The 123,827-nt window shown below is 43.0% G+C and overlaps 4 protein-coding genes and 1 long non-coding RNA gene across 20 annotated transcripts in view; 2 read left to right on the top strand and 3 right to left on the bottom strand.

Moving 5' to 3' along the window:
• LOC126986911 (SH2B adapter protein 1-like) overlaps positions 1–5,518 on the top strand; it is a 10,386-nt gene extending 4,868 nt beyond the window's left edge. For 2 of the 3 annotated variants that reach the window (XM_050843410.1, XM_050843409.1), the window contains exons 7-8: positions 1–40; positions 1,688–5,518. The exon at positions 1–40 is cut by the window's left edge and continues 188 nt beyond it. In XM_050843410.1, the coding sequence (XP_050699367.1) occupies positions 1–40; positions 1,688–1,810 (163 nt within the window). In that variant the 3' untranslated portion in view covers positions 1,811–5,518. Of the gene's footprint in view, positions 41–238; positions 1,235–1,687 lie in introns of those variants that run through there. The other variant, XM_050843411.1, reaches the window with a different exon arrangement.
• Positions 5,519–14,568: 9,050 nt separating this feature from the next.
• On the bottom strand, positions 14,569–19,858 carry LOC126986912 (uncharacterized). Of its 2 annotated transcripts, none has more exons than XR_007740027.1 (5): positions 18,898–19,858; positions 18,184–18,778; positions 16,844–18,041; positions 15,054–15,251; positions 14,569–14,768 (listed from the first exon to the last, which is right to left on the bottom strand). It is a non-coding gene; the product is annotated as an uncharacterized LOC126986912 (long non-coding RNA). The 2 variants fall into 2 exon arrangements; XR_007740028.1 differs by lacking the exon at positions 18,898–19,858 and adding an exon at positions 15,681–15,709 and having other exon boundaries at positions 18,184–18,525.
• A 1,167-nt stretch (positions 19,859–21,025) lies between these two features.
• Positions 21,026–36,096, bottom strand: LOC126986915 (glutathione S-transferase-like). The gene is made up of 5 exons (XM_050843426.1): positions 35,935–36,096; positions 28,058–28,202; positions 27,252–27,444; positions 23,137–23,260; positions 21,026–21,524 (listed from the first exon to the last, which is right to left on the bottom strand). Exons 2-5 carry the CDS (start codon positions 28,188–28,190, stop codon positions 21,339–21,341), a joined length of 636 nt encoding a protein of 211 aa, XP_050699383.1. The 5' UTR covers positions 28,191–28,202; positions 35,935–36,096; the 3' UTR covers positions 21,026–21,338.
• Positions 36,097–36,729: 633 nt separating this feature from the next.
• On the bottom strand, positions 36,730–71,844 carry LOC126986913 (intermembrane lipid transfer protein VPS13A-like). Of its 11 annotated transcripts, none has more exons than XM_050843414.1 (44): positions 71,304–71,844; positions 65,341–65,519; positions 65,008–65,133; positions 64,672–64,819; positions 64,234–64,375; positions 63,631–63,830; positions 63,003–63,177; positions 62,627–62,755; positions 62,333–62,477; positions 61,683–61,923; positions 61,004–61,231; positions 60,467–60,573; positions 56,222–60,302; positions 55,791–56,033; positions 55,045–55,310; positions 54,552–54,688; positions 54,267–54,433; positions 53,863–54,014; positions 53,507–53,727; positions 52,939–53,050; positions 52,590–52,820; positions 52,132–52,347; positions 51,558–51,647; positions 51,161–51,371; positions 50,284–50,447; positions 49,801–49,926; positions 49,429–49,578; positions 49,075–49,197; positions 48,753–48,977; positions 47,833–48,006; positions 47,375–47,551; positions 46,905–46,934; positions 45,253–45,387; positions 45,008–45,138; positions 44,661–44,823; positions 44,288–44,452; positions 43,529–43,636; positions 43,307–43,408; positions 43,044–43,205; positions 42,573–42,693; positions 40,624–40,769; positions 40,065–40,258; positions 39,761–39,887; positions 36,730–39,604 (listed from the first exon to the last, which is right to left on the bottom strand). In XM_050843414.1, the coding sequence occupies exons 2-44, from the start codon at positions 65,488–65,490 to the stop codon at positions 39,464–39,466; spliced, it is 10,782 nt and encodes a 3,593-aa protein (XP_050699371.1). In that variant the 5' UTR covers positions 65,491–65,519; positions 71,304–71,844; the 3' UTR covers positions 36,730–39,463. The 11 variants fall into 11 exon arrangements, with proteins under 11 accessions (XP_050699371.1, XP_050699377.1, XP_050699378.1 ...); XM_050843420.1 differs by lacking the exon at positions 71,304–71,844 and adding an exon at positions 66,469–67,023 and having other exon boundaries at positions 51,206–51,371; XM_050843421.1 differs by lacking the exon at positions 71,304–71,844 and adding an exon at positions 66,469–67,022 and having other exon boundaries at positions 50,305–50,447; positions 51,206–51,371.
• An 8,421-nt stretch (positions 71,845–80,265) lies between these two features.
• On the top strand, positions 80,266–117,409 carry LOC126986914 (uncharacterized). 3 transcript variants are annotated; one of them, XM_050843425.1, is made up of 2 exons: positions 80,266–80,362; positions 115,130–117,409. In XM_050843425.1, the coding sequence occupies exon 2, from the start codon at positions 115,301–115,303 to the stop codon at positions 115,967–115,969; it is 669 nt and encodes a 222-aa protein (XP_050699382.1). In that variant the 5' UTR covers positions 80,266–80,362; positions 115,130–115,300; the 3' UTR covers positions 115,970–117,409. The 3 variants fall into 3 exon arrangements, with proteins under 3 accessions (XP_050699382.1, XP_050699380.1, XP_050699381.1); XM_050843423.1 differs by lacking the exon at positions 80,266–80,362 and adding an exon at positions 80,377–80,543; XM_050843424.1 differs by lacking the exon at positions 80,266–80,362 and adding an exon at positions 80,596–80,723.
• Positions 117,410–123,827: the final 6,418 nt, after the last annotated feature.

A 123,827-nucleotide genomic window follows, 5' to 3' on the forward strand; every position in this document is an offset into this window, starting at 1 on the left:
AACTGAACGCAGGCCACTCAACCTCCCTGACACTCGAGAGGTAGAAATCTGTTTGTTGTATCTTATTAATTGCATCTTTAAAATAACATTGAATTTCTTTATTTCTATGTATCTGTGTGTAGTCTTATACAGTTTTTTACATGTAGTAGATTACTCATGAAGCCATACACATGTATAGACTAGGGTTGATCATCATAATGAGGGATCCTGTCTCCCTACCTGTACAACGTCTACACAGATGATCTCACCGCCGCTCTGCGTGACACAGGCACAGGCTGCCACTTACATGATAGGTGCATCAACTCGCTGAGTTACGCTGATGACATGGTACTGATGGCGCCCACAGTGGAGGCTCTGCAGGACCTTATTGGAGTGTGTCAGGCGTATGCTGCCACGCATGATATTGTCTACAACACCACCAAGACAGAGTGCATGGTAGTGCCACCACCACACATCAGGGGACTACCAGACATCAGCGTGGCTAAGTGGGAATGCACTTACATTTGTGGATAGATTCACATACCTGGGCCATGTCATTAACAGGGAAAGGACCGATGATGATGACATCAAGAAGCAGACCACCAAGCTCACAGTCATCGGCACACGCTGCTGAGGAAATTCTCCTTCTGCAGCACGGAGGTGAAGTTGGAGTTATTCAGGAGCCACTACTACTCTCTCTCCTCGACTCGCTGTGGTCACGGTATAGGGCTGCCTCCACGAACCGTCTTAGGGTCTGTCATAACGACATTCCCAAGTGGCTTCTGGGGCTTCCTAGATGGACTAGCTCATCCCTGGCTTTCACCGAGTACGGGATGAACTGTCTGGCTGTGTTGCGTTGCCACGCCGTGGACAGTATGAGGAGTAGAATGGAACAATCTGGGAACTCCATCATCACCTCTGTCAGACAGAGCTCGGCCTACGTATGTGGATTTATGCGGCGGGAGTGGCTGGGCCTTCTGTTCGTGTAGATTGTGCATAAGTGTGCCGTGCACACGCATATATAATTATAAGCTGTCAATTATTTAAGTCTTCCTTGATGGACTAGCTCATCCCTGGCCTTCAGCGGGCACGGGATGAACTGTCTGGCTGTGCTGCGTCGCCATGCTGTGTACAGTATGAGGAGTAGAGTGGAACAATCTGGGAACTCCATCATCACCTCTGTCAGACAGAGCTCGGCCTATGGGCAGTATTACAAGTCAAACCCGAGAAGTTTCGGGTCCCTACAAAGGTCGGTTTAGGGGCCGTACTACAAGTCCAATCCGAGAAGTTTCGGGTCCCTACAGAGTTCGGGATGAATAACTCTGTAGGGACCCGAAACTTCTCGGATTGGACTTGTAATACGGCCCCTAAACCAACGTTTGTAGGGACCCGAAACATCTCGTGTTTGACTTGTAATATGGCCCTATGTATGTGGATCTATGCGGCGGGAGTGGCTGGGCCTTCTGTTCGTGTAGATTGTGCATAAGTGTGCCATACACACGCATATATAATTATAATGTCAATTATTTAAGCGTATATGTATCTCGGTTGATCTCATTCGTTTACTTGTCCTGTTTTTTTATATATGCCGCTGGGCGAAATAACATTATTATTATTATTATTATTATTATTATTATTATTATTATTATAATATAATATAATATAATATAATAACAAATTAATGATGTCTCTTCGTGGCTGTCAACAGGTCACCACTCATGGGGGATCGGTGCGCATGACCACCTCGGCACTCGAGCGACTCCAGTATGAACAAAGCAACTCAGGCGGGTCCGCAGTAAGGGCTGTGGAGAACACTTACACATTTACCTGAAGACATCCTACCTGAAGCTTCTTAGGGATCCTACTTAATACTCAGTAAGTGACAAGTTTGAGTACTTAGTGTGAGTACAGTTGTGAGGCTCTTCATGAGTGCTTTAACATCACAGTAGTCTGGGGAAACATGGATGAGGGGTAACAAAGAGTGCTCAAGGTGTGTGATAAACAGTGAAGTTGATTTGCACAACTAAATGTATGTCTTGAAGGATTCAAAGTTATAAAATTTGAAATGTCATGCAAGTGACATCATAAGATTACCTGGTTTTCTGCAGGTTCATATTTGATAAGTGCTGTAAAGAGCATTTTTCATTGAATATACTGGATAAAATAATAGACTAACAATTACATTGAAGATAAAGTTTGCTTTTTGAAAATGTGTAATAACTTTGCAAGACTTACTCTGCTATAAAGTGAGTTGTGTTTAATGTCATGAAATGGAGTTCTGCTTAAACTCTCATGAAGTGGAGTTGTAATTAGTGTGCTATGAAGGGCAGTCATGATGCAGAGTGGGTTGTAAATGAATTGCAGTAGTGTTAATCCATTTGAAAATAATCAAAGGAGAATATCATGAATACAGTTCTTCCACTTTTATAATGAGCACAAAAGTCTAATGAATGAATGAAACTGCTCAAATGTAGTCAATTCCTTCATAGTATTGACATGAGTTTAATTTTAATACTGGCAAAGCTTCAGCTGTACCCTAAGGAAAGGCTCTTATGAAGTCTTTCTTTGCTCACAGTTGTTCGTGTTAAAGCATTTGCAGGCAGGTTAGTGCTGCTGTCATTTGTTCAAGTTGCCTCACTTCACGAGAGATGGCTCTGGACATTAGATTTGCACCAGAGGCTTCTCAGATCTGTCTGGTTGTTATGTGCAGTGTCTGCAGCTGATGAGTCACAGAGGCAGTCTGATTCTCATTGAAGATTCTATTGTCCCACAGATATACTATTGGACTCCTACATATTACTTGATTTGCCAAGTGAAGTAGATGTATGCTTTTCATTAGGAATTGTCATTTCTATTCAGAATGTGTTTATGTTCTTTCCTATTACGCCAATCTCCTTCAGAAACTCGTATTGAATAAGTTGTAATTTTCTGAGTGTTTAATGTCTTTATTTAATGCAGCTTTTACATTGTCCAGTATGTTATTTATGTTGAGTGTGGTCATTTCATTTGCAGCCCTGTTCTACACCAAAAGTTGTGATTGTACAGTGAAGTAGTTACTAATATGTGGTTGCAACATATTGTGCTGTAATACTCTTAGACCAAGATCTCAGTGTGAATTTAGTTTATACATTGATCCTCCACGAGCCTGTTGTGAGTACTCGTTCTGTTTGGTATCCATGTGCCACCCTTAGAACGGAAGCCACCGGGGAGTCCAGCGACAGGTAGCACAGACACAGACATGGATTGTTTTAATCTATTTTATTTAAATGTAATTAATGTATGTATATATGTAAATATTACGTTACTCTTTGAGCAATTTATTGCCTTCATAACTATCTTCATTTCAATATATATATATATATATATATATATATATATATATATATATATATATATATATATATATATATATATATATATATATATATATATATTGTGTGTATGTGTGTGTGTGGGCGTTCTCATGCACATTACCATGTGTGTGATGTGTAGCCAATTTCCTCAAGGTCACAGTGTCATTTATTGTGGAGTTGTAGTATGCTGTTCTATCCTCCACATTCTCATTTATAATCTCTTATTTCTTCTTAGGAAAAAGGAATGTTTATTGTTGGTGTCTGCAGCTGCCAGGAAAGTGTCTGGTGGTTGTGTTTGTTGTCTTTCACGGTGAGCAAGGTGCTTCATGTTGGTGTAGCTATTTTTAAAGATATTGTGAAATTCTCTTTCTTGTGTCGACTGTACAATGTCTTTTTTCTGGACATTTAATGAAGTTTTATTTGATCTTAATCATTCAAGAAAAACTAAATTTTCACAATAGTGACAGGTGTCACTGGTCATAATAGGCACACCCAACATCACCACTTGAGCGGTACACACTATGTGGAGGGACTGTTTGTGTCTTGGGTGAGGGGAGTGGGCTAAAGAGTAGCCTCTTGATTTTTTTGTTTATTTATATATGACGCACGAAACATACTAGAGTTAAATCAAAGTATGTGCTTAATCATTCATATACATCCTGATAATATTTCTTTGGTTTCTGATTCACAAAATTGAGTGAAATTCTAGTGTATTAACAATCACAAAATCTCTATCACTAATAAAACAAAGTGATAATGCAAGTTATGTCCCATGAAATAAATGGAAGCTCACAAAAGTCAGAATAAGTGACATCACCTGCTTTGTGTAGTAAGAACATGTTTATTTAATAATGTGATACCTGCAACATGGCAAGGACTGTAGCCAGTTGTACGAAAACATCAAGTGACTTAGCGCAGGGATTTTAGATGTGAAATGCTAATGCAAAGAACATGCCTGCACATACATGGAATCTTTCTAACTGTAAGTCTTATTCATGGAAGAAAGTAGACACACAAAGTTGATACCCATGTAACAATAGGCTGAAGGACAGGGCAACATTTCCATCCCAGATAACACAGCCATGGAGATGAAAATTGTTCAAAACGAATGTAAAAAGAGGTGTGGTTTGGAGAGGAACAAAACCTTCATATGTCTGTCCCAAGCTTGTCAACTAATGGCCCTTCCCAAGCACAGCCAGACCCAGAATACTTTGCTTACTATGACTGGGGAAGATCACCCACACCCAGAATGAAGAATGTTAGGCAAATCAGGCCTTTGTGTAGGTAAATATGTGGTGGTGTTTGGTGCCAGCTTCCAGCGCGTAGCTGCAGTTGTCATACAAAATATGAGCATATTTTCATATTCAGATTCTCTTGTTTATTCAATATTTTCCACAAGAAAAAGAATACTAAGGCTAAGGACCGTACTGAATCCACATCTTGTGTGGAGATGTTAGGTGCACCTATTGTGAGGTGATGAATTAAAAAACTGCAGAATCAGCATAAAAAGTATTTGTGATCATTATGTAGCATAACTGAAATGCTAGACCTTGGAAGGCTGTGTTAGCTATGTTATGCTCATGTGGTGCAACATTTTGGCAGCTGTTTGCTGCATACATTGGTCATATGCCTAAAAGCTGTTGGCATTAGTAAACCTGTAGTCTAAGTGTGTGCATGAGTGTGTATTACCTAGTGATAAACAGGAAATGTGCTACGCTCATGGGGTCCCATCTAAGTCGTAATTGGTCAGATTTAGCCAAGCATCTCATTATTAACTTCCTTTTATGTCCTTTAGTTGCTCCTCCATCCCATACAGTCCAATACATCAGTTCTGTCTACTCACTTAATTGCCCTGAACACTGCAATCATGTAACCTCTCTCCTTTCTTTTAAAGATGGCCACCCCAAGTTTCCCAATCTTTCCTTCTACATTAAATCTGTCAGACTAGGGACCATCTTGGTTGTTACTCGTTGTATTCTCTTGATCTTGCTGATATGTTTTATATGGGGACCATACCACTGCTGCGTATTCCAACCTTGGATGGATCAATGCCACTTTCAGTTTCTTCATCATCTCTTCCTTCATGTAGTGAAAGGCCACTCTTATATTTGTCAACAGCTTATATGCCTTGCCAACAATCCTGTTGATATGCTCTTCAGGTGAATAGAAACCAAATTCTTTGTTATCAGACAAAGTATTCAGGCAACTAGTCTGCTGTGTGTGCCCAAGGACATCTTATTGAATACAGTAAACCTATTTAACAAACCTCAATTTAACCTCATAAACATACCAATTACAAACAAAATCTAATGCTTTCATTTAATACATAACTTGTATCCATTAATACCTTTGGATATGACAAACTTTCTGACTTAGTGTTCCTCCATGAAATAAAGAATTTACTGTAGTTACTCCCTTTTGAGAGTGTGTTGACAAGATAATAGATAATTATAATGAATTTGGTATGGTCAGTGGTGCAAAATCAAGGCCATCCATAAAACAAAAGGATTTAGAATTGTTAGTGTTAGAGAGAGGACAAGCAATGAGCAAGCATGTAGTGAGGCAGTGCATGGACAGGAGATAGAGGAGGTTCTCGTGTGGTCCTTCCAAGGAAGAGGCAACAGTATAGATCAGGTAACCTGTCATATATTATCATGTTTTCCAGGCTTTTATAGGTTTTGTCCACTTTTACTAAAATGTCTTCTTTTAATGTTCTGCTTCTTTTTTATATATATATATATATATATATATATATAAGTATATATATATATATATATATATATATATATATAGGTATATATATATATATATATATATATATATATATACATATATTAAATATATATATATATATATATATATATATATATATATATATATATATATATATATATATATATATATATATATTTATATATATTTTTTTTTTTTTTTTTATTATTCTTTTTTTTATGCATAAGTTTTGCTGTAGATAGCAAAATAATGTTCATGTAGCTGTTGCTCTGTATTTGTACCTTCACCACTTGCAGATTGTCACTATTGTGTTTCAGATAAAAAAGCACATGAATCCAGCACATTCCTGAAAGTTGCTTTATATATTTGTTAATAGATAACCTGCTTACAGTAGGTAAAAAGACAACATTCCTCCGTGTCTTGGCGATGTATGTAATGCAGAGGGAATAGAAGCAGCAGCAGGCAATGTTTGTACTGCCATTCACACCTGTGACAGTCAGTGAACCTCCCACCACCGTGCTTCTTGGGGTTGCTTTCCTTGTGTAGCGGAGACTATTGTTTTCTGTCCATGGTTCGTATAGTATGATTTATAGGGCATGAAGCTGATTATCCATTGATGGTGGGTTGTATTAGTCTCATGTGCTTGACAATATTTTATTATTTCTCAGTTTTGCTGTGTGCTTTGCTCAATTGTTATAAAAAGACTAACACTGGCATACATGCCCGTTTACTCAGCTAAAGCACTGTCTCATGAAAGGTGTAGTCAGTTCATTTATTTTACCTTATCAATGCTGTTTCATCTAGTCATGTAGTAAAAGTATACTTAATTTTATTTTTAGATTGTGACACAGCTTTGAATTTAATTTGTTAGATTTATGTTTTGCTTCCAAATGAATAGCTGGTCCTACTATGGACTGCCAAGGCTTCCACAGTTTTAGTCATTATCTCTTAGTGTGTGATAGAGATGTGTATGTGTGAGCAGATACTGTGTAAATTGGCACATATTTGTGTACATAAATTTAAGTATGATAGTCTAATAATGGATACTATCTGTTCTCAAGGGTTGGTCATTTCTTCATAATTCAGTCAGCGGGGAATCAGGTCCAATACAAGGTTCTGTCACTTCTGAGTAGAGACAAGGAGGGATATGTCATAAGTCTTGCTGAGTTTGTCAAATGTCATTTCAATGCAAAATGACCTCTGATATGTTTACAAGCTCTGAAGAAGCTTTGCTCCAAGCCTCTCTCTCAGGTGCGTGCTATCTGAACAGCAGATGATTACCTCATGTTGGACATGGATGGGCAGAGGGTCACTGTGCTGGGTGCTTTGAGCACTTGTACCATACATGGCAGATCCTCTGAGTGGGCAGCTCTCAACTGCTGGATTACAAAAAGTGAATTCTGACCCACCCTTTGACAAAATTCTACCCTCACTTGATGAGGTCAGAGAGGCTGTGGCAAGGGTGAGGGGTGGAAAGGGAGCTGGTGTTTGTAACATCAGTGTGGTGCTCAAAGCTGGAGGTGTAGCCATGGTGTGTGGATTGACTGCTGAATGGCAGTCTGGTACCATTCCTCCTGATTGGCAAAGGGAGCTGGTTGTCCCTATCTGGAAAGGGAAAGGGGATCGTCAGGACTGTAACATCTACCATGGTATTATGTTGCTTAATGTGCCAGACAAGATGCTTGCTCATCTATTGCTGTTGCAAATTTGCAGCCAACCACTGAAGTTACAGAGACTTGAGATAACAGGTTTCACACATTGGAAGTTGACAACTAACAGTATCCTAGCCGCCAAAGAGTTTCAATAGAGGATGCTTGCACCTTGTGTCAATAAAGTGTCAAATTTGATACAATGTGTGGCACTCTGGGATATCCTGCAACTTTGTGGGATTCCTTCAAAGACTGTTGGACTAATGACTGGTCTGTACTCTGGAACTGAAAGTGCTGTGAAGTGTTGGGGGGCTATACACTTGCCCCATCACTTATCAGCATGTGTGTGGACTGGGTATTAGGCCGAATTGTGGACCAAAATTATTGTTGAATGTCAGCTCCAGCTGTATGGGTGTGTGGCATGCTATCCAGAACTCAGCCCTGCTCTCAAGGTTGCGGAGGAGGTTAAGGAGGTGCCCACAAACTTCATGACTTGAGCATGTCAATAGATCCTGCCATGAGTTACCGAGAATTGGAAGATGACTTATATGGAGACTTTTTCAGAACCCCTGAGTATTGTGTTGTAGGGAGCGTGAGGCAACTCCCCCCCAGTGTACGCCCTCACTGATGAATTGATAAATCAAAGGCATTTCAGTTCATGCCATAACTCAAGTAACTCGATACTATCCATATATTTATTTTGATTTTCACCTGGCTGTTTAATATTTCTAAATGACAAAATATTGGGCATTTCTTTGTATGAAACTTTAGTCAAGGATAGTTGTGATGCAGAACCAGTTTCTTTCAGTGTTTATCCATGTGTATGTGTGTGTGTGTGTGTGTGTGTGGCTGTGTAGATTGTATGATTCGTAGTGTGAATTAAAATCTTTGTCGTCTCGTACTGCTGGCATCTACAATTTGAATTATGATCAGGATATTAAGCCGTGAACGAAGCCACTGAAAGGATGGCCGGTGTCTGTAGCGAAAGTGTGTCATAGTACTGAAGGACTCTGGGCTTGACAACATCACCCATGCTCCTGATGCTCACCCGGGCGTGTGCTGAATATACGTATTTGAATTTATTTGGTGTCTGTTGATGTGCATATGTCAGTTTTGTATAATTTTTAATTAATATCCATTATTTTAATATAATAACCTATGATGCTGTGGCATACTTGTAAATATTTCTTATAACTCATATTATATAGTTATATGTATGCACTCTCCTCATTGTGAGTGACTACAAACTACTGATGTGTGCCATAAGGAAAAATTGATTTATATAATGGGAAAACTAGTGGGCAAAGAAACAATGTATGATTGAATGAAAATTTGTTCCTGCAGTTTTGACACCTTTATGCAACAGGAATTGATTCTTCAACAAAGTGTTTGCCTTTCACAGTGCAGTTTGGCTCACATCAGACTTTTGGTTAAAAAATGTACAAGAATTTTTAAAGTCTAGTCTGGTTTGAGTAAGACAACAGATCTTAATGCTGAGGAAGAAGTCTCAGTTGTTCTGGTTAAGTATTGACTAAGTAATATTTTCCTTCTGCTGCCATCTTCAGCTTCTGGTATCTATAACTTCACATCCCTTATTGAATTTAGTGACAATAGTTTTACAGTCCATTAATATTATTCTCTCTCTCTCTCTCTCTCTCTCTCTCTCTCTCTCTCTCTCTCTCTCTCTTTCTCTTTTTCTTTCTCTTCTCTTCCATGTATTAGTGCCATAGGAGGGAAAGTGCTATTTTGTGACGCAATGCTGCAACTGGCGCCTGAAAGTTCACGGTGGTCAGTAGGGTGAAAGTGGATATATTTTGCTGAGGGAAGATAATTATGGGCAAGTGTATAAGTGGCTGCTGTATGTATGTTGTAGTTTGTCTCAGTTTTGTAGCATCATGTCGGCTGCTGTTTTCTTTGTGTAACATTGATGCCAATACTGGTTGTTTCGTGACGTTTGTTCATTGTTTCGTTTTGGTATTACTCTCTTACTCTTTCATTTAGTTTCAAGATTGAGTCATGGAGCTTTTAAAATGACTTGTTCACTATTTCTTTGGGACTTTTGAATTAACAGATTTTCTTCAGTTGTTAAAAAAAAAAGAATGTACTGAAGAAAAGAAGTAGATTTATGACCATGGATAAAAATTGGGTTGTTGCATTAATAATCCTGTCATTGACCTTATCTCTCAAGCACAATTTTACCTTTACCGTATATACAGATGTAAAAGTTGCCCCACCAAGCTGTGATATGTTCAGTTGAGGAATAAATTTAACCAACATGTAAAAGTAGCATCCATGATAAAGTCAAGCCCCTAAAATTAACTTTGAAGCTAATCAAAAATTGGCTTTTACATAAGTATATAAGGTGCCTTTGTGATGATTACCTTTATTAGTGTTTGTTAATGTGCATCTCTTTTCAAGCCATTTCATTCTTTAGATTTGTTGTCATGCAATCCTCACTTGGCAGTAAGATATAAGATTTCTTCAGCTGTTTGAGGGAATCTACATCATTTTATGTTGCTCTCTGTTGACCGTTGTTAATGTGTATCTTTTTAAGCGGTTATATTTTTTCTGCACCACTTCATCCCTCAGCTTTGTTTTCATGCAGTTCTCATGTAGTCATAGGATATACGATTTCTTCAGCTGTTTGATGGAATCTGGATTATTTTATTTTGCTCTCTGTCCATTCACGCTTTCCATGACCCAACTGTATCCCATGTCACTGTGCTAGAGGATGGTCTTTGTACAGCGATAAAAACAAACATTGCTGTGTTGATGAGTTGTATATTGCTCTCTTTTTTATTGATTAGTGATATCCATTTTTTCTGTTACTGTAGTCAGAGGAAGTAGGTAAATTACAACTGTATCTTGTCCCTTTTTCCTCTTGGACAAAGTTGAAATAGTAGCATTTGGATGCAGGGCTTTCATGCAAATTTTTTAGCTATAGTAAATGGATTACATAAGACCATTAGCTCCTCGTAATTTAAACCCCTGGATACTTTGCTGTTTATGTGAAAATTAAATTGTATCCATGGCAGGTAGGTAATGGTCTTGCAGTGAACACAGTGTCAGCACTGGTATGCTGTGGTAGTTTCTTTGGCTACACTAAATCCTGCAGCTTTCAAGGGTTCACAATTTTGGCAGTTTCCCCTCGTCCGTTTTCTGTCACCTAGATGAAGAACTTTCACTTGTTCTTGAGTGTTAGTCTAGGCAGCTTGTTTTGCTTTTAACTTTCCCCTTCACAAAGCTTCATTCCTGTGATTATTTCTCAGCTGGCTGAGATATTGTTTTAAGTATGGATATGTATTTGATTTACTGCCATTGGTCAGTCTGAAGTTGGAACGTCCGAGGAAATAAGATTTAGCGCTGTGCAGTGAGATGTGATGTAAAGGTGAAGTAACTCTCTGAGAATCCCAGCATCATCCTTCCAGTTTCTGGTAACTGTGCCTGCAATATTAACTAAGTGTGCTTGCTGTCAACTTGATGTAAGCATTGATGTGAGAGGAAGGTAAATAATTTTTGCTGTTCCATGGGATTGTTGAAAAAAGTGTACATATTGATAACCTTAAGAAAGAATGCTGTAATGTAAATAAGAGAAAATTAATTTAGAAATGCTTCCTCAAAGTTTATCCAATGTTATGTTATTCTCTTTTTATGTGTTGCATTTTTCACACTGGCCGAGTAGTGAAGGCTCATAAGTGGGATGTGGAAGTGTCTGTATTCTGTCATTTGCAAGCACTGAAATGTTTTAATGAAAGCTCTATGTAGACTTTTCCCAGAGGCAGCGCTGATTGTGGCAACTTATAATTTAATATATAAAAAATATATATAGAGATATATAATTACTATGTTATTGTAGATTGCAGTTTTCAGTTCAAATATATGTCATCTCCTTAAAGCCTTAGTAGCCAGGAAAGTCAACGGGTTATGAAGTGAACTGATTTATTCATTATCATCTGGTATGGGTAATGGTAAGAAGAATTACCCAATACTCTTGAGTCTCAGCTCATGTTCACTCTGAGCATGTGGGAAATTTCTGATCTTATGGGCTTTGCTGGCAAGTTGGCGGTGTAGCAACATGGCCAGTGAGAGGACCAGGAGGATGGACTCTCAGTTGTCTCAGAAATGTTTGGGGGTAACCTCCAAGAATATCCCCAGACAGAGACAGGAAGAAAAGTGGAAAAGATAAGGATGTACGTGGAACTAAAGAACCAAGCTGTTTGTTGGAGGTCCTTGGCTTAATTGTTCTTTGTAAGGTGTCATTGTTTACAGGACTTATGTTCAGTAGTAGTACCCTTGGAAAGTAAAGGAACAGGCATTGTGCCTGGTCAGTGTCTGGGAATATTTAGATCATATTTAGACTACAGCTTTGGTTCAGCAGGATTACATCATTTTTAGAATTAAGAAAATATAATTGGTTGTGTGTTGATGTGGCTGAGTAAGGTAGCATTTGTGTCCTTTATGCTGCTTTTACATACATGCTCATGACAGCATTTAATGCCAAATACATTTTTATAGTCACCTAGTATTTTCACTTCCTGTATCCTTCCTACAATGGAGGACTTATATTTCTAGAGAACTGAAACAAGACTAAATATTGTACTTAACTTTCTTTACAGTTCAGAAATAAAAAGTGAAAGACGACAGGGCAAGTAGTAGTTTTTCCAAAATGAGTGGTTCTTCAACTTTAACAAGGGTTACTGATAATTGCAAGACGCAAAGGGTGGTCGAACATTTCTCACTAGTTTGGTAAGTTAAGCCGCAATGGTGATGTGCCTGCTTCACGTAAAAGATACATACATCATACCCTTATTTAGCGATGGTGAACATTAGTGTGCCTTCGCTTATCAAACGCTTAATTATCATGTTCGAAATATGGGTATCATGGTCGGCACTGCTTCAAACCAAGTGAACCGCAGTAGCCGGAGAGCCCAGCCACTCCGGTATCTTTCTTCTGGCTGCGGTGTGGGACGGTGGTGCTGGAGAGGTGAGTCCGAGTGTTGTGGCTTATTTTCATTACTAATAAGGTGTCAAATGGTGTGTGTTAAGGACAAGGGTGTATAGGGATGACTGTGATAATACGGGTTTGTGCTTGGCTGGGGGATGTGTCGTAAGTGTGTGTGTGTGTGTGAGAGAGATTGTAGTTACGGTGTCATGGCTAAACATACTAGAAAGAAAGAAAGGAGAAGCGGACGGAGAGAGAATGGTGAAGTGGATAAAAAGACAGTGGAAAGAGAGAGAGAAGATAAGAGGGAGACTAGTGATATATGATACTGAGTGATGACTGACTAGGGTATTCTTGGCTGGTTTGGAGGTGTGTATGTGACGTGTAGTGTATGGTGTAGCAGTAACCAGGGTATGATTGTATGAGTGGTTGAGTGGTGTCGTGACGTGGTGTATGGTGCTGACGAGGACGAGTAACTGCTTGTATGGATGGCTGGGTGGTGAAGAGAAGTAGGAAATGACTGTGGGTGGCTGGGTAGTAAACGAAATGTAGCTAGAATGTGATTGTGCGGGGTGGTGTTGTGAATAGTGGTGATGAGGACTAGTATAGGGTATGGTTGTTAAGGGTGGTTGGGTGGCGTGTTCGGTGGTAATGTCGATTAGAGACTAGCTAGGATTTGTGTGGATTGTATTTGCTTGTAGGAGAGAATTAAGGTTCAGAAATAATTAGTTATTGCTTAATGATTGATTGATTGATTGTTTATTGTTGAAAGTAAACAAACAAAGGATAAGGGTTAATGTAACATTGCTTGTAACGTTTAACTATCACTAATAGCTCATTGGTGGTTCAGTTGGCATGCTGCGCCATTGCTTCATAATGCAGGCAGGGGTTTAAGTCCCGGTACTAGCTGCAGTTCTGTTTAAATGGCCGCTGTACTGCATATTAAACTCCATGTAGGCTATGGGGCGTCCATTTCTGGCTCCCGAGTGCCTGCATGGCAGATGAAGTTTTATATCCAATGTTCTCATAATCTGATGTTCTATTATACTCTGAAGATTATTAGGCAGCTTGGTTAATGACTAGGATGTCGGTTGCGGAGTATACACAGTTTTTGTGGTTGCAGTGTTATCAGGAAGCAGTGTCACACCGTAGAGTCTGGGTATCTTTTAATGTGATTCACTGTTGCAGTTTAGTGCGCTTCATCACTTTTTTCCAGGGGCAAGTAATGTCAGGGTATAGTCACAACGGTCTTGAAACATTCATATGAGCGTCATTGTTGCGAGGTTTTATTAATTTCTGCCACCACTCTATAATCAAGACATTTTCATAGGCATTTTAGTGTTATCTAATATTCAATAGTAAGTCGTATATGTAGCAAAACGGTAAATCTTAGAAATAGCGGCACGGTGTGGTGGTAATTACAATTTCTTGCACGTACGACGGGGTTGTAAAAGTAGTGGACAGGCGTGTTTGTCACAAGGTGTATTTTTCCGCGCGGGCTCTTACCTTTCTTGAGCTCGCACTCATCGTCCATCGACTTAGACATCGTGAGGCCAGCGTGGAATAATACACGCCTGGCCGCTTGTCAACACCCCGTTACGTACTGGGAATTTTGTAATTACCACCACACCGCGAAAAATTAGTTTAGTGCACGGGCTTTTTACAGAATTAAATTATCATCGATGCAGTGACACACACTGTACGTAACTGCCTCTGACTAAATAAATCGTTGCAATAATTTTCACTGCAGAGTTAAAATAAGCTATGAGAGCATTTTACTTGAAACGATCAGGCACGAGTCAAAGTGTATTATGCACATACCATACATGAAGGGGTTGAAGTTACACAGCACGATACCCATACACATCCTTGGAGTTTCGAAAATAAAAATCTGGGTAGGAATGAAAGCGAATTCTCCCTAACAATTTATTGGATCCAAATACAGCTCACGTTTCGGAACGACAAGAAACACCCCGAGTGACAGCTGGCGTGGCACGTTATCGCTCAACAGTTTCCTCCGTGCAGGTGGAAGGCTGCTCTCTTCGTCCAGGCTGGTAGGCTACAAGTGGCAAGTTGAACTGTTGTCATTCGACAGGACACACCGCATCGGATCTGGAAGCAAATATTTTAGTTTTTGTCCTAGGTCAGTGCATTTAATGCCTTATATAGGGATCTCGTATACATGGAAGCAGGTTGGTTCTTAAATAAACATGGATGCATTTTAATCTCGATATTTGATTAACCTGATACACAAAAAAATCTCCAGACCCCCTAAAAGTGCAAGCGAAATTGCATTAGGATTGAAGTATTAAGTTGCAGCTATTTTAGATGTGCTAAATGCACAACTTAATATAAGTAATTTACCTTTTCAGCAGTACTGTACCACTAGTAGGCTACCTATTGTGGACGGAGGTTGGGCGGTGCCAGTCACTTGGACCTCGACAGCCGGGGCAGAGTTGAACCAGCTTCGCCTCGCGTGCACAACTGATTAGAAGCAATAATATTGTACACACAGTAGGGTGGAGTTATTCTGGCTGCCTCACTTCATCTTGTACCAAGCCACAGGGAGACCAGCTGCGTTCTCAACACCTGCACCTTTAAAACAGTATAAAGTCATCGTCTTATTACTTATGATCCTCACCGATTCACGATTCTCACTGACTGATGTACAAATAATGTGCCTAAAAAAGTATGAGTGATGGCAGTACAAAAATGAATGGGGTTGCAAATCAAGCCTAGCGACAAGTTTAGATGGCTTAAAGCAAGAGTAGTAATATGATTACTGTAAATAAATTATATAGACTTTACTGTCCCCCAGGTGACTTTTCAAATCAATTGCTATCTGCCACGCCTTCCTCTGCCCGAGGCCCACACTTCAGTTATTGAATGAAAACATCTCGTTTCAGTGCCCGAAACAAAAAGTTTAGTTACTCTCCCATTCTAACACATTGCTGAGCGGCTAATTAAGTCCCTCATCCATTCGTACACTTCGCTCACAACGGCGATGACATTTCTTGCACCAACCCGCGACCATTAGCTCCTTTCTTGTATATCTGCAAATGATAAGCTACGATTAACAAGACACCCATAGTGGAAAATGCACGAATAGGATGGACTGTACTGATGAGAAAAACTACTAATTCATTGGAGAGAAAAAAAAAAAATAATGGTTAGACTAAGTGGTGGTTCGTATGGGCTATAATTTATGTACTCTTCTCCATCATCTATTTCCCTTTGAAGCCGCACAGCAATATCCGTACCAAAATGCATCCTAAGCGTAATTATGCATCAGACAGCCCTAAGAAAGTACTCATCTGGTTCATTAGTACCAAACACTAACAACGGCGTCACGGAGCTGTTGTATACGGTCCCGAAGCTTGTGTGTGAAGTGGCTCTGACTAGCACTAAAGGGGTGACAGTTATCAGGCCGGACATGACTCTACAAAAAAAAGTGCTGAGTGAAACTACGCCTTCCAACTAGTGTGTGTGTGTGTGTGTGTGTGTACGTAATAGATCGTTCAACAATTAACGAGCCATGCTGTCGCCCACTACCTCACGACTCAGGATCTCGTGAATGATAAAGTAGGGAAAAGGGGGTGAGGGGTGGGAGTAAGGGTGAGAGCAATTATGTTCGATAGCAATTATGGGGGTTATCAATTATGGTGGTCTATACGTAACGAGGGGAGGGGAGCACAAGGGTATCCGAGTGATAAAGGCAGGCAAAGAGGAACACCAAGGACAAGCTGAAGATACTAAAATATTGACAATGTAATTAAAGTGGAGACGCTTGTGAGGAGGCAGGCGACTAGTACTGAGGTGGAGGGCAGGTATATAAAGAGGATAATGATGAATATGTCCCCAGAAAAAATGGAAGGAGTGCGTGAGAAGCGTTAACATTGCAATTAAGGAACAAAAAAAATAGTATGAATGATGAGTAATAAAGGGGAACAAAGGCCGAGTATATAACAGACGGATGGACAGAACCTAAAAACATTGGGGAGGTAAACAAGACAGAGGATAGGAATAAAGAAAACGGGGGGAACAAGACAGAGCAGGAATAAAAATAGTGTAAAGAAACTGGTAAAAAGTAACCCCACAATATATGGAGAAGGAATATCCGTCAGGACAAAGAATCTAAGAGTTGGAAGGCCGAAGGAGAGTGAGAAATGTGGGTACGAACACCTTACCAAGAGTCCTGTGGCGTCCGCGGTGATCCTGAAGGACTGGAGCGGCGGGGTGACGGACGGACCACCACCTCCCACACGCCGGGGGCCGCTGGGTGTGGGGCGGCCTAGAGAATGCTTAGCGAGGAAGGCGTCAAGGGGTTCGCGTTCATCCCATCCAACACGCTTCGAAACACCTCGGGTCCTTATTCTTGAACGTATCGAGCTCTCATTACGACCATTCCCCAAGGCCACAGAGGATTGACCGGTTGAGCTTGAGTTAATTTTTCCGTTCATGGTGCAAAAGTCGTGTAAAACTATCACTAGGATCACAAAACAGTCCATGAAAATTTCAGCAACTTTTACGAGAGGCTATTCAAACGGGCGAACTGAAGTGCCGATACATTTAAAAATAAGGTCTTTGGAGAAAATGAAACTCCAGCTAATGGCGTTTTACTCTCCAGTCTCTCGATTTTTTCTTCCTTTCGCTGTTAATGATTTGATTATTTGATTATTTCTTATTCTTCAGAACAATCAATACATGCGCGTCACCTTGAAGGCTGGCCAACGTTCTATGTAATCATCTGTTCTGTATGAGTGACGTTGATTCAAGAGACGATGATTCGTGCACCTGTACCGTATCGCGAACCCTTGCAACTGGCAGCTACATTAGTCTTGCGAGTTTTTTAATATTTTTTGCCCACATGCCTGCTTGACGGAATACTAATCGATTTATCACTAATTTCTTCCTTATTTGATTGCCGCTGTAATTGCTCTGCGGGGACAAGACGAGGATGCAATGAAGAAAGTATGAGTTTGGAGTTTTTGCCCACATGCCTGCGCGACGGAATACTTATTGACTTGTCACTAATTTCTTCCTTAATTATTTGATATCCGCTGTAATTGCTCTGCGGGGACAAGACGAGGATGCAATGAAGAAAGTAGAGCAGGAGGTATACCAGCAGGGAGGAATCCTAACATACTAAATATAACTTTTTTCCTTTTACTTTCTACTAACAGATTCATCCCTTTTTTCTCCTTTTTATCAGAACTCATCACTTTCGTTTTTCTACTCTAACAGATTTATCATTATTTTTTCTCTCCCTAAATAAACAGACATCACTTCCTTTTTTTTGTGTTTTTCCTCATTTCTTACTTTCGTTCTTGACTTTATTTCTTTTCTGCAAGGAGGAATACTAACAGAACTACAACTAACTTCTTCCTTAACTTCTCTCCCTAAATAAACAGACATCACTTCGTTTTTATGTCTTTTTCTTCATTTCTTACTTTCGTTCTTGACTTTATTTCTTTTCTGAAAGGAGGAATACTAACAATACAACTAATTTCTTCCTTAGCTTCCCTACCTTAACTTCTCTCCCTAAATAAACAGACATCACTTCCTTTTTTTTTGTGTTTTTCCTCATTTCTTACTTTCGTTCTTGACTTTATTTCTTTTCTGCAAGGAGGAATACTAACAGAACTACAACTAACTTCTTCCTTAACTTCCCTACCTTAACTTCTCTCCCTAAATAAACAGACATCACTTCGTTTTTATGTCTTTTTCTTCATTTCTTACTTTCGTTCTTGACTTTATTTCTTTTCTGCAAGGAGGAATACTAACAGAACTACAACTAACTTCTTCCTTAACTTCCCTACCGCTGTAACTGCTGTATGGAGGAGGACTTGAGGATAGGGGAAGGAGGGCAAGATTTTTTTTTTTTTTTACAACAAAGAAGACAGCTCAAAGGCACAAAAAAAGGAAACAATAATAAAAAAGCCCGCTACTCGTTGCTCCTAAAAAAAAAAAGAATCAAAAGAGGTGGCCGAAAGAGAGGTCAATTTCGGGAGGAGAGGTGTCCTGATAACCTGTGCTCAGCCTCAGCCCGGCTATATACAGTCACGTGCGTGTGGCAGCGAACTGGTTATTGAATAAAGGTGCTTCCGCTGTGCGTGTATGACCTTGCCCTGAGATACGTTCCCAAGAAAGTTCAATATAACGAGTCAAATCACTATCTACATAAAAAACACCAGTAATACCTACTCTGTCATTAAATCATGAGAGTAAAGAAAAAAATGACCTTGCCCTGAGATACGTTCCCAAGAAAGTTCAATATATCGAGTCAAATCACTATCTACATAAAAAACACCAGCAATATCTACTCTGTCATTAAATCATAAGAGTAAAGAAAAGACCTTGCCCTGAAATACGTTCCCAAGAAAGCTCAATATATCGAGTCTTAAATCACTATCTACATAAAAAACACCAGCAATACCTACTCTGTCATTAAATCATAAGAGTAAATAAAGAAAAGACAGCATAGAATTTTCATTACATCGATTTTCAAGGCAATGGTAACGATCGCTTCACTGCATTCACTAATATTGCATGCATCAACGCGCCTCTTATACGCATCACCCAACTAGTCACCTTAAAAATGGTATTCAGTCCCTCAGATGCAAGCGTCTTCAAAGTGAGAATCGCGATAGACTACAAACTATGTGGGTCATCACTTTAATAATAGATGATCAAATACCAGGCGGCGGAAAGTACTGCATTGCTATTAATATTACAGAACCTTGTAGCCGGGTCGTGAGGAGAGAGCTGAAAATAAAACTGGGCCGCGGGTGAGGAAGCTTCTAAGAATACTGCTTCATGAACGTATAATCATGCAAATACCGGACTTTTATGTAGAGGACAGGAGGCACACAACGAGGGCCCAGCGCAGACATGCGATCAGAGTAAAGAAGTAAGAAAGAAGAATTATGAAGCGAGTAAGTAGAATAATTTGCAAGTAAAATAACAAATAAGTGGTAACAGTAAGAATGAGAAACAAATAAAGAGGAAGTAAGTAGAGGAAGAAGCAAGCAGGAAAGGATATGAACCGAATAAGTAGAATAAGAAGCAGAGATAAAAAAAAGCAAAAAATAATAAAGTAAATAAAATAAGCAAGTAAGAAGATGAATTAAGTAAGTAAGAGAAATATATTAAGTAAGAAGCGAGTAAGCTTAAGAGAATAAAAATCAAGAAGTTAGTAAAGAAAGTAAGAGAGAGAGAGAGAGAGAGAGAGAGAGAGAGAGAGAGAGAGAGAGAGAGAGAGAGAGAGAGAGAGAGAGAGAGAGAGAGAGAGAGAGAGAGAGAGAGAGAGAATAAAGCAACTGGAATAAAGAAGAAAATAACATACAATTATAAGAAAAAAAAGAAGAGATAAGAAGGTACAGTACTATCGAGGCATGTAAATCGGTCGTGAGAGTAATGCGTCTGATAAAACTGAGTAACGGATGAGAAACCTTTGAAGAATCCTGTGACATGGTACTCCTTCTGCAAATATTGATAGCCAAATACCACCAGACCAGACCTGCAGACGGCGGGAGGCACACAGACGGCTCTTGGTATATAGAATGAAAACTTGCAAATGAGCCGTGAGGATAAAATGCTTAAAGAAAAAAAGAACCAGAATGCTGCAAAAAAGGTTTGAAAAATATCTATCTATGTATCTATCTATCTATACTATACTATACTATACTATACGTAAGCACGATATGATGTAGTTCTCTCTTTTATTTGGTAAAGTATACATAAAAACAATTACCGAGTATTGCACATTAAGGTATAATATCGCCACCTTCTTAAAACAAAAATGCCTTAAGTAATTTTTCTGCGATTTCCAGATTTCCAACCAATTCAGGTTTTCATCATGTAAGTAACGCATATTTTGGCATTGTTTACTATGACATTCAAGGTTTAAATGTTCTATAATTTGCCTTGATATTTCTGCCTGTCAAATGAGAATGGCAGTTTTTTTCCCTCGATTTCCCGATAAGCAGGAAAAAAAATGATTGAGGCAGATTGTTGACGAAGGTGACGATGCATAAACACTAATGCCATATTTCTTAAACGTCGCATTAATATTTGTTAAGTTATGTGGCGAGTTTGCCTGTTTAATTCCAGTTTTGGGACGGAGTTGGCTAGAAGGGCTGGATTTTCAGAGTGTGAGGTTAACTGTATCTTGTTAAATATTTACTTTCTCTCTCTGTCTCTTTCTCTCTCTCTCTCTCTCTCTCTCTCTCTCTCTCTCTCTCTCTCTCTCTCTCTCTCTCTCTCTCTCTCTCTCTCTCTCTCTCTCTCTCTCTCTCTCTCTCTCTCTCTCTCTCTCTCTCTCTCTCTCTCTCTCTCTCTCTCTCTCTCTCTCTCTCTCTCTCTCTCTCTCTCTCTCTCTCTCTCTCTCTCTCTCTCTCTCTCTCTCTCTCTCTCTCTCTCTCTCTCTCTCTCTCTCTCTCTCTCTCTCTCTCTCTCTCTCTCTCTCTCTCTCTCTCTTTAAGTCGACATATTACAAACTCAGTCGTAGGAACTTATATATAAAAATCCACAAAACCAACTAACCTCGCCTTGACAAACGGATAAAGAAAGACAAACCAACCACACTATTGCTGATGAAGACTAACATACGACGTCTAAACAATCTGGCATAATAAGTTCCAGTATCATGGCGTAGCGTGGCGCGGGTAAGGATAAAGGCGATCACAGGTCTTCCGGATCCTCAAACTTATGCGGGGGCGGGCGTTCCTCGATCCACGTCTGGATGGGGTACAGGCAGCGGACACGAGCCAGCAACTCCTGCAGCTTCGGGGCCTCGTCCAGCAGCCCCTCCACCATAGCCTCGTACTGGTCGAGACAGCAGGCCACGAACAAGTCCACCCACGTCATCTGCGGGAGGGGCGTGTTTTCTCTCTCTCTCTCACAAAGATTGGTAACTCGGTTCTCACTGACGAAGACAGGCAAAGCCTCCAAGAGGATTTGCACAAAATTTCAGCTTGGTCGGATAGATGGGAGATGCCCTTTAACGTAGACAAGTGCCAGGTCCTTCAAGTTGGAACGAGGAATAAAAAGTTTGATTACGAAATGCGCGGCGTTAAACTCAAAAGCGTTCAATGCGTCAAGGACTTGGGGGTCAAAATCGCGTCAAACCTCAAATTCTCACAGCAATGCATCGATGCAGCAAATAAAGCGAACAGAATGTTGGGCTTCATTAAAAGAAACTTTATTTAAGAATAAAGATGTAATACTCGCTCTACAACAGTTTAGTCAGACCCCACTTGGAATATGCGGTACAGTTTGGTCTCCCACCATGCAAAGGATATTGCTAAATTAGAAGGTGTTCAGCGTCGGGCAACGAAAATTATCCCTTCCTTGCGCAACAAATCCTACGAAGAAAGGCTTTCTACCCTTAACATGTTCTCTCTTGAGAAACGTCGCCTCCGAGGAAAACTGATCGAATGTTTTAAAATACTTAATGGTTTCACGAATGTTGACAGATCAACATTGTTTATGATCGATGACACTTTGCGCACGAGGAACAATGGCGTAAAACTCAGATGTAGACAAGTAAATTCAGACTGCACCAAATTTTTCTTCACCAACGTTGTAGTGCGAGAATGGAATAAGCTCTCATCATCAGTGGTCCAGTGTAACACGATTGACTCCTTCAAAAATAAGCTCGACCGTCACTTCCTTCAACTTAATATCAACTAGAGTAGAAATGCAACGTTTTGGAGTCTTCTGATTAATGTAAAATCACTTAGGTTTAAGGACAGACCACCAAGTCTGGACCATGGGGTCTGTGTGGTCTGATTTTCTATGTAAATTCTATGTAAATCTCTGTTGTGCCTATGCGCATAAATAAGTAGATAAACTATCGACGGGATAATATATTCTGACTCACACGCCGATGAAAGCGCGCGCATACACACTCACACACACACACACACACACACACACACACACACACACACACACACACACACACACACACACATGCGCAGAGGTACATCTGACTACACACCTGTGCACATAAACAAGTAAAGCCGGCACAGGTGTTACACCAATACTTTACTTTTCTTCTTTCAGCTAAGACGTATATGTACTCGTATACACGACAGGACCTGGCCACCCCGACATATGAATGCAGCGACGAGCTATCTAATCAGTTCTTGTGTAGTATGTTTCTACATAAAAGCAACTAACAATGATATCATTCAATGGAAAATCATCTCCGGAAAAAATGTATAAATAAAGAAAGCGCTTTACACCGTCAGTACGTACTTTCGTATATATTACTTTAGATTTTTTTCCCGAATTCTATAATGCCAGGCTTTGGGTTTGACTTTAACACGCTACGTCTACTACTACTACTACTACTATTATTTTTTTTCAGTTCAACTTATTCCTCTTATATAATTTTGGAATTAGCTTTTATATGAGATTGGCTTTAGCATGAGTATACGATAAGAAACGGTGTGTGTGTGTGTGTGAGACCCACCTCAGGGGACAGAATCCAGCCGGCCTCGTCCGTCACACGACCTTCTATGTTTTTCACCACCACCGGCAGACGCTCTCGCAGCTTCTTCATGTAGAACTCCTTCGCAGTGTCATCCTGCATCAGCCTGAAACACACAAACCCAAGACGTTCACGGGGGCACATTATTATTTTGGAGGGTCATTAGGTGGTCGCATATTGGGAACACAAAGGAAGGTGGCTCTGTGGCTCTTTCTCATTCCTTGAAAAGCTGGAAGATACATCAGTAAAGACACCCCAAGCATTTGTTTCTAGCTAGAGTGGACGGGAGCAGCGGGGCATTAGGTGCATGGTTACATATTGGGGACTGGACGAAAGGAACGAAGGTGGGTCTTTATCATCCTTTCCTAAGTTAAAGTACAATAGTAAAGACGCCTCGATCCAAAAACTGAAAGGTAAAGATCCCCTTCCTGTATCTTGCCCCGATCCATCATCATTTCTAGCCAGAGTGGACGGGAACCTCAGCCACTCCGTCAACAGTGCCTCTCGGTTATCAGTCCACTCTCTATCTCATCTTAGCCCCCAGCAGGAATTTGTCAACTTTATCCTCTTAGACGTAGGAATACGTACTTAACCTTTACATAAGAACATAAGAACGTAAGGAGTCTGCAAGAGGTCTTTTCCCTCTCCTATTACAAGGGCTTTCTGTTGTTTTTAAATTAGTTACTGGGTTCATAACGATTTACTTTTACTTTCTTTTGACCGTGAAAATCGATATATCTGCACGAAGATCCGTAGTTTTTATGTCCTCTGTTTTACTCATACGCGTTTTTATGCCCTTTTTTAATTCACTTACGGGCGCTCTTAGATACAAGTGTTCTTTATCACGAGTTAAAGCCCGACGTTCTCACAGTGTATCCGAGTCAGCGCCATAAAACAACAAAAACAAGTACACTGACCTTTCTCCTCTCATCTAGAAACGTACCCGAAGCGTCATCCGCCCCAAAGGTCAGGACACGTCAGTGACCAAGAAAGAGCAACCAGTCCGCCGTGATCCATAAATTATATATGTCACGGCTCGAGGGGAGGCAATCCAGTGCTCCCCGGTACAATCCACCCATCTGGCTAACCTGCTCCTGACCTTTCTATCGTCCCCCACAACCCCGGCGTTGAAATGTGACATGACGAAGCTGATTGATTGCTTATAAATAGTTCCCGAAATGTACTTCTTGGAATTCTAACCCACTTTTTTTTGTTTGGTGTCTATTAATTGACTTCGGAGACAAATTCTAACTCCCCTTTTTGTCTGTGCTCAATAAATAAGCTTAGGAGACAAATAATTTTCACCCCCCTTTTTGTTTATTGTCGATTATTTAACTTAGGAGGGAAATTCTAATCCCCATTTGTTTGCTGTCTATTAATGAAAGAACAAAGTCTGAAAAAGCGCCGTGTGTTTGGCCTATTATAGTAGCCCTACGGATGCCCTATGGAGCCTATGAAGGGAATAGTCTATGTGTGCTACAGGAAGAGATGAGCTGGCGGTCTCCTTGGCGCTGGTTGCCTTCTAATGAGAACAACAGGAAGCCAGAGCGTGATAACAAGCCGTTGACAGCCCTAGACGGACAAAGGCCCCGAGCAGACTCAAGCTCCGCAGCCAAACTCAGGCGTTAGAGGATGCGCCTACACACACTTTGTACGAGGGGGAGGGAGGAGAAGATGAAGGGGGTAATATCCTGGGATGTAGCCCCCTATAATATTACCTGGACCAAGATGAAATATGACGTAAGTTGTGAGTCTTACTTAATGCTAACAAGACTGATAATGGTAGTAGTAGTAGTAGTAGTAGTAGTAGTAATAGTAGTAGTAGTAGTAATAGTAGTAGTAGTAGTAATAGTAGTAGTAGTAGTAATAGTAGTAGTAGTAGTAATAGTAGTAGTAGTAGTAGTAGTAGTAGTAAAAATAGTAATATAAAACAATAATGATAATATTAATAACAACAATACTAACAATAATAATATTAATGTCCCCCATTAAAACAATCAATTTCCAGATCGTCGTCATTATCATCATCAGCACTATACTCGGCCATTACCAGCTAAATGCAGAACAAAGGTATTTTTTTCTGCGTCCTCACCTCCCTCTGTCTGGTGCTGGTGTGGTGTTTGTTTTTTGTCCCATGTTTACTTACTTTAATGATCGTCTGTTTTCTCCTTTTTTATTTTATTTAATGCATTTTTTTCGGCCTGTGTTTATTTACTTTATTGATCACATATGTATTATCTTTCTTTTATTTTATGCCCGCTCCGGAAAATGCTGGAATTCCATCTAAGTTTTTCTTGTCTTGCCAAACTAACTTCCGGAATTTCTGGGCTGACACTATTCTTTTTTTCTAGCCGTCCAGTAATTTATTGACAATTGTACGCACGATATGACCGGCCCAAGTTATTATTATTTTATTATTTTTTTATATCGTCATCTGTGTATCTTTAACTTTTTTTTCTCTAATTCGAGATGTTAATAGTTAATTCAAATATCAATAAAAGAAAATATGATGATAATGACACGCTACATCTGAACTTGATATACTGCTTAACACTACTACTACTACTACTACTACTACTACTACTCTCACCACTACTACTACTGCTACTACTACTACTACTACTACTATAGCTACTACTACTACTACTACTACCACTACTATTACTACTAATACTACTAAAAAAGAAAGCACTAGTGAATCCAAGAGGAAAGGGCGTGGACTTTTATGCCCTCCACAATTAGTGTGATGGGTTGGCACCACAAGCTTGCTATATTAAGAACTCTAGCAATGTCAGGTGACAGACATATATGTCGACCACGGTTTATACTGTTGCTGGGTTGCTATACCTTCATTACTTTACCTGTTCACCTGTTAACAGTACTACACGACGTGACCTACCTGCCCAATTTCTTATTTTTATTCGTCCTTAGAAATCTTTATCCATTGTCTGTTCCCTAACTCACGATGCTCGCTCCTTGAATACGGGAATAGAGAGGAACTATAGTCTTCCAAATATGTCGAGGCCGGCCTGGCGTAGGCTCCCGCTGGTCCTTTCCTCCCCTCTGCTCTGCCACACAGTTCCAACCCCTATCTCTTCCTCTCATATGTAAGCTATAGGTAACATATGAGAGGAAAAAATAGGTGTTGGGACTGTGTGGCAGAGCAGAGGGGAGAAATGGACCCGCAGGAACAAACGCCAAAACGGACTCGACAATTTGGTTTCACTATAACTTGAAGTAAACGGAGAAAACAGCTAAGATAAGGAATTTTCCCTTGAATCCTTCGCTACTCTGAGGAACAGTAAACATGGTGGAGAGGAAGAAATAACGCAGCTAAGGCATTGTTCTCTCCTCTCGTACTTGAACCCTACGTTGCCAAAGGAAATAATGAAGGGGATAAAGAGGTATAGAGGAGTAAGGGTATGATTTAGTTCTCTCCCCTTGAAGGACTTGAAGCCTCCACCATCTTAGACAACAATGAACACGGGAATAAAGGGGTATAAGAGGTAGCTATAATACAGTTCTCAATGGGAAGGTCTTGAATCATTCTCTACTATATATACAGGAAATATTATATACGGGAATGAAGAGGGAGATAGATGCTACTTTTCCATAAGGTTCCATAAGGGGCGCTACATTGTTATAACATGGGATCGACTGTTACATGACCACTACTATCACTGTTACTATTACTGACTATTAGCTACTGTTACATGAATAGTATGGTGATCCTCTCAACTCGAAGTTTTTTTAGACGAAAAGAAAAACGATTAAAAGAAGAGAAGGCACCAAATAAAATAAAGATAATACATATGTGATTAATAAAATAAATAAACGTGGGCCGAAAAAAAAGGTATTAAATAAAAAAAGGAGAAAACACGATCAATAGAGTAAGTAAACAAGGGACAATAAACAAACAAACAACGATTAAAAGAAGAGAAGGCATAAAAAAAACACGATCAATAAAGTAAGTAAACATGGGACAAAAAACAAACAAACGATTAAAAGAAGAGAAGACATAAAAAAAAGACGATCAATAAAGTAAACATGCACGGAAGAAAGGAGGAGAGTAAAGGCGTAAAAAGATCGCGCCTCACCTGAAGTAGAAGGCCGAGGCAGCCATCCCGGACACGTCGTGGAGGTACTCGACGGCTTCCTGCTGGCGTGTGGCCGTCCAGGGGTCCTCCACCGCCAGCTTGTGCTTCTCGCCAAGGAAGCGGCAGATGACGGTGGTCTGGCCCAGCCGCTCGCCGTCCACCTCCAGCACCGGCGTCTGCTGCCACTCGAAATCTGGAGCGCCGAGGATAGACGGGCCGTGATGGGTATTGATGTTGTTGTTGTTGTCAGTGTTGATGATGATGTTATCTAATGATGATGATGATGGTGATCCTTATTTATCCCGTCACACATAAAACTAAAAAAACAACAAAAATAATAATGATAATAACAATGTAAGGATATGCTCATAATAATAATAATAATAATAATAATAATAATAATAATAATAATAATAATAATAATAATAATAATAATAATAATAATAATAAAAATAATAATAATAATAATAATAATAATAATAATAATAATAATAATAATAATAATAATAATAATAATAATAATAATAATAATAATAATAATAATAATAATAATAATAATAATAATAATAGTAACAATAATAATAATAATAATAATAATAATAATAATAATGATAATGATACTACTACTACTACTACTACTACTACTACTACTACTACTAATGATAATGGCTTGTTTTTTCATTATATATTTTTGTCCGTGCCCTCCCCTCTTCACCGTGACCCCCTTCCCCCCTACACAAACATAGCCCACACACCCCACCCAGCACACATTCATTACACCTCCGCCATTCCCCCTCAGCACACACCTTCCTTCCTCGACGGCCATTCGGAGAAAAGGTCGATACTCTCCTCCTCGTACTCGAGCTCCAGCGCCTTGAGGATCCACCTAATAGGCTCCCCGCGGCCCCGGAGGCTCAGGTACAGGAGGCGATAAGTCATCCTGGCGGCGACCTGGCGGGGAGATGGTACGTTGCTATCACCCTCAGCAATCAAATATAAGAACATAAGAACATAAGAACGTAGGAGTCTGCAAGAGGCCGGTAGGCCTGTACAAGGCAGCTCCTTTGAACCTAAGCTCCCGTGTATCTAACCCCACCTAATATCGTTGTCCATGAATTTATCTAATCCATTTTTGAATGTGACAATTGTATTTGCACTCACCACATGACTGCTAAGCCTATTCCACTCATCCACCACCCTGTTAGTAAACCAATTTTTGCCTATGTCCCTGTTGAATCTGAATTTATCCAATTTAAACCCATTACTTCGTGTCCTACCCGGTTCTCTTACCAACAAAACCTGATGAATATCCCCCTTATTAAAGCCCTTCATCCATTTAAAAACCCCGATCATGTCTCCACGCACCCTTCGCCTTTCTAGAGAATGCAAGTTTAACTGTTTGAGTCTTTCCTCGTATGGCAAGTTTCTCAACCCCTGAATCATCTTAGTCATCCTCCTCTGCACCGATTCTAACATTTTAATATCCATTCTGTAGTAAGGTGACCAGAACTGAACCGCATAGTCAAGATGAGGTCTAACTAATGCTAAATATAGTTTGAGGAAGACTTCGGGGCTTCTGTTGCTTACGCTCCTTGAAATAAATCCCAGTACCCTATTTGCTCGATTTCTAGCTTGATACTATCTATCTATCTATCTACGTCTGTCTATGTACACCATCAGCAAACAATAAAAAAATCTATCCCTCTCCTTCTCTGTCTCTCCATATATACCGTCAATAGTTAGTCAATCAATCAATCAGTCAATGAAGCAATCAATTCATCTCCCTCTCTGTCTTCCTATATACACCATCAGCGATCTAGCAGTCAATCAATCAATCTCCCTCTCTCCATTTGTCTATATGTGTGTCTATCCATCAATCCGCCTGTCAATTTATCTCTTAATCAAAACATTTATGCAGATATATGGGTGAGTTAAGAGATAGCTCATTAGACAGATAGATAAAGAGATGGAAAGATAGATAAAGAGACAGATGATTGAATATACAAAATGGTGAATCTCGAGTAGTTACACAACACCCAAAACAGGAGGAAGGAAGGAAGGAAGGAAGGAAGGAAAATATGGACAGAAGCGAGCATAAATTATTAAGCGGACAAACAAGAGCAATCAATAAAGAACGGTAAACATGTCATGAAGGAAGAAAAGGAGGAAGGAAGAAAGGGAGGAGGGGATTAAGTAGAACAAAGGTGTACAAGAGATCGAAGTGGACCTCAATTATTACGCTCGTCTCGTGCCATGACTCATCTGATAAACCTTCCGAGCATAAAGTTATGTGATGTAGTTTATAACCGCGTGAATTTAGGTCTTGCTTTTTTTATAAACACGACATACATATTTTTACTGTTGCCAAAAAAAAAATATATATATATAAAGAATGAAGTGTTTGCTTACCATCCCAGCTTACAGACAAATATTTAAGGGATTGGACAAATGCATGAATAGAAAAAAAAGAAAAAAAAAACCCACTTTCAATGGAATTCTCGCCGCTTAGAAAACTTTGATGCATAAATGAAAACCCACAAAAAAATAATGTCCATGCTGAAGTTACCTCACAAACTTGACCATAGATATTATCGTTCCAAATAACTTTACAAGGGTATATTAATTTATTTGTGGGAGAAATTGGGTTGGGGGAGTAAAAAAACATATTAATAATAACAATAGATACATTATATTAGGGAGTAAGAAAAAGGGGAGTGGGTTAAAAAAAAAACACGTATTAGTGACCTCGGAGATATAGTATTTTTTGTCGAGAAAGGAGAAGGGGAGAGGGTAAAGGGACGAGTGTTAAAAGTGACCCCAGAGATCCATTATTTTTGAGGGGATTAGGGGAAGGAAAGAGAAGGACGCGTGTTAGTGACCTCATAGATCCATTATTTTGGGGGATAAGGGGAAGGAAGGAGAAGGGTACGCGTGTTAGTGACCTCATAGATCCATTATTTTGGGGGATAAGGGGAAGGAAAGAGAAGGACGCGTGTTAGTGACCTCATAGATTCATTATTTTGGGGGATAAGGGGAAGGAAGGAGAAGGACGCGTGTTAGTGACCTCATAGATCCTTTATTTTGGGGGATAAGGGGAAGGAAAGAGAAGGACGCGTGTTAGTGACCTCATAGATCCTTTATTTTGGGGGATAAGGGGAAGGAAAGAGAAGGACGCGTGTTAGTGACCTCATAGATCCATTATTTTGGGGGATAAGGGGAAGGAAAGAGAAGGACGCGTGTTAGTGACCTTATAGATCCATTATTTTGGGGGATAAGGGGAAGGAAAGAGAAGGACGCGTGTTAGTGACCTCATTGATCCATTATTTTGGGGGATAAGGGGAAGGAAAGAGAAGGACGCGTGTTAGTGACCTTATAGATCCATTATTTTGGGGGATAAGGGAGAGGAGAAGGGTACGCGTGTTAGTGACCTCATAGATCCATTATTTTTGGGATAAGGAGAAGGATGTAGACTGTAGAAGGATGCGTTCGTGACCTCATATTCTATATTTATTGGGAAAAGGAAAGGGAAACGGGGAAACAGGCCGCGTGTTAGTGACTTAGTAGATATGTCATTTGCAGGGTAAAGGGGAAGAGGATGGATGTTAAATGATCACGTGTAGACAGAGCAAATTTTGGTGAGAAAGGAGAAGAATGTGGGAAAAGACGTGTGCTTGTGACCTGATACATACATTAGCAGAAACAGTATTTTTTGGTGAGCAAGGAGAAGAGTGGGGGAAAGACGTGTGTTTGTGACCTGATACATACATTAGCAGAAACAGTATTTTTTGGCGAGAAAGAAGAAGAATGGGGAAAAAAGACGCGTGTTTGTGACCTGATACATACATTAGCAGAAACAGTATTTTTTGGCGAGAAAGAAGAAGAATGGGGAAAAAAGACGCGTGTTTGTGACCTGATACATACATTAGCAGAAACAATATTTTTTGGCGAGAAAGGAGAAGAGTGGGGGAAAGACGTGTGTTTGTGACCTGATAGACACATTAGTAGAAACAGTATTTTTTGGTGAGAAAGAAGAAGAATGGGGAAAAAGGCGCGTGTTTGTGACCTGATAGACACATTAGCAGAAACAGTATTTTTTGGCGAGAAAGGAGAAGAATGGGGAAAAAGACGCGTGTTTGTGACCTGAGACACATTAGTAGAAACAGTATTTTTTGGCGAGAAAAGAGAAGAATGGGAAAAAAGACGCGTGTTTGTGACCTGATAGACACATTAGTAGAAACAGTATTTTTTGACGAGAAAGGAGAAGAATGGGGAAAAAGACGCGTGTTTGTGACCTGATACATACATTAGCAGAAACAGTATTTTTTGGCGAGCAAGGAGAAGAATGGGGAAAAAGGTGCGTGTTTGTGACCTGATAGACACATTAGTAGATGGTATTTTTTTGTCGAGAAAGGAGAAGAATGGGGAAAAAGATGCGTGTTTGTGACCTGATAGACACATTAGTAGATGGTATTTTTTTGGCGAGAAAGGAGAAGAATGGGGAAAAAGACGCGTGTTTGTGACCTGATAGACACATTAGCAGAAACAGTATTTTTTGGCGAGAAAGGAGAAGAATGGGGAAAAAGACGCGTGTTTGTGACCTGATAGACACATTAGCAGAAACAGTATTTTTTGGCGAGAGAGGAGAAGAATGGGGAAAAAGACGCGTTTGTGACCTGATAGACACATTAGTAGAAACAGTATTTTTTGGTGAGAGAGGGAAAGGGAAGGGGAGCAGAAGGACGCGTGTCGGTGACCTAGTAAACTCAGGGTACCCAGTACAAACCAACATCTGTGTAGAGGTTTCCGAGGACGGTGACGCACGCAGCAAGGATCGACTCGAAGCATTGATCGAGTTGAGTGTGTGTGTGTGTGTGTGTGTGTGTGCAAAGCCTCTCCTAAGGTTGCGTGCATAATAACAGACCTGCTAGAGTGTATACACGTATTTTTATCTTTAGCTTCTCTCTCTCTCTCTCTCTCTCTCTCTCTCTCTCTCTCTCTCTCTCTCTCTCTCTCTCTCTCTCTCTCTCTTAATTGCATATTGCCTGTGGGTTAGGGTGGTAAAAAAGACACCTTCCTAGCCGCTAATATTTTTCTTTTTGCAACAATGAAATCAATCAATCAATTTTCTCTCTCTCTCTCTCTCTCTCTCTCTCTCTCTCTCTCTCTCTCTCTCTCTCTCTCTCTCTCTCTCTCTCTCTCTCTTCTTGACATTCCTGTTCTGCTTGCTTGAATAACTGAAACAAAAGGTCAATGAGTACAAAGTTAACGGTCCGTTGAGAAACCCGCAAAGTTAAATTCTTTTTGTAGCGGCTCTGCAACGATAGAAATAGTCGGTCATTAATTATCAGCCGCTCGGTTTGATGAGTCAGTGCCTTCAAATTCTAAGCAAAGGTTTCTATGCTTGCGGGAAGAATGTGATTCCGTGTGTGAAGCTAATACAATCTCCCTTACTTCCGCAAGAGAGAGAGAGAGAGAGAGAGAGAGAGAGAGAGAGAGAGAGAGAGAGAGAGAGAGAGAGAGAGAGAGATGAATTACATATAAACCCAGCCGGCCGTGATAATACTAGTTTAGTCCAAAATTAGTTAATATTCTATGATCACAACATCGGGGCGTCTGCTGCAAGATGGGGGCGTTGATGAACGAGATGCAGGACAGCCCTGTGCGTGTGTAGTATGACGTTCTTTTTTTTCTCTACTTGCGAAAATAGAGATATGTTTATGTTTCACCAGAAATGTGAGACACCAATATCCCACACAATATCAGTAAGTGTGTGACTCCATTCAAGTTCCATGGTTCATCTTCGTTTTATCAATGACTTCTTTTTACGTGGCCTAGAAAACGACTGTCTCTCTGACTCATCGGCTCCATTATTGGTCACGGGTGAGGGAAGTTTTCCTGAGGCAACAGTTGTTTGCATTCTCCATGGACAGGTGAACACGCGTGAGGTCGTGGGTCATTTGTCTGCGAGTTGCCTCGGGCTTAGAATTAATGGTAAATCTTAAGAATAGCGGCTCCTAGAGGGTGGGCATTTAGGGCACGGTGTGGTGGTAATTACCATAGCTGGGCACGATAACAGAAAACCTTATTCCCGATAACCGATAACTGATAATGAAAAACCTTAACGGCGATAACCGATATTCGTTAACTAGAGACACAAATATAGGCGATAACTGATAACCGATACCGATATAGATCCACAATTAGCGAGAAGTCCGATGGGCGAAAACGATACTATATTGATATTTCAGATAGAACAACATTGATGAACATTATCTGTATTTGCCCTAAAACCACGTTGACACGTACATATGGACGGTAATAGAAATGCCTGAACCGTGTTTGTGTGTTTTGGGTCCCCACCGTCAAAAATTGTTTACAAACACTGGTCTCTCTGAACACGGTGGTGCATGCTCAGCACAAGCGTAGTACTGTACAGTCTCACAAAGCTTTTAAATCGTAATTAAGAGTTGCTGGAAGGCTGAATCAGACATATAGTATACCTATTACATCCTCGCTGTTTCTAGAAGTTGTATTTATATGATTGTGTCTGAGCAATACTACTTCTGAGAGCATGCAGTTGTAATAGAAAAGCTAAACCTTTGACGTTGGGACACCAAATAACACAACACCGGGTGCCTTCAGTATCATGGCATGGTCACAAACGAATATGGAATATCAAATTTGAGGCAGTGAATAATCATTTTGGGGGCAAAGTTAAATGATTTCTCTCTATGATATATTGATTTTTGAGTAGCATAAAAAAATAACCTAGTGTTTTAATTTTCATGATCTATGTATGAAATCTCATCACCGAAGATATTTCATATCCCGAACATTTACAACGTTTTTTCTGAGAGGCGGAAAAATAGCGATTATCGTAACGAAGATACCGATATATATTTAAATAAGTAGCGGATGGTCGATAATCCGATTTTGTTATCAGCGATAAAGTATCGCGATAACTTATCGCGATAACGCCCAGCTATGGTAATTACAACATTTCTAGCACGTACGACGGGGTTTTGACAAGCGGACAGGCGTGTTTATGTCACAAGGGGTGTATTTTTTCACGCTGGCCTCACGATTTCTTCCAAGTCGATGGGCGATGAGACTGCGAGCTCCGGGGTGAAGAAAGGGAAGAGCCCGCGCGGAAAAATACACCCTTGTGACATAAACACGCCTGTCCGCTTGTCAAAACCCCGTCGTACGTGCTAGAAATTTTGTTATTACCTGCACACCGTGCCCTAAATGCGCACCCGCTAGGAGCCACTATCTTAAGATTTACCGAATTAATTTATGTCAGGAACAACATTACGGCGGGACTGACATAAACACGTCCGCTTGCTGCGTGCTTGGACAATATTACGAGGGTGTGTGGTGGTATGTCTTTTCACAGATTATAAACGGCATACACTGACTCGGGCCGACGCACTGACAGTCTGTTTCCCCTGCACAGCGTCCCGGCAGCCCCTGGAGCACCCACGGAAGCCAGCAGGGGCCGAGGCAACATTCGCCAGCCCCTCGCCCCGCTGGCAAATATTTGCTCGGTAACGGTACAGCAGCAGATCGATTTGGCAATTCATCACGGTGTTTCGTACTGAATTTACTCGCCATACAGAAGGCAAAACAGAGCTCACTTAAAACAGTATATAGCGTCATTCTCAAACATTTCGGCGTGCATGCATACACATTTGATAATGCTTTCGTAGAGGCTTTGGGCATTTTCAGGGGTAGTTTTATGAGTTTGGTGATAGTTTGACCATTCCTCTGCATCATGAACGTGAAAAAACACTTATTTGAACCTGATTACTCTCTTTTTTGGCCTTAGGAAATGCGTCATAATCTTAAACATTTCAGCGTCAAAGCACACATTTGACAATGCTTTCGTTGAGGTTTGGGGGCATTTCCAAGATTAGTTTTATGAGCCTGGTACGTAGTTTGACCATTCTTCTGCACCGTGAATGTGAGAAAACACTCATTTAAACCCGATTAACCTTCTTTTCGACCATGAGAAATAGTTGATGTGGGAAGCGAAAGCGTCGGAAAATGGACCTATATATTACCTAACGACACGAGAGTTACAAGAGAGTTGAAGCAGCGTAAGGGACAGCCATGCACAGAGCACTACCAGGAGGAACGCGTGACACATCCTTCTCGCTCGATCACACCGTTTTCCATTGACTTTGCTCGTTAAACATAATCCAGAACGAAGTGAATCTAAGAGTATATTACCTTTGTAGGTGAGCGTTGATGAGGGACCTTATAACAGACACACCACAGAGAACTATCAGTAGCTACGTGAAACACATCCTCCTCGCTCGATCATACTGTTTTTCATTGACTATGCTCGCTAAACAAAGAACGCTGCTTACCTGGGGGTTCATTACCGGAGGAGCCGAGCGTTGGTGAAGGATCGTAAGGGACAGCCACAGAGAACTATCAGTAGCTACACGAAACACATCCTCCTCGCTCGATCACACTGTTTTCCATTGACTTTGCTCGCTAAACAAAGAACGCTGCTAACCTGGGAGTTCATTACCGGAGGAGCCGAGCGTTGGTGAAGGGTCGTAAGGGACAGCCACAACGAACTACCAGGAGCTACGAGTGAAAGATCCTACTCGTTCGATCACACTTTGTCCGCCACACATAACCCTGAGCTCTGCAAACTTAAAGAGTACATTACCTGAGGAGACGAGCGTTGATGAAGGACCGTAAGACACACCACAGAGCAACACGCAGGAGCCACTCGACACACGTCCGCCTCGCCTGCCTGCCCGTTGAGCTATGACGTGCAGAGCGGAGCGAGTCGCAGGTGTCAGACGTCAGGTCGACCTTGTGAAGCCTGCGTGACGTCATGACAAGCAATAGGGTGACTGGCAGGTGCGACTTATGCCATTCTTCATGCTAAAGGTTCGAAGGCATCGCGCCACGCTCTGTTACACACTTATCTGTTTCTAGCCAATGATTTTAGGTTATTATTCTATCGCCTTTGCCCACGTGTTCGTCTCTCATATGCACTTGGCTACGCTCTCTGCGATCAACTAGTCTTTAAAGTTATTGATTTTAGGTTATTTTTCTATCGTGTTTACCCATACGTGCCATTATATACGTTTCAGTAAGCCTAACGTCGTAATAAATGATATAGCTAACACCGTCATGGCGGCCCGGGCTATTTGCATATATAACGAGGGTTCGTAACTTGTCCTTGTCGACACAATGGCATCAGCGGATATCGAGCAACAAGCGTAACAGAGGCCACGTAACGATCTGTACGGTTGTGCGTGGGGTGTTTTGATTCGGTGTTTTAATACGGCTCAACAAACTTTCGACATAAGGAGTTGGAGGAATGAAAATGGGAAGAAAAATAACCATTAATCACTGTAAAATTAATGCTGTAGGGTCAGGTGGGTTATTCTGTAAGTGCAAAGTAATGCCGCAATGAAAAAAAAAAAATGAGGAAAAATATACAGACCGTGGATATATTTGTGACTTTTATGTACTGTATCTTTCTGCATTTTGACATCGATTACATTACATATACAGTTACGTACCTTTCTCGTACACAACAAATGGGCCCCGTGTGAGAAACCATAAGCGGCTAAGGTGACAGCTACACCTGGCAACGCATGGAAGGTCCTGACAAGGAACACACAACTCTGAGCCCTGGGTGATGTGCCGTGCAGAAAATGTAAAATATATGTTTAGTGCAAGGTAACAACATAGTCTTAGACCATACTTTGTAGAGGAATAAAGTGACATAACGAAAAATAAAAAAAGAAAGGAAAGGGTTCAAGAGATTTTCCCTAGTAGAAATTTGAGAACATTGCTGAAATTGAGGAAAATAGACCTTTGCATAAGATTGATACAGCTGAGTGTCGGAGAAGAGAACAAATAACGGGGGCAACTTATTTTAAGGTGAACAAAATGTAACATGATGATGTGTGAGGGTGAGTCATTCAAATTTCATACAATGGGAGATTTTTGTGACAAATAAGACACTTGTTATGTCTCTCAGATACTGATGCTACTTCAACAAGCTTCTGCAATGGAGGAACAAGTATATAATTGTTTAAGTAGCTAGTCTTAACAAACTTTAAAGTATAGTTTCAAAATCTAAAAATTTTGGGTCAGATCATAATTTATGGCATACATACTAATATTTAATACACTTATATACTGTCACAGACCTAAAATGTTAAGTTTCTATCAATTACCTGAACAAACAATTCCAACAATATCTGAGGCATATTGTCTATAATGGACTGGAAGCATGTCAATAATAATCATTAATAACAAAGCAGTGTGACACACAGAGGAACACATTGTCTTAAGAATGCAGTGCACCATTCACACAGTAATTATGCGTTCACTTTCATTTTCTATTGGACTTTTGAAGTCCAACATCAAAACAATGAGATGCATACCACTAAATTAATTATGTACACATGTACTTGCTGCCCAGCACTCACGTACTATGCACTTCCAAATAACTAACATTGTATGCATTTAAAAAAAAAATAATAGAATAAGTATTATGCATTCTGTAGCCCTCTAAATGGGTCAATAAAGTAATTTGAAAGTAAGATTGCTGTCAAAACAAAGTTTTCATGAGTGAATAAATGATAAAAAACAGTATTCTATGAATGCTCTGTCTTTAAGGAGCAAAGGAAGAGATCATCGAGAACAACAGTCAAGGACGAGTGATGTCTTAATACTGCTGGAGGACAGGAAGAGACTCGGTGCCACACACTCAGTACCATACACGTGCCTCAAGGTTTACTGACAACACAAGCTGCCAAATACTGATATCTTATACATACCTAGAAAACTATTTCATATAACCAACAATAAATAAATATGGTATGCGGAAACCATTAGAATTTCTTACACCGCTGCCTAATCAAAATATGCTCTAACGACAGTTATATATAGAGATATTTACTAAATTCTCATCAAAAGCTTCTATAAAAAAAATAGCCTTCCTCAGTGACAACAGTAATATTACAACACATGAAAGACAACTGTATAACAACACACCACAGTTCCTTCACAACACATAAGCAAATCCCACTCCCTTGCCACCCGGTGTGCAGCAACAACCTAGTAAACATGAATGCAACTCCTGAAAAGGCAAATCAAAGCTTTTCCTCAACCGCAGATTACACGACTGTCAGTCACTCCTAACTCAAGCCATCCACTGTGTCTGAGTGTCAGCTGCAGACCACAACAACTATAACTTGTGCACATGTACCAGGAACCAAAGTGTCCAATGGTGTTCTGGTGGGTCTGTGTCTCTTCTCTTTAGTCTGAGGAAGACCTGCATTTTGGATTGCCTGTGAATGCCAATCATTACACTCTAGTATGGATGTACCAATACTGCAGTTCTGATGGGCACCAGGGAAAACTAAAATGATAATTATATTTAAGTTAAGACTATTTTCTTAATTATCATGAAGTATCTACATACTTTTATTATCTTGATAATAAAGGCGTAAAAAATAAACTAATCAAGACTAGAATGGGAAGTTTGGTATTAAAAATAATTTATAAAAATACAGTTTCTTTTCTTCTTACAACAAAAATTTTGATGTGCATTAATGTTCACCATACATTCTTCAGCATCATTTTGCCTCAACACATTAGTTTCCATTTTCTTCAAATGTAGATAAGCCACAGTATTTATTTGTCTCCTTACGTCCTGTTAACAAAACTCTAAAGGCGTCTGCAGCCATTTCTGGGCGCAGGAAAAGATTCATAGCATCTGCTGTAATACAGAAAAAAAAATTGATACAATTTATTCACTAGCCTGAAATGCAAATATAAATATAGAAAGAGTTGTCTTTATTTAAATCTTGTTTCAATAAGTTTTGAAAAATGAAATTTGCAATATATAGCTAGTGAGAGTAGTAGATTACAGCTTGTTTTTCTAATACTGTTCTTCATGTAATTTGCATCTTGAGTAATAGTAAAATAGCTTCATTACTAAATCAACCCAAAGCCTGTTGTGTACTGCTTTAGGAATAAGATCTCCATATTTAGGTTAAGGTATTATTTGAGCTCTTGCTTTTACTGAGGATATCTAAAAGTAAAGCCATTAATATAATGGTTCATGCTCCAAAATCTTGAAAAAGTAAACACTAATTGGTAGTCTTGAGGGACCCATTTCCCTAACACCAACTAAGCAATGCATCCACCAGCCAGCACCCAAGGGCTCACTGCAGTCTTGGGCACGGCTGGTCCACCATGCTCAGGGTTGTCAGGACCTCAATCCAGCGCACCAGGAAGAGGAGCACGTCACTGTCTTCACTTCTTATCTGGTGCTCTGACCCAGACAACTGGCTGTGGCTTTCATCCTGAGGGAGTTGTAGGAATTTTAATCAGCATATCTCTGAGGCAATCTCGGTAAGTGTATTGAAACTACTGAAATTTGAAATTATAATACACGTACCATGATGACAATTGCAAAAAAAATGACAATATAAAGAAAGACTGAGAGAAAATAGACTTGCCTGTCTTAAAATCAGTAATATAGTGTTGTCCTTTACTGTGGGCTGATGCAAAAGGTTTCGCACTGCCACTCGCCAACTTATGTCCCAGCTGCCCCACATGCCACAGCGCTCCAGCTTAAAGATGTGCCTTGGAGGGAAGGAATGAAGCAAAAATAATGTTATGATGGAATGTAGCAATATTCTGAGCTTTATGAAAAACATCACATGATATCATAAAAATTAGTCATCAGCAGATTATAAACATAAACAGAATAATGTTTTGATAGCTGAAGGCAATGTCAATTACAAAATGAAACACACTTACTTATCTGAGATCAAAATAACATCAGGCCTGTTTGCCTCAGAGAGAGTTGCATGTGCAATATAAAGGTCAGTCTGCATGTAGTGGCCATGGCACAGTGAGGCGAGGAGTGCCATCCCTGCTGCCTCATGGCTGCTGTAGGGGTGCAGTGCAACGTAGGGAGAGACGTGCCGTGGAACTCTTGACCGAGTGATAACCTGAAAGAGTTCAATTTTCCACGCTGAGGTCATGAAAGCACATTGTCTGCACCATACACATGCCTCTCAAGGCTAAGACAGAAAGAGGGTTTTTACTGAGATACTATTATTTATCCATCCATCCCTCTATATAGTTGTTGATTCTAATGCCTGCTCCTCAGAGCTCACTTAAAGGAGATGACTGTGGTAGAAAATTCAAAGTGAAATTTCATGCCATTATGCCATAATAAATGAATTCACTGGCTATTAAAGAGTCAGGAAATATGGATAGGATTTCCCACCAATTACTCTCTAACTTCCACAGTGAACTGTACTACATCTCTGGCAATAGTCACATGGCAAAGTGATGTCTGAAAAAGACTTGCCTCATGCCCAAGGTCCACAGCCCTCCGCACGCCGTCACAAGCCATTGCCACTGAGTCGATGACCCCAAGAGCTGGCTTGGTGATCAGGCCCATGATACCACGACCAATACCTCGGAAAAAGCCTTCCACGCCGTCTTGCTGAGCACCTGCAGACATATGGTGACATGAGCATTTCCATCTGGCTAATCATTTGCTACATATATAAAGAGAAAGGAAATGATAATAAAAGATGAGGAAATTACATAAGTAAACTAGACAATTCTCTGTTGCACAAGTGTCAATGCTTACACCTACAACACACACAATCCTAAAACTTTAATAAGTTTGAAGCTGCAGTAGATTTGACTGATTGAGACATGGAAACGAAGCCTCAAGGGTGTAGCTCATTTTCTGTAACTCACAATTATGAAAACTACTGGGTAAAAAAAAAAAAAAACAATACAGAAGAAACATGGGATGGTGGGTAGTGTCTACATAGTATATTTTCTCTGATGTTTTCTTCTCTATCCCATTTTCTATTTTTCATGACCTAAGTATAATTTCCTTGATTTCCTATCAGATGAATGTTCCTTCTTCCTTACAGCACGTCAATGTCCCTCTCTTCTTACATATCCTTCATCAAGTTCCTCATCAAATCAACCTCTACTGACCTCAATTGTAAGTCTTCATGCACATGCTACACAAGCTTCTTAGGTCCATAAACACACAGTAAAGGTTTTCTGTCAGTAATTCCTTATGCAGAATTCTCCACACTAAATTTCAGTCTGCTTAACATATCTTTCAAAACTTATGCTATTTTACATAGAACTCTTACTATATGGTGGACTCCTTAACTGTATACCTCACACATCCTCTTTATTACTATGCTAATAATTAAACTGAGTATCCTGGAGAATATGATTTCGTACATGAATGTTGCTGCTGGTGTGGTGTGCAGTCTCTGTGCTTACACGAGCAGGGTGTGGGAAATCTACTGTTTGATTCCTGTGGGAACTGCCTAAAAAACTGGAAAGGTATGTATGTGTCTGGAAGTGTCTAGTTTGACTGTTTTTTGAGAAAGTTCTTGATCAAAATTGCACATAAATTTCATCACATACTTTAATAGATTTGTTAAAAAAGGGGAGGATGTACTTTGGCTTAATGACTATGGTAAATCTATCAGACTTTAGGATGTCTAATGGAAATGACCTTTACTGTGGTAAAAATTTGTAAAACTTATTTTTGCAAATATTACATGGCAATAGAAAGGGAGAACAGCAAAAGCTGGGTACAAAAAGGCAGCTGGAGATCAAATGTGTATGAGGAGTAACTGATAAGTTGAGAGACAGAGAGAAAGAGAGAGAGAGAGCTGCCCCATACATCTGTGCTAGCAACAGGAGATAAACATTCTTAGGATTTCTGGCATGTTCAACGTAACACCCCAATCTAGGTGCAATTACTATCCTTTCTTAGCATGCTTCAGAGTCAGGCCATAGAAATATATGTATGCATACCTACATTTAGATGATATAGTTCTAGCATTTGAAAACAGCATTGCAAATTTTCTTTACTTAGAATATCGGTTACAAAATAAGATAGGTAAAGTTTAATAAAGATGAAATTTGTGAATCAGATTACAGCTTGGCACACACTGCTATTGTGAGAACTGCAGGCAAGGGTGAGTGATGAGCTTTTACCTGAAGCTAGGACCACCACCACCACCACCACCATCAACGTCATCATCATCATCATCATCATCATCATCCATCAGCAGCACCAGATTCAGGGGAACAGTAGAAAAAGAAAGACTACAAAAGATGTATTTAAGAGTTTGTGGACGTTACTCAAGTCATAAAAGAGAAACAGAGGAAACATGTAAGGATAAATTGTTAGTAGGGGGATATATACAGGAGGCACTCAGGTTAAACTTGTCACTGCTCCATTATTTATGATATTGCCCATCAGCTTACCTGCCACTGGCTTGACCACCACGCCTGACAGGCCCAGCACCACGCCCATAACAAAGGTGCGGCCGGCATGGAGGAGTGTCCGTGGGAAAGAGCTTTGCACCTCAAGCCTCTGCTCACGTTTCTGCCCAAAATGCAAATCATAATACAAAATAATATACAAAGAAAACATTGATAAGCTAATTACAAATTATCCAAGTGTAAATATAATAATGAATTCTGATACCAGAAAACCCAAATGATGTGTCATTACTGTACTGATCCAATGATTCCAGCAACAGCTGTTGAGTGAGTAATACATTAACAAAACAATTATTTTCATCAGTTATCTGAAACTCCAAATCCAAATCTTCAATTACCAAAAGGAATGAATCCTAAAGAACTTCTAATAAACATTGGAGTGTGAATTACAAGTTTTTTCATTGCATGAATTTAACAAACTGAATTTACATAATAGGAATTGTGCCGACATACCTTCCTGTACTCCTTGTCAAAGGAAAGCATGGCAATGGTGTTGCCCAGTGCTGAGGAGATGAGGCTGAGGCTGTCTGCCGTGCCCCCGACCACCTGTCCCATCAGACTCTGCGCTCCTCGGGCAATTCCTTCGGCAAATTCATCTGGCCCCTCTATGATGCCCTAGAAATGACACATAAATTCCTTTCTCATAACCGTAAAAAGAAAAAGTAAGGAGTACTCCATAACATGGGAAAATGCGAACAAGAAGTTTCCAAGCTCACCAAAGCCGGCTGATAGATCAGGTCCTTCACCCCCTGAGAGAGGTCTCGAAGCCGCTGGTACGGGTTGCCAAGGATGTCTAGTCCCAGCACAAGGACATACACCTTCAGGGAGCAAAATGAATAATCAGATTAAGAGTGTCACAAAGGCTTAGTGTTCATCAGTGAAGCATCAGTTTTTATATTTCTTATGATTGTTATTTTGTGCATTTGAAAAAAATTTACCTGCTGAATTATTTGATATTTCGCATGATCCGTGAAATCTTCAACAAGTTTGTCCCACTGGAAGGATTGCCGTTCATAGTGTCCGACACTTATTGACACATTCTTCATCTGTTAGGAAACAAGGAAATAGAAAATAAATTATGTAAGCAACAGGTTACAGCAAAAGAAAGCTTCATGTAGTACATTCACTGCCTCCCTTTTCCACAAATCTGATGTCACCCGAGAAAACAAAGAATATTCTGCTTCCTTCTGTTGTCTGTTTTCTTTACTGCTATAACTGACAATTTATTGACATGAGTGTTATTTTGCGAGTAATGAAAAACAAGCACATTGTACCTCTTAGACATTCTAATATCAAGGAATATACCAAGAAATTCAATATTTTTCTAACCCATGATAGTCAAGAGGCATGTGTATTTTCTTAGGAGTTTTGTAGTGAAAGCAAGCCATCAGTCAGGGCATGTGAAGGGGTTCCTAAAGTTTCCTAAATCATTCTGGCAAATGTACGACAATTTCAGTGGCCCTGCAAAAGTCTTCACAAGGGCTGATATGGCCGGTACTATAAAAATAGAGTGTGCACAGAATATGTGGTCTAAAGTTAATCAGAATGCTCCAAGAAGCAACTTTAATAATAAAAGTTGGTCCATATTTACTTTTCCTGAGAATTAGTTAAGACATAGAATCCCTTCCTATCCCCCTATTATGACTATCATTTATAACTTGTAATTTTGTTATACTGTCTTTTGCTGGACACTTCACCTCAGTAAGGGTTGCTCCTAAAGAAGTCAAGAACCACTCCAACATGTCATTTTGGCCGCCGTGGCTCCCGAGCACTGTGCCACGGGGAGAGAAGGAAAAGCGGACTTTGAGGCCGGCCACACACACACGTTCTACGAGGGGGCCCTCGTCACTGCTTGGGTGGCGCTGGAGAAGGGAACAGGAACAGTTACAACACACCTACAACACCTGTCAAGCTGTGTGTGCAGCACACAGAAGGCAGAATGTCATTAATATTATAGAATATTAAGCATGGACAGAATGAAAATTGAAAACTGGTGTTTGATAAGGAATTTTGAGGGAAAATCTTGCTAGACACATGAAGATACTTAAAAAATAAAATCTGATGGTTTACCTGCATGGCACTAAATGTTACTGGAGTCCGAAGTTTTTTCAGTTCTGTGTGAATGCTTCCTGAGTGCAGACTTGGCATGAAGAGCTCCAGAACCTCATATGTTGAGAGCAGGAAACCTTTGTCCAGCTTGAGGAAAAATTCCTGAGCCACGATGCTAAGGTGCCTGAAGCAGGAAATGATGTGGTAACATTGAAATGTGAAATAATATCACTTGGCAATGAATGTGTGATTAGTATTCATTTGGGAAATTAAATTGTAGCCAGATAAAGTACCTCGGGGGAACAACATGACCATCGCCTGACTAATGATAACTCTACTGAACCTTAAACTCATATCATGAAGCTTACTTTATTGTGGTGACAGATCCAACAGAAAAGTGAAGGAGTGCACACACTGCAAGGCATGGGTGGGCTGACCCATTCTCGTTGACTGGATAAAACACAGAGGGAAACACTGCATCCATCAGCTGGTTGTCAACCTTGGAAAAAAAGGAAACTAATCAGTAAGATGTAAGATTGGTCCATCTGAAAGTCTCAGGCTTTTATAAAGACACTTTTGAAAAGCCAGTAATGATACAAAATGATGTGTGGACCTGCAAGCGGTGGAGGTCGGCGGAGATGTAGCTGTAGTGGAGAGAGTGGCGGTAGTGGAGCCACAGGGCTGGACGCTTGGTCCGGCGCAGCTTTCCGCTGAAAGGCTTCGTCATGTACATGGTTGTCAGATCCACCTGGTGAAGGAACACGCACAAATAAACTTTTGGACCCTTCAAGTTACAATTCACCATTCACATAGAGTTAAAAGTTATTCTTAAACAATAAAAGTAATGTCAAAATCATATTTAAGATTTGATTTTTGGACAATGAAATCGTGAAAATAATAGTTTATTGGTGAATATGGCAAAATTTAAAAAAATTCAATAGTAAACTATCAGGGTAACCATTCTGACGCAAAACCAGAATTTTTTAAAGGAAGAGGTTAAAAAAAAATATATTGGTCATATAGATCAGATGAAACTTGTGTTGCACGCTTCTCATAGACAATAAAATACATTCACACAGAGATGTCACATCCTTAAAGTGATCTCATTAATCTTACACACATAAGGAAGTAGTTATACAGATAAAAAGAAAATCAACAACCTCTATTGTCACTGACATATATTTAACCCGGTAGCAGCGATGGGACAAATTTGTGGCTTTACCGTGTACCAGTGACAGGCCAAATTTTTGCCATGATATAAACCCCCCAAAATAGATGATGCATAAACTGATCACAAATGCTTTGATATATATTATGAAATGGTTTGTGTGAGTGATGATTTTTTCTCATTTTTCTCACTTAGCGGGACCATTAACCCTTTCATTGCTAAACGCTTGCAGCAGGCGTTAGGTGTATTTGCTGATGGCGCTAAACGCCCACTGCGACCTCCACCCGCACTCAAATCTCCCGCGTATGAGAGTGTTCCAACACTAATTCTCACAACACAGGATTGCGAATTGAGTGGATTCTTCACTAAATTTGCTGGAAAATCATATCAGCCCAGCGCGGCAAATCTACGGACGAGTAACTGGTGGATGTTCTTGCCCAATATAGCGGCATTTTTGCATAGCTTCACCTATCACCGACTGATTCTTTGACCAAATAGTTGTAAATATTGCAGTTGGCAATGCTCCCTTGCCAGAATCTGAAGAAAAGATGTCCGCAGTTCCCTCAATATGGCTGATCATCACACACTCACTGACGTAAGTGTTAACATTCAACACTCCCTGAACGTGCATGTACGTTCGCAAGAGAGGCATACATAACCGACTCCTACAGATCTGGACCTCCTCTTTCCAATGGTGTTTTTGGTTTTTAGCTGTGATGAATAGTTTTTGAGATACAGAGGTGAAAAGAGACCCCCAATTGGGCTGCCCTACTGCGCCTGAGGGGATAGTCACGTCCACACTGCGCGCAAGAAAAGGGTATTGAGAAACATGATCCCCGCTGCAACCGGGTTAACTAGACTACATCATACTTGTGTAGAAAAGGAAAACATCTCATATGAATAAAACTAAGTAAATGCATAAAAATAATAATTTTAGAACAGGAAATGGCATTTTTGATAATTCTGAAAAAGACAACTGATATTTACTGGGCTGTGAATGACATAAATGTGAAGGCAGAGGCAGGCAAGCGAGTGCAGGGAGGCAGCAAAGCCACGGTAATGGACGAAGAAATTAAGAATACAAACATAAAACTCACCTCTACTTCTACTGTGCTCTTTTTACTGATCTAGAAAACAAAAACATATTTAGAAAAAAGCAATAAAGTTTTGTAATACAACTTACGGCTGCCATTTCTTAAGTAAGACTAAAGTATTTAAAAAAAAAAAAGAGGATACAACTCAAATTCATAAAAATATTATTAATATGCTAAGTTTAAAATAATAACTAAATGGTAGGCATGAAAAGAATGAGCAGAACAATCCATCAACATAATGCATTGAGCAGGCAAATACTTGTGGTGCCGTGTACGTGAAATGCTCGCACTCATGCAATGCCAATGATGCCAAAGATGAAGAGATGACTTGGGACTTTGGTAATGCACTCCTTTCAGTGGAGGCCAAGACTACTGAGTTTTGAAACATTTATCTACAAATAAATTATACAAAAAGTGTGTGAGTTAGTGGCATTGATGCACATTGAGCACTACATCTTGTCCACATAACTGACCTGGAGAGACCCTCGGAGGTTGACCTTAGACTGCTTGTTGTTGAGGTACTGATCCTCGAGCCAGGCGATCAGCTCTAGGCTCGGAGGAATCTTCCACACTCCATCAACCTCTATTTCCCACTTGGCTGCTCCTGGCATCAGGCTCACGTATGCCACCTCACGATGACCTTCATTTATCTACGTTGGCAAACACATAAATATTAACTTAATAAACTAACAATTATGCAACTTTCTGCAGATGCCTTATGTGAATGACTACACTGCATGGCATCAAAAAGTTAGGTATGGTAAGGCCTCTGTGGGACACTACTGGACTAAAATCTCCCTGGTTTCTATTGGGATTTAGTTCTGCCTTTCGTTTCTGTTAAAATATTACCCAAGCATAATAATGTTTGGTTTGCATAACTCCATCCAGAGAAACAGGACCAGGAAAAAGTCAAAATCAATGTTAAACTTACAAGAGACAACCCAATTTTTTCCAGAGCAACACAGAGCTCTAGTTTGGCTCTTTCCATGGGGAGGCGAGTGGTGGCTGCCAGGCGGTCAGACTGGGTGAAGAGGAGGACCCTTTGACTTCCCTGCTTGTAACTCACCCAGTGAACGAGCATTTTGTCTTTCCTCATCTTGGTGGACTGAAGAAACATTGAAAACACACGTTATCATAAACAATTCAGTTCTAATCTATAAGGTAGAATTTGTATGACAAACTTGAAAAACAAAAGTTGCATCATCAATTAAGCACAATAATACCTACTAATACATAGAACAGAGATAACAATATGTTTTATTTTTTAGATTTGAAAGTCGGCAAAGGTATTGATGAGTGATGGTGTTGTGGTGCCAAAGGGGTCATGCAGATGTGAAGCACAGAAAATGAATGTCAGGAAGAGAAAGAAGGTGATGTGCTGGATATTTAGCGTCTGTGTGCAATAAAAAAGGTGATGTGCTGGATATTTAGTGTCTGTGTGCAATAAAAAAGGTGATGTGCTGGATATTTAGTGTCTGTGTGCAATAAAAAAGGTGATGTGCTGGATATTTAGTGCCAGTGTGCAATAAAAAAGGTGATGTGGTGGATATTTAGTGTCTGTGTGCAATAAAAAAGGTGATGTGCTGGATATTTAGTGTCTGTGTGCAATAAAAAAGGTGATGTGGTGGATATTTAGTGTCTGTGTGCAATAAAAAAGGTGATGTGCTGGATATTTAGTGTCTGTGTGCAATAAAAAAGGTGATGTGCTGGATATTTAGTGTCTGTGTGCAATGTGTGGAGTCAGGAGGTGGATCAGGTGAGAAACATGAAGGTGCAGGAATCCTTTCTGTTTTGTTAGAAAAGTGATCATAATCAGTATGATGATATGATTATTACCTGACTGAGACTGACCTGAGACTTTTGGTCTGGCATCAAAAATTGCCCGTGTCCTCTCTCCAAGACCAGCTCTGTCTCCTCTTCTGAGTCGCTGGATGATGCTGCTGTAGTCTTGGCTCGCTGCCTGTGAATTAACTTCTTGGGCCTCATTTTGGGTGTGCCAACGCTGGACTGTGACTTGGTGCGGACCATGCCAGGCTTCAGGGACGTGATGGTGACACACTTGCTGCCATGATCATCCTGACAACAAGAAACAAAGCAGTCATAAAAAGACCTGGCCTTTAATGTTATGATGAGCAAATTTTCTACATATCTGGCCAAACTAAACCTAAGGTACCTTATCTATCACTGCAGTCATGTCTTCACTTTTCCTGTTGTAAATGTTCCACAGAAGCTCCCGAGGCAGAGTGGGGTCATCCCAGGTGTACAGCTGAGACTGGTGGGGTGCCAGCAGGTGTGTCTGCAAAGTAATATCCTTATCACACAAGTGCACAAAAGGAAAAAATCACTAATGTAAATTTGGTAAGGCAAAACAAAAATGTAGCCATGTTGCATTGATAAAACAAAGAATAACTGATCTTAAGCCATGTGAAGTAAAATGTTCACTCAAACTGCATGGAGACATTTAGCTAATAACACTAAGCCCCTCACTGGTGGTACAGAAGGAAATGTGAGGCAGAGGATGACTCACTTGGTTTGAGCCTTTCTGGTGGAGGCGGAGATGAACATCTTCACACCAGTTTTCAATCCTGACGGGAGCATCGCCTACTTGGTACTTGTCAAAGGTAATAGTGACTGGGCTGTCAGATCCCACACCTGACACACTCACATTCAAGGCTCGCTGCAGAAGAATGTTCGTAAAATAGTAAAATTGCTAGCAGGCCTAAATCATATCACAAGACTAGAGGTAGAAAGTGGAACATTTTTTTCAAGTAAAATAAAGATGGCATAATGTATCCAATGTGCAAATATCATGAACAGCTCTTCATTAAATATATATTGTACTTTGTGGTATTGATAAGGAGTTACAAGGTGAGAAAACACAATTTCTGTTTCACCTTACCCCTTTCTCCATCCTGACGACAGTGGTGTGGTTGGAGTTGAAGTGGAAGTGCTGTGACCTGACCTGCTGGTCACGGTACCGGACCACCATGTGCATGTTCTCTCCGTCCGGCCAGAATGCCATGCACTGTGGAAGGTAAGGACGTCTTTGAGATTAGGGAAAAAATATCTATCGATGTATGTAAATCTTTAAATCTTAATTGAGTTCTCAGAAAAATACACTTGCTCAGAGAGTGTAAGGAGAGTGTCTGAATTATTTGAGGTTGAATTCATTATCTTATTCAGTTGTTAAAAGAGCAGAGGACTGAGGGGAACCAAAGGATGTGGGCAAAGAATGAAGCAGTAATTTTTTTTGTTATGACATTTTGGAGTTTCTTGATGGAGCAGGGCATCAAAATGTATATGAAGAAAAGACAATCTGTAGTAAGGTTCTTAGGTTGTTAAATGAAAGTGCAATACAATGAGACTTAGTCGTGGTTTTGACCTTGCTGCCGACGCTGCCCACCTGCTGGGGATGGATGTCGTACCACAGCTCCACCTTGTCATTTTCTTGCATGAACTTGAGCGGCCGATTGGTCAGGTTACGAATCAAAAAGTATGGCATCAGCGTTACTATCTTGGTCAGGTGGAGCTTGCCAGATTTTTTTCCTAAATGGAAAGATCTTTGTTAAAACACAGAATTAATATAAGACTGAGCTTACAATATTAGTATGGGATGATCCTTACAGAATATAATAAAAAATAGAATACTATCAAACTTACAATAATTAAAGCAGAAGAAATTTGCTAATACTGAAAATTTTCATGAAAAATACCTAATCAAATTTCTGAGAATAAATGAACCTTCTAAATACCCTTGAGAACAACATGGATCACACTGATCCCTGAAGGTGAGTATTATCTTTGAGAGGAATAAGAACTTACAAGAAACACCATGATTGTACATTTTTAATTGAATAATTCAATGTAAAATTTATCAGCTGAGGGACCAAGCTGAAGAAAGTATGAAGATTTACATGCAAGCCTGTTCTGTGAGCTCTTCTGAGAGGAGGTATGGAATTAGCAAACTCAGGTGAGTGCAATAGTGACTACAAGATGTGCAGTAATGACTAAACAGTGACGGTTATCAATTTTGGTTAGAGGGGTGTCTTTATGCTCCCCTTAAGGAGGGAGGAAATGCAGATGAAGAAAGGCTGTTCCAAAGTTTGCCAGTAGAATTTTTCACAGTGAAGGAAGCAGGTCAGGAGCAAACACAAAAACAGGTGAGTTAGTGAGTGAAAATAGTGGTGATTGCAAACAAATAATAAGAAGCATGATAAAAAGAAATCTGAGTCCTCTTGGTACTATCAGAGTCGACTAACTTTGTAGGAAGGATTTTGAAGAACATGCATTGTTCAGACAGCCACCTTGGACTCCCTCATCTGCAGTTTGTGCCGCCAGAGTGGATTGCTTCACTTTGGCCAAGATGCGATACTTTTTGCCCCGCACGCTGTCACGACACACAACAACACCGCAGGAGCCCACGGCCTCGCAGCTCCACCTCCGTGACCAATCGCTCTCCACCACCCTTACCTGGAACACCACAAGTCAGATTCATGTCACTGGGGAACACAAAGGAATAATGCAGCTCAGGATCTTTCAAGGAATTGTTCTTCCAAATGCCATTACTTTTTACTATATTTAAATGATCAGAAGCAGATCTATTTTATACAAGACTACAGCAGACTTAGTTCCAGGAGTGGGCTCTCCTTCTCTGACCTTCAGCTTGTGTGGGTAACTTCTTTTATATCGGAACAAAACAATGTCTTCTGACCCATTGAGGTCATATACAATTTTTGATCTTGATCCCTGAAACATACAAACAAGCAAGAGTTAATAGTTTTTCAACATTTTTGATGGAGGACACATCACATTATTTTGTATACACAGCTACATGAACACAAATCTTCAAGTGCAAACAAAATTTTTAATGTTTCAGCAATATTATAATTTCAGCAATATCATAATCATCGTATGGCAGTACTGTAGACTTTAAACTCATTATGATTGCCTACTCAATATTAAGCTTCAGTCCTCCCTGGCTGTGTTACTACCTGTCTGGCCATCCCGTCACATGTCTGCCTTTATTTAGTATGATGCAGCTTTCCTTGCTCTGTGCTCCTACATGCTAACCTCACTTCTGCTTTCACCTTTATCATAATAACACCAACATATAAAGATAATCCTTCACATGGTAAAACACCACTAGTGCTCCAGTGAAAAAAATCTGACTGAAAAGTGAATCAGAAATATATGCTGACTCTCCAAGTAACATAACAACCTTTAGACTCACCCGGACGTGCAGTGGAAGGCCCGTCTTGTTGACAATCCAGTACGGGGAGTACACATGAACAGCTGTCAGTTCTGCCCGCACGGTGTACAGTGCACACTCCAGCTTCCTGCGAGCACTGCCGTCCCCGTGAGTCAGGGTCAGGGTTCGGTGGTCATCACCCTTCTCGGTGCCAATTTCTAGAATGCCATCCCAGTCACTTCCTAAATAATTGGAAACCTGAAATATTAATTTCCATTACATGACAGGTATCTTCCCTTGCAGAAGGAATATCATGGCATCCAAAACTGTATATCGCTTGTGAATATGAAAAGAGTAACCAGCTAATATTGCCTTCAGCAAGAAGAAAAGACCAATGCAGTTCATGATGCACTAGAAGTGGCTCACAGTCTGTTCCTAAAAGATCGGTGCAAGCAACATTGTCAAGAGGTACACTGAGCATCATTAAACTGATGACGCACCTGAACCTCCAGACTAATTCTGTTTTCCAAGTCAATCCTGTAAAGAGTAATCTTGGCCCCTGGGTCAACGATGAGGGACTGGGTGAAGGAGGGGTGGGCAAGGGTGAGGGTGCACGGCAGCATGTTGTGGATGGCCAGTGGCGGGGAGAGGCAGAGGGTGTAGTTGGGCAGGACTCCGCTCAGCCCCTCCCACTGCAGGCTGCTCAGCTTCACTCCTTCCTGAATGGTTACCTGGGGACAGATAAAAGCAGTGCTACTCTTGAAAAGCCTCTTATGTCTGGGTTCATTCTAATGGCTGTTGGAAATTTTTTTTTTTCATCTCGGGAGAAGAGAGGATCATGAAACTCACTGCGGCTGATATGTCGGGGCTGTTGTTCACCTTGGCCTTGCAGGTGAGCAGGTAGGAACAGGTGAATGACAGCACATCCTTCCACCAGATTCCCGCTTCACTTATGCCATAGCTGGAAGGGAAGTAGGTGACAATTACAATACTAATTATATAGATATCTATATAGGAGCTTGGTATTGACTTTATGAAAAATGTTAAGATTCATAACATTCAGACAGTAAAAACCTTAGAAACATGGGTGTAGAAGTCAATACAAGTAAGTACTTTAAAACTGTAATAATTATCAACTTTATTTATCTTGTTGTAGTAGACACAAAGTGGGAGTCAACATGATCTCAGTTAAGAGAGAGAAAAGAAGGAAACAGTAATATAAAGTTAAAGAAGAAAGGAACATTCACTGAACTGCAGAGTAGCTCAGCAAAAGGACAAGTTGGATGTATCAAATAAGCTTACAAGAGTTGTACTACATGAGCTGCAGTGCAAAATCAACCATTATGTACGTGACACTTTGAAAAAAATGTCTTTGTTTTCTTTGTGCACCAAAATAAAGTGACAGGGATTGACATACTCAGCTGCAGAAGGTTGTATATGAAGTGGAGAGTGGTAGGCGACGGCAAGGGGGACCGTGAAGACCTGGTCAGGCTGGAGGGTGACCATGGGCACATGAGCCTCAAAGGGGTTGACAGGCGATACCACCGTGGCATTGAGTTCCCCGAGGGAGTGGCCGAGCATCTCCACAATGCTCTTCTTGAAGCACACATTGACAGGAAGAGGCATTTCATTCATGATCTGTAAAGAAAAACAATAATTATACAATTCACTTCAGTTCAGACAGCTCAATGAAAACTAAACTTCACTAGACGAAGTAGTTGACCTCCAGACTATATCATAATGAACAGTTTATCCAATTTGCAAAAATCTTACCTGCAAGGGACTTCTGACGGTGACCCTGGTGGTGAGATGGTCAACTTCCACAGTGACTATTATGTGGTACCTCTTGTCATTGCGAGGCGGACTCAGCTGAAAGATACGACTCCGGGACGTTGTTCCAACAAACACCATGAGGTCATTGAAGCCTGTCAGGGAAAGGTTTAGAGTCAGTTATATTTCAAAGAAGTTGTTACAATTTACTTTTTCACAACCCATGAAAAAACAAACAAAAAACTTGCCAAATAGACTGGGTTCTGCTTTCAATTATACACCATCTGTGGATGAACCTTGACACTTACTAATGTTATCGTCTGGTTGGGAATGACAATCAAAAGCTGCAGGAGTTAATAGTGCTGGTAATGGCATTAACAGTTAAGGAATAATGGGCCATTACTAACCAGGCACTCTGATCAGCAGCTGGAGCTTTGTGATGTCTTGATAAAGCTTGACAGGGTTTGGGCAAAAAAGTTCATAGAAGCATTCACTTGAAGGGAGGCTGGATGGAGCAGGACCAGGAGAGGAGGCGGGACATGACCGGAGGCTGAGGTGGTCCCAGTCTCTGAACCTGTAATGTAAATTATATGGTATTAAGAAGCAGTCAACACTTGCAGTTACTTATTTGACTATCTGCCTTTTCATGCACATCTCATTTAACTTTCAGCACACGAGGCCGGGTGTGTTACCCTTCTGCCACTGACTCATCTTCTGAAGCAGACTCTCCACCACTATGACTCTTGCCTGATGCCGGACTGGACGGCAGTGAGTCCGGCTCCTGGTATTTGGCTGTGGCTAAAATCTCCACCTTGGAAGAACCATCAGCCTGAAAGAAAGTGAACTTTTATGCCTTTGTCAAATCAGCATAGGGTGGTGCACACTCTTGTGTTATCATTATGCTGTACTGGCCCTGTTTTCCTAGCATATGGGACCAAATTTCTCCCATTTAAAGCACACACTTGATCTGTACTCTATAAAGAGGGAAATGCATGTATTGTTAAAATATTTTTATGAAACAAATTTCTTTCCAAGGAGAACATTTTGAGGTTACTCTGAGTCATACTGTTAGAGGTTCTCTAAAACTAGATTCAATTGCAAATCAAATAAAAATTCAAGTAGAGCATCTGCTTGTGAATCCGGCGTAGTGAGGCAATGAAATGGCAAACAAGAATATCCACCCACCTCATCCTGCATCAAGGCTGTGACCTTGGAATTGGGTCCTATTTCATTTGTGAGGAGGATCTGCTGCATGGAACGGTTGGCAGAAGACATGATGGGCTGGGGCTCGATAGGCTTGTTCATGAATTCAGTCACTAGGTTGTTGATGGATGTCATGGTGTGTGTTGTGAGGGTGAACTCCAGGTTGTCGCGAGAGTCAACAAACACGCAAGTTGCTAATTCACTGGGACTGATGTCCTCCACCCAGCTGCCTCCACCGTCTACACCATCTTTGTAGAGATTTATGAGAATGTTTCAAGACATCAAAACAGAACATCATGAAGATCACTGTCTCACCCACTGGTACAGACACAGTGATGAAAAGTGGGAAAAAATGGATTGATTGTACAAAATTCATGGTGCCACAAGATTTTCAGTCACATGGTGGCAAATGAAAATGATCAAGTAGACACAAAAATAAGTGTCAAAATATAATAAACAATAAAAGAGTAAATGAAATCAATACAACAACAAAGTAAGAAAACTGCAAAAAAGAAGAATTTCAAGAGTTGTGAACAAAATAGAAATTAAATGTGAACCCATTCTTACAGAGTCTGAGAAAAAATGAACTGCCTTGTGTCCCGGGACTGGCAAGGAGGAAGATGGGGCTTGGGAATCAGCATGGAAAGGTCTGGGCTGTGGCCACATGTAACACTTGATTATTGATTGTGTTACTCTTACAAGGGATCAATACCACCTTTCTTACTCACCTGGAATAAGTGGCGACACAAACACTGGACCTTCCTCTTCCTCCTCTGAGGACCTCAAGTCTCCTGTTGACAACTTTTCTGAGCCCTCCGGGTCTCTCTTGACGCTTCCTTTTCCTTCCATCTCATCGCTGCTGCCTTCCTCCTCGGACTCCTCTGAATCACTGGAGAACATGTGATTAAATGCACTGGAGATCTTGTGGAGGACACTGTCTTCAGTCTCAGAGTCAGAGTCCAGTGGAAAACCTGAGAAAATAAGCAAATTAAATGTAACATCTAGAGGAGGAGGAAGAGGAGGAGAAGGAGGAGGAGAAGGGTGCAGGTATAACACTGCTTTCCACAGAAATGATTAGTAGAACTTTAAATCAACTCTCATGAATATCATTGATCTTCACTGAAAACAAAGAGTTACAAACATATGATCAATCCATTACCTGACAGGCTTCCAAGGTCAGTGTTTGACCGTTTAGTGGCTGAGCGCTTGACTGATTGTGTTGCATGAGGTTTGAGCACCACCATTTCATTATCCTGAGACTCTTCATCTGTGGACGACTCAGAGTCTTCGATGGGACAGTTGAGGTAGCTGTTTCTGTTGCTGGTGTAGCTGGTGTCAACAGAGTCACAGTAAGGGCCTTGGTGCTTTCGTTTCACCCCCACAGGCTGTGCGTGTGTCTGTAGTGTTCTAATAATTGCTTCCCACGGTCTGAATACCTTATTGCTTTCACTAACCGGTTCAATGACTGGCTCCCAGGCAGAGAATTGCTCATTGTAACATGACAACTGGAGCTGCATTTCTGCTTTGCTATACATCAGCTTGGACCAGTCATTTATTTCAGCATTAAGTGCTGACTTGCATAGCAGAACAGGTACAGCTGTTTTCATGGTTTGCTTTTCAAGTGAAACTGTGATTTCAGAAATCCTTACAGTCAAGCACTGCTGGGGCTTGGCTGACGGGTACTCAGGCTTAATGTACACTTCTTCATCTGGATTTGTTGGGGATATTATGGCAGTCAGTGGTTTTGGAGACCAAAGATCCTCCAAGTCTGAGGATGGAAGATAGAGTCTGAAAGGTGTTAATTGAGGAGTGAGATTCAAAGTTAACTCATCCACCACATCCATAAAGAGGTGGACAACTGCTGGATTAATGTGGAAATGAACTTGTGGAGCCCTTACATCTGCTCTCACACCTTCCTCCACATTGCGGAACACCCAGGATCCCTCAATGTCACACGGCTGCATGATGGAATAAGGATTCTGATTTGTCATGGAGTACATGGTGGCAAAGAGCTGGCACCTGTCCAGAGCCACGTGGAAGCTCTCGTTGCCGGGGTGCCGAGAGTAGTCCACATGCACCTCGCACCTCAGTACCAACACCCGGCTGATTTTCTCTTCAGTGTCGACAAAGAACACTATTTCTGGCTGCTTCAACTTGAACGACACAGAGAGAGTTTTCTGATCATCTGTGTCACTGGTCACTGTGGAGAGGTAGCCGCTTGTGCTGTCCACGGAGCTGGGGGGCCGCCTGATGATCCTCACCCCATCCACTGTTGTGCCCAAGTCCCCAACAAACCCTGGATTCAGTATTCCTCCACTTGTGCTTGCAGTTCCAGGGATGGCATCATTCACATACCTGTAAAGTGCTATGGCAAAAGTGACGGACAAACTGAGCCTCGTCCTCTCTATGCTGACTTCCATCGCCCCGTCTCCATTGGGGCTCATCTTGTACATCAGATCCATTATGGGTGGAACGCTGACACTGAACCGCCTTGAGGTCATATGCATCTCCTTGCTGTACTGCCCAAATATCTTCTTGATCACATGATAATCAAGGTCTGGTCTGACATCAAAGAGATCACAGGAGTGCAATGTAACCCTTACATCCATACTCCTGTCACTGTTCATGTCTCCGTGGACCTCAACTTCTCCAACTTCCAACCTGCAGAGGGCAGTAGCAGCATCTCGAACTGGGGAACTCAACACTTCATCCATGTCAGTGTACAGAGTAACTGTCAGTCCGTCCAGAGACACTAGAGCATCTGCAATGCGATAAATGTCAACGGAGTGTGTCAAGAAGGCCTGAAGCTTCCCCACGTTGTCATCGCTGTTGGCTTGTGGGGTGCTGAGCTCCACGGGGGTCAGGGGCTGGGAATTAATACTTGTGTCAATAAACTGAGCCTCAGCCTTGTTCTGCGTCAGCACGGCCAGGATGGTGTTCAGGTCACGCTGTCCCATGTTTACACAAAGGGTTCCCATGTGGATACTGACGTCCCAGGAAAGCAAATCTCTGCATTGTGGAATGAGGGAACGTTTGATATCTGCCCTTATGGTGGACGGCTCTAGGATGTCTTCTTGCATTTCCAGGCCGCCGCTGAGGACCATCACTGCTCGACAAATGTGCATGTGTCCCAATTCAATGAGGATGTTTTCCACTGCCCCTCCTCCTGTCCCGGTGTAGGCTGTCTTGAAAAGGTTATCTATCTTGAGCTCTCCGAGGCTAACAACCAACAAACTGGAGGAGTCAGACTTTTGGGGAATAAGAATAGTGGGAGCATGAATATCAATGCTCAGGTTGATTTTTTTCCCTAATATAACTTCCTCAAAACCTGTCTCTGCAGCCTTACTAGCGTGCTTCAGAGCCACCTGAGTTCCTTCACGGTTAAGAAGAGGCTCCATGAAGCGCTGCAGGTCTGCCAAGAATTTGCAGAGGAAGACACATTGTACCCTGCCAATTCTTATTCGCAGAGCTGCATCAGGACTGACAGTGTGGGGAGATGCATCTATCTCATCCACACCTTTATGTGTTGGACTGAAGTTCACATATTTGATGTCAAACACTCTGTCTTCCTCAATATCAATTATTCTTGAGTAAAGAGTTATATCAGATATGTCATCAACAGACAGTTCTGACAAGGCAGCTCGAAATACTTTCTTTTCATTAGCTTTAAAGATGCATTCTCCCTGGAACCCTCCAACTTTGGCCTGCAAGAAATCAAGGTCATTATCACAGAGTTTCAGGTTCAGGGTGTGGAGGTGAAAGGAAAACGACCACTTTGTTGCCCCCGAGGGGACGGGAGGATCCTCTGGACCTGATTTTAACCAGGCCATCAAGTTCTGTGGGACACCAACTTTTGGAAGCTGCTCCTCAATATGCCCTAATTTGGCTGCCAGCATTGTCAGGAAGTTGGTGAGGGTTATGACTGACCCTCGATGCCACACAACATTTAAAGTTGCAAAGTCAACTACAAGACTTTGTTCACAAGAGTGAAAATGTGTCTTAAAGTCCAGACAGTTTGCCCGAACTTTTCTATAGAGTAACGTGGTGATATGAGTACAGCCTACCTGGGGGGAAGACACAAGTTCCAGGTATTCTCCTGATGGGCTGTGGTGGTATTTATCAACGAGCTGCAGGGAGCCGAGGGTCACCTGTATTGCCGGTCCATAGTCCATGACCGCTGACTCTAAGACAAAGTGAGTTGCTCTCAGCATTAAGTAGGGTCTGTCCCCATGCTCACTGGATCTTGAAATACCAATTACAACTTCATCAATACATAAACGAGACAAAACAGCAATCATGTTATGAGGAGAAGTGTTGTCTTCAAATCCAGGCAGATCAACAGGCTTGCCCCATGACTCTCCTTCATCGTCACTGTTATCAGAAGCTGAAAAGTATTTTTCTAACTCCAAGCTTGTCTGGGATATGGTGTCACTGGCAGAGAGTGGCCGTACATGCCGGAGAAGAGGAGGAGTAGAGTGCATGTCTGCTGTATCAGGCACAAACCTCTTTCTGCAAAGCCTATCAAGCAATGAATTCCTTATCAGAGATAATTCAGAAATATTGGGATCAAGTAAACAGTGAAGTGGGTCCAACTGATGCTGCAGAAATGAATGGTTATCAACAGTATCACAGCTTAACATGCAGCAGCTCAGTGTGGGAAGGTGGTGCGTGAACTCCACCAGATGGCTCAGCCGGCTGTCTGAGAGGTTGAGCTTGAGGGGCGTGATGTGGATGTCAACTTTTTGCCTCGGAAGTTGTCGGTACTCTGGATGTATGCTGTTAGCAAGGTCGATCTTCACTCTGACCCTGGGCAGGAGGTGGGAGTCTGAGTCACTGCGGGTCCTGTGAACCCTCCACTCGTCTCCTGAGTCAGCAAAGAGAACTTGGAGCTGCGAGATGGTAATTGTCAGCCGGTCATAAAGACGCTCCTCAAGTTCCATTCTGGTTGCATCCTCGAGATCAAAAATTTGTCCACCAATTTCACTGTTCACTTTCAAGCCCCCGATGTCCAGCACCAGGACATTCCCACCTTTTTGTATGGAGCCATGTTCCGGTAAGACAATGAAAGGACTCTTGATGTCTATGTCCAGATGGATTGTTTTATGCCTGGCAATGGCGTACTCCACCGCTGCTCTGCTGCTGCTGACCAAGCCAGCCAGTGTGTCGGCGGCCACCTCCTCAAACGTGCGATACTTTGTGTCAGGCACTCGGAAGAAGTGAATCATCTCAGCACAGGCATGCTGGAAGGAAGCAGACTTACTAACAGGCTAATCACTAATATGGAAAATAATTACACACTGCAGACCTTGACTAATGAAATATTACTTTAGGAGATATTGAGTACATTAATTATAATTTTCTTTTATGTATATTTCTTTGTATTGTATTGTAAATATATACGAACCTGGTTATACAGAAGCTCCAGAGGGTCCAGCTTCATGGTGACAGCATAGTCAGAGGCCACATTGATTGGGTTTTTCTCCAGGTCCAATGAAAAGGCAATACCAAAACCTGAATGAAAATTAAATAAATCAATTTACTATTTATCTATTTTTAATATTGCTTCAACAAAGCTCAGAGTTTAGCAGCCTTTACTGACTCACGTATCTTTTTACATGTCCCTTGGTCACCCGCTGCCTGGGTCACAAAATGCTCATCAGCTGCTTCTTTACCAGATATATGTCTTGCTTTATTTAACAAAAAATTCTTTTCAACTTATTCAAAACATTACTGAATGAGACAAATCAAGGATTTTCAATGAACAAACATCCATTAACAATGATTAATGTAAACTAGGGATGGAAAAATTTGATTATACCTTTTATGCTTGATATCTGAGGCCATTATAAGGAATCCTTAACAAACCACTAGACTAAATAACAAGAGTAACATGTCATATTGAGCTGCAACACATGTCCAGCGCGGGAGGTGCCACACTTGCCTGCTGAGGGTGTGCCGTCAATGAGCTTCACCACATACACCAGCTCCTGCTCCATGTTTGAGGCCTCCAGGTTAAAGGACTCGGCCTTCACTGAAAGCTTCTGATACTTAACACCATAACGGTTCTCAGCGCTCATGACGAAGCCCGAGAGGGTGGCCAAGGCAACGTCGTGCTCATCATCCTTGAGGGTCAAGCTCACGTTTTGCAAGGAGAGGTAAGCTTTGTGGTCTGAAACATGCAGCAGATAATTATACACTTGTCATAATTATGTTATACTGTTTCAAATGCTGTATGCATTAATTTTCTCATGATGGGAAAATACAAAAACTTTAAGAAAATATATTACAGCAAAAAAATCTCGTTTTCCTTGACAGGTTTTGCCCACAGTCGTATATTATTTCAATTAAACAAGAGGGTGAAATGAATTAGCCAGGACCATATTTAGATATGTATTGATTTTTCAGGAGCAAGGAGCACAAGACAGTGGACAGTGTTGAGCGGTTACGGATCCCTCACAAACTAAAGCAAAACCCATCCTTAACCAAGAGTATTTTGCCGGAGGTTACATCCCTGGTAATCCTCAAGCCTCCCTCAAACAAGGCCTGAAAATTAACACAAACACAAGCTTGGCAGGAACATTTTCAGTAAGGTAGTATGATTACAAGGGCAAATTTCTCACCAATATCATCTCTGTGCACTTCTTCCCCTGCAGCCTCCAGCTCCATTAGTGCCGCGTGCAGCTGCCGGCGCTCCTCCTCCGTCAGGGTGGTGACTGGGCCATTCCTGCGACGAGTGCCCACAATGTCCACTATTTCCGTGTCATCAGGCACCTGGTGCTTGCTGCCGCCCATCAGCCAGGAAAACCAGCCACTCTCGGAGGATTCTACGGGGTGAACCAAGCTGGGTTGTTCTTGTGATATCTGGAATGAGTATGTTGATTTACTAAAATTATCATTATCTGATGGCATGCAAGTGAGATCATTACAATGCTAGTATTAATATATCAAACACACCAGTGATGTTACTAATACTTAAAGGATGTCACAGATTAAAGTCAAAACAATATGAAATAGTTGAATTCACCTAAGTTTTCCCCAGTGTAATGAATGCAAGTTATATATATGAAAAATGGATGGTAAATTTTAAATATCATAGAAAACTTTGAAGATGTGTGAAACTCAGCACCACTGACAGACAGAGATGTGATGCACTTGATTGATCCAGAAAATCCCTAATATGATAATTAGAATGTTATAACAATTCTTTTACAAATTGGTTGGACAAGGAGTGTGACAAGAGTAATATTCAGGTGATGTATACTGGCCCAACCTTGATCTTTGCATTCATCCGAGCCAGGACAATGTTGGTGAGGCTAAGTGCATCTTCCAGTTTCATCAGATCAGCCTCCATTTCACTGTTGTATCCTTCAAGAAGATGCTTCTTGTATAGCTGTGCATACTCCCTATACAAGGATCTGTAGGATAAGGAAAATACAACTCCCTTTACCATATGTGAAATATAATGTTTTGACAGTACTATTGTATACTAATGTTGTAATCACTTGTACTTTGGAGATATTTCTGATATATAAAGCAATAATTCTGCACAACTACTGCTTTCCACCTGTGTTTCTTAATGCTACTCCATGAGAAGGGTCGAATTTGTTCATGGATAATGGCACTTGCAGCGTACTGCCACCACTCTGCTGCGTGACGGGTTAAGGGCACTTCTGGGCGGTACTTCAAGAACCGTCTGAAAGAAATTAAGTACAGTTTCTATGTGAATGTGCATATAATAATACAAACAAAAGCAAATAAAATTACCAATTGAATAAGCAAACTAAAAGAACAGTATAAAACACTACCACCACTGTCACCATCAGTGACCCAACTTTCTTTAACAAGCTCCATCCTGATTCCCCACACTGTGTAAAGGACACAGGATACTGGATGCCAGTAACCTGATCAACAGCTTCTTGTAACATTATTATATCACTCACCTACTTGTATTTATGACATTGAATGCTTTGAAGAGTTCATTTAAGCTTAGGTACTGGTCCTGTGAGAGGGACAGCGCTGCATCCTTGATCACAGCATCCACTAGTAGGCCAGGCACTCTCGCTTCACGCTTCATCTGCTGCCTCATCTTGACCTTGCATCGCACAGGTTGGAGGACTGCAAGCACATAAATACCAACTTTATATAACTAAGGGATACGTAGTGTATCTGGCTAGAAATATGTCTTAAAAAGCATAAAAAGTAAACCAGTGTGCTCATGAAACAAAGGCTGTAAGAAAATACTGCTCTTGCTTTATTTATGACCAAATGCCATTTGTATCATAAGGAAGAATCATTGAGCTGTTGTTTCTTGATATTGTGTAAGAGGGAAGGATAAAGGTAGTAAAGCTCTTGCACTTCATATTCACAATAATAAGCAGTGTATAATTTCTACATGAGAAATTATGTTGGTGGCAAGTTCAGAGGAGCCATACCAATGAACAATGTACACAAGCGTTGATAAGAGAAATGTATAAGCAGAACCACTAATGTGAAACATTTCTTATGACTGCTGCTGCAGATTGTTTAATTTTTCAAGAGAGGCTTCTTGTCTACAATTTACCGTCATACCAAACTGAAAAGGCTCATCATTGATGGAGAAGGTTTCAAGGCCTTGCTGGAGGTACTGGTGCCAGCGGTCGGTGGTTATGTGAGGCTTGACCAGGCGCTGCCGCTCACTCTTGGGGTTGATGTAGAGGGAGGTGGAGATGAAGTCAACAACCTTGTTCACGATGGGAGCATTGCCGTCAATCTGTGTCTTCTTCCATTTGCTGAAAGACAGTTTTGGAGGTGACATTGAGAATACAGCTGTTTACCTATATCTAAATGTGTTGATTTTTACAAGAGGTAATTAGTGCTAATGAGTTAATTAATGAACAGAGGATATGCAATGAGGTCGCAAATAGAACAAGACAAAATATAATGAGAATTATATGCAACATAAGCTACAAATATTTACACACAATTACTTAGTAGTGCAAGCAGGCATCAAAATAATTAATAGTCCAACTTGTAGACCACAGTGAACAATTGAGTTATACTAGCAAAAATTAATTCTATGGTCCATAGTCTGTGTGTATCGAATAGAATTTCAAACAGCACAAGCTTTAGTATGCAGTTTCTTGCACCATTTAGGACCTTACTGCTCAAAAATCTGTTGAGTTGGCTACATACTGGTTTGTGGTGTCAGCCGAGAGACTCTGCAGACACAGCCCAATCACCAGAGGCTCAGGGCAGGAGTGAGCGTCTTCATATCGAATATGCACGTTGTTGATGTGTAACTCTAGGTTATTCCAGATTCTGTTATAAAGCATACCTGGAACAAGACATAAAAGCTTCAGAATTCAATACATAATGTAGGAATTTCATCCATTCCTAATCACTGACAGCTTCATCAAAGAGCCCATTTTTTGCAAAGGCAGGATGGGAAATGAAAAAAACCATGTGATGATTTTGTGATGATTCCATTAAGAATTCTAGGAAAAATAAAAATAGGGGTGCAATCTTGTATTGAAGGAGCTACATTCCTTTTTATAACTAGTAGTGAAAATAATTATATAAAAAAACATAAATCTGTAGGGAGGAGTGCTGCCTTGCCCTCCCCACACTGACCCCAAAGACTGTTCCTGTCATGCACATCGTCCACCAGTGTTGGCTCTGGAAACAAGTAGGCCAGAGTTTGCCGCTTGCTGGCACGATCAAAGTCCTTTTCTCGCTCTCTGTCATATTCAACAACCGGTGTAACAAGTACAAAGACATCCTGAAAAAAGAAAAAAATAGTGTAAACAAAGAAAATGATAAAACACCTCAAGATATCAGCAGGAGGCTTGTATTCGGGAACATTCATGAAAAAGCATACATTACATAAATTCAATAACAGTATCGACTTTATTATACTTGACACTCCACGGTAATTTTATGCTTTGTTAGTTTTCCAGCACATCCTACCTCAATGTTGATGACCACAGGCTGGGTGAAGAAGCTGCTGTAGGGGACAGTGAGTGATATTCTGCCAATTGTGCCTTTTTTCACCTCAACAGGGAGAGGGCTTCCATAGTAGACATCAAGGATGGACTGCAAGAAAAGAAGCTTAGTTTTCTTGTTATTGCTGAGTACAAGTGTAAAAACAATAAATAGTATATTCAGAATTCTTGTTTATGAAAACACTTTTTTACTTCAAAAAGATAAAAGTAATTATCATGGCATTTATATAATAAGGTTTTGAACAGTCTTCATGACAGGCACTGATATCTGACTCGACACTAGCATGACGAGACTGACCAGGGCATCCCTCCTGATCTTGAGGTTGCTGAGGTTAACTTGACCCGACAGGAGGGCATTATTGACCTCCTGGGTGTCAAGGTCCTCCAGGTACTGCCCAAAGAATCGGTTGACCAAGCCAGCAACCACCTTCTTGGTCAGCCATTCCATTGTGAAGGTTTAGTCGTGTGTCACAACATCTGGGTGGAAAAAGAAAACATTAAATTTTCAAAAAGCTATTCAATAATCTGATGCAGTTGCGGGTGACATTTGATATATTTACTTTTCACGATATGGGGAACTCATAAATTTGCTGATTTACTGATATTTTCAATGCAAATATGTATTGAAGAATATCAGAGAATAATTTTTGTTGTTTCAGTCAATCACTAGGAGCATACACTGAGGGGGACCATTGCCTCGCCCACCCTATGATCCTAACCTCGGGATCCCGTTGAGCAAGTCTCAATTACTGCAGGCTCCTTCCCAACCTAAGTACCTAATGGCATGATCCAGTGACTTGCTTGACCCATGAACTTTACGGGCATTCCCTTGGCCTCCAAGTAGTACTCAAATGTGCCTAAAAAGCAGCTTCAGTTGATTATCATGAGTACAAAGCCACAAATCACACATCTTATTGGTGTTTCTATATCTTAACCCGGTAGCAGCGACGGGCCAAATTTGTGGCTTTACTGTGTAGCAGCGACGGGCCAAATTTGTGCCATGATATAAACCCCTCAAAAAAGATGATACATAAACTGATCACAAATGCTTTGATATATATTATGAAATGGTTTGTGTGAGTGATGATTTTTTCTCATTTTTCTCGCTTAGAGGGACCATTAAGAAACATGATCCCCGCTGCTACCAAGTTAAGACTCATATCTTTCAGAGGTACAAGTCCTGAGTCACACCAACAAGCAAACTTTGAATAATCCCCATTATTTCCATAAGGCTAAGTTTACCATTTTGGCAGAGTTGGGTTATTATAGTGGTAGGGCTCAGTCACTTTTAACAGGAAGTTTGTTAATCTTGAATGCTGTCCTGTTTTCAATAATGGTAAAATTCTAGTGTTTGCCCATACTCCCCTCTAGAATAACACCTCAATGATTCCTAACTTTGATACAGTGGATTAACCCTATGGATTACCTGGGATAATCACCCCTAAGCACACCCATACAGCCTCATTAAAAACAATCTTTCTCCGCGCTAAGCAAACCGTGTCTGTTTCCAGCCTTAGTCAGCGTGGCGTGTGTGCGGGTTGGCGTTGTCTTGAGGTCTAACTACTGTAACGCAACACCGTGACCCCTCAAGGCCGATAAAGTCTATAGCCGATAAGACTTATCAACGTGCGGGACACAGCTGGCCGCCACAATAACTGAGCACCTGGCGTACGTGTGGGTGTCCATGGTGATGCATATTAGAATGTGAAGGCTTCAGAACACAAAGACATGAACTATATATAGACAAACAAGTACAACATATCACTGGAGGAGTGGGGAGAGGAAGGCAGGGCGGAGACACGGACAATGCAACAGTGAGCCAGATGAAAGGAGTCTTGGCTGAGGGCTGGAAACGGAGAGATAAATAATTAAAGGATGCAGCGGTAAGAAGGCGGTATACTGAAGACCCAAGAAGCGGTACAAAGCGTCACAGGTCTTCTTCTTCTTGTTTTTTTTTTATGGGGCTGGTTATGTCACGGGGCTGCAAAACACGATGGGCCGCGCAAGGTGGTTTGTTTACCTCGCCGCGTCACCACGTGCGTCTGTTTACTGTGACGTCACGGATGACACCTCGGCATGGGGAGCAGTCTTTTCCCTCTTAATGGACAAGGGCCCGTTCCCCTAGTGATACCAGGGGATAAATCTTTAATTAATAAGCTCTGCATGTTTTCGTTCGTTTACCTCGCTTTCATTTACCTCGCTTTCATTTACCTCGCTTTCGTTTACCTCGCTTTCGTTTACCTCGCTTTCATTTACCTCGCTTTCGTTTACCTCGCTTTCATTTACCTCGCTCTCGTTTACCTCGCTTTCGTTTACCTCGCTTTCATTTACCTCGCTCTCGTTTACCTCGCTTTCATTTACCTCGCTTTCATTTACCTCGCTTTCATTTACCTCGCTTTCGTTTACCTCGCTTTCATTTACCTCGCTTTCATTTACCTCGCTTTCATTTACCTCGCTTTCGTTTACCTCGCTTTCATTTACCTCGCTTTCATTTACCTCGCTTTCATTTACCTCGCTTTCATTTACCTCGCTCTCGTTTACCTCGCTTTCATTTACCTCGCTTTCATTTACCTCGCTTTCATTTACCTCGCTTTCATTTACCTCGCTTTCATTTACCTCGCTTTCGTTTACCTCGCTTTCATTTACCTCGCTTTCATTTACCTCGCTTTCATTTACCTCGCTTTCATTTACCTCGCTTTCATTTACCTCGCTTTCATTTACCTCGCTTTCATTTACCTCGCTTTCATTTACCTCGCTCTCGTTTACCTCGCTTTCGTTCACCTCGCGCTCTCGTTTACCTCGTTTTTTCGCTTTTACCTAGCTTTTTCACTTATTTTTTGTTTATTTACTTCGCTTTTTCGCTTTTCATCGCTCGTTTCCCTCGCTGCGTCACCACGTGCTTCGGTTTGCCTGTGACGTCACGGATGGCAGCTCGGCAGGTATCCGTCCCAACACGATGTCAGGGGGTGAAAATCTACATGGCTCATTCACGAAGTCACCACAAGGAGGGACTAATAAAAGTGACACACAGATGAATAAAAAAAGTTGCAAAGAAGAAATATTCACGACTTTAAAGCTAATAGTGGATAAAAAATTAGATATGGATGACATAAAACTAACTATATTTTAATCCCGTTTACACACACACACACACACACACACACACACCTAATGCAATAAAAAATCTCATTCCATGTCGAGCAGCTGCTTAATTTGTGCCGACTTTGCTGTGTGGAGTCACGGCGTATTTGAAGTCTGAGTTAATCATGACACGCATTAATAAGTACGTGGCCAAATCGCGTAATATCACTTATTTGTTGACAGAGGACTGATAAATGATTGTGCTATCGGTGAGTAAGACGGTAGAGATACCATAACATATTCGCCCTTCTAAACTTACGCTGTATGTATAATCGTTACTACGCCTGGCCAAACTACAGCGACCGAACCTTACAACTACTATGCCTTTGCCTTAAGAAATGTGAGGTTTCCAGTAGTGTGACATTTCGGGGTGATGAAAATAGTCATACTCACCTCCAAAGCAACAGGCAAGACACGCTAGTTTCAGATAGGCGCTAAGAGGATTGGGCACTTGAGGACAGAGCGACAACGGAGAAGCAACTCAAGAGCCCGTGACGCAGAGGAGGTGGAGGGGTGCAGCATGTGTCGAGAGAAAGGATTTGCATAGATTTACATAGAAAATCAGACCACACAGACCCCATGGTCCAGACTAGGTGATCTGTCCTTAAACCTAAGTGATTTTACATTAATCAGATAGCTCCAAAATTTTACATTTCGACTCTAGGTAACATTAAATTGAATGAAGTGTCGGTCGAGCTTGTTTTTAAAGGAGTCAATCATGTCACACTGGACCACTGACGGTGGGAGCTTATTCCATTCTCGCACTACAACGTTGTAGAAGAAATATTTGGTGCAGCCTGAATTTACTTGTCTACATTTAAGTTTTATGCTATTATTCCTCGTTCGCAAAGTGTCATCAATCATAAACAATTTTGATTTGTCCACATTCGTAAAGTCATTAAGTATTTTAAAACATTCGATCAGTTTTCCTCGGAGGCGACGTTTCTCGAGAGAGAACATGTTAAGGGTTGAGAGCTTCTAGTTGTAGGGTTTGTTGCGCAAAGGAGGAATAATTTTTGTTGCGCGACGTTGAACACCTTCTAATTTAGCAATGTCCTTTGCATGGTGGGAGACCAAAACTGTACCGCATATTTCAAGTGGGGTCTGACTAAACTATTGTAGAGCAGAAGTATTGCTTCTTTATTTTTGAATAAAAAGTTTCTTTTAAATGAAGCTCAACAGCGGAGGAGGAGGAGGAGGGGGAGGAGGAAAAAGTGATTTAAGTAAGGAATAGAGGGGAGGAAAAGGAGAAGGGTTAAACCATACAACGAGAGAGGGAAAAAAGTATCGCAACACCTAGGGATTTTAAGTGAGGGAGATGGGGAAGGATGGGGAGGATGAGGATGAGGAAGAGAGGGGAGGAAAAGGAGAAAGAGGGTGAAACCATATAACGAGAGGGGAAAACAGTATCGAAGAATAAGGATGGAATCATAAAGAAAAAGGAAAAAGTATCAAGACAAACAAACAAACAAAAAAAAAGGAAAAAAAAATATGATCGACAATCTGGAACTAAATCAGATAATCTTATTCTGCACTGTTTTTCCCTTTTACTTAATTCCTGGCGTTTCTTCTTTTAAATCTTAGACTTCACTTTTGATCTGTCTCTTACCCAAAGTTGCCATATCGTCATACTCAGAGTCTTATACCTGCTCATTTCTGACCCAAAAGCCATTTCCTGGACCCCAATAACTAGATCAATTTATAGTTATCGCTGAAAGGGTTAATTACTGATGTCTTACTGCAATCGTTAAGTGTCAAAAAATGGTAAATGCAATCTGGCAACGTTGCAGAGACTACCATTAAAAGAATCATGCATGTAACATTTGAAGTATTTGAACCCACTGTACAGGGGCCATGAAGGAGCTGATAGTGCCCAATAGAAAGGGGACACCGTGTAAGGGAAGAGGAAAGGGAAGGTGGTGGGGGTTTATGGTACTACGGTTGAGAGTTGAGCGGAAACTATGGCTGGTATTCTCACACGCTTCCGCCTCTCAGATCAACTATTTTCAGAGGCCTTAAAGGAGATCAATCGGGTTTTCATGAGTGTTTCTTTAGGTTCACGGTACAGAAGAAGGGTCAAACTACCACCAGGGCCATCAGAGTCCCCGTGAGAATGCCCCAAACTCCTAGGAAAACCGTGTCAAACATGTGTCCTTGTGTCATAGTTATTCCTGATGTGTGCCGTAATAACACACACACACACACACACACACACACACACACACACACACACACACTTGCAAACACAGTACCAGGTGCATGCAAACAGTCACTTGTGTTGGACAGACTCAGAGGCGGTTAACAGATTTTTGGTTTAAAGGGCTCGACGGAAATGCACGCAGTTAACATGAAGAAAATACTTTATGTGGCACCGGATGATGATAATCTCACGAGGCTGACATACGGTACAGCATGGATGAAGGGAGAGGGGTAGGGGGGGGTAGGAGGCTGCATGGATGAAGAGGGGGGGTAGGGGGGAAGGGTACGAAGAGAAACACCGGGGAATGCAGAGTGTATCCAAATGCGAATCGCTTGTATACTGATTCAACGTTCATCGCTCAATTGTTCACTTTATAATGGTCATACTTGTTATTTCTGCGCATTCTGTGTGTGTGTGTGTGTGTGTGTGTGTGTGTGTGTGTGTGTGTGTGTGTAAGACAGTAAGGCGAAACTCCATCACTGCACACACTAATCTTTCGGCTTTGAGATGACACAGTTGATGCTGCTCTGCAAAATAAATAAATGATTGAATAAATGAATAAAAAAAAATATGCGCAGCGTCTGTCTCCATATGCTGAGTCCTGCAAAGCTAAGCCGGTAACGATCCTACCCCAAGCTTCCCTTAGTGACTGCCGGCCTTCCTCCTCGCCTCTTGGCCGCAGAAAACCCCACGAGTGTACTTCAGGCAATCAGGGAATATGAGAAATCCCCTTGACACCGTGCCTGTCGTCAGATATTGATTATAAGAAACTGCAACGATCGAAACCCGTAGACTTTTTTGCCTGTTCACTCCCTTTGGTGTTCCGTTGGGGATGAAATACTGAGGCATGACACGAGGCCCCAGGAAGGCACTACCGGAGGCCTGACATATGGTACCGCCCGCCAGCAGGATCTACTCACCCGGCCAGTGGATCAGCAGGCCGACAGGCAGACACGCAGCTCCCCCAGGCGTCCTCGTGATCACCAAGGCAGCTTCAGGGTCCCAGAGCTCACGCCGGACAGAAGGCAGTGTGGAACTTTCATGGTTTGGCCGAGCAATGGGTGCCGAAGAAGTGTGGCCAGCGGACAGGCGAGGCGCAGCACTCCCCCGCTGGCGAGTAGCTGTTGAAACTGCGTCTGGTCGTCGGCTGATGATTTTCTCGGCCAGGAAATACTGTCGTTGCTTATCGTTATCCAGCAAATTCGTGAGCAGGAAATTAGTGAAGGTGAAAGTTAATATTTCCACGGGGCTGCGAGTGACGAGGGAAATAGAGGAAGGTGGAAGTGGCACTCTCTCTTTAAGTGAGAATATCAAACTTAACCCTCGACCTGGCACTCCAGATCACCTTGCAGCCTCTCGAAAAACGGTTATAGGGTCAAATATCTTCCCTAGAGTCGAATTTCCAGCACAGGAGGAGAAGTCACATTGAGAGAAGAGCGTCCAGGCCCGTGAGAGTTAGCGAGGGCGCCGCGCAGAGGATTGTGGGTCGCTCATTGATCGGAAAGTCAGCTGAGCGGCGCTGGCTGGTGGTGCCTCGCTCAGTGCCGGGGAATGTCGGTCACACACACACACACACACACACACACACACACACACACACACACACACACACTGCAAGCTTGTTTTCGGCAGCCTGGAGAGCACTAGCGGCCAAGACAACACGCACTCACCTCCTCCTTCATTTCTTCCCTTTCCTCCTCCCTCTCCTTCTCCCTTATCTCCTCCCTTACCTCGATCCTCCTTCACCTCCTCCTTTATTTCCTCTCACTTCCTTTTTCACCTACTCCCTCACTTCCACCTCCACCCATACCAGTCACCCCCTCCACCTCCCAACACCTTAATACTTGATACGTAAACACCGCCACCACCACCACCACCACACCATCATCTCCGACACCACCACCACCACCGCCACATCATCATCTCCGACACCACCACCACCACCACCACCACCTCCGACACCACCACCACCACCACCACCATCTCCGACACCACCACCACCACCACACCATCATCTCCGACACCACCACCATTCCTACCACCCCTGACACCACAATCATCACCTAAAACAAGAACTAGAACAACAACAATAACACCACCCCCACCAACTACTACTACTACTACAACAACAACGACAACAACAACTACTACTACCACCACCACTACTACTACTACTACTACTACTACTACTACTTAAGCGATATAAAACGACACCATCCCGTGCTAATGGCGGCGAGAAGGTAATAGTTTGAGGCGATAAAATATTTAAGTGGATGTTATGAATAATGAAGCGAACCTACAACGCCATAAATAATTACTACAATAACACTTAACGGCCACAAGTGTTGCTGCTTCTGCTGTTATTGTTACTACCACCACCACCACTACTACTACTACTACTACTACTACTACTACTACTACTACTACTACTACTTCTATCCTTCTTCTTCTTCTTCTTCTTCTTCTTCTTCTTCTCTTTTACTACTACTACTACTACTACTACTACTATTACTACTACTTTCACCCTTACTACCACCAAGCATATAATAATCTCCAACCTTTATTTCCGGAAGAGTATCGCGCCGGAAGTCTCGTGAGGACGCAAAACTAACAGCGCTTCCAAGTTTGTCTTAAAGAAAAAAAGAAAATCGGCGCTTTCATTGGGAATTCCACCGACGAGCAGCGGGCGAGAGGATTTTGAGGGTGATTTCGGAGACTCGACGAGATAGATGAGGGAGAGCGGGATTACTGGGCAAGAGGAGGAGGAGGAGGAGGAGGAGGAGGAGGAGGAGGAGGAGGAGAAGTAAAAAATATAATAATAATAATGATAATAATAATAATAATAATAATAATAATAATAATAATAATAATAATAATAATAATAATAATAATAATAACAAAGAAAAGGAAAAATAATGGATAAATCAGAGGAATATGATGATGATGATGATGATGATGAGGAGGAGGAGGAAGAGGAGGAAGACGAGGAGGAGGGGAAGAAAGAAGAAAAATGATGAAGAAGAAGAAATGAAAAATAAAGAGGAGGAGGAGGAGGAGGAGAACGATGAGGCGGAGGAGGAGGAGGAGGAGGAGGAGGAGGAGGAGGACGATGACGACGAGGAGAAAGAAGAAGAACAACAAGAAAGATAAAAAAAGAACGAAGCACAAGACAAGGAGAAGGCGTTGGGGCAGCAGGAGGAGGAGGAGAAGGAAGAGGAGGAGGAGGAGGAGGAGGAAGAATAGGAGGAAGAGGTGATAAAGCAAGAAGCGGGATGCGAAGGACGAGGAGGGACGAGGAGGGGCGAGGGACGAGGAGGGACGAGGGACGAGGAGGGACGAGGAGGGGCGAGGGACGAGGAGGGACGAGGGACGAGGAGGGAGGATCACCAGCAGGCTTCTATGACATCAAACCGTCGCCATGGTGATTCTGATTAAGCCGGATAACGACGGCCAAGAAAAAGTCGACTTCGAAAGACCAACTCACCGTAAGGCCGCTGATAAAAGGAACTACAGAGAGGAACGTTGAGGGGGGGAGCGGGGGAGGTGAATGGGAGGCTGGGGAAAGGGAGAAAGAGAGGAAGGGAGGGTGTGAGGGAGTGGGGATGGGGGGAAAGTGAGGGGGAGTTTGAGGTGGTGGCTGGGGAAAATGAGGGAGAGGGGGGAGGAGATGAGAGGTGTCAGAGTGGGGAGGTGAGAGGAGAAGCAAGAGGGAGAGACGAATAGGGGAGATGAGAAGGGGAAGAGGGATGGGGAGGGGTGAGAAGGGGAGGAGAAATGGGGATGGGGAGACGTAGGTATTGAAAAAGGTGGAAATGATAGGGTAAGAGGAAAGGGGAAGATAAATGGAGAAGGGGAGAGGGGGAGAGAATGAAAGGGGAGTTGGGAGAGAAAGATGAATGGGGAGAGTGAGCTGGGGGAGACAAATGGGGCAAGGGAGAGGAAGAGAATGAGTAAGAGAGGTGAGAGAAAGGGAGGGAGAAATAGGAAAAGGGAGACTGAGAGGTTGAATAGGGGGGGGCATGAGGGTGGGGGGAGAGGGGGGGGGGTGACTGACAGCAGGTGACGGAAGGTGGAACTAACTAATTAAGGTGAGAGCGGCAATCCTATGACGAGAAGGATGAAGGAAGGAAGGAAGGAAGGAAGGGAGGGAGGGAGGGAGGGAGGGAAGAAAGGCTGGAGTAAGGACAGAAGTAAGTAGTAAGGAAACATGGAAATGGAAACATGGAAATGCAGGCAACAGAAAGCCTGTGGCTCATTACGAGGTCATTTAATCCGACCGCCACTTGGTGAGCAGAAGCCCTCGTTATTCAGTTTACTCCTGACGCAGCGAAATGACGGTCGATTCTATATTTGAGAGTTGATGATTCGCATTTTTTACTACTTGAGGAAAGATTTGTCCAGTGGCGGATGACTCGGTTTGAAAAGAAACTCTTCAATGTCTGTGTTACATCGACTCGACTGAATGGGTAAAAGTTCTTGAGTTGGTTTGCAGTTCAAAGAATTTGGAGTAATCGACGTTTGAACTTTTTTTTTTACTGAAGACTTGAATCATATCCCCTCTAGGGCGCTTTTTCTCCAATGTAAAGAGATTGAGTCGCTTGAGCCCTGAAGGTTGGAATCATCTTTGTGGCGCGTCGTTGAATCCTTTCCAGTAAAGCAATGGAAGGGAGACCAGAACTGCACTGCATACTCGAGGTGAAGTCTTACCATGGAATTATACAAGGATAGCATCGTTCCTCGCTATGAACCAGGTCACTGCTGATAGTGACTCCAAGATCCTTATTCATGATGTATGTGGTTACTATTTTGGGACCCAAGTCAACATTAAAAGACATTTGCCATTTTTCCGACCATTCGATAATGTGATTGAGGTCTTTCTGAATGATTCATCTCCACCGGTGTCATCTGCAAATTTCGATATTGTGGATTTCAGTCCTGATTCTAGGTCATTGATATATATGATAAAGAGGATGGGTCCCAGCACTGACCCTTGAGGCACTCCACTAGTGACTGGTAGCCAATCGGAAGGCTGTCCGAAGGAAAGGAAAGGAAGGAAAGAAGTATGGAAGGAAGGAAGGAAGGAAGGAAGGGAAGTGAAGGAGAAACATAACTCAAAGGTAAACACAACAAGGAAAGAAGGAAGGAAAGTGAAGGAGAAACATAACTCACAGGTAAACACAGGAAGGAAGGAAGGAAGGAAGGAAGGAGGGAAGAAAGAAAAAAAGAAAGAAAGAAAGAAAGAAAGGAAGGAAGGAAGGAAGGAAGGAAGGAAGGAAGAAAAGAAAGCTAGAGGAAGTAATTAAGTAAGTAAATAAGTAAGGAAGGAAGGAAGCAAGGAAGGGAGGCAGGAATGAATGAATGAATGAAGGAAGGAAGAAACAAAGGAAAGAAGGAAGTGGAGGAGAAACACAACTCACAGGTGAAAAAAAATGACACCTGAAGGATTACTTAATTAACAGTAACGGCCGAAGAACCAGGTAATTAAGGGAAGCAGCGCAGGACTCACAGGTAAAAAAAAAGAAAAAAAGTAAGAAGTAGAACAAAAACGATAAAGGGAAACAGGTAGAAAAAGGGAAAGGATAAATAAAAGAAAACAACAAATAAAAGGATGAAAAATGAATAAAATAAAGAAAAAAAGTTAAAAAGAGAAATGCTAAAAAAAACCAACCGATGAATAAAAGGATAAAAAATAAATAAAATAAAGGAAAAAGGAAAAAAAATAAAAAGGGATATTTATTAATTTTAACGACAAAGGAAACGGATCAAAAGACAAACATAAATAAAAGAAAAAAAAAGACCAAAGTAAAAAAAAAAGACATTAAAAACCCACTAAATCAACTTTTACAGGTGTCTTGATGTTCCTCCACAGGTGAGGCAGAACCAATCGCTACAGGTGAGAGAGAGAGAGAGAGAGAGAGAGAGAGAGAGAGAGAGAGAGAGAGAGAGAGAGAGAGAGAGAGAGAGAGAGAGAGAGAGAGAGAGAGAGAGAGAGAGAGAGAGAGAGAGAGAGAGAGAGAGAGAGAGAGAGAGAGAGAGAGAGAGAGAGAGAGAGAGAGAGAGAGAGAGAGAGAGAGAGAGAGAGAGAGAGAGAGAGAGAGAGAGAGAGAGAGAGAGAGATAGCCATTTGATTACAGGCGAGGGAGGAAGGAGGAAGAGGGAAGGAGGAAAACAAAGGAAAGAAGATGAGGAGGGTAACAGGGCACGTATGGGAGAGTAGCCTTTGTGAGAATCTGGGGTAAAGGAGGAGGAGGAGGAGGAGGAAGAAGAAGAGAAGGAGGAGGAGGGTAAGTAGAACACATATGGGGAAAGGAAGCGTTTGAAAGAGGATCTGGAGGAGAGGATGATGAGGATGATGATGATGATGATGATGATGAAGAAGAAGAAGAAGAAGAAGAAGAAGAAGAAGAAGAAGAAGAAGAAGAAGAAGAAGAAGAAGAAGAAGAAGAAGAAGAAGAAGAAGAAGAAGAAGAAGAGAGTAAGTAGAACACGTAGGGGAAAATGGAGTTCTTAAGGAATGATCTTGAGGGAGAGGAATATGATGATGTTGGTGATGGTGATGACGAGGAAGAGGAAGAGGAGGGCTGAACCTTTTCCAGGAACTCCTCTCCCACGACAGACCCCCAGAAGAGATGAGGGAGAACGCAAACAAAATATATGACAGAGGGACGGAGGAGGAGAGGCCTACCAGGGAACGGCAGCAGCTCAAGGGCTAAAAACAACCACACAATGAACAAAAGAACAATATGGAACGGTCGAAGCTTCCCTACCAACTCCCTTCCCTCCGTAGGCTTCCCAGTAGAGGTGAGAGAGAAAGGTAAAGAAAAGTATAGTTATAAGAGTTAGGAAGGAACAGAGGCAACGGAATCATCATCTATGCCTCTCACTCTATACAACCTATCTCTACCTCTCACTCTATACACTCTACCTCTACTTCTCACCCTATACTTCCATACTTCCTATACACATCTATGCTTCTTTTCATGGGAGCAGTGATTAGTTGGCTTTTTTGTGTCCATTTATTTTTACCCTTGAGCTGCTTCCTTTACCGTAAAAAAACAATATACAAACAAAACTGGTGTAGAATGGCCGAACCTTCCCCCTATGGACCCTTCTCTCCCCATAGCCCCCCACCCCCCATATAGAAGCGAGGGTAAAGGTAAACACAATTACTGACAGGAAGGAAGGAAGAGAGGAAGGAAGGTCCACTCGTTTACAGGAGAGGCTGGAGCGACATCAACAGAACGGCAATCATAATGGGCGGTATTTTCAGAACCTCAAGTCAGCTATTCCCAGAGGCCGCAAAGGAGATCAGTCGGGTCTAATGAGTGTTATTTTTAGGTTCGCGGTACAGAAGAAGAGTCCAGCTACCACCAGGGTCATAAAGTTACCGAATCTTAAGTCAGCTATTCCCAGAGGCTGCAAAGGAGATCAGTCGGGTCTAATGAGTGTTATTTTTAGGTTCGCGGTACAGAAGAAGAGTCCAGCTACCACCAGGGTCATAAAGCTGCCCCTGGAAACGCTCAGAACTCCTACGAAAGCCTTGTCAAATGTGTCTGCTTGGGTTTCCGAGTATCACGTCAACTATTTTCAGTGGCTGCAAAGGAGATCAGTCGGGTCTAATGAGTGTTATTTTTAGGTTCGCGGTACAGAAGAAGAGTCCAGCTACCACCAGGGTCATAAACCTACCCTGGAAACGCTCAGAACTCCTACGAAAGCCTTGTTAAATGTGTCTGCTTGGGCTTCCGAATCTCAAGACAACTATTCCCAGAGGCCGCAAAGATCAATCGGGCTCTAATGAGTGTTATTTTTAGGCTCATGACACAGAAGAAGAGTCCAGCTACCACCAGGGTCATAAAGCTACTCCTGGAAACGCTCAGAACTCCTACGAAAGCCTTGTCAAATGTGTGTTCTTTGGTGTCGTAATGTTTAAGAATATGACCCAAAAAAGTCAGCCCGCCACGTCACAATACCGCGGCCGCCGCTCGACGCCTACACCAGCTCAGTCAGTCGCGTGAGAAGTCTCCGGCGAAGACATTTTAGTTTCCAGTTTCATTCTAATGAGCTTGTCAGGCCCATTACAGGGAGGGTCGTGGGCAGATGTAGGAGGAGGAAGAGGGGGAAGGGAAAGAAGAAGAAAAGGAAGATGGTGATGATGGTGGTGGTAGTGATGATGATGATGATGATGATGATGATGATGATGAGGAGGAGGAGGAGGAGAACTTAAGAATGAGGAAGATGAGGATGAAGATGAAAAGGAGGAGAAGGTTGAGGAAGACGAGGTGGAGGAGGAGGAAAAGATGACAAAGAAGAAGGAGGAGGAGAAGCAAAAGGAAGGAGAAGGAAGAGGAAAAGAGGAGGAGGAGGAAAAGGAGCAGAAAGAGGAGGAGGAAGAAGAGGAAAATAAGGATGAGAATGAGAAAGATGACTATGAAAATATGAAGGAGGAGGAGACGGAGAAGGAGGAGAAATAGAAGACAAATAAGGATGACGATGAGGAAGATAAGGATGAAGATGGGGAGGAGGCGAAGGATAATAAAGATGAGGACGACGATGATTAGAATGAAGAAAATGATGAGGAGAAAGAGAAGGAAGAGGAGGAGGGAGGGCGGGAAGGCGGGAGATTTTCTTTGCCCTTCCCCTTAACGCAGCCTGGAAAAATAACTTCTCGATCCCGGCAATCTGAGTCCCCAGCTTGCCTCCTTTGTGCGGCCACTGTAGCGTAGGGACGGGGCGGCGGGGATTGAGGGAGGATGGGGAAAAGACAGGAGGTGACAGGCCGTTGGGGTGGGGAATAAGGGCGACGGGTAAAAGACGGGAGATGACAGGCCAATGAGGACGGCACAGGGAAGCAACGAGTGGACAGGACACGAGAGACAGAGCCAATTAAGATAGGGAGAAAGGTGCAGGCCGTATAGAAGGCGGGGGCCGAGGGAAAGGGGTTGGGGGGGGGGGGGCTCTTAGCACAAACTCGTGTATAAGTTAGGCAGTTTTGAACGATTTTTTTGAGGTCAGGTTCTGGCGGCGGCCTTTGGTATGGATATTACTCTGTGGCTTAAAATCATCCCTCAAACTATCACGTCATAGGCTTTGTAGATCGAGTATATATATCCGGCATGCCCCGCGGCAGGCTGAGACGAGGAACGGGGCGGGGCACACACAGCAGCTGACCTTCCTCCTCAAGCCCAAAACAACCAAACTAAACAAACGGCCGAGGGCATAAAGACATTACCGTGACAACCCATCATCCTGGAGGGTTGTTTGTGTTCTCGGAGGATAATGGCCCCGAGGCTGCCGCTGACAGCCACCCTCCCGCCGGGCACAGCCGCTGCCTTGCACATGCCGCCTCCTTGCAAACGACAGGGCGCTGGATGCTGACGTTGACACAATGCTTTATGGGAGACGATAATGGTTGGAGGTACCGCACCGAGCCCTGGCAAGGAGGCTGACAACAGCTAGCGACACCTGGCGCGGCCCGCAGGTAAACAGGCTATGACAAAAAATCCTGTTAAAAGGTTGTGTGTTTTGAGCCTCAGATTTTCCTGGCGGTGGTGAGGCCCAGCGGTGGTCAATGAGCCTCCAGCCAAGGCGACAAGAAAGGGAGGGAGGGGGGGGCGTCTGATGCCTGTGAACAAAGACAGCACGGAGGAGCATTGTGTGCCATTTAATTAGATCCTTCCGACCCTGCAGTGTGTTAACAAGAAAATAAAGTCTTGTAATACTCTTAACACGCAGAAGACGCGCTCCGAGGGCTGACAGGACAACAAACAGGACACACATTCCCGCATGCCACGAGCAGTGTTGTGGTGGGCTGGGCGGCCAAGGCATGCCAGGCGGCGTGAGCATGTTGGCGCCGCCACGCGGGGAGCAGAGTGAGACGGGCAGGCGGGAGCAGCTCACATGAAGGAGGGAGCTCAGGCTAGGCGGAGAGGCGCTTGCCCGGTGCGCCGCGGGGAGAGAGGGGGCGGGGGGCGGAGAGTGGGTGAGCAGGTGGGGTGAGGAGCCAGTGTGTGTGTGTGACTCGCTGGTGATAAGAAGAGGCGGCGGCTAGTGGTGACGCGCGGTCCTCGCTCACGATTCTTGCCTCCCCGCTTCTTGGAGGCTGAGCGACTCTGACAACAGCCGATGCAAGGCGTTGGCAGGGCACGGCACCACCTCCATAAGTACGTGTGTGTGGCGTGCGGCGCCTGTGTGTGTGCGTGCGGCCCGGAGCGGCGGAGTGACGAGCGAGACATGTGGGGCAGTACTTGTAAACTTGTACACACGGGAGCACTCTCTCGGCGGGGTGCGCTGGGTCAAGACTCTCACGCGGGATATACCGCCTGAGGAGGTTGACACCGCGGGTCTGTGATGGTTGAAAACAGACTATAATTACCAATATGTGATGTGAAAACGTGAATCAATGCTGAATAAAGAAGAAGAAACAAACAAACAACAAAAAAAAACGCGGTCGACTTAAAAAAAAAAAAAAAATGACTGCACAAAATTGCACTGAAAGGGAAGCACTCAAGTGACACAGAATTGACCGACTGAAGGACACGTTCGAAAAAAAAAAGTGTGAGTGCTCTTATAAAGTGGTGGGAGGTCACCCGCCAGGCGTTTGGTTGTTTGTGGCGCTCGCTCGCTCGCCGCCCTGGCAGAGAGGCGAACTTTATCTATATTTTCCCTGCTTTACGATATGTAAGTCAAGGTTAGCTGGTGCATACGTTGGCGGAAGGCCCCGCCTCTGGCCTGCCCCTAAGTGCGAAAACTCATTAAAAACTGCCTATAACCCGGGCCTGAGCAAGCAAACACACACACACACACACACACACACACACACACACACACACACACACACACACACACACGCACACGCTATTTACGTACGTGCATCAATAAAAGTATCAATGTTCTGAATTCTGGCAGAGGATTGGTGTTCTGTGGAGTGTCACCGCTCACACACACACACACACACACACACACACACACACACACACACACACTATTTACATACACGCCACTAGTATCGATGTTCCTGAAATCTGGCTCAGAGGACGGGCGGGGCGGGCGTACGGGCGGATTGGACGGGCCGTCTTAGAAGTGTCGCCTCTCACACCTCTCCACCACAGGGATGCTGGCCCCTTCGCTCCCTTCTCTCGGCGTCTAAACAGGGATAATAATCGATAAGGGCAGGCAGGCAGTGCGTGGGGGATAAAACCAATACGCTCCTTTATCTTACCCAAAGCGATTGACTCTCCTCCTGCAACGCCGATATCCGTAAATGTTGACTCTCCTTCTCTACCACCTCCACCTCCGCCGCCGCCGCCGCTGCCGTCGTCGCCTCCGCCCACCGCCCATCACGTCTCACTCTCGCGCTCTCCAACAGGTTACAAGGGGAACAAAGAGGCCGGTAACTTAATTTTGGGGCGCGGATGAAAATGTATACAGCCAGCCATGAGAGCACAAAGGAATGGCGAGGCGACGAGAGGTGAAATGCCGCAGTTCCTTGTCTGGTAAACACTGTGAACTGCTACTAAACACAGCGAGACACGCACACACACACACACACACACACACACACACACACACACACACACACACACATACAGGCGGCTCGGGAAACAAAGGGTAATCTTGCCGGGTGGGGTGGGGGGGTGGAGCGAAATTTCAGCATCAAAATATAACAAAAAAGGTGATTCTAATTATGTTTTCTGGCGCGCCACGGGAAAGTGTTCTGGCCTGGAGCTCGGGGGGATGATTGAGGGTTTAAAGGGTCATATTCTTAAGCATTGCGGTCCCTATGCACACACATTTGACAAGGTTTTCTCCGGAGTTGTGAGCATTTCCTTGGGTAGTTTCGTGACCCTGGTAATGGTTTGACGAAGCTTCTGCATACACCATGAACGTGAAATTGCTCTCATGAGAACGACATCAATCTCATTTTCGACCTTTGGGAAGAGTTGATATTAGAAGCGGAAGAGTCTGAGAACACCCACACCCGTTTAGCCCGTCCCCTGCGATTGTCATGGATTTGGCCCTCACTGGCAGCCTGGTAACATATAGTCCCAGGTCTTCCTCTGCCTCTGTGGTGGATAGTGAAGTGTTTCCCATGTGGTATTGGTGTGCTGGATATCCCCTCCCAAGGTGCAGGACTTTATATTTTTCTTTATTGAACTGTAGCACATACTTTTTGTTCCATTCCTGTTGCTTGGTGAGGTCTTCTGGTAGGAAATCCGCATCCAAAGAGTTAACAAGGCTCTCGTAGGAATTGTGAGCATTTCCTTGGGTGGTTTAGTGACCCTGTTGATAGTCTGACGAAGCTTCTCTACCATGACAGCGAAAAAAATACTTATGAGAGCGTGATCAATCTCATTTTCAGCCTTGGGAAAGAGTTATGAGAGGCGGAAACATCTGAGAATACACCTTTTAGACTTCAGAGCGAGTTCGATGTTGTGTTGCTTGTTTCTTGAACGCGAAAACACTCTTGAGAACGCGATCAGTCTTATTTTCGGTTTTTGGGAAGAGGTTGATGTGACACGAGGCGGAAGGGTCTGAGAATAGCGACCTTTTAGACTTTAAGAGTGAGTTCGATGCTCTTTTGTTTGTTTCTTGAACGCGAAAACACTCATGGGAACGCGATCAGTCTTATTTTCGTTTTTTTGGGAAGAGGTTGATGTGACACGAGGCGGAGGCGTCTGAGAATAGCGACCTTTTAGACTTTAAGAGTGAGTTCGATGCCCTGTTGTTTGTCTCCTCGCCTCGTGCAGAAGTCCGGAGGAAGAGCGAGATCGTAATGACGGAAGTTGTTTGTCGCGAAGTCGATTACCCCCGTTGTTATGAGAGAGAGAGAGAGAGAGAGAGAGAGAGAGAGAGAGAGAGAGAGAGAGAGATAACAGCAACAACAACAACAACAACAACAGCAGCAGCAGCAACAACAACAACAACAACAAGAACAAGAACAACAACAGCACACACACACACACACACACACACACGCACACATTCCCGCACACACAATTACCTCTCCCTCCCCCCCCCATCCACACACCCTGAGACCGTCCCCTCCTCCTCCTCCTCCTCCTCCTCTAACTTTGCATACGAGGCCCATTTCCCCAATAAGCCCCGCAAGCAACAATAACACGCCCCCACAAAGAAGAAAAAAAAATACACCTCACCTTGCTCAATTACCTGCCCGCAAAAGCCAATACATTCTTTACCTTTATTTCGGCCACTTTCTCTTCTCATGTTTCAGCGTCGCGTCGTGGGCCATATCGACTTTCCCTGCGTGAGTCATCGAAACTAACGTCCGTGTTCTTAAAAGTATCGGCGCCTCAGTCCGTCTGTTTGGAAAGCCTCTCGTAGTAGAAACTGCTGGGGTTTGCAGGGAGTGTTTTGTGAGCCTAGTGATTGTGTTATCCGACTTCTGCATCTTGAAAGGGAAAATCGACCATGAAATCCCGGTTAATCTTCTCTGTGACCTTGGAAAATAGACGTTATGGGAGCTCGGTACGGTTAAGAGTATGGACCTAAGGATTAGCCACCAGCTGAGGTCCGGTTCGGGTCCTATTGTCCGTCCGTCTGTCTCTCGGCCGCAAGATGGCAACAGTGGTATCGATTCGAAGGCTTCCGCTCGAAACACACAACACTCACTTCACACGGGGCCCAGGGAGGTTGTTTGGTCCACTTCCTCATACTTCTCACCCTTTTACTCGTGTTTCCCTGTATCTCTCCCTCTCTTCCTCTCCTCCTCGTCATACTTATTGCTTCCTCGCTTATGTTAACACTTCAGACGGCGCCCAGGGAGGTTGTTTGATTCACTTCCTCACACTTCTCACCCTTTCACTCTCGTTTCCCTGTATCTCTCCCTCTCTTCCCCTCCTCCTCGTCATACTTATTGCTTCCTCGCTTATGTTAACACTTACACGGCGCCCAGGGAGGTTGTTTGGTCCACTTCCTCACACTTCTCACCCTTTCACTCTCATTTATCTATCATTCTTACTCCTCCTCCTCTTCCTCATTCTTTCCTTTCTCGCTTATATTCACACTTAACACGTCCCCATATTTCTCACTCTTACACTCTCGTTCCTCACTCTCGTTTCTCTGTAATGATATCTTCCTCACTTTCCTTCTTCCTCCTCCTCACTCCTTCCTCACTCATACTCCACACTACGGACAAGGACTGGGGTGTACCTTCTCATGTCCCTCACACTTCTTCCTTGCCCATCTAACATGTTTCTCACCCAATTCTTCACTTTTACTTATCAATATTTTTCAGTCGCATGTCCCTCCCTCACCCTCCCTCTCCGCCCTTCATTAATTTCTCAGCCCACGGATACATGATTGATGGCACACCTTTTTCTGCATTCTCTCTCTTGCACTTCACACCAATGTTGCCAGATTGTCGTACTCAGCCTCCCATGTTTGCCGATTTCCGACCCAAAAACTACCTCCTTGACCCCAATAACTGCCTTCATATATAGTTATCGTTAAAATGGTTAGTTACTGGTGTTTTCTGGCGATAGCTATGGCTCAGAAACCGGTAAATACGAGGCTCTGAGTACGATAATATGGCAACTTTGCTTCACACCCACACCACCCTCAGGGACTTCGGAACACCACTCTTTGCTTATAACCTTCTCCTTCCGTTCCTCTCTTTCACTCTTTATATTGGAAATGTGGCACACTTCATACGTCACCCATGTCTCATATTTACGTCACACCCTTATCTTTCATTATATATTTCTCTTCGTCTTCTTTTCTTCTCTGTTTCACTTTGTATACAGGATATGTTGCACAGCTCATCCTTAGCTTCTTCCCCATTCTTATTTCACATTCTTTATCTTCCGTCATCCGCTAAGTTCTTCCTAACACTGTATATCTCTCTTACTTGATAGGTGTTCATTTATATACCACTCCTCCTCATCCTTATACTTCTAACCCCTTTTCCTCCTCATTCTCACTCCACCCGTCCACTCCGCTAAGTCCTCCTTCTTCACTCTATATTTCTCTCTTCCTCGACATGTGTTCATTTTTACAGCATACTTCCTCCTCCTTCTTCTCTCCTTTCTCTCTCCATTTAATCTTACTTCATCTCCTTCATCCTCCATCTTTCATTCCACCTTCTTGCAAGACAAACAGGCCCATGAGGGAAGGCACACAGCACGCCTCTTCTCACCTTCTCGCCTTCACCTTCAGGCTCTCCAGACACCGCGCGAGGAATATGAAACTCAGCCCCCTGCCTTACCTGACCCTCCCCCTCACCTTGTCCCCTCGCCTCCTATTGATATTAGAGAACAAACATACATATCACGCGAGGAATGCAGGTTATGTGCCCACACCATCTTCCTTCCTCAGTTTCAACGTCCCTAGACTTCACCAAAGGGATATGAATCGCCCTCCACTTGCACCTCTCTCCCTCACCTCCCCTTTGTCAGATATTACGTAACAAACAGACAGACAGACGCTTTAGACAAGGACTATAGCCAGTGTCCGCTACCCTCCTTCCTTCCTCACCCTCAACCTCTCCAGACTTCACACAAGGATTAGGGTATGAGGCACCATCCATCGTCACCCCTTTCCCTCACCTCTCTCTCACCCCTCGCCTGATATAACGTAACAAACATGCAGACGTACTAGAGAAGGGACACAACACACGTCTACTCATTTTCCTCACCTTCAACCTCCCCAGAAACCACACAAGGAATAGGAGACACCCTTCAGTATCCTCTCTCTCCCTCATCTTCCCAACAGACAAACATAGAAAACAACACATGCCTCTTCATAGTCCTCACCTTCAACCTCTTCAGACACCACACAAGGAGTAGGAAACAGCCTTCACTTTCCCCTCTTTCCCTCACCTTCCCTTCGCCAGCTATAACGAAACAGACAAACATAGAAAACAACACAAGCCTTCTCTTCTCCCTCATCTTCAACCTCTTCAAACATCACACAAGAAATAGGAAACGCCCCCATTACCCCGTTCCTTCATCCCCTCCCCTCACCTCTCCCTCACTCCTTGCCTCTAAAGACCTCCGGGACATACAGAGGGCATATGGACCGTACCTCTTCGTCCCTTTGCACTTGCTCTTCACGCCTCAATCCTCCACTAAGCCTGTCCTCCCCTGGCAATACAAAAGGAATATGGAACACGTCCTCTCTCTCTCTCTCTCTCTCCCTCTCTCTCTCTCTCCCTCACCTCCCTTCCCTCTCTGCCTCGCCCCTGACCTCCTCTCTTCCTCTCCTCCTCTACGCTCAACGCACATCAGACTCAGATATGAAATACTTGTCATCAACCCCCTGACCCTCCCTCCTGAACCCCCTGACCCCTCCCCTGACCTCCTGACCTCTTTTGACCTCCTTCCTCGTCCCCCTGATCTGATCCCTGCCCTTCACCATTCGGGACCGGAAACATGGAATACCTCTCGTCAACCAATCTAACCTAATCAGAATCGACTGCAAATTGACCTCTCTTTCGGCCACCTCTTTTGATTTTTTTTTGTAGGAGCAGCGAGTAGCGGGCTTTTTTTTATTGTTTCCTTTTTTTGTGCCCTTGAGCTGTCTCCTTTGTTGTAAAAAAAGAAGAAAAAAAAAAAAACGTAACCAGGTCTAACGAATCGAACTTTATCTAACCAAACCAAACCAACACAAACAACAGTAAACCAAAGGGTCCAACACAACCAAAAAGAAGTGTGACAACCATCGCAACCCAAAGCAACCAAACGCAATTTCATCTAGCTAAAGAAATTCAAACGTAAAGCCTAAAGCGAATCAACACAAAAAACAATAAACCTAACAGAGCTCAAAACAACCAAAAACAAACCTGACTTAAACCATCCCAACCCAACGCAACCAAACCAAATCTAATCTAACTCAGCCAACCTAACCCAACTTAACCTAACTCACCTCAAGACCGCCTGGAACTAAATAGAATAAGCCAGACGTAACCAAACCAACCCAACCTAACTTGACCTAACTTCCCCCAAGACCACCTCTAACTCAACCAAAGAAAGCATGACCTAACCAAACCTACCCAACCTAACTTGACCTAACCAAACCCAATGTAATCTAACTTAACCAATCTAACTCAACTGGACCTAACTCACCTTAAGACCGCCTGGAACTCAATAAAATAAGCAAGACCTAGCCGACCCAACCCAACCTAACTTAACCTAACTTCACCCAAGACCAACTTTAACTTAGCGAAAGAAAGCAAGACCTACCCGACCCAACCCAACCTAACTTAACCTAACTTCCCCCAAGACCAACTTTAACTATCAGAGCCGGAGCTAACCAAGAACAACCCAACTTGACCTAACTCACCTCAAAATCACTAGCTCGACCTCCTTCACCCTCCCTCCCTTCACCCTCCTCCTCTTAACTCACTTTTACCGTCAGCTACTCCCGTCAGCCACACCAAAGTAGATAATTCCTTCTTTCTTGATTAAAAATACGTTGAGGACGGCGGTGGAGGTTAGCAGCGGTGGGTGGGTACGAAGGGATAAAGAAGGGCGGCCGTGAAGGGAATAGATTAAACTCTTAACTCCGTGATGTGGGTTCGTGAAAATATCCGCTGGTTCGCCTCTGGATGTGGTCTAATATATGGTCGTATTCTTAAACATTTCAGCAGACACAGCACAGGAAAATTATTGAAAAGCGTGGCCCAATGGGAAAAGGAACACTGAAAGGGCAATGAAAGAATAACAGCTCTAAAAATACATGTGGACTGAGGGAGGAGTGAAGGGTTAGAAGTTCACTGATGTACCACGCGTTGAGAGGCAGAAATACTTGAAATAAAACACATAAGGTCATATTCTGAAACATTTCTGCTCTCTGACATACATTTTTGACAAGGCTTTCGTAGGAGTTCGGGGCATACCCAGAGGTAGTTTTATGACCCATCTGTTAGTATGACCCTTCTTCTGTACCATGAACTTAAAAAAATACCCGAATGATCTAGTTTTTGGCCTTTGGAAGTGGTTGATGTGAGGGGCAGAAGCGTTTGACAATACCGATCTTATATATGGTGGTAATCTCAGACGTTTCCACATCTCACATCAATCATTTTCAAAACCCGAGAAGGAGATTAATCCATTTCTCATGAACGTTTTCTTAGACTCATGATACAGAGGAAGGTTCAAGTTACCACCAGAACTATAAGACTATCCCTGGAAATACCTAAAACGCCTACGAAACCCTTGTCAAAGATGTATGTCAGGGGGCAGGAATGTTTCAGAATATGACCTTATGTGTTTTATTTCAAGTGTTTCTGCTTCGTTCTATATTCCTTTTCTTTTTCCGTTATATTTCCTTTCCCTCATTCTTGTTCTTCTTTGTTTCCTTTTCTCTTTACTTCTTCTATTCTCCTTTTCTTCCTCCATGTTACTCTCATTTTCTCATATTTGTTCATCTTTTTTCTTTCTTTTTCTCTTATCTTGGCTCTCAACGCGTGGTACATCAGTGGACTTCCAACCCCTCACTTCTCCCTCAGTCCACATGTATTTTTTGAGCCGTTATCCTTTCATTGCCCTTTCAGTGTTCCTTTCCCCATAGGGTCACGCTTTCCAATAACTTTCCTGTGTTGTGTTCGCCTCGGCCCCTCAATGCACTTCCAACCCTCACTCTCTAACTTTTCATCCCTCACTCCGATAAGCCACATGTATTTCCAGTTTTGTTTTAATTTCAGTGCCCCCTCAGCGTCCACTGCCCCATAGATTTGCGTTCTTCATAACAATCTGATGTGTTTGCCTCGGTCCCTCATTGCACTTCCAACCCTCAACCCTTACAACATTTTCATCCCTCACTCCACATGCATTTTCGTTTTTTGTTTTAGTTTCATCTCCCGTTCAGTCCCTTTTCCCATAGGTTCATGATCTTTCCAGTGCTGTGTCGGTCTCGGTCTCTCAATGCACTTCCAACCCTCAACCCTTACACTCAACCTTTTCATCCCTCACCCCGTCAGTCAACATGCATCTTCACTTTTGTTTTAATCTCATCTCCTCTTCAGTCCCTTTTCCAATTAGGTTCGCGCTCTTCAAAACTTTCCAGTGCTGTGTCTACCTCGGTCCCTCAATGTACTTAAAACCCTCAACCCTTACACTCAACATTTCCATCCCTCACTCGATATGCATTTTCGCTTTTGTTTTAAGTTCATCGCCCCTTCAATGCCTCTTTTCCCTATAGGTTTAAGCTTTTCAAAACCTTCCTGTGTTGTGTCTGCCTCGGTTCATCATACACTTTCAACCCCTCACACTCAACATTTTCATCCCTCACTAAGTTAAGCTACATGTATTTTCATTTTTAGTTTTAATTTCGTCTCCCCTTCAACCCCTTTTCCCATAGGTTCACGATCTTTCCAGTGTTGTGTCTGCCTCGGTTCATCATACACTTTCAACCCCTCACACTCAACATTTTCATCCCTCACCAAGTTAAGCTACATGTATTTTCATTTTTAGTTTTAATTTCGTCCCCCTTCAGCCTCTTTTCCCTTAGGTCTACGCTTTTCATTAATTTTCCATTGCTGTGAATTTCCCTCAGTCTCTCAATGCACCTCCAACCCTCAACCTATACACATGATAAGGCGTTCGAAAAAGTTGTGTATGTATTTCCATGGTTAGTTTTATGAGCCTAAGGGTAAGTCTGCCAAGGTTTCTGCACCATGAACGTGGAAAACACTCCTGAGAACCTGACTAATCTTCTCTGTGGCCTTTGGAAATAATTGATGTAGGAGCCGTAAGGGTCTGGGAATACACACACCAGTCAGACCTCACCGCCACACGTATCGACACTGCCACGCACTCCTCCTCCTCCTTCTCCTCCTCCTCCTTCTTCTCTTTCTCTTTCTCTTTTTTTCATTCTCTTTCACTTTCTCTTCCTCTTCCTCTTTCTCCTCCTCCTCCTCCTTCTTCTCTTTCTCTTTCTCTTTTTTTCATTCTCTTTCTCTTTCTTTTTCTTTTTCTCTTCCTCTTCCTCTTTCTCCTCCTCCTCCTCCTCCTCTTTCTCATTCTCATTCTCATTCTCTTTCTCTTTCTCTTCCTCTTTCTCTTTCTCTTCCTTCTCCTTTTCCTTTTCCTCCTCCTCCTCCTCCTCCTCCTCCTCCTCCTCTTCCTCCTCCTCGTCCGCTTCCTCTTTCTCCTCCTCCTCGTACTCCTCCTCCTCACAACGCAAATATTCAGCATCGTAAAACCGCTTATGAATACCACCACGAGCGTTCATATATACACGCTTGAGGACGGGTCGTATGCAACAGTTTCGCTATAAAATTGAAAAACGGGGCGAACGACAGTCTATCCCCTCGTATACCCTCCCAGCGAAAATTCTCACCATCGTAAAAATCACCAATGAATACCACCACTATATAACATTCTTCGGTACACATTTCACGACGCCCACACCTTGCAATTTCGCTATAGAGGTGAGGCGTATACCATCTAATATCGTCCCTCTATCTTCTTTTGTCCGCTCCCGTCTGACTCGTCGTATTTTCCGTCGCCAGCTGTCTTTCTCACCGTAATTACCGAACAGTTATTGCCGGCAGAGAGCGAGAGGGACAAAGAGAGAGGCCATGACGGAAAGACAGAACGTGGGCAATGGACGAGATGGGAAAAGTTAAGGAAAAGAATTGAAAGGAACGAACAGGATATTTATTTATTTTTTATTTATTTATTATTATTATTATTATTATTATTATTTTTTTGTGTGTGTGTGTGTTTCAACGTTCATGGCGGTGGATTTTAAAGTTTCTCCTCTTCCACTTTGATTCGTCTTTCTTCCACTTAGCTTCTTCCACCCCCGGCTCGTTGATAAGACAAACACGACTCTCCAGGTCACTAAAGTATGTGTTGAAGTTACAGAAGAAATTAAAACGGCAGATATCAACCATTTGTCTTAACTATTTATCAACGTCTCACTTTTAACTGCAGCGTCATCCCATTCCATTCCTTTCCTTTCCTTTCCTTTCCTTTCCTTCACTTCACTTCACTTCCCTTCCCTTCCCTTCCCTTCCCTTCCCTTCCCATCCCTTTCCTTTCCTTTCCTTTCCTTTCCTTCACTTCCCTTCCCTTCCCTTCCCTTCCCTTCCCTTCCCTTCCCTTCATTTCATTTCACTTCACATTACATTATATTGCATCACGTCACACCATCCACCTCTGTCATGGCTAATTTGCAACACTACACCCACATTACGAGAGAGAAATGCAACACTGCTCTCAACACACACACACACACACACACACACACACACACACACACACACACACACACACACACACACACACACACACACACACACACCATGACATCAACGAAAAAACAAATGGCAGCTTTTAACTCCATTCTGACACACTATCTCAACACCACTCATCACCATTATCACCATCACCATCACCAAAACAATGACATTAATAGGTACATCACTTTCCAACATCAGTCCTGTCACCGCTACAAGGTCACCATCACCTTCATCACCATTCCTACGCATTCGGGTCACAAAATCATCACCACGTCCACCTCACTATCATTCCATCACTGTCACCACCACTATCACCATCATCACCATTTCAATACACTCGGGTCACATCATCACCACCACCACCACCACCACCTCGGCAACATTACCATGCACCACGCCTTCATTATCATAATCATATCACCTCACCACCACCTCCCCCATCTCCACCACCACCTCCGTCACCACCTGCATATCACCAGTTCTCTTAACGTCCACCACCACCACAGTTGTCAGCACTAAAACCAGACAACCACCACCACTTTCATCACCTCCATTAACACCACCACCACCACCACTACTACTACCACCGTCACCACCACCAGTATCATCACCAATACCATCACCACCACCACCACTATTGCCGCTACAAACAACAATACTATCAGTTATCACCACTACAACACTCTCTCTCTCTCTCTCTCTCTCTCTCTCTCTCTCTCTCTCTCTCTCTCTCTCTCTCTCTCTCTCTCTCTCTCTCTCTCTCTCAGGTGGACACATCAATTAAAAACGTCACCTGACCTGAACATACTTTGATTCAACTCTTCCTTGATTGCCTTCGGTTATAATTCTTTCTCTCTCTCTCTCTCTCTCTCTCTCTCTCTCTCTCTCTCTCTCTCTCTCAATCACTACCGTTCCCAGAAAGCACCAATGATTCGTTCTTTCTCTCCATTCTGGCAAGAGAAATATGAAGAGGAGGAGGAGGAGGAGGAGGAGGAGATGGCGTTACGATTGGAGGTGATGTGGAAGTGATGGTGAGGATGTCAGATGTTGGAGGAAATTTTAAGGCGGAATGTGTGTGGGAGAAACATGAAAACGGCGGAGCAGGCAACTTAGACTCAATTGGTTTATATCGAGGTTTCCTGCTCTTGTGATTTAATCTATCCGTCACACGCTTCAGTGGCCGGCGGATGAGATTAAAGCACTTGCTGAACGTGCGGACGGGAACGTTTAATTCAATCCAGCTGCGACAAACTAACTTTTTAAGGAGATTTATTACTTTTGCACTAACTTTATCTGCAGGAAGGTTGTTTCAGTGGCGGATGACTCGAGTCGCGAAAAATAACCCTCCTGTTGGTGTTTGTGCTGAATCGTCTCTTTAGCTCTAGGGTTAGTTTTGAGCTTAAAAATAACTTGGAGTGACTGATGATAATGAGTTAGTCTAGGTCCTTGAAGACAGGTATCAAATCCTCCCGCAGTCTTCCTTTTTCTAGCGTGAAGAGTGGATGCGTTTCTTGAGTCGTTCTCCATCCGTCTCTGCCCTCTACGATGTCATAATCTTCGTGGCACGCTGCTGAAATCTCTCCAGCAATTCATATCCTTGTAATTAGGTGACCAGGACTGAACTGCATATTCCAGGTGAAGCCTTACCAAAAAATATAAAAAAATAACATTACTCGTGGCGTATTACACTCAAAAGTTCCTCGCTAAGAATACGATAATAGTATTAGCTTTTTACAGGCAGACTTACAGTTCTTTGTATACCTCTGTTCACTGCTAATAACAACTTCAAGGTCTGATTCCCTTATATAAGACCTGGAGAGGCTTCCCCTTCATGTTAAATGTATGGCTGCTATTTTTGTCAAGGGTGAAGGACACTTGCCACATTTCTGACCACTGAATAATCCGGTCAAGGCCTTTGTGGATGACGATGATGATGAGGGGGAGAAAGAAGGAGAGAGAGGGAGAGGTAAAACAAATGAAGGAACGAAGGTAGGAAGCATGAAAAGACAATAGGGGAGGAAGAAAGAAATTAAAAAAAGAATAAGCATCGTCGCTTGGTGGGATCCTTGTCTTATTTTTCAAAATTATGTCTAATATCAACCACCCACTGCCCTGCACGTCGTTTGCCTGCTCTCTCACAACCATCGCGTGCTACACGACACTCCTTGGGGCTAAATGACCGTTCCTTGTCTGTCGACCGATGTAATACTTCACAATTTTCCGGGTGTTTCATCCCAGCGACCGTCAAACTGTGCAATACACTTCCTAATGCGATTATTAATTCTAGTAATTGTGAAACATTTAGAATACATGTGAATGCCTTTCTTCTCTCTTAGCTCGCTACCTACTAGATTTTTCCCCATCTTCCTATTCTTTGCTTTCTCCTTCATTCTGTATTTCCCGATATCGGTGAAGTGTCGCCCGCTGGGCCTTTTGGCTTATAGAATTCGTGCTTTCCGGGGGGTCACCTTTATTGATTCACATAATAATAATAATAATAAAGAACTGAGGAGAGAGGAGGACCAGGAGGAGGAGGAGGAGGAGGAGGAGGAGAAAGGAGAAAGGAGAGAAAAGGAAAGAGGAAGATAAAAAAGAAAGGAAGCAAGAAAAGACAAAACGGAAGGGAGAACGAAATGAAGAAAGAGTGAGAGAAAGAGACAGAAATGAGGAGGAGGAGGTGGAGGAGGAGGAGGAGAAATGAGAGATAAAGAATAAGGAGGTAGAAAAAATGAAGAAAGGAAGGTAGGAAGCAATTAAAGAAAAGACGATAAGGGAGAACGAATGAAATCAGGAAAGAATAAGAGACAGAAGTTGAGTTGAAGAGGACGAGGAGAAGAGGAGTAAGAGGAAAAAAGGAAAGAGAAAAGGAAAGAGGAAGGTAAAACAATGAAGAAAGCAAAATAGGAAACAAGAAAAGACAATATGGGAGAGAGAAAGAAAACAAGAAAGAGTAAGAGAAAGAGATAGAAGTGAGGAGAAAGGAGGTAGAGTAGAAGGAGGAGGAGGAGGAGGAGGAGGAAAGACAGGTGGGAGGGCGTGTTTTCCCCCGCAGCCTTGTGAAGTGTCAGGGTTGGAGGGGCGGAGAAAGGAGGAAAGAGGAGAGAAGAGGAAAGAGGAGGAGGAGGAGGAGGAAAGGGGAGAGAAGAGGAAAGAGGAGGAGGAGGAGAGGGGAGAGAGGAGGCGGACTGCTTCAAAGGGGCCAAATTCTACACACGAACCTCGAGACCAAGAAAGTAACGAAAAAAATATCCTCCAATCAAATCAAGATATGAAACACACACACACACACACACACACACACACACACACACACACACACACACACACACACACACACACACACACACACACAGAAAAAGAGGTCAGAGGCGGTATATCAATAACGTAAGCACACACACACACACACACACACACACACACACACACACACACACACACACACACACACACACACACAAGAAGTTAAAAGATACATCTCCCTCTCAGAAGATGAAACGAACTTTGGACTGACAGAGAGAGGAAGGAAAGAAAAAAAAGGAGTGAAAGAAAACAAACAGTCTCAGAAAACAGCCTCGTAGATATCCAAACAAGCCATTAGTCAATAGCAAACGTCTGCAACCTTAAAGGAATGATTAATTGCAGCCTTGAACTCTAGTCGCGAAATATATGACTTCAATAATAAGCTCCATGCACCTTGCCAAGCAGCCTCACCAGCCCCCTTGCCGCCCCGCCCGCCCCCTTGCCGCCCCGCCCGACCCCTCGCTGGCCCAGGTGCTCGGCTCGGGGCTTGCAGGGGCTCGGGGAAGGGTTGCTAAGGTCCTTATAACGTACCGAGCTCCCTTTATTATTATTTTCCAAGGCCACAGAGAAGACTAACCGGGTTTTCATGGCTAATTTTCCCGTTGACGAATCGTAAGCCGTGTACAACTATCACTGGGATCACGAGACTCGAGGACAACGGTGCCAAATCGTCTTAATCAGCATCTTATATTTACCGACTTCAGGCCCAAAAACTGTCTCGTGGACCCAATAAAGAGATTCACTTATAATTATCGTTAAAAGAGATAGATCCTGATGTTTCTTGGCAATAGTTAGGCGTCAGAAACCGATAAATATTATGCTCTGAGTACGATAATTTTAGGCGTCATATACCGGTATATGCAATGCTCTGAGTACGATAATCTTAGGCGTCAGAAACCGGTAAATACTATGCTCTGAGTACGATAATCTTAGGCGCAAGAAACCAGTAAATACTATGCTTTGAGTACGATAATCTTAGGCGCAAGAAACCAGTAAATACTGTGCTCTGAGTACGATAATCTTAGGCGTCATATACCGGTAAATACAATGCTCTGAGTACGATAATCTTAGGCGTCAGAAACCGGTAAATACAATGCTCTGAGTACGATAATCTTAGGCGTCAGAAACCGGTAAATACTATGCTTTGAGTACGATAATATTAGGCGTCAGAAACCGGTAAATACTATGCTCTGAGTACGACAATCTGGCAACGGTGGTCCCGACTGAATAAACACAATTAAGCAAACTCGAATATAACCTTTTCCCTATTTGCGAGCATTTTCCACTCCATCACGATTATCCAGTCCACGTAACGCTTTGACGCAACTCCCAACACGATATAGGATCCAGGAAAAGCCCAGCATCTTCAACGAGGGGCTTTTCTGACAGACGAACCGAGGCGCCGATACCTTCAAGGGCACGGACTGTAAGAGCTACCCACGGACTCACACCTCAAACGTAGCCCCCGAAAAGTCCAATCTGTAAAGACTATTCACCTGTGCCCTTCAAACAAGTAATCTGTTGGTGTGTCGCTGCAACTAAAGAATTAAATCACGCTCTCAGTTATTGTTGGAGGAGGAGAAAAGAGAGATGAAGAAGAAGGGGGTAGAAAAACTGAAGGAAGAAAGGTAGGAAGCAAGAATCGTGTTATAAGATACTTCGTCGCCCAAGAACACATATTTGGCAAGGTTTTCGTAGGAGTTGTGGGCATTTCCAGGAGTAGTTTTATGACCCCGGTAGTAGTTTGACCCTTCTTCTGTACCATTAACCTGAAGAAACACTCATTAGAACCCGACTGACCCTCTCTTTGACCTTTAGAAGTACGACGGACAACAATTGTGGGCATTTCCAGGAGTAGTTTTATGACCCCGGTAGTAGTCTGACCCTTCTTCTGTACCATTAACCTGAAGAAACACTCATTAGAACCCGACTGACCCCCTCTTTGACCTTTAGAAATAGCTGATGTTAGAAGCGAAAGTGTCTTGTAATACCAACCAAAAGTATCCAAAAATACGGTCCAACATGTAAAGGATATTCCCTCACGCCCTGCTGAAACAAGGCATCTGCTATTGTGACTCTACAGCTAAGGAAGTAAGATTAAAGTTTTATATCAGAATACGCTTGGAGTCATTGTTGGAAGTACCCGCGGCCCTATACGCCAAAAGTAGCCAAAAATACGGCCCAACATGTAAAGGATATTCCCTCACGCCCTGCTGAAACAAGGCATCTGCTATTGTGACTCTACAGCTAAGGAAGTAAGATTAAAGTTTTATATCAGAATACACTTGAAGTCATTGTTGGAAGTAGCCGCGGACTCACACGTTTAAGACAACCCAGATTAGCCAAACATGAAAACACTCCTCTCTTCCCTGGAGTGATTATAATGACGCTGCATCTAGACAACGCGAAGGTAATAATTATCAAACCAGTAAACATGTTATTCTAGCGTCCTAATGACATGGAGAAAACGGAAACCTTATTAAAAATCCGTAATCAATCTGTGACCTCCAAGTACTTTCCGCGGAAGCTTAACCGAATTAGCCTGAGTGTGCGTGTGTAGCGGGGGTGGGGGGGTGAGGGGGGGAGGAGAGGGGCAACCATGACCAACTTTGACAACCTTACTACCAACCCAAGAAACCCCAAAACCCGCGAATTCTACATAACAAAATTTCCAGCGGCAGCTCCTGAAAAAAAAAAAAAAAAATAGCCCAAAGTGTGTGTGTGAGGGAGGGATAAAAACCGCGGTCCTTGGCAACACTGACGAGGCTCTGGGCTGCTGCAACCTCTTGACGCCAGGGAGGGAGACTCGAGTACCCTGTAATTAATTCTGAGTCGCAGGGGGGTGAAGGGGTGAAGGGGTGAGGTGTGTGTGTGTGTGTGTGTGTGTGTGTGTGTGTGTGTGTGTGTGTGTGTGTGTGTGTGTGTGTGCACCAGGCTGGACACGACGTGGAGTGGGTAAGTGGGTGAGTGGGTGAGTGGGTGAGTGAGTAAGTGGGTCGGTGGATGGCCGAGTACTACCGCTCCTCCACTCCCCTCCCTTCCCTTCCCTTCCCTTCTCCTCACCGCCCCTTCATCCCATTCCCTTCCCTTCCCTTCCCTTCCTTTCCCATCACCGCCCCTTCACCCACTTCCCTTCCCTCCCCTCCCCTTCCTTTCCCTTCCCTTCCTCTTATCGCCCCTTCACTCCCTTCCCTTCCCTTCCCTTCCATTCCCCTTCTCTCCCTTCCCTTTCTTTCCCTTCCCTTCCCTTCCCTTCCCTTCCCTTCCCTTCCCTTCCCTCCCCTTCCCTTCCTCTTAGCGCCCCTTCACTCCCTTCCCTTCCCTTCCCTTCTCCTCCTCTCCTCTCCCTTCCACTCCATCACGACATATCTTGGAGTGGAGTGAGGTGGAGAAGTGGAGAAGTGGACGGCTACTGTACCCCCTTTCCCTCTCCACTCCACCAAGACTCGCGTTAAAGTGGAGTGAGGAGTGAGTGAGGTAGTGGTATATACTCCTCCTCTACCCCACTCCTTCCTCCACTTCCCAATAACACGCTCTGAAGTGGAGGGAGGTGGAATGAACAGATGGAGTGGGCGGGTCACCATCCCTCTCCACTCCCCACTCCACCCCGACTTCCACTCATCTTACAAACTGGATGAGGTGGATATTAAGGTCTGGTTGATCGACTGATTGACTGATTGATTGGGTTATGCGGTCACGGTGTTCATTTCCCTCTCTTTCGAATTCCGTTTTTTATTATTTTTTTCTTTCCATATTTCTTTCTTTTCTTCTTCTCTTTCTCTCATTTTGTTTTTTTCTTTTTGGTTCCTTCTTCCTTCCTTTCTTTCCCTCTTTTCTTCTTCCTTCTTGCATTCCTTCTCTTTCTTACATCGTTTTCTTTATTTTTTCCTTTTCTTTCCACATTTCCTTTTCTTCTTTCTCTCATTTCCTTCCTTTCTTTCCCTCTTATCTTCTTCCTTCTTATATTCCTTCTCTTTCTTACATCGTTTTTCTTTATTTTTTCCTTTTCTTTCCATATTTCTTCCTTTCCTTTTCTTCTTTCTTTCATTTCCTTCCTTTCTTTCCTTCTTTTATTCTTTCTTCTTGCCTTCCCTTCTCTTTCTCATTTTGTTTTTTTTGCTCCTTCCTTTCTATCTCTCAGGTGGAGCAGGTGAAGATCAAGGTGTGGGTGTTAGTGGCTTTCCATATACGGCGAAGGTAGATTTTTAGGCTGTGGGTGAAAGGCTGTTCATCTATAGCCCCATAAACACCTGGAAAACACCTTTGATCTTACTGCGGGTGTGTTTTTGCGCTACAGGTAGACGGTGAATGGCGAACCGATAATAATGAGGGAGATTTTTACGCTGTGGTTGGTAGCGCTGATTGGTGGTTCTTGTATAGCGCTCTTGCCGTCATCTGTGCTATAAGCGACAACTGTATCTTTTAGCGTGGGAGGCTTCGATAAGGGGAAAGGGCGACCATGCGTTGAATAAGCAGGTGGATTTTGCGACGTGGGCGAGGCGAAATGTAGTCCGTATATAGAGCTAGTAACACCTGTGGAGAAATACCTTTATCTGATAGCGCAGGTGTTGTTTTGTGATATTGGTGAAAAGCCGAGTATTTTTAGCGAGGTTTGCTTTAGATATATCATTGAATTGTTTTCCATATTATAGAGAAGGCTGTTTTTTGAGTTTAGGATTAAAAGAAGTTCATATATAGCCTTATTCATACCTGTGGCGTCATCCGTATCGCATAGGTGAGTTTTCGCATTGTGGGTAAAAAGCTGACCTTGGCTTGGATAGCGAATTTATACAGATATGTTTGGTGGGGGGTAAACACAGGGAGGAGTTTAGATTCTTTAATTTCTAACGTTTCGGCTAAGAAGCCATCCTCAGAGAAACTGATACACTGGGTTGAAAACACATTATTTATATCAACATACAAAATTTCCTACTTAGCATCTGCATAGGATATTGCCTACCTGACGAAATTAAGATAGGATTAAAGAAAAGAATGAGAAAGACTATAGAGGCGGCCCTTATAACAAAAAGAGAGGTCTCTAATCATAGGGAAGGGTTCGTCAGGTGGGCGGATAATGCCGCTAGATTAGCCCTCAGGTCAGGTACACGGAAAGGATCGTCAGGTGGGCGGATAATACCGCCAGATTAGCCATCAGGTCAGGTAAACGGATAAGGATCGTCAGGTAGGCAATACCCTATACAGATGGGAAACTTTGTAGGAAATTTTGTATGTTGATATAAATAATGTGTTTTCAACCCAGTGTGTCAGTTTCTCTGAAGATGGCTTCTTAGCCGAAACGTTAGAAATTAAAGAATCTAAACTCCTCCCTGTGTTTACCAAACCTATCCACTTGTCAAAATGAACAGTTTATACAGATATGAGTAAACGGTTTTCCACGATATAGTGAAGACGTTTTTTTTTGCTATCGGGGCTAAAACTATTCCTTATATAGAGAATTTAGGTTTAAAAAAAAAACGGTACACGGTTTCCCATATAAGGAGAAGGCACTTTTTTGTAGTCAGGGTTAAAAGTCGTCCATATACAGTAGGCCTATATAACAAATTTAACTTTAGAGAAAACGATGGGCGGCGAACCATTATTAGAGCGATCATTACTTTTGTCTTTGTGGAAACAGCGATTAGTGGGCTTTTTTTTACACCTTTTTTTGTTGCCCTTGAGCTGTTTATCTGTAAAAAAAAAGAAAGCGTGTTTTAGAGATCCGGGTTAATAAAAGCAGTCCACATGTAACGAGTTTAGCTTTAGATATAACGAAAAAAAAGGGTCTTCCATATTCCAAGCAGCGTTTTTCCTGCGATTATGGTTAAGAGAACTCCAAATACAACGAACTTAGCTTTTGACCCCTTGACTACCGATTTCCTACAAGAAGGCATCACCAAACTACAGGAATGGAACAAAAAGTGGCTGCTACAATTCAATGGAGAAAAATGTAGTCATGCACCTTGGGAGGGGATATCCAGCACACCAATACCGCATGGGAAACACTCCACTATCCACCACAGAGGCAGAGAAAGACCTGGGAGTGTATGTTACCAGGCTACCAGTGAAGGGATATCCAGCATACCAATACCGCATGGGAAACACTCCACTATCCACCACAGAGGCAGAGAAAGACCTGGGAGTGTATGCTACCAGGCTACCAGTAAAGGGATATCCAGCATACCAATACCGCATGGGAAATACTTCACTATCCACCACAGAGGCAGAGAAAGACCTGGGAGTGTATGCTACCAGGCTACCAGTGAAGGGATATCCAGCATACCAATACCACGTGGGAAACACTCCACTATCCACCACAGAGGCAGAAAAAGACCTGGGAGTGTATGCTATCAGGCTACCAGTGAATGCCATGTCCGTGCCAATCGAAGCGGAGGGGTTAATATACTGATAAACGTTTTTCCATATACAGAGAGAACGTTTTTTCTTAAGCCATCACGGTAAAAAAGCCTTCCATATATAGCACTTCTGATACCCGCGGCGCCATCTCTATCTTATCACGGGGTGTGCGTGGTCGAGGGCGTTGCGTGAGCGTAATCCTTGGCAAACTTGAGCCGCTAATTACTGCAGGCCCACAGCAGGCGGCGGCGGCGGCAGCTGGGTGAGACAGACGGTTGAGGCAAGTGGTTCAGACGGCTGGTGGTTGAGGCGGCAGGTGGTTGAAGCAGGTGGTTGAGGCAGGTGGGTGAGGCAGGTCGGTTAGGCAAATGGGTGAGACAGGTGGGTGAGGCAGGCGGTTTAAGCGGCAGGTGGTGGAGGCAGGTGGTTGAGGGAGGTGGGTGAGGCAGGTCGGTTAGGCAAATGGGTGAGACAGGTGGGTGAGGCAGGCGGTTTAAGCGGCAGGTGGTGGAGGCAGGTGGGTGAGACAGGTGAGTGAGACAGGTGGGTGAGGCAGGTGGTGGAGGCAGGTGGGTGAGACAGGTGAAAGAGACAGGTGGGTGAGGCAGGTGGGTGAGGGAGGTGGGTGAGACAGGTGAGGCAGGTGAGTGAGTCAGGTGAGTGAGGCAGGTGAGTGAGACAGGTGAGTGAGACAGGTGAGTGAGACAGGTGGGTGAGGCAGGTGGGTGAGGCAGGTGGTTGAGGCAGGTGGTTGAGGCAGGTGGTTGAGGCGGTCAGACCCAACACCTGCAGCGCTTGGGACAGAGTTTTCAGGCCTCCTCCCCAACCCCCCCCCCCTTTTTTTTCTCCCTCTCCCTCTTATATTCAGATTTCTCCAATTTTTCCTTTCTTTCCTTTTTCCTCACTTTCTCTCTCTTTCTCATATCGGTTTTCTTTATTTTTTCCTTCCTCTCCTTTCTTTCTTTCTCTTCCCCTTTATCTCTCGTTTCGTTTTCCTTATTTCCTGCTTCATTTCTTCCTCTTTTTCCTTCTTTTCTTTTTTCTTCTTTCCTTCGCTTCTATTTTTTTCTTTATTCTTGCCTTCCTTTCTTCCTTCTTTCTCTCTGTCTTTCGTTTTCTTAATCATGTCTTTCTTTCTTTTCCTCTTCCTTCCTTCCCTTTATTTTCATTTCGGATTTTCTTTGTTTTTTTTTTAATTCTTTTTCCTCTTTTTCTTTCATATTGATTTCATTTCTTGCGTTCTCTTTCACTTTCGATGTTTTTTTCATTCTCTCTCTCTCTCTCTCTCTCTCTCTCTCTCTCTCTCTCTCTCTCTCTCTCTCTCACGGGTTCAATAATCACTTTCACTTAATAAAACTGATGCAATCCGCCGTCTCTCGAGGTCACACGCGGAGATTATGACGAATTTAAAGCAAAAATGTGAGAAGAGGAGGAGGAGGAGGAGGAGGAGGAGGAGTGGAGTATAGCAGGCGAACGATCTAATCCTTTTGGGGAACAACTCGAGCAACATGTGCAGGAAAGGAAGAAAAGGAGAAGGAGGAGGAGGAAGAGAGATGGAGAGAAACGAGGCTGAGTGGTAAGGTCGTTATGGAGTTGGACATATAAATTAAACCGTGGGATTAACGAGATCTCTTAAACAACGCGACATTAATATCCACTAATCTTTGGGCAGGGAGAAATGTCTTTGAGAATACACCCTTCCATCCCTTTCTCCCTCCTTTCGCTCTCCTTCTCTTTCTCTATCTCTTCCTCCTTTCTCCTCTTCCTTCCCTTCCTTTCGCCTTTCTCCTTTTCCTTCCTTCCTTCATTTCTCTCGTCTTCACTTTCTACAGCCCTTCCTCCTTTCTCCTCTTCCTTCCTCTCTCTATCTCTCTCCGTCCCTCCTTCCTATACTTCCTTCCTCTCTCTCTCTCTCTCTCTCCGTCCCTTCCTCCTTCCTTCTCTTCCTTCCTCGCGGCTTGTTCACGCTTCCGCTCGCTGGAACACACTCGCCAACAATCGCATTAAGCGCTCAACTCGCCCGAACTCCTCAATGAGCACAGCGCTGCCCTAGGACGGAGGCGGCGGGCGGGTGACGTTGAGGCCCGCTGGCACGTATACACAGCCACTCACTAGCGCCGCCGGGGGAGCCTTGCCGACGGGGGAGGAGGACGCTACTAGAAGGGGCCAAATTAAAGCTTCTACCGTGAAATAAGCAAACTATATAGGAACGGAAAGATATACGCGATCAAAGCAATAAGTTAATATACGTTTGAAAGGTGGAAATAAACAACAAACAGTAATAGAACGTTGCTATAGGGCGATACATTATAACAATTACCACGAAGTAAATAAACGAAATAAGAAGAATCATGTACGCGTGCAAAGCGAGAGGTAAATTTATCAAAAGGTGGAAAGAAAATAAGACAAACAGGAAGAGAAGGTAATTTAAGGGTGGCAAATTAAAACAACAACGGCGGAAGAGACAAAGGAGATGATGACATGATATATATGCGCGTTCAGAGTGACAGCTGAATATATTAAGAGTGGAAAGGAACAACGACAACAGCAGGGAGAGAATGCTAATAAAGGGCTATAGATTAAAACAACTACCACGAAATAAGGAGGGGGAGACACACATGTTCAAAGCGACAAGTGCATCTATTAAGGGCGAAAAAAACAATAACAAAAAATGACGCAAACAGGAAGAGAACTCAACTCCAGGCTGATAGATTAAAACGCCTCCCACGGAACACACAAGCGAGATGAGATGAGAAAGATATGTATTGAAAGCTACAAGTACATCTTTAATAAGGGCGAAAAAAAGCAAGATAAAACGACGCAAACAGGAAGAGAACTCAACTCCAGGCTGATAGATTAAAACGCCTCCCACGGAACAAGCAAGCGAGATGACATGGGAAAGATATAAGTGTTCAAAGCGACAGAAACATATATCAAGAGGGAAAAAAAAAAAATTAAAACAGGAAGAGAATGCCACTAAAGTCTGATAAATTAAAACACCTCCCACGAAACAAACAAACAAGATAAGATGAGAAGATATACGTGTTCAAAGCGACAGAAACATATATCAAGGGAGGAAATAAATAAATGAAACCAGGAAGAGAATGTCGCTAAAAGCTGATAAATTAAAACGCCTCCCACGAAACAAACAAAGGAGATTGGGTGAGAAAGATATACGTGTTGAAAGTGACAGGTGAATATATCAAGGGAAGAAAAGAAACAACAGGATAAGGGAAAGAGAACGCTATGAAATCCAGGTTGATAAATTAAAACGCCTCCCACGAAACAAACAAACGAAATGAAATAAGAAAGATATACGTGTTCAAAGCGACAAGTACATCTATCAAGGGCGAAAAAACAGCAACATAAAACGAACGCAACTCCAGACCGATAAATTAAAACGCCTCCCACGAAATAAACAAGAGAGATGAGATGAGAAAGATATATACACCCAAAGCGACAGGTAAATATATCAAGGGAGGGAGAGATATAACAACCACCAATAGGAACAGGAAGAGAACGCCATACCCTCCAACAAGCTGAGAAATTAAAACTACCGCAGAATAAATAAATAAGGTGAAAAGATATATACAAACCCAAAGCGATAGGTGAATATATCAAGGGAGGGAGAGATACAACAACCACCAATAGGAACAGGAAGAGAACGCTATACCCTCCAACAAGCTGAGAAATTAAAACTACCGCGAAATAAATAAATAACATGAAAATATATATACACCCAAAGCGACAGGAGAATATATCGAGGGAGCAGAGAAACAACAAACAGGTATAGAGATCAAGGGCGGAAAACTACCTCATAACACCCTCATAAAACAACCCAATATGCTACAGCGTGATAGACTGAGCCTCCGCCGCGACAGACGAGGAACATTCAGACGACTCGGGGAAGAGATGTTGGGTATACGGTTGCTGTTGTCAGACGCATCGAACCTTCTCATCAACTATTCTAAAGGGTCGAAAAAGAGATCAATCGGATTCTCATGGTACAGAAGAAAGGTCAAGCTACCAGAAGGATCATAAAACTACTCCTGGAAATGCCCGAAACTCCTGCGAAAAGCGTGTCAAAGTGTCAAAAAAGTGTCAGATAAGTGTGCTCGGGCGCCGAAATGTTAAAGAGTATGGCCCCTTACGTGTTCTTCTGGTCTCACTTTGTGCCTCTGAGGGAAAGTGGACAACGAAAGAGAGCCCAGAAAACACTTATGAAAGCCCGAAAGAGCGCGTTGTGTTAGAAGTGAAAAAAAAGTATATACCCCCCCTCCCCCCTGGAAAAAAATAGAGTTGAGTTGAGGGTAGAGTTCATTCTGCGGGTCTCGTTATAATGTGTGTTTGTCTGCAAGTAATTCATAAACGGTCTAAGCTTTAAGAAAACATATCAGGGAGGGGAAAAAAATACATAAGCCCTCCTTGAAAAATAATAGAGCGGGGAAGTAAGCCGATTAAGTGACTAAAGAAACGGGGATTGGAGTTTAAGTACCTCATAGCAGGGAGGAAAAAAAATGGAGAGGAGGCTTAAACCGATTAGGCAAACAAGGGAGACACGACTTGAGGAGAAAACTTGAAGGAGGAGAGGGAGGAGGAGAAGGAGGGAGATGTTGGAGGAGAAAACTTGAGGGAGGAGAGGGAGAAGGAGGGAGATGTTGGAGGAGAAAACTTGAGGGAGGAGAGGGAGGAGGAGGAGGGAGATGTTGGAGGAGAAAACTTGAGGGAGGAGAGGGAGAAGGAGGGAGATGTTGGAGGAGAAAACGTGAGGGAGGAGAGGGAGAAGGAGGGAGATGTTGGAGGAGAAAACTTGAGGGAGGAGAGGGAGAGGGAGGGAGATGTTGGAGGAGAAAACTTGAGGGAGGAGAGGGAGGAGGGAGATGTTGGAGGAGAAAACTTGAGGGAGGAGAGGGAGGAGGGAGATGTTGGAGGAGAAAACTTGAGGGAGGAGAGGGAGAAGGAGGGAGATGTTGGAGGAGAAAACTTGAGGGAGGAGAGGGAGAAGGAGGGAGATGTTGGAGGAGAAAACTTGAGGGAGGAAGGAGGTGGTGGAGGAAGAGAAGGAGGAGGAGGAAGCAGGGGAGAATATGAAGAATAGGAATAGGGAAGGAATATGGAGGAAGAAGAATAGGAAGAGAGAATAATGGAAATAAGTAAAGAGAAGGAATGGGAAGGAATAGAAAGGAAGAAGAATAGGAATAGATATAACAGGGAAAGCAAGAATAGGGAAGGAATAGGGAGAAAGAAGAATAGGAAGAGAGAATAATGAAAATAAGTAAAGAGAAGGAATGGGAAGGAAGAGAGAGGAAGAAAAATAGGGAAAGAGAGAATATGGGAAATAGGAATAAGGAAGGGATAGGAAGGAAGAATAGCAATAGAGAAAATAGGGAAGGAATAGGAAGGAAGAAGAGTTGGCATAGAGATAATAGGGAAGGAATAGGAAGGAAAAAGAAGGGATAGGGAAAACAGAAATATGAATGGGAAGGAGAAAGTATAGACAACAACTTGAGGAGCGATAAACCGATTAGGCAAAGGAAGGAAGGAAGGACTTGGAGGAGAAACAAGTGAAGGGCGGATCAGGAACAGGAGTTAAACGATCGAGTCCTATTGAATATCGACAGCAAAAATAAAATAACTGGATACCTTACCGGAGGGGGAATGATAAAATAAGCGGAGGCAAGACTAATGGGAGAAACAAGTGAGGAGGGAGAAGCGTCGGGGAGAGTGAAACCAAAATATAAAACGGAAGCAATAACTCGACGGGCCATTAATAGATAAGGCAAAAAAGAATAGAAAATAAGAAGACAGAGTAAAAACAAGTAATGGGGAAACGAGAACAGGATGAAAAACAAGCAAAGCAAGGAAGGAGAAATTAAAACCTAACTTGAGGGGACATAACCATTAACCAACCACGTGAAGGAAGGGGTCAGAGCCTATAGGAGAAGCTCTAGTCACGTAAATAAAGGGATCAAAAGGGATCGCCTGACCTCCTCAGTCTCGCCTGACCTCCTCAAAGGGACAGACGTTGACCTTGCTGCTGCTGCGGCATCAAACCTTAACCTTGCTTTTCACCTCGTCTGGTGAAACGACACTTGTTATTTTGTGTGTGAATCGACTCCGTGTGTTACATTTTAACGTCACAACTTTTGAAATCCGTTCATCCACGTTTTTAATTAACCGTTACTTAAATAGGCCCGTACGCCTTCTCAGAAATCGAACGACTAACTGTGCTTGTTTACTTTTCTGATTTAGCACCACTCAACTTAATTAATTAACGTCTAACTCAGTGCTGTGACGCGTCTAACTAGTGTTTGAAGTGTTGCGAGGATTACCTTACAGTGAGAGGACTTCCCTGCTGAGCTGAGCGGTTAAGTTATATATCGACTTTTTTGTGTTTCCTGTCTTTCCCCAGTAGGATTACAACTGCACGACCTAACACAGCACCCAGTGAAAGACAGTGAGCTTCTTGTGTCTAACTAACGTAGAAAATCTGTCACTAACGTAGAAGTACAAAGCTTGACCCGTATACCAGCACACCTGTTTTGAAAAGGAGGAAAAGTTTAATCCCAGAGAATTTTAATCCCGGAGGGAAAACACGTGCGGGCCTCATAGACGCCACACCTCAAACTCTCCCGCGTGACTCGACCGATTTAAAGCCGCCTCCTCCAGGTGTTCACCTTAGTCCACGCGGATACAAAATTCATCTTAACTGTAAAACACACAATTATATCGTCTTGCAACAGTAAAAAAATTAAAAAAGAAGTAATCATGCCGACCAACTATCTCAATGGCTGTAATTGTTCAAAGAAATAGGCTGCGATTCAGTACCAAGCCAGCGACTCGATGTGTAGGTACTGTGTCTTAGACTTACGTATTCAGGCACTACAAAAACCAACGAGGAACTAACGCTCCAATGCGTTGATCTGGGACACCATGATGGCCTTCCTCAACTCCCTACCCTCATTCTTCTTCTTCTTCTTCTTCTCCTCCTCAAACTCATATTCTGACGTTCTGACCCACCACTCCTCCCTCCCTCCTCTGCTGCCTGAACTCGCTCCATCCCCCACATTCCTTCCGCCCCATCCACCTCCCTTGCTACCTCATCCACTCCCACTCCACTCCCCACCCCCACCTCCTCATCCTCCCCACCTTCTCATTCCCCTCCCCTCCCTCCAACACGATCTCCGCCTCTCTGCCCCCAACCACCCCTGCTCCGCCAACTCCTGATCCCACCTTACTTATTCTCTTCTACTCCATCCACCTCCTTCCTACCCCATCCACCTCCATCCACAGTACCTGCTCTCCTTCCTCTCCCACCAACACCCGTGACTCCACCTCTAACCTCAACACCACTCCATCCTCCACATCCACCACCAACACCAACACAAACAACGCCTACACCTCCACTTCTGATACCACATCTCCTCCATCCACACCTCACCCTCCACCCTTTCCCAGCCACCCACTACTAACACCACCACCACTTCCAAACCCACCTTAGCCTTCCCGAAGAAATCACAAGACCATTCTACCAGCTGTCACTTGTACGAACCAGACGCTGTTTCCTGGTATGGGCAAACTAACTACTAGAGTCAATTTAGTTGGAGACAGTGTGGTGAGAGGCCAACTTACGGAGTTTTGTGGTCGGAATACGTTGACACGGCAGCGTTTCTGTATCCCCGGAGCCAAACTGGACGATATTGAATCAGCTGTCGATGCAGTTTCAGTAAATGCGAAGGACGACACAGTGTATCTGATCCATGCGGGAACCAACGACCTTCAGTCAACTCAAATTCAGGACCTGTTAGCAAAATACCGTCAAGTCATTCGGAAATACAAGACCAAGTCCCTCACATCATCGTCTCTGGAATTCTACCGAGAGTCAATACGTTCGCCGGATACAACAACAGTAAAGCGTACGGCGTCAACACTAGTCTAAAGCAGTTATGTAACGATGAAGGCGTAGGGTTCACGAACGCATGGCATCACTTCAACCAGCGCCCAGATTTGTTTTGGGAGGACGGACTCCACTTGAACGAGGTTGGTTCGGCGCGGCTAGGAAGGCTCCTGAACGATGCAGTTGAAAGCTTCTCGAAAAGCTATTCAAAAAACTGGAGGCGAGGGCAAGGCAAAGGCAACCCTTGATCAACCGAACCGTAGCGTCGATGCGGCTTGCAAGAAACTGTGTAACCAACGACGCCTCCGACAAGCGAACTCATTCAACACGACGCGGCCAAACCAGTAGTCACATTTCCATTTTGTACACAAATGCACGCAGTCTATTACCCAAAAAGGACGAAATTAGGGCGTATATTGCAACTGAGAAACCAGATGTGGTAGCCATCACAGAGACTTGGGCCAACTCTGCACATCTAGTATCTGAACTGTCATTTCCCGGGTACGAAAGCTTCCAAAAAAATCGAATGCACAAGAAAGGAGGAGGAGTAATTTGCTACGTAAAAAGTACGCTCCCTGCCATAAAAATAGACAAACAGGACGCAGAGAATTACGACTCCGTCTATGTGGAAATAACTGCGAATAATAAGAAACTAACACTTGCGACCGTATACAGGCCTCCAAAACAACAGGCAGCCGATGACACTGCCCTGTACGAAGAGCTTCACTCTTTAACACAAAGTAAACAAGCAATAATAATTGGGGACTTTAATTGCCCTAACATTGACTGGGGACAATTGACTGGAGATCAAGAGGGTAACAGGCTTATAGAAATGGTGGAGGATTCGTTCCTCACTCAAGTTGTAACTCAACCAACAAGAGAAAACAATCTGCTGGATCTGGTATTAGTAAGCGACCCCGACCTCATTCGCGACTGTGAAGTTGGTGAAAAAATTAACGGTTGCGATCACCACTTAATCCGTTTCAATGTCAACATAAGTCACAAAATCGTAGACTATACGTCAGTGATACCAGACTACAAAAAGCAAATTTCAACCTAGCCCGTGAGCTGCTTCCTCCGCGACCTGGGACCAACTTCACCTAACCGACAATACAATCGACAACGTGTGGAACAACTTCAAAGATAAGCTTGGGAGTAGAAAAGGCTACAGTGCCGACGAAACCCAGGCGAGTAAATGGTGCCGTAGATCCACCGTGGATGACCAGAGAAATAAAGGGCGGTAAACTTAAAAAAGGAATTATAACCTAATGAAAGAGAATGACACGGCCGAAGCCCGTACTCAGTACCACAACAGCCTCAGAGCTTGTCGCACCCTTATTCGGAGTAGTAAACGCAACTACGAAAAACAAATAGCGCGTGACATCAAGACAAACTCAACAAAATTCTTCACATACATCAGATCGAAAATGAAAGTAAAATCCAATATTGGTCCCCTGACAGACGAGACTGGAGCTGCAACTCAGGACAGTAAACAGATGGCCAGAATCCTCAACAGTAACTTCGCATCCGTATTCACAGTCGAGAACATCGACACCATGCCCGAGAACCCTGACCCGCCGAGGGGAATCACGCCCTGAAAAATTGACTCAATATGCGACCAAGAAGTGAAAGAGTATTTGGATAAACTCGACACGAACAAGTCAACAGGACCTGACGGTTTGTCCCCGCGGTTATTAAAAGAGCTTAAACAACAAATACTTCAGCCACTCACTAACATATTCAACCAGTCTGTTCAATTGAAAAAGGTCCCGCAAGACTGGAAGATGGCGAACGTAACACCAATTTTCAAAAAAGGAGACAAAAGCGTTGCATTAAACTACAGGCCCATAAGTTTGACATCAGTGGCAGGAAAAATACTCGAAAAGATTATTAGAGACAAACTTGTTAAGTTTCTAGAAGACAATAATGTAATCTCCGACACCCAGCATGGCTTCAGAAACAAGCGCTCCTGCCTAACGAATCTATTAGACTTCTTCCAAGGTATATATAAGAACTGGGATGCCCACATCCCCAGTGATGTTATATACCTGGACTTCGACAAGGTACCGCACGAGCGACTCCTTAAAAACTGCACTCGGCGGGCATTGGAGCCAATCTGATCGCGTGGATAAGAGATTGGCTCACCGACAGAAAACAACGAGTACTACTCAACGGACAGCCTTCCGATTGGCTTCCAGTCACTAGTGGAGTGCCTCAAGGGTCAGTGCTGGGACCCATTCTCTTCATCATATATATCAACGACCTCGAATCAGGACTGAAATCCACAATATCGAAATTTGCTGATGACACTAAGGTGGTCACAAAGACCGACTGCGAAATCATTCAGAAAGACCTCAATCACATTATCGAATGGTCGGAAAATGGCAAATGTCCTTTAATGTTGACAAATGCAAAGTCATGCACATTGGGTCCAGAAATAGTAAACACACATACATCATGAATGGGAGACCTCTGCAAGCGATGCAGGAGGAAAAGGATCTTGAGTCACTATCAGCAGTGACCTGAAACACGCGAATCACTGTAAAAAGCATACAACAAAGCCAACACTATGCTCGGGTTCATAGCGAGGAACTTCGAGTGTAAAACGCCAGACGTGATGCTATCCTTGTATAATTCCATGGTAAGACCGCACCTCGAGTATGCAGTACAGTTCTGGTCTCCTAATTACAGAAAGGACATTGATTTACTGGAAAGGATTCAACGACGCGCCACGAAAATGATACCAACCTTAAGGGCTCAACCGTACGAGGAACGACTCAAGCGACTCAATCTCTTTACATTGGAGAAAAGACGCCTACGAGGAGATATGATTCAAGTCTTCAAGTATCTAAAAAAATTCAATAACGTCGATTACTCCAATTTCTTTGAATTGCAAACCAACCTAAGAACTAGAAATAACGGTTTACCCATTCAGTCTAGTCGATGTAACACAGACATCGGAAGGAGTTTCTTTTCAAACCGAGTCATCCGTCACTGGAACAATCTTCCTTCAGAAGTAGTAAATGCGAATACTATCAACTCCTTCAAATATAGAATCGACCGTCACTTCGCTGCGTCGGGAGTAAACTGAATATTGAGTTGCTTTCATCTGCTCCTCAATATCGAGGCTGCTCCCCAGGCCCCAGGCTGTCGAGCAGATTAAATCACCAAAGCGGGCAACCTCGTAATGAGCCAATAGGCTTTCTGTTGCCTGCGTTTCCATGTTTCCATGTTTCCATGTATATAGTAGAAGCTCTAGTAAGGGAGGACTGGAAGGGAGGAAGAGGAAACCGAACAAGAAGAAAAGAAGGGAGTTAAGGAATATTTGACCCTAGAACACGTAAAGCGATTAGATAAAGAAAATAAAGACGAGGAGAGAAGAGATAAAGAAGAGGTAGAGAGAACATAGGTAGAGAAGAGAAACTAAGAAAAGAAGAAGTGAGTTAAGGAGTATTTGACCTTAGAACACGTAAAGCGATTAGATAAAGAAAATAAAGACGAGAGAAGAGAAAAGAAGAGGTAGAGAGAACATAGGTAGAGAAGAGGAACTATGAATAAAACAGGAGAAACTAAGAAAAAATAAAGAGAAAGAAAGAGGAACTAGGAATAAGAAAGAGAAACTAAGAATAAAACAGGAGGAGAAACTAAGAAAAAAGAAAGAGAAAGAAAGAGAAAATAAAAAATAAAACAGGAGAAGTGAATTTAACACGATCAGGTAAAAAGGTGGGAGGGAAGAATTAAATAACCTGGAAGCCGTGAACGAATAATATAAAGAAACTAAAAACGAGGAGTAGAAACAAAAGCGTAAACAATAATAGAGAAGGAGGAGAAGTTACACGAACAGATAGAAAAGAGAAAGTAAATAATTAAATAACCTGGGAAACCATAACCCAATAATACTAATAAAGAGAATCAAGACAAAGAGTAGACACAGAAGAACAAACACGAATAGAACAGGAGAAGGAAGAGGAGGAGAAGGAGGAGGAGGAGGAGGATAAGTAACACGATCTAACACAACACAATCAGGCAGAAAGGTGAGACTAAGGGACCAATTAACCTGTGGAACCGACGACTGACTAAATGAAAGAAAACGGAGACGAAGGGAAAACAGAAGAATAACCACGACAGGAGAAGAAGGAGAAGTAACAGCATCAAGTAGAAAGGTGCACAGAGAAACAATTAACCTGAGGAGCCTTAAACCGAGTAGATAAACAAGGGGCAAAAAGGAGATGCAGCTTGAGGGAAAGACTAATTGGGTTGTAGCAGGAGGAGGAGGAGGAGGAGCGTGTCATCATTCAAGAGGGCGAAAGTATAGGAGAAAGTGACCTGAGGAACCGCCAACCATGCATACAAAGGAAATAAATTAGAGTTGAAAGAGAAGACTAATAAAGGGGAGAGAAGCAGAGGAGGAGGAGGAAGAGTAACTCAATCAAAAACAGAAAGGAGAGTAAAGGAAGAGAAGGAGGATTAAAGAAGAAGAGTAAGGAGAGAAAAGGAGGAAGACAAGTTGGGAGAGTAGGAGAGTAACCGTCAACAAGGCCGATAAACGAAATAAAGAAGAGGTAGAGGAGAATAGTGATAAAGGAGAGGAGCAGGCGGAGGAACAACACGACAAACTATAAGAAGGAAAATAACCATCAACGGAGCAGATAAAGGAAGTGAGGGAGAGCTAAAAGAGGAGAGTAATTAAGAAGGAAGAGAGGAAGAGGACAAGTAAGGCGGTAGGTGGTATAGGAAAGAGTGTAAAGGACCAATTGATTACAGGAGACGCCAACTAAACAGAGAAGCGAAATAACAAAGAGTCAAGAGAAAGAGTAATTAAGGAAGGAGAGCAGCAGAGGACGAGTAACACGATCAAGGGGAATAGGAAGGGAAGTAAGAGAACGATGGGCCCGAGCAGCCGTCGCCCAGGCAGATAAACGAAATAAAAAGAGTCAAAGAAGAGTAATCAAGGAGGGAGGCAGCGGAGGACGAGTAACACGATCAAGGCGAGTAGGAAGGAGAGTAAGAGAACGATTGACCGGGCAATCTGTAAGCCGAGCAGGTCAAGAAAATAGTCTAGTCAGTGAGAGGAGCGGCCGAGGACAAACTGGAAAGACAAATAAAAATATCTAATAGAGGTAAAGGTAAAGTTGAGGGCATACGGTTTGCTGCGCTTTGCGTCGAGGCTCATATCCGATTCTTTGTAAAGTGTGACATTCAGGTTACCGTGAGTTACCTTCCCCGTATTTCCTTGAGTAATCATTTAGCTGGATGGGCTTTACGAGATCCTAGATCAGCCGGGATCGAACTCCGGCCCGCGGGATTCGTAGTCAGGCGTGACAACCACTACACCACGGAGGCGCAGTGAGCACCCTAGCTGAAGCAATCGAATAAGAAACGAACTGGCGAGTAACCGGCAGCGAAAAGCTGTGCACCGATCAAGTAGAAAGATGGGAAGCAATTAGAGGAGGTCTTAATTTTGACCTGCTGGTTGATAACAGGCTGGGGCAGAGAATCTTCATTTAGTCAATGAAGACAAAAATAAAGGAGCGATTAACTAAAACTGCCGAGTCTGTGATGGAGGAGCGGTAATCACCAGCCGTGAGCCAAAGGGGAATCAAGGGCAGGCGCTCCAGGTTATTTTGGGCTGATGCATCAAAAGGAAATTGCCAGCGTTGATCGCGGCTCACGACGCTGGGCGAGGGCTGGACGGGCCGCGGCGAGGGTCTGGGAAGGGAAAGGAAGGAGGAAGGGTAAATAAAAAGGAAAAAGAGTTTCAGAGTTCTGAGGATGTCGGTTTCGATCCCAAAGTTGGTCTGCGATAGTACGGCGCCACCAAAGGCAGCGTCCCAAAAGTGGACTTTCTTGGAAGTAAAAGTTTTCTGTGATGTTTGCGGAAAGTCCTTTTCCCTGCCGCCCACTTGTCCGATAAAAGGCCGGAGGGGCGGCTCGTGTGCCGCTCCTTAAAGTGACAGATAAATATACGTGTTTCTTCTTCCCCTGAGCAGAATATTTCCAGCTGTAAAACTTGGTCGGTGTTGTGGTGACACAGAAAAGAAGCAAAGCCGCGCACAATGGAGGCCCGTCACGTGACTCCTGTGTGAAGGGCCGTGGACAGAGCCAGACCGGTGTTTCTGACGCGGCCCCACACGATGGGGCTGTGAGTGAGTGTCCCGCCCATGGCCAAGGCCGCCCCGGCTATCGCGGTAATGGCCAGCGGGTCCCGCTCCCCCCTGCACAGCTCCCCCAGGAGCCGCAGGTACTCCAGCGATGACATCGGCTGCCGCTACTCCAGCCTCTCCCACACCCACCTCATGCCCCCCCTGGCGGTGTCCCACCTGGGCTCCTCCGAGGGCTCCCTTCCCCGCCGGCAGTCTGTGGCGGCCACGGTACAGACGGAGGAGCGCTACCGCTCCCCCCGGCAGCTGCAGCACAGACGCCGCTCCGAGTTTTCCGCCCATGAAAAACGGCGACGGTCCCGCGCCGAACTGGACAATATGAGGGACAACGCCGGGTACCGCGACGCCGAGGCCCTGAACGGCGGGCGGCGCGGCACCCGCGGCTCGCAGATGCTCAACGCCTACGACCTGGACTCCGCCCGTCTCTCTGTGTCTTCGGGACGCCACAGGAAGACGTCCCGCCACAGCACACCGCCGCGGGAGGAGGACCCTGAGGAGCGGCGTCGCAGCCGCGTGGTGCTGGTGTGTGCCTCTGTGGCCGTGGCCATCTTCCTCATCGCCATCCTGCTGGTGGCCGTCACTCTCAGGCTGTCGCCCACCATCGACGAAATGGGTGAGTACCAATATACCTCTCTTTCTGTCCCGCCCAGCCCCTCGGACCCAAGGTAGGTGTGCCAGCCAACACACAGTTTTATGTCACACTTATCGGCCACAGGCACACAGGCACTTGTCACCAGACGACCATTTCTACACTTGGAGACACGAATATTTGGTCTCATCACACTCAGCCTCACGAACTTGAGTGCATCGTGGGTCAGGGGAGGAAACGGAAACTATCTTAACTCATGTATGAACTCCGCCATGGCCCATGAGCCACCATCAGCGGCACCGGTGGCCCGCCTGGCCTTGGCCCCGTGGCCGGGCCACGCGCCGCCACATACCAGCGTGACGGGGCAAAGTTTCCCCGCCGCGTCGCGCCTCGCGCTGCCGCTCAGCCTTAAATAAGTAAAGCGACAATCACCCGCTCGATTACGATGCACGAGGGAGCTTCCAGCGCCGAAGATGAAAATGAGCAGCACTAACGAGCTGCCGAGAGACCTGTGGAACGTGGAGCGTGATAATAAGCTGTGTGTGTGTGTGTGTGTGTGTGTGTGTGTGTGTGAGCGTATACACACAGACGGAGGGGTTTACACGTCATCACACGCCAGCCAGTGCGGCGCCGGCATGCCAAGACCACCGCCAGGGGGTGAACACGTCACCCACGCCCGCAGCGGCCTTATTGTACCTCCGCCGTGGCTCTCTTTGTGGCCTGCAGACACCCGCACAGCCCTCAGCAGCGGGAGGCGGGGGCTGAATAGGATCCTCGGAGCTTCTCTAAACACCCGCCTTGGCCACGCCGGGAGATCGGCGGGGCGGCGACCACCTCTCCGGCCCCGGCGAGTTTAATTATTGTGAGAGAAAACTCTTCTTTCTTCAGGGTGAAATATACCTCGTTAGAGTCTCTTAATTTATCTACCGGCCCATAATTAAACTTCATCTGCTATCGCTTTATCCTTTCTCTTAATATTCACGATGCCATGATTTAAGAAGGATTACAGTGTGAACCTACGAACTGGCTTTTATAATTCGTTTTTTATTATTTCATCTGACTATAAAAATCCGGAGGGTATGATTAATTTGTGCTTCTATAGAAACATTTTATTCTTGAGTTTTTCTTTGTGTCTGAATGTTAATATTTCAGTTTTATTGCGCCGATATTGTGTGTTAACGAGTATATTTCTTGCGATATTATAAGTTCATCTGCTATTTTGACGGTTCTCTACCTCCTAGATTACTCTGATGCCATATTCGTGCACCGTTAAAATAAGTCCTGCCGTGCATACATATTAAGGGAAGTATAGGCTAATATATATCTCAATTAGTATACATATTTCACGCCTTGGGAGCACTTCGTAGTTAGCCTCGCCAGGTAGCCAGCCAGGTGCGCGCGTCTGAAATGCTTCCCGCGTGCCGCAGAGTTTCGCGAAAATGCAGAATTCTTCGTCTTTGGGCGTCATTATTTGCAGAGGGAAAGTTGTAGGCGTTAAGACCCATCATAATGTTTGTTGCCCTTACTTTGTGGAACCATTACACTTGGTCTAAATGGTGTGTGCGTGCGTGCGTGAGTGCGTGCCTGGGTGTGTGCGTAAGGGGTAAGTGTGTGTGGGGGATGATGTGAGTGAGTGAGTGAGTGACCGACCGGCCGACCGAGAGAGAGAGAGAGAGAGAGAGAGAGAGAGAGAGAGAGAGAGAGAGAGAGAGAGAGAGAGAGAGAGAGAGAGAGAGAGAGAGAGAGAGAGAGAGAGAGAGAGAGAGAGAGGAATATAAAAAAAAACCCGTTTCTGAGAGCGAGTAATCTGTCGGTGAGAGAAAAAAAATGCGAAGGAACTGGACAACAAATAAACAGGAGACAAAGCAAGCAAGCAAACAAACAAGCAAGCAATCAAACAAGCAAGCAAGCAAGGGAATGAGTGCGTGAGTGCGTGCGTGAGTGGGCTAGTACGTGAGTGACAACAAAAAGAGGGAGGCGGAGAGAGGGAGGGAGGGAGGGAGAGACAGAGAGTGGGCGAGGGATACCGAGTGAGTGAGTGAGCGGGCAAACACGAGAAGGACGTCAGAGCAACAATAAAAGATCAAATTAACAAGGACAGTGATGCATGGGAGTCACACACACACACACACACACACACACACACACACTTGCGTTGCTCGTCTCGTCCTCTCAGTGAGCCGCCGCGGAGCATTTTGATATAAGGACCCGGTCGACGATCTGCTTCTATACGCCGGGTGAGCTTGTGAGTGACTTGCATCGACGACCTAGCCTGTGATTTACTTGTTACCGCTGAGGGTCTGCTGTGTCGTGTGTGTGTGTGTGTGTGTGTGTGTGTAAAAAGAGAAGAGAGGAAAGGAGAGGAGAGGAGAGAAAAGAAGAAAAGAAAAGAAAAGAAATGAAATGAAATGAGAAGAGAAGAGAAAAGGAGAGAGAGAGAGAGAGAGAGAGAGAGAGAGAGAGAGAGAGAGAGAGAGAGAGAGAGAGAGAGAGAGAGAGAGAGAGAGAGAGAGAGAGAGAGAGAGAGAGAGAGAGAGAGAGAGAGAGAGAGAGAGAGAATTCAATATACTCTAATAGAAATATGTCCCACCCAGAACTCGCGGCTTTAAAAAGAGGAGTATTTCAATCCCACAAACTGTAGATCTGGCGTAGCGGTATTGCGTCACTGCCCGAATAGATACTGATTAACTAAGCCTACTAAGGGGATGAGGGATCGGCCTATTTCTTTATTTTACCGAGTGGCCGTGTTGTGCTGCGTCACTGGGGGAGGAAGAACCTTATTTCAACCCTTTTAACAACGCCATTCAGGTCACTTCTGGCGAGTCCGTAAGAATAAAAACATCACTCATTGCCAACAGCTTCGTTCCTTTCCCGCTACCTGCTTATCGTGACAGCATCAGAGTGGCAGCTGCGTCCCTGGTTTCCTGCCCATTATCAGTCAATTATATCGTGTTGGTGATGAAAACGATATATATGCTTGTATTTTCTTCCCTTGAGGACGAATATATGTCAAGGGAATGGTAAGATAGCCTGAGTAAACAAGGATATATATTTGTTTGTAGTTTTTTCCTGTTGGGCGAATGTATGTTGAGAGAACGATAAGGTTTAGTCAAAAGGAACAAGGATAGATATATAATTGTTTCTTCTGCCTTGAGAACGAAAGTATGTTATGAATACGTGTTGTAAAATAGCATAAAGGAACAGTGTGTCGTGTTTTAAGTGTTGCCACCTGTTGAGCACTGTTGTAGTCACTCACTGGACTGGGACGGATTAGTATTCATTTCTTTATTTAGACAGGTGGTTGGGGGAGCTTGGTGCACTCCGTTGGTAATCCACGTTTCTATTTCAGCTCGTTTCTCTCCGCCCAGGATGCTGTCAAATAGAAACAGTGTATTTGCATCGTTAATCTTAATTAGTGAAGCCGGGCAATCAAGCATCGTCACCGCCGTCAGTGGCAGGTAATATCATTTTACCTGGAATTCGGTTGATGCTTATATTCAGAACACACCGAACCAACAAAAGCATTATTAGGGTTAGGAAATTACTGGTATACAATTACTCGTCCGAATGTCCAGTTTGTTGTTATTATGAAAGTGTTAAATAATGTGACAACGGAGATGAAGGTGTTCATTCGACTTTATACATTACTGCTGAGATGGGTCGGAATGGCTACTGAGAGATTAAGTATATCATTTGTTTTATGATTCGTTATTAGTATCAACGTGTTTTATTTTGTGATCACGGAGATAAAGGTGTTCAAGTCTCTATACTTTACTGAAGGATCACGTATATTCTTCTTTGATTCCATTACTTGGCTTAATGAAAAACACTCCTTCAGCAAATCGCTATATGAGATAACTGATGAGATAGACAAGATAGGTCGATGTTACTACGGAGATATCAAGTGTATTATTTGTTCTTTGATTCCATTTCTCAGCTTAATGAAACTCACTCCTTCAGTAAATCACTATATGAGGTAACTGATGAGATAGACAAGATAGATCGAGGTTATTACTGAGAGATCAAGTACATTATTTCTTCTTCGATTCCATTACTCAGCAAAATGAAAAACACACCTTCCAGAAATCAGTGTTCTTTGAGATTCAGCTTCAAATAACACGCGAGGCAACACAAGTATTTTTAGAATCGCCGGCTGTGGGTGTCGTCGGAAAACACAAGAATTCGTTGGCGTATCGTCGGCAGCGTTGGTCTGGAGACACGTAGCAAGTGGAATATAACCTTTCAGTTCTTCCACCTCACAGTGCGCACAACTATTTCATGTTTGCTTCACTATAACCTTTCCGAACACACAGACAGAGAGACCGACCGACCGACCGACAGACAGACAGACCCTCTCCCCACACCCACACACTCACACAACATGGACTCGTGTAAAAGTAGTATTTCTTAACAATTTTTCCAGGCCTCAATAACAGGCCGGCAGATGCCTCTTTCGTGGCGACAACTTTTCTAGCGGACGAAATATTTCCCTGAGACGAACACAGTCTTGGAGAGATTTTAAAATTTTACCTGAGGGCGACTTTCACACGAACAAATACTGACAGCTCTTCAACGCTATGGTATTTTTCTCCCTGGCGCGACCTTTATTGCAGTACATAGGTTGCTCTATATTGTGTTTCCAGTACTGTATTTTCCGTGTCTTGGGGAACGCTGGAACTCCTGCCGGCACACAATTTTTTTTTTTCCGTCATAACAAGTCCTCACAGCTCTCTACTTTATTTCATATCTTACGCTAGGAGAGAGCGAGCTAGGGAACGAGGGAGGGGGGGGGAGAGAGAGAGAGAGAGAGAGAGAGAGAGAGAGAGAGAGAGAGAGAGAGAGAGAGAGAGAGAGAGAGAGAGAGAGAGAGAGAGAGAGAGAGAGAGAGAGAGAGAGAGAATATAGACTGACAGACAATAATACAAGAAGGAAAGAAAAAAAAAACGAACCAAAAGACAGGAAATGAACACACACACACACACACACACACACACACACACACACACACACACACACACACAAAGAAAAACTAAAAAGAGAAAAAAAAACCACAGACAGAAAAACAAGAAAACAAGACGCAAACAGACAGACAGATAGACGGACGAACAGACAGACACATATCCAATCAACCAATCAGAAAGACAGACAGACCCAGGGAACAAAACTAAACGAAGAAGAAGCAGAAGAAAAAATCAATTAGGTGTGTTTGCGCGCACCGACGTTCCTCGAAACAGAGGTTACCAACACACCACTAACGACGACCCTCGCGCCCGCCTTTCCCTGGTCCGCGGAAGCCAGAATTTAGCGGCGGATTTTTCGAGTTGGTAAAGAGCTTCGGCAATATCGGGATGAGGAAAAAATGATGCCGGGAAAGAGCGGATGAGTGGACGGATGGAGTGATTGACGAACCTAAAGTTAATGGAGTGTAAAGAGATAGATAGATAGATAGATAGACAGATTGACTGATGAAGAGTTAAAATCATTGCCGGAATAAGGAGATGGTGTAGGGTGGAGAGAGAGAGATAGACAAATGGATAGAAAGATGGGTTGATAGGGAGGTCAACAGTTTGAAAGATCGACAAGGAAACTACCTTGGGAATTTTACGGAACAGTTAAAAATGATGCCGGGAAAATAACGGGACGGGAAATGGATAGCTAGGCAGATTAAAAGATGCTGTAAAACGTAGATAGGTAGATAGACAGGTAGATAGATCGACATTTTGAAAGGTAGACAAATAATGACCTCTGGCATTATAGAAAATATCTGAGAAATGGTCCCGAAAAAAGAATAGGACCATAAATGAGTAGATAGGTAGATAAAGAGATGCTGTGTAGTGTAGATAGTTAGATAGACAGGTAGACAGACAGACAGCTTGAAAGGTAGAGACATGAATGAATGGATAAGTTTAGATAGATATAGCAACAGAGATATAGGAGGTCAGACAGAGACATATAGATAGAAAATATAACTAAATAAATATAGAAGATAAAGTGTAAAAGTAGAAAAGAAAGCAAGAAATAGATAGATACAGATAGATATGGATAGTGCAACATATGAACCTAAAAAAATCACACACTTAAATTGCGAGAAAAATGATTGAAAAAGTCGGATAGATAGAGATAGAAAATACAAATAAGCAAACAAAGAAGATAAAGTGTAAAAGCAGAAAAGAAAGCAAGAAATAGATAGATACAGATAGATATGGATAGTGCAACATATGATCCTAAAAAAATCACACACTTAAATTGCGAGAAAAATGATTGAAAAAGACGGATAGATAGAGATAGAAAATACAAATAAGCAGATAAAGAAAATAAAGTGCAAAAGCAGAAAAGAAATCAGGAAAGAGACAGATAAGGGACCATATTTTAAAACAGTTCGTCGCCCAAGTTCACATATTTGATAAGGCTTCCGTATGAGTCCAGGGCATTTCCAGAAGCAGTTTTATGACCCTGGTGGTAGTTTGACCCTTCCTCAGTAGCATGAGCTTAAAGAAACACTCATTAGAACCCGACTGACCCCTTCTGTGACCTTTCGAAATAGTTGATGTAAGAAGTGAGTGTCTTATAATCCCCCCCCCCGAAAAAAACCCCCACACATCTAAACTGCGAGAAAAATGGTTGACAAAGTGAACCAATTAATCCCTCAGCAGACAAATAAGTAGAGAACCGAACACGTCATTAGTGAATAGAAGCGGGACGTGACACAGAGGGAAGGAGGGAAGGAGCGGCGCCCCCTTCCTCTCCTTCAGGTTATCTTTAATTAATCTGTTTGCCTCGTTCCCGATATTCAATTTTGTCTTAATCATATTTTTTTCTTCTCCTTCCCTCTCTCTCTCTCTCCCTCCCTTAAAGAGATTCTCGATGCCTTTGCTCCAGGTAACGAGAATTTTTTTTATGAGAACTCGAATATTCATTTTTCATCTCTATTTTTTATTTTATTAATCGTGCTTGTAATTATTAACCTGCCCGTTTTTATTTTTTCACGTATTATTATTTTTCGTAAAGGCAACGTAACGTGTTTAATATATATTTCGTGTATTTAAGGAAGAGATTTTTATTTTATTTTATTATTTCATGGGTTATTAATATATTTTCGTAGTTTAGAATTCTACTTCCGCTGCAACGTTGCTTCCCCCTTGATGGTCTATTTTATCGCAGTTTTCGTACTAATTGGTCCTTTGAACTTGCTATTAATACATTTACTACTTTTTAACTGGTAACAATTCTCTTTCATAGGTTGTTATAGGTTGTTATTGAGTCTCTCAGTAGATTCTGACTATCAGGATTTCACTGTCTGACTTTTACCCCTTGAAATCTGAACTTGATAACTGCGTAGACGTCTCCACCCCTCCAGTGTCCTCGCTACACATGACTTTCTCCTCAAGGTCACTCCTCCGCTGTCCCACTTCATAATGCAAGAGTTAACCAGTATCATTACTCTTTCATCCCTCCCACTGCTAAACTCTGGAATAGCCTTCATCCGTCTGTCTAACCGCGTTGCTATGCATTAAGCTCTTTTATGGAAGGAAGAAGAGGAACAGGAAGGAGAAAGGAGGAAGAGGAAGAAGAGGAAGGGGAACGGAAAGAGAGAGTATAGGGGGAGGCGAGAGTATCAAGGCGTCTCTCACACTAAAATTGATAACTTTCTGGTACCATCTTACGTACTTCTGATGTGGGAGCCGCGCGATGCATTCTTCTTTTCGTCTTGTCCTCGGCCTGACTCCTTGCCGTAATAAATTTAAAAAAAATGAGTTCTATTGGTGAAACAAAGTAAATTCATCATACTACGGGTGGCTTTAAAACCTAGTGCAATAAAAAAATAATGTTCTTTGAAGGTACATTTTAAAGGTTAATGATCGGTAATTCTTTTAATAATGTTGATACTAAAAGGTAAATACTATTATTATTGCAGTAATTCCTTATTATTATTGTTAT

The sequence above is a fragment of the Eriocheir sinensis genome, chromosome 63, assembly GCF_024679095.1.
Source record: "Eriocheir sinensis breed Jianghai 21 chromosome 63, ASM2467909v1, whole genome shotgun sequence".
Lineage (NCBI taxonomy): Eukaryota > Metazoa > Arthropoda > Malacostraca > Decapoda > Varunidae > Eriocheir > Eriocheir sinensis.

Coding starts and splice junctions, on each gene's coding strand:
- LOC126986915 (XM_050843426.1), bottom strand. CDS start 28,190: ATGACTTATCGCCTCCTGTACCTGAGCCTCCGGGGCCGCGGGGAGCCT. Junction 23,261..27,251: donor GCCTCGGCCTTCTACTTCAG/GTGAGGCGCGAT, acceptor TGTGTGTTTCAG/GCTGATGCAGGATGACACTG. Junction 21,525..23,136: donor GCTGGATTCTGTCCCCTGAG/GTGGGTCTCACA, acceptor CCCCTCCCGCAG/ATGACGTGGGTGGACTTGTT.
- LOC126986913 (XM_050843414.1), bottom strand. CDS start 65,490: ATGGAATGGCTGACCAAGAAGGTGGTTGCTGGCTTGGTCAACCGATTC. Junction 54,689..55,044: donor CAGCCTTGATGCAGGATGAG/GTGGGTGGATAT, acceptor ACTTTCTTTCAG/GCTGATGGTTCTTCCAAGGT. Junction 46,935..47,374: donor ACCTCCGAGGGTCTCTCCAG/GTCAGTTATGTG, acceptor TTTGTTTTCTAG/ATCAGTAAAAAGAGCACAGT.
- LOC126986914 (XM_050843425.1), top strand. CDS start 115,301: ATGGCCAAGGCCGCCCCGGCTATCGCGGTAATGGCCAGCGGGTCCCGC.